Below are 144,179 nucleotides of genomic sequence, written 5' to 3'. Positions count from 1 at the left end.
TGAAAAAGGTTTCGCATTCATACCTCAACGATCTACGAAATTGAATAAATGCCGTTGGTAAGGTCTATATTTAACCTGTGGTCAATTTATTTCTAATATTTTTAAAAATATATATTTAAAAAATATCATTTCAATCGTCAAATAGATGAATTTTTCGCAACATTTATTTTATTTTTTAATAAAAAAGCTGTCTATGATAAACTGATAAGGATTTGTAAAAGGATTTAAAGGGTATATTCTAGAATGAAATGTCTTTTTAAAAATTTACAATGTTACCAATAACAAAACTCGAAAATAAAACTATTGAATTTGGAGTACCGTTCTATTCTAGAAAATTTGAATAATCTATTGACTTACAAACTATTTTCAGAATTACGCTGATAACTAAGAAATTATGCTCGATTTTCGACAGGGTATTCACTTTATTTGCAAGAGACATAGTCTGGTAAGATTAAAAAGGCTTATGCATCGAGTACATACGGTGAATATACTGCCTCAGACCAGAAATGAATTAAAATTTTGTACAGATTGAATATTACTACCAAGCCCCCCCCCCCCCCGGTGTTTTAAGCACAGTCTCCGAGATTATTTGGGTGAAAACAGAGGAAGTACTTACAGTTGCGAATTCTTCAGGTTATGAGAGTGTAACCTTTTTTTAATGGCATGCTTTGAAAAAACATGCCAATTCATCTATAATACTTTTGACAAAAATGTCACAAACAAAACTGTTGCTCCCGATTGGCAAACTATTTCTTCTGGGATCTTGTATCTTTCAATGTTAAAGCATGTTTCCTTCGAATGCACTTGCACTTGCAGCTGATAAGTTTTTTAAATGCATTAAAATAATTCGAAAAGATATTTGTTTGCTCAAAAAATAATTTAACCTCTAAAAATCAATGAACCCAAGGTTGGATGAATTAATTTGAGTTCAAAGTGTCGTTCACATTTGAATGTTCTGTTTGAATTAAACTACAAACATATATCATATTGACACCTGCGTGAAAATTTTTTCGTGCGTAACATTAACATGTAAAACAAAAAACAACACAGTAGGTATATGAGAAAATTGTCTACCTTTGGCTTTCCCATATTAGATTAGGGATGTCTGCAGTAGACACATGAATATAAACCATTTGAATAAACACATAACATTAAATTTGTGTAGTAGGTGTCGGTGTATCAAAAAATCGATACGAGCTCATAGTAAAATACAGTCTCACTTTTAAGGGCTTTAAGGTATACACTGTGTCACAAAATCTGCACTGAGCAAATGTTAAAAAAGGTCCACAACTTTTTTTTCTATAATATATTGTTTAATATATTACGATAATACAATAGTGTATCCTTAAAATTTTTACTGATTTAACTAATATGGATAATCAACTAGAGCAGATTTTTTAACATTGTGCGGTCGTTCCCAACAATTTTCCGATTTTACAAGAAAAGCGTATAGCAGTTACTCGGGGACTCCGATATCTGATCAAACTCACGCTTAATCGGTTTTATAGCAAAGAAAATTTATATAGCAAATTATTCATTCAATTTAAGATAGAAAGATAAAATCAATATAAAAATTTTCTTTAATATCACATATTAAATTCAAGATAAGAGACAATTTTATAGCAATATTTTTTACACGGAGAAAATTTTTCACCATGCAAGTGATTTTTACACCTATTTTACAGTCCTCATACAATACATACATACGTTATGACAGCGTGAGGTTCACGTTTAATTCCCGGTTTTTTCCGTATTACCCTGGAAGTGTTGATTAATTTTTTATTACCAAGGTATTTTTTATTACGTTTATTATACTAATTATTAATACAAAGTGAAACAGTTATCGCATATGTTAGATATAAATATAAATAGAATGCTTATTTGAAAGATTTTTGGTGACAATTTTTCACCATTTTTCTATTTTTGTGGCTAAAAATGCTTTTTTTGAGAAGCTATAATTTTTCTGAGAATTTTTGCAAATGGCCATGATGGACGTATCTGAACGTGAAAAAGCACTTTTAGGAAAGCTCGTAGAATGCGCAAATAATGGGTATATCTGTGTAAAGAACTAATGTGCATAAATTTCAGACAATCTTTTTCAAAATTTAATTATAACTTCTTAAAATGTTATAAGAATAATTTCTAAAAATTTAAGTTTGATGGTGTGTTTTTAATATTTCTGCACAATGACTGTTACACGAAACCATTCTCCGTGTGATGATAAATAAGATTGGTTTTCACAAAAACACTCTATTGACGGTAAATTTCCCAAAATTAAAGTAATTTAAAACGACATAAAATAAAATCGTGCTCGTGAAAATTTCTATTAATTTTTTTTCCTGCTAAAAAAGAGACTAAACCGATGCTATAGATTTTTATAGTAAAAGATAATTGGTTAAGATTGCACAATAGTGATGTCGACCCTGAATAAACTGAATTGATAACCATAAAAATACTATATGTGATGTCTAGCGTGTGGTTTTATTACTAATGGTACAGCTCGACTGAAGTACGAGCTATGTTTTTTTTTTATTGTTAGCCAAACATAGTGAGGTTGAGCTTGTTATACCAAGAATTAAATGCATCAGAATTCATTATATGTTATTATTCTCATAGGCGACATTTTAGGCTAATATGTTTATAGACTGTATCATTTATGTATGTGCGAGAGACTATCCCAATGTAAAATAATGTAATATAGTATCATTCGACTGTGTAAAAGGTCTGTTTTATCTTTCTAGTATAAAAATATCCCTGATAAGAGTCAATTCATTAAGAATAGGGAAGAAATTTTAGATCCATAAACTTTGTCAGCGAAGTAAACCCGCTTTTGAGAAAAATTTTTGCTGTGCGTAACAATATTACATAATACAGTGCAACCTCGATATAACGAATCTGAAGGGAACCAGTAAATATTCGTTATATCAAGTAATTCGTTAAACTGAGGTTTGTCATATTGAGGTTAAGTTGGTCTAAAATTCGTTATAAAGAGGAAAAAAGTGTCGGAACCTCTCGCGACATGAATTACATACTATGAAGTATACTAACTGTCATATATTGGTGGGACTTTATACGTTATATAAAGGTTTTGAATTGACGAATTTCGTTATTTAGAGGTATTTAAATTTTTTATGTAGTTGAAAATTCGTTATATCGAGACTGTTCGCAAAAAATATTCGTAATGTAGAGGTATATTTTATATTGACTCTTATGGACAATTCAAGGGGATTGCGAAAAATTTGTTAAATCGAGGAATTCGTTATATTGAGGTTCGTTATATTAAGGTTGCACTGTATTATGCCAGTATTAAACAGAAATTTTGTTAATAATGTTGTCTTTTAGTTCCTGAATGACAATAATTATTCATAATTTAAAAAATATAAGAGTTTTAATGATCATAATTTGATATTTTTGATAGGTTTTGGGCATTTCGGGACTAGTTTTAACTTATTTCAACAAGTTGGGCAATTATTTCGAGGAAAACGTGTTTAAAGTTTATTTCAAGTACATTATCAATACGCTATTCGCTCTGTGCATAAGTTTTATTTCAAATAGTTACCACAGAAGCGATGCACTGGCAGCGCTGGCGTCAATCTGATTCTCCTTAACATCACTACGCACAGGCTATATAACACGCCAAAATTGGTATTTTTTGTTTTTTACTTTATAAACTTATAATATTTATACCTTCCTGTAAAAAGACCTTTCAATGGTCTAGCCATTCCATAGACCCGTGCTAGTTTTAAGATTTAAGCTTCCCTATAACTGCAATTTGACTGCTTAACGATTTCACTGACTTTCCTAATGTGAAGTATCACTGACATTCCCATGTACGCATATGAAGTGATATCTAACTATCCTATTAAGCCACTATTATCTAACCTATGATATGCAAATATGATCAGCATAATTCATAAAATAAAACCGAGCTAAGTATCTAAACTGTATCAAAAATTATGAATTTTATGAGTTCGTTACATTGTATGCCAAAATCATTAAAGCTAGCCGATATAAAATTTTAAATATTATAGTAAAAAAAAATTTCCTTTAAAACTTAAAATAAGTATCCAAATTTAAAATACATTCAGCTGTGCCAAAAGTTAAATTAAATGGTGCCCGAAATAAATTTAAATATTAAGAAAAGATCACTCCACTCGCTAGCCCAAAAATAGGTCGGAACTATGAACGAGACGACACTCACATCAAACATTTGAATCCCTCCAAAAAACGTTTCTAGCCTACGCCCGGTAGTTTCATTCTTGTTTATTTCGAAAAAAAATCATTTAAAAATTTTTTATTCTTTTGCGCCATTTTTGTCAATACAAAACTAGTACTTGATAAATTACATACTCTGGGTTAATTATTTGACTTAAATTTACTTGAAAAAATGCTGTGAATTTGATATCTATACATAGACTTTTACTTGATAGTCATATATAAATCCTAACGCCATTTATTAGTTTCGTTTCCGTTTCGCCATTTTTTATCGACAGTATTGTGGAGAGTGGGGTAAATCCGAACGGGGAGTAATTAATTAATTTCAGGTTTTTTATACGAAAACATTACTTATTTTTCGATAAATTTACAAAACTTAATTTTCAGCCACATATTATAATGACCCGAATTTTATGATTTTTCTATGTAAATAGTTAATTATAATACAAATACTCACGCAAATTACTCAGCTTTAACTAGCTTATATAAGCCTGTACATGATAGCCCTACTAAATTCGTAATTATACCACGCCTGCCAATTCGGTTAATGAAAGTTTGATGCATTATAACGTGTATTATCATTCTTTAAGCATAAGCACAATTCCAATTTTTCCTTATGTAGGCGTAATTTCCCCCTAAAGTGCGTCAAGATCCAATTAGCATAGCAACAAAAAGAACAATCGTTATTTTTTTGAAAAAAACGTGATTGAGAATTATATCGGAGTAGTAAAACATATATAATTTTCCAATATCTGATTCGAGTGACTTCCAGACGAGAGTTTCAAACCTATTTTTTCGGGTTTGGGGCCATTCTATAATAGAAGAAAGTTGTAGTCGTTAAAATATTATTAAATGGTTCGGCTAGGTGTTTGATACTATAATTTTCGACCATAATGCGATAACAAAAAATCAGTGAAGCTATTTAATTTTTAACGATACAAATTTTTTTCTGATAGTTTTAAACATTTTTATAGTTTATGAAGTTTGAATAGAGAGACTATAAACGAAATATATTGTTATTTATTTTTTACAAGAGAATTTTGAATTGATAAATAGAAATGATAATATTTTTTTGGGTATAAAAATAGTTATTGAATTTATAGTTCAAAACACTCATTTGGATAACAAATTAAATTTAACGAAGGGTTTAGAATTTTGGTGGTAAAATATATAATATGGTAATCTAGCCGTATCGCTTTTGAACAAAAAATGGTTTGCTTCTAGCTAGAAAAAGTAGCTTAAAAACGCTTTTAATGTGATAATTTTATAATTTTTCGTTTTTACGAAACGAAAAATTCGAAATTTCTATTTGATGAAATTTCATTGTAGTGAATTCAATAAATTCTTTATTATATTTTAAAGCTTATTATATTGGAAATTTTCAAATATATTTCAAATCATAACTATATACAATATTTGAAATATTTAACTGAACAAAAATTTTCACTAGTTTGGAGTGATTTTAAATAAATAAATCACGTTCCAATAAATTTTCATTCAAAATAATTTACCTAATTTATTCATTGTTAATAATAATAATTACCAAAAACAGTGGTGGATTCATACAAATATGTGAAATTTGCATTCACTCAAAGCAAAATATTCTTTATTTTTAATAAAAAAACAAGTGAAAACAAACACTTGACTGAGCTAATTGTTGAAATACCATGTATACAGAGTGTTGATTACCCTATCACATTACACATATACCTATACATACATAACTGATATTCACATATAATACATACTATACAATTTGCGCCTAATTTGCACCCTCACGGATAAGCCGTGATGATTACGTAAAAATGTTTAAAAAAAATTTCAGCTTGATATATTTTTTCCTTTTTGAATTATCGTGTTGGCAGACAGACGGACAGAAACCCGAAAAGAACTAATTAGGTGATTCTATGAACACCTATACCAAATTTTTTTTCGAAGTATCAATATTTTTAAGCGTTACAAACTTGGGACTAAACTTAATATACCTTGGTATATTTCATATACATGGTATAAAAAGATTATCTAATATTTCTTATTGAAGTTGTTTCTTGCACAATACATATTTTTGGTTCAAGTTTTTTATTCAGTTTAATCATGACATACGTCAATAAAAAAAATCATTTCATGCAAAGTAGAACTTTTTAAAGTCACCGAGAAAGCTCGTAATTAATCTTTTTCGAAGTTACTTAGAAGAAACAAGGCAAATAATTTTACAATTTTCAAAGATTTATTAAAGCCATTCCTGAACTACGCAGCGTGTATAATGAATAACAAAAGATTTGTAAATATATGATTAAATATTAACAAAGCTTATTAATATGGGAGCTTTTCAGCTTTCATTTCAGTTAGTGTGGTTATACAAATACAATACATCAATTAGTTGATAAAATAACGTAAAATTTCTATTATTTGTTTATAAATAAAACTACACTCATGGACAAATGAATTGGATAATTTTTAGTTTTCGGGATAGAAAATTTGTCTATCTATTTTAACCTAGTCTTCACAAATGTTTTTTCCTTCACTCATGTAATGAAATTGAATGTAATTAATATAAATTAATAAAATAAGAATTTTAAATTATTATGAGGGTGGCTTCTCTATATCGTCTAGACTGTGTCTCAAAAACGGATGTATTTGAACTCTAAATAACTTTTTTTAAACGATCTCTAACATCAATTTGTTCTATATCTAATTGAAAAAAAAACCACACGCCGGTCGTATTTTCGAAAAATATAAATTAGTTTATACGTTTTTTTTTTCTTCTTTTCTGTACGGAATTCGCAATGCGGTACACGTGGCTTAAACAGGCTAGAGATATAATCAATAAAAGGTTTACTTCCTTTTTATTTAGAGGCAATTTTGTTACTGATATTATATACAAGTTACATAATAAACAAAATTAAATGCAAGTATTTTGTCTCTAGCCTGTTTTTTCTTAAGCAGTACATTTTTAGTCCGAGAGTCTATTTTTCTTGAAAATGTGGAGTAAATCATGTTTAGAGAAATAATATCTAAGATTTCGATGCAATATAAACAGAATTTGTATCATAATTCTTCAAAGCCACACAAATCCAAACCAATTTGGCATTTTTTTCCTTGAAAAATCCTTTGTTCTTCCTTTGTACAAAAATTTTTTATGAGTAAAAATGAATATTATTTTTTTAATCAAAATAATTAAATAGTATATTAACGTCCCTTGTAGCGGACTATTTCAATTTATAAAAAAAATACCCTCACACAAAGTTCCCTTCTGTCCGTTGACTTTCTACACCTTCTAAGCCTGTTTGACTTTACTGCACCCTTGAATAAAACAAAATAACAAAATCAAAATCAATTCCATTAGGAAGTACTTATAGGAATTTTTCTTGGAGAATTAAGTACGTCCAAAATACTTAAATACCGTACCAAAATTTTACATACTTTTGATGGCCCGGTTTCTTTGTACCCGAGTATATATTTTATCAATTCAGAATACACCTATATTAAATTTACAAAATATAACAAAAGGACACTGAACCACTAGAGAAAATAAACTTGAATTAAAATAAATTTAGGTACTCAAAATGTTTTGAAATATAAATTATTTATTAAACCTTGGGAATGTTTAAAAAAGAATCATTTCTGTGTAACAAAACAAAAGAATTTATTGTTTTCCTGCCAAATTGTTGTTACGTGTGGTGTTTTGAAATGCAATTATTTATGGTTTATTTATAGCAAAAAAATTTGTCAAAGATAAAATCCCTAAAATGTAGATTTTCTTCTTTTAAAACGGAATATTTGTAACCAAGCCAGGTTAGAGTCACTGTTGTTCAAATTCAATTTCATTTTATAGATTTTCTTATGTACTACGAATGAATCGATTGTATGTCTGTTAATATCGTATGAAGACAACTAATTTTTTCGTGGACTCAATTTGAAGGGACTCTGAAATTGCACATATCCTGAAAATCGTAAAAACCTTTATATTTCGATACACAAAGAGGTCCAATAGGCGCCCCAATAGACCCTTCTTAGATACTATCTGAGAACGTACATAAAATTTTCAATGTTCTACCCCCATTTGCAGCCATTTTTTCCATTGAAAACTCTCTAAAGTGGACAGATTTCTTTAATCATAGCGAAGTACTCTCCCAATCTTCACTTTCCAAACAAACAAATTAATACAAAATCGGTCAATCCGTATAGGATCTAAAATAAAACATTGAAAATTAAAATTTTCAAAATGTCCACTTTGAATTGAAATATCTTATAATTTGGACATTGTCCTCTACTCATTAATTCTAAAGAGAGAGAAGTCTTAAGCTATGAGAAGATTCGTTGAGGAAAACGCAATACCTTAAAAATTACGTTTCAATTTTCTGCTATTCTGAAATGACTGACAAAGAATACACCTCCAATTAAGGCATATTTAAAATCGAATGATGGTACATGACAAAATTTAATAAATATTTTCGCAGTTTCATTTTTCTATCTACATTCGTACACTCTTCCCTCCCTCTTAAAAATGGTTATTTAAAAAAAGTTTTACTTTATCACGACAAAAAAAAAATTCTTCTTTTCAATCAAAGTCAATCAAATATTATATTTTATTTACAATTCGTGTAACATTCATAACAGAAATCAGCAATTTCCTGCAAATATCAACTTCATCGTCGATTCCTTACATTTATGTGTCTATATTTGAAACGCGCACACCACATTAGCGATGTATAGTAGGATTTTTACACGAATTTTCTACGAAACTAAATCAGAAACTGAGATAAATCCCCTTATTCATGAGCCCGCGTTTTCTATCATATCGTGCTTCGAATAATTTAGATTGACATTTCACCAATTGACAGCACCAATGTTACAATTTTATACAAGACGATTTGTTTAATATCATTTGTCCATTATGGTCTAACTCATAAAAACATGCTCGTATTTACGTTCACTATTTCGGACAGCAGTCCTGTTACTGTATATAATAATAAGCCGCAGTGTGTAAATATGTACTGAATACAAGTATACAGCCGCTTATTTCTAAGTTATTTAAGTTATCTATCTATATATTTATTCAAAAAATTGGTTTAAATAAAAGGGTCAGGTCTGATCGATTCGTTTGTGGCGTCGTTTCTTAGACGGATGACGAATTTCTAGACGGATGAGCTGATTTTGATTTTTTGTTTGTTTGAAAGGTAATCTGAACGAGAATGTCCTTCGCTATGTTTCAAGAATGTCTACTCATCCGTTAGAAGAAATCACATATTTTCTAGTTGTTAAATGTAACAGAACCCTGAATTCGTACCTGGAACATAGCCAAGAACACTCTCGATCAAACTACTTTCCAAACAAAAGAAAAAACAAACCCAATTTATGCATTTAGGAGCTACGATGCCACAAACAGAGACCGTTAAGCTTATAACAACCCTCCTTTTAGTCGAGTATTTAAAAAAATTTTCAGCACGACAAAATATTTTTCCTGATAATAATTTCCTTTTGAGTGCATCGAGCTGATGGCATCAGATTTTGGAAATAACCTAGGGCATTTTAAAGGTTGTTCGCCGCGCATATCTTCGCAAAATATTCATTTAAGGAGAAAAACTAATTAAAAGCTTTTATCTACGCCCGTGAGATAAGAAGAACTTTTCTGATTCAGTATAAGTGGGAAAAATAGTTCATTACCACACTCCAAATAACAGTCAAAATGGAAACTATAACAACAAGTAGTAGCAACTTTTTTAATTTTCGATTTTTATGAAAAAGCCACGACAAATTCTAAATAATAATTATCGTTTATTTTCACATTTTAGAGGCGAAATATTTATAACGCATTATTAACGAACACCTACGAAAGCACAACGAGTGCGTAGAACGATTTAGACTATCACAGAAGTTCAGAAGACTGAAACAATTATAATTATTAAATACGAGTAAAATTCGCGTTGTTTATCTACGGTCTAATGATGCTTCGATGTTCCAATTCGTACGATGGTAAAGATAAGCAACGTCTTTGCCACGAATTACTTTCAATAAATAGGTTTTTTTTATTATTATTATATTTCATTACTTATTTCATAAAATGTATTGTAGACGTTTTAGTCAAGATGGATATGTAAAAATGAATGATCATCGTATGTGTACTCCGATATTCTTCATCCTTCCCCATATTTTTTTTTCTATAAATTTCTTTATTTCTTTCGAGTTCTTTATAAAATGTATTTGTACAAGAGTAACAAATGAAAAAGAAAATATGCCAGTCGAACTGAAAATTTTGATATCAGCTCTGACGCACTGAAAATTATGATGACTAAAAACTACAAAATAAAATTGATTTTCAAATTATTTTAAGTAGCACCAAACATCAGTTCATTTGTTAGGAACAGCTATATATTTATCTTTTCGTTTAACTCTTTATTATTAGCTCGTAAGATTTTACTACTCCAAAATTATTTAAACCAGCTCTCAACGCGCCGAGAAATAATTTTGACCCAAAATCAGTGGGTTTCAAAAAATGTTCTAATCAGATCGGAAAAAATTTGGCTATATTATAAAAAAATTGAATTCAAATTCTGTACTTAATATACGTCATCAAAATCGAAAGCATTGAATTACACTATATTACATCCCAATTAAATCCTCGATAAAGAAAATATTTTGTTGAGACTTTACTAATTTGTGGTCTATATATATTTTTAATATGTTTCAAGATTGTAGTTTTAGCACAAAGATGGATGTTTGGCTCTTATGTAAAATATTTGACCTTTTCAATTTAATGAAATTCAAAAAATTGAATTGCGGTTGGAGCCGATGAGCAAATAGTCTGAGCGATTAAAACACGAAAATTTTACAAACAGGATAATTTTTTTCGCACTATTTCAGCCCTCTGGTTACTCCTTATGCTTATACTGGTTCTTGTTTGTGTTCTGGAATTATTACTTGGAGCCGCGTCGATAAAATCATTGAGGTAATAAAACTTAATAACTAAATTTTCAAGATAATGAGCTTGTTTACCTACACATATCTGTCAATATTTTCTTAGACTTAGCGAGAAAATCTTCCATCACCAGTCTATTATAAAGCTAGCTTATTTTGCACGCAAAGATGCATTTTGAAACATTAGGGGAAATTTTACACAAAATAAAAATTTGCTGCAAGCGACGATAATGTTTCATTGCTCGAAGATTAAATATATTCCCATCAATTTTAAAAAAAGGAAAAGTTTGAATACAGCTTACATTTAGGTCTTTATTAATAAAAAGCCTGGCAAAAGCAGTAATACGTAATAATTTTAATAAAAGAAGTACGTAATAATTTTTATTTTGCAAAAAAATTTCTTTTCTCATCCCAAAAATTTGTAAAATGACAAAAATACGTTTTATTTTTGACACTAAGTATATAAGAAAATGCCAATTTTATGTAGACCGTTTTGTACAATGAAAAATATGATATTATTTAGAATTGAAGACTGTGGTATGTTTCTATAAAATAATGTTTTAAAACTTTCAATAAACGTGATATATATTTTTTCAAGATTCATACAAAGGTATATTTTTTTATTATTGTCATTATTGCATAGGAGCGCATATTTTTATAAAAGCGAGAGATGTCGTCGCCGGAATATAATGAACGTAGAATCTAGATATTTATAAGATCGGGTCGTGATAATTCTGTCATTTAACAGCTACATTCAATACCAACAGCTTTGTAGATAGTCCTTTGTAGATCTTCAACTTTTGTGAATTAACCAAACAAGCTGGCAAAAGACAAGTTTATTTGATATGTTGTGGCAAAAAAAGTTTGTATTGTTTGATAATTAAATTGAGGAAATTCATTTTCAACAAGCAACTAACAGTACTTAAAATTTTCTTATTAATATATTGCCATATTGACAAAAATTTTGTACATTATGAAAATATTTTGATTTATGTCAAATAAAGAAATATACATATATGAAAAATCCAAGCCGGTACAATTAAATTTTTCTGTTACAAGAAGACAATCAATTATGTATTATTCCCATTTGATTTCAAATACGTTTTAAATATACAAAAAGACGAGTTTTCCTCGATTATATTATTATTATATGATATTTTACTCATCACACTCTACATGTTACCAAAAGCTTTCCTTGTATGCAAAATGGCAAGAGATTGGCCTAATAATTTTTTTATAGGACTGGGGGATACCACGTAAAAAAAACGCGCTGATGTATCCTACCTCAAGGGTAGTGTGGAAACGGATGCAAATCGCTTTAATAATGAAATAATTTTCTTTTACAGTGAGAATTTTGGCTAAAAATGCAACGATCTGCCAAAATTTCAAGTATATTCATATTTCCTTCTGAATATAGATATATATATTCAGAAGGAAAAGATGGTGCATTAGGTATATAGGAGATAAAAAAAAATATTTCAGAATATTCTGCACGAAGAAAACTGAAAAAATACGAAGAAAGCGGAATATTGTAGAATGTTATGGAAATTTTGAGAACTTACTCGACAGCTCCAATATTAAGATTCGTAGTTTAATTTGATGTTTATAAAATAAATAAAGAGAGAAAATGTAGTTTTCTTTTCTTTGGATTTTAACGATTTAAAATAACATCAAAAGCAAATTAATACCTCTGAAGATTTTACTAAATAGGGAATCGGACAAAATTTTTTTTATCCTTTCAGATGAAGAATTCTCACTTTACGAATAGACAAGTGAAATTGGTTTTTTAAATGTTTACTAGTATGCAAGATATGAACGTTTAAATTTCCTAATTAAACAAAGAGGAAGATACCCCTTAGTGATGTCATACTGAGTATCGTCATAGAGATTATAGATAATATAAAACTTTGTTTTGCTATTACTTTTGAATTAAATCTTTGATTGCTAATAAATTCTTCGTTTTTTAATAAATTTTAATTTCGCTTTCAAATGTTATCATGGTATCAAGACTAGTTTCACATTTTTTTGGGAAATATGGACAATTCGATATCAGCATTATCCTCTATTTTAAATGGTAAGTCATTTTTGTACGATAATAAAAAGTCGAAAATTATAAAAAAGAAATAAATATATGAGAATTTAAAAACAAAAGTAACAATTTATGTTTCAAAAAATATATATTTGTTCACATGCTTCTTCTTATCGTGGTTGAATCTGTAAGAGGTTGTACTTACATCTGAAAATGTAGAAATCTAAAATACGAAATAAAACCAAAAGAACTATGTTTGAGAATTTATTCCGCAATTAGACTACAAAAACTCTGCTCACATGTTGTACTACAACTACAATTTTTATACCATGTATATATGAAACATACATAGTATATTAACTTTAGTCCCAAGTTTGTAACGCTAAAAAATATTCATGCTACAAACAAAATTTTGATATAGGTGTTCATAAAGTCACCTAATTAGTCCATTTCCGGTTGTCTGTCTGTCTGTCTGTCGTCTGTCCGTCTGTCATCACAATTACTCATAAACTAAAAGAGATATCAAGCTGAAATTTTTATAGCGTGCTGAGAACGTAAAAAGTGAGGTCAAGTTCGTAAAGGAGCAACATAATTCAATTGGATCTTGATTTCGTAGTTCCCATCTTGTAAACCGTTAGAGATAGAGCAAAAGTTTAAATGTAAAAAATGTTCCTTAAAAATATACAACTTTTTTTGAAACATTTTTTTGTAAACATCACTGTTTACCTGTGAGAGCGCAAATTATGCTCAAATTGTATAATATGTATGTTATGGCTATATCAGTTCTATGTGTGACATGTATGTATGTGTTATGTGACAGAGTATTGAACACTGTCTATACATGGTAGTTCAACAATTAACTCAGTCAATTGTTTGTTATCATTTGTTATTTTTAAAACATATAGCTATGTATGAATTCGCTCGCATACAAATTTTTCTCAATGAATTATTTAAAAATAAAAAAAAATTTCTTTCTATTCCATATGATACAAATTATTATAAAAACATAAAAATTAAATAATAATAAATAATAATAATACAACTTACAAAAATAAATATACATAATTTTTAGGTTAAATTAATCTAATTATTTATAATAAATAAAACCATCTTTTTTTAATATCTGTAATAATTTTATTTTTTATATTATTTATTTAAATATTTAATTTATATTTTTTGTATAATATTAAGAATTTTTGTTTTTATATTTTATAATAATTATACCATGTATATATGAAATATACATAGTATTATAAGTTTAGTCCCAAGTTTTTATACCATGTATATATGAAATATACATAGTATTATAAGTTTAGTCCCAAGTTTGTAACGCCTAAAAATATTGATGCTACAAAAAAAAAATTGGTATAGGTGTTCATAAAATCACCTAATTAATCCATTTCCGGTTGTCCGTCCGTCCGGCCGTCCGGCTGTCCGGCCGTCCGTCCGTCTGTGGTCACGATTACTCAAAAACGAAAAGAGATATCAAGCTGAAATTTTTACAGCGTGTTTAGGACGTAAAAAGTGAGGTCAAGTTCGTAAATGAGCAACATGGGTCAATTGGGTCATGGGTCCGTAGTACCCATCTTGTAAACCGTTAGAGATAGAATAAAAGTTTAAATGTAAAAAATGTTCCTTACAAAAAAATAAACAACTTTTGTTTGAAACATTTTTTTGTAAACATCACTGTTTACCCACGAGGGCGTTAATTAGGTACAAATTTTATAGTATGTATTAATATCAAAGTGAGTATCTTTTGTTATTTACGTGACGTCAAAAAAACAAACGAGTGCGCATCAACACTTGCGCATTATATGAGAATATCAGTTAAATATGTCAGATATGTATGTATGTGAAATGTGACAGAGTTATCAACACTGCCTATACATGGTATTTCAACAATTAACTCAGTCAATTGTTTGTTTTCACTTGTTTTTTCTTGTATTTTTATTTTATAAATATGAATATTTGTTTATATAATATATAAAATTTAATAATTTTTTAATTATTTAATTTTGGTTTCTTATTATCCGGTGTCTCAAAATACGTGCATTTTATCCGCTCAAATTAAACAAAAAAAATAGTTAAAATTGAAGGTAAAAAAAATTTGATCCCAGCTGAAAATGATGAGGTTGATTCAGGCTAGAACTAAACCTAATACCAAAAGAAAAACAAAAAAAAATTTTAAACAATTTTTTAAACAATCAGTTTAAAAAAAAAAAGAAAGCGTACTGAAATTGGCATGTTGTTGCCAATTTCGGCCATACTTTAGCCAATAGTGGCCCAGCTGTTATTTCCTATATGGGTTTATGGTTGTTATTGAGCTATATGGTAAAACCTTTCTATTTAGTATATGATAATAATAGTCAAATACATCACGTTTGTATCTAATTTCATACATTATAAAAAAAATGTCAATAGATACATTTGGGTAACAGAATTTCTTCAAGTAGTCGTCACATTCTATTAAGTGCAGTGTACCCTTCAAATATAAAGGAATATATAACTTTACAAGTTAAAACAAACAATTAACTGAGTTAATTGTTGAAATACCATGCATAGTCAATGTGGATTTCTTTATCACATTACACATACAAACATGTGACACATACATAACTGATAATCAAGTATAGTACATATTATAAAATTTCCGCCTAATTGGCGCCCTCACGGGTAAACAGTGATGTTTACGAAAAAATGTTTCAAACAAAAATTGTTTAATTTTTGATAAGGAACATTTTTTACATTTAAACTTTTGTTCTATCTCTAACGGTTTACAAGATGGGTCCTACGGACCCAAGACCCAATTGACCTATGATGCTCATTTACGAACTTGACCTCACTTTTTACGTCCTGAGTACGCTGTAAAAATTTCAGCTCGATATCTTTTTTCGTTTTTGAGCTATCGTGTCCACAGACGGACAGACGGACGGACGGACAACTGGAAACAGACTAATTAGGTGATTTTATGAACACCTATGACAAAATTTTTTTCCTAGCATCATCATTTTTAAGCGTTACAAACTTGGGACTAAACTTAATATACTATGTATATTTCATATATACATGGTATAAAAATATTTATTTTTATAAACATTTTTATGTGTATTGAATTGAAATATTATTTCCATTGCTTATATTTTATGATCTGATAATAATCAGCTTAGTGGTTTTCCCACAGGCGAGATGGTTGAATATCCGTTATATTCAAATTTATTTTGATGAAAAAATTTATAGTTTGGTCAATTGATATCTTTATCTTTTCTCTATATATTATAAATACGAAAGTAAGGATGTTTGTTTGTTACGCTTTCACGCTAAAACTAGCGAATGGTTTTTAATGCAACTGTACAGCAATATAGCTCATACTTCAGAATAACACATGAGCTATAATTTATAAAAATTTATATTTTTTTTAAATAAAAAAAAAAATTTAATCTGACATTTATTATTTTAAATTTTTACAGAAATCTGTAATTTATGGTTCAAAATGAGGCTTATAGCTGGAGCAGATCTATGATCATCATTTTGAATCATAAATTAATAGTCTAAGATCCCAATTAGGATCGACCTTCACCCATCTGTTTACCGGATGAAAGTTATTTTTTATGAAATATAAAATGTTAACAAATATCCCTGCAATGGGTTGCCAAAAAAAATGTGGTCCAGACTACTTTTAGTGAAAATATCAAGAGTAAAATTTTTAGAAATTTTTCACTGACTTGCATATCTTACGAATTTTGATCTACTCGAAAGTAAAAGCCATAAAGAATACGCAGCAGCTATGTTTTCTGCCTTTTTTCGTTCACTATTATCGCATTTATACAAGTTGAAAATAGTAATTACGTGCATCTGTTAATTCATTGACTCGCATATCTAAATAAAGATAATTTTGTTACAATTACGGTGGCATATGATTGGCCATAAAATATTGGTCAAAAATAATGTTTACAAGCTTTCCAAGTTTTGATATTTATATTAAAAATGGTCTGGACCATATTTTTTAAGGCAACCCGTTACAGGAATATTTGTTAATATTTTACATTTCATAAAAAATAACTTTCATTCGGTAAAAAGATGGGTGAAGGTCGACCCTAATTCGGATCTTGTACTATAAAAAATTCTGTAAAAATTTTAAATAGTACTTAAATGTCAAATAAATCATGGCCAACTTTTCTGATATACTCAATGCATTATGACTATTTTACATTTAACAAATTTGAAAACTGTGCACATCCAGAGAGGTGAAGGCTATAAAGCGGTGTTTTATACTTTTAAGCCCAGTGAAACGGGCGGGTATCAGGCTAGTTTTATAATAATTCGTATTACTGTAAAAGCAAATAATAGGATAAATCTTCCAAGTAATAAGCACATTTTTCTGTTATAATACTTATTCGTACAATCTAAATTAAAGTGGAGAATAGTAGTATTGCCGGACTTAAAAACTAGATATTGCGGTTTTGCGTTCAAAAACAACACAAAAAAGGACTGCACAAAAATGTCGTTTGTCTTTTCATATTTATAAAAAAATGATTAATAACTTAGCAAAATATTAATTGAACATATTAAGTAATAAAAAAGTTACACATTGAAAAAATGATACGTTAGTCAACTTTGAAGTTTTTTAACATAAACGTGATTGCTAAATTTATTAACCATATTTTTGTTTTCAATTAAATAAATAAAAGATAATTTGAATAGATAAAATTTTAGAATATCAAAATGATTCTAAATATAAAACAAAATTACAAAATTGCGTTTAGTGATAGTATCAATTTGGCACATTAAATTTATTTGATGACCCCCGATTACTTTTTTTACTTTTTAAATTGACAAAATTTTTTGAAATTAGACGAAAAATACGAAGAAATTTTCATTAATTTATGTGTGAACTAAATAAAACTTTAAATGTAGGATATTTTTATAATGGGAAAAATGATGAAATAATTTTATCATTAGAAAACATAATCGTGCCAAAAATTTTTTTTAATAAAATATGGAAAAATCAATTTTTTATTTAGAATTTATAGCGACTAGTAAAGAGTCTTCGGCTAAGCGGTAACATTTGTTTCTTTGTCCAATTACTTGGATTGCCTTAGATGGTTGTAGGTACTTATATTCCATTCCCAATAATTTGAATTAAAATATAATTAATATTTATAATTAAATAAAAATATTATACTTAAAGAATATATTAATAATGATTTAATAAAGTATACAATGATAATGATTTTTGTTTTTAAAGTTTTATAATTATTTTTTATATAATAAAAATGTATTGAACTGGTCTGAAATTAGCATTTAGTAGGATTTCATCCAAGTATCTTTGTATTAAAGTTGTATGTTTACATCAAAGGTTTGGCAATATCTAAGTTTTTGGTAGCAACAGAAGATACTTTGTCCATTTTTCTTTGTAGCAAAGTAGGTATTCATTTTATCTCAATACCAGAAACACCCCTCTTGCAAATCAACGCAAAAAAGTGCAATCAGTAATAATCATATAATAAAAGTTTACCATTTAATAAAAGTATGTATAAATAAAAACAGAGTCTTGGTATATTTATTTTATTATCATTTATTATTAAAACATACCGGAAGCATCCCGTAGGCAAGGTTGTATTATTCCTTTATTTGTGTTTGGAAAGTACGTTACTTCCTTACTTTTTTTTAAACAATTGAACTGTTGATTTTTTTCTAATAATAATAATAATATTAATGGGGCTTAGCCTCCGTTTCTCAGACATCGTCATTCGATTATACAATTAATTTTATAACGTGAGTGGTGTCGGTTACTTCGTTCTTATTCAAGTCTGACGACAGTCTAATTAATTTACCGCCCCATTAACTGTTTTTGTTCACACTGCCACTACCTGGATTGGAACCTGCAACCTCCCAGTCAAAAGTCAAAGCAAGTAAAGTCGTCTTTACTCGTTTGGCTACTGAGCCGTTTTTCGTTTTTTCGAATAAACTATATTGCGAGAAGCAAGGGCTATAGAGGCAAGTAAGCCTCTATAGCCCTAGCGCCTTGAAGAGCGGATGTACTCAAAACTACAGAAATATACCGTGGTCGATACAAAACTAACGTAAAAAACTTCAACCAAAACTACACATTTTTCCTAGAGTGAGAAATGTAGTGCGTCGAGTGAGCACGGTCGACCTTTCTACCCCTCTAGATACGCCAATGTCAAACATCTTAAATTTAAGAGAAATCAGTTGTGTATCGATCCGAGTATAAAGCCTATGTTGCATATCGAATTCGAAAAGTATTTATCTCAATTACTTTTACAAAGATTTTGTAAACTGAAATCGTAAAAAAGAAAATTTAGAATATATATGTAGGTGGTTTTCCGCATTATAATGAAGAATTGATCCCATTTCCCAGACTATAAAAACCGTAAACATGAGAACAGCTGAATTTAATTTATGAAAAACAAAAAAACAAATATTTTGCTTTTAATTTCATGATTCGTTAATTTGTATAAGTATCAGTTTATAACTATTTTGTCTCAAAGACATAAAATTATGTATGAAAATTACTACGACATAGTAGTTTTTGCTTTTTTTTTTGTTATTTTATTTTGATGAATTATGATTTTAAATAATTTTAATATAGTAAAAGTTTATTTAGAAAAACATTTGAAATTATATATATTAAGTTTCAAACATTTTAAAACCAACTCTTAATGATATTTATAATAAATATAATAAGATATAGAATGTTTGATGAAAATTTATTTATAGTACGCAGGACCTAGTGCAATGTGACACAATCAGATTATGTCTAGTTTATACCATGTTTATACTCTAGTTACCAGTATGAAGGGTATGAGTACAATCTTTGGGTAACAAAAGGAACTCCTTGTGCGATGTATTGTTATGTAGGGTATTGTTGCTATGTTTTGAACTTGGATTCAGCTTATGCCTAGGTTATATTGTGGTTTCCAGTATGATAGGTAGATCTCTGTTTAAGAAAAGTGTTTCCCAAATAAACTTTAATTATGATGGCGTTACAGTACCAGAGAACCATACTATTATTTAAATATGTAAATATCAACCACCATCTTCGATTAAACATCTGTTTTTTTTATTACAGTTTTTCCTCTGACCAATTATTAACTTCCCAGAGGAAGTTAATGTAATGAGGCTGATTTTGAAAATCTCCAGTTTTACATTTTTCCGCGATTTCAAGGCCGCAATATCCGAATCAAACCTTTTCAATGTAATGTCTGTGTGTATGTGTGTGTGTGTGTGTGTGTGCATATGTACGTATGTTCGTTCGGATTCTTTCCCCTCGATTATCTCGCGAACCATTTATGACATTAGCACTGCGCTTACTCGGACATTATAAATATAGCGCTTACTTTTTTAATTTACAAGGTATTTTTCTGAAAATTTAAGATATGATCTTTAGACAAGTCAAATACTTGTTTAATTTTTTAAAGCTACTTTTAGTTTTTCCTGTATGAATTAATTGTAGGTAATATTAGTTTAAAAAAGACATACTTCTGATTTAGTAGTCAATACAGTATTGGGTATTTACCCCAATAAAATTTATTACATTACGTTCGGTTTGATCAGGATATTTATTATTATTCTGATAACTTTCACAGCTGAATTTTTTCAAATGATAAAACATAAAAATTTGAAAAAAATTACTAATTGACAGATATAAAAATATTGCATTTTCTCAAAATGCACGGCAAGCTGAATCGATTGAAAAAGTTTTAGTTTCCTAGGTAGCCCAGATGAAAATAGTCAGCTTTTGGTGTTTTCTTTTGTTGTTGCACTTTTTTTGGTTTTACCTCCCAACCAACAAACAAATGCGATAAGGAACATAGTTCCAATAGTTCCAAAAACTTTTGACGTGAATTGATGCTATCGTGTAATGAAATGTTGAACGAAGATGTGGATTTTTATTAAAACTACTGATGGAATAACTCTTGGCTGGAACACCCAATATTGTGACAACAACAATTTTTTACAATTTTAAAGAATTTATTCAGCTACAGATAATCGGAGGATTTTAAAATTTTGCATATATCATTTGTATAATGAACATAATGTATGTATCAATAAAATAAAATAAAAACTTAACTCAATTTATATTGGCAGCGAGCCAAGTAAATATTCATACACACATAATACTAAAAACTAATATTCTTTGATTATAATGTTAATATAATGTTGTAAAGTCCGTTTGTCATTTGTAATGTCGTCTGTCTCTTGACATAATTTCGTTTATTATATTTAATAATATTATTATGGCGATTATTATATACACGAAATAGAGTAATCTTGGTGAAAAAGAAACAACTCAGTCTATTTAAGTTCCCCTTTTAAAAATCTTGATTCACATCTAGTATTAAAAATATATCAATAAAACGATCTCCACTTTAGCCCTTTAGTTTCCAGTTCTTTATTTCTTAGAACCTATAAATGTTTCTCCGACTCGAATTATCATTATAAAATCAGAACGCAGATAGATACATTGATCAGAAAACTCTTTTCTAAATCGCCAGAATGCATCGTTACTAACATATTTGCTCTATTTCGAACTTTTTCAGTGTTCAAATTGAACAGATTCAGTTTTGTGCACACATTAGAGCTAACTGACCAGCTCTATTCACACATTTAACTGACTGACTGACAGAACTCTTATTTAATTGCAATATACAATCTGTATAACAATTTTCAGCTTTAGTAAAGCTAGCATATATCTGATCCTTGTTGTATTGTTTGCTTGACTGGCCACAGTATGTGTGTGTAACACAACTCCTTAAACCAGTCCTCAAATGATCAGCTTTAGTAAATTCAAAGAATTTTTTTGGTCTGGCTGTCCCATTAAAAGGTTAGCTACGGGATCGGAAATACCACCTTTACCCGCGCACAATATTTAAAATAGAATATCTAAGCTAAATATATATGATACAATTTATTTCGATTTAACATTTTGAAAATAACATTTTCTAAAATGTTACGTACTACTGGCTACAAATTTTAAAATGAAACATTTTATTGCGAAGGTGGTTAAAAATATTGATATATACAAAAATATAAATTAATATACTGACAAAATATAATTTTTCGTTCAAAAAACCAAAAAAAAAAAAAAATGTATTAAAATTGTATTGTTAATTAAGTTGATATATCTTGGAATTATTTCCGAAAAATGTGTGTATATGAGTAAAGAAGATATTGAGAAAGTTGCGTTAAAAGTAGGGAGTCCAGCAAATGTTAAACTGCGCTTTCAGCCTATAATTTTATCAAATTCTCGACAAAACTTGTATAGGACACTAGTAATAGTAGTAATCATGGAGGTCTATTAAAAATTGGTCGAATTTGAAAAGCATTAACAGCTTAATTGATAGATAAAAATATCTTTTGGTTTTAGTTTACAATGCATCCAAAATAACACAAACATATCTTTCGTTCCAAGAAAAAAGTTAAATACACAAAAGTATTCATTTTTTTAAAGCTCAAATGACTTGAAAATAACATAACCATTCAGATTCATATTATTACGACGATAATGTTCCGTATAACCTTCAAAAAATTATTTATCCTTTTTTAAAGAACATATTTCTTCTCGTTAAATAATAGTAACCATTTGTCTACTAAATAATAATTGATGGATTAAATTTCACTTCATTAAATTTATGTTGATGACGGCAAAAATAAAACAAATGTCTATCTATTAATACAAATATTATGATGAAGTCACCACAGAAATCGTTTTTTCTCTTTTTTTATTTTGTGATTTTATCATATCTTTAAATAGAACAACAGCAGAATGGCAACAAAATAGTTTTTTTGTCTGATAATTCATTATAATTCGACAATAAAATTATATTTAGTTTCATTTGTTGTGTGGTTTTTCTAAAATATTTAACATTCAAACTTTAAATCATTTTCATTCAAATTATTATTTTCTTTTTTACTATTTTTTGGCTATTTTATTACTTCAAATTATCTTGGGTTCTTTAATATTCAGTAAAATTTGATGCTTTTCATTGTACATGGAATAGAGACGAAGAGAATCCATTTGTTCATGGATACATGGCGGTCTTATTCCGATGATTTCAAAATCAATTATCACTATCATTATTTCCTAATTCATTGAAGAAGTTCAATAGTTCATTTTGACGACATTTTTTTTTATTATCATCACTCTCGATCGCTTGTTTATTTTTATTTACGAAAACTTTGGAAAACTTTGGGGCATTAGCATAATAAAACATACAGTCGTTAAACTGACATGTTTAAGGACTAGGTCTGAGAAAACAGCTCATCAAATATGTATTCCAGTATGTACATTTAATTTTACTTATATTTATTAAACAACTGTGTAAAAATTAACCGATTGGTCATAAATTTTCATACCCCCGTTTTTCCGACATGTTGGGGGTGGAGGTCACACCAATCGGCCCCATATTTTTGTAGGCCACTATTATCCTTTCTAATAATGTTCATATATCTGCATTCAAGAAAAAATCAAACGGTTATTCATATTTTTTCAATGGGACGTTTAATAAACACGTTTCCCGTCTTCCCCATATTGAAAACGCCCCAAATTCAAAGCTTTCGTAAATGTAAATATTGTTACACTGAAATGAAGCCACTCACGAAGTTTCGAAATATGTTTATCACGAAACACCCCCTCTCTGTATTGTAGACTATAATTATTATTATTAATTATTTCCAATATTAAAAACTGAATGTATGGTACGTCTAAACGAATGTGGTAAATTTTGAAGTTAATTTAAGCATTCTTCACTTAATTAAGTTTGTTTCGTTAATAATATCACGTAAGTCTAACACAAGTATTTATTATAATTATTTTTCAATTAGTTACTTTTTCTTATATAATAAATTATTTCTCTAATAAATAAATTCTTTAGCATATAAATTATTTTGAGGGTTATATTTTGTTTAACCAATTATAGTCATGAAGCTAGATGCAAATAAATGTCATTAAAATTATCGATATTTTTAAAAACGAACTTTAAGCGTATTTTCTTTCAATGAAATGCAATAATGACATATTTTTAAGACGCATTGAATTGTTAGTTTTTTATGAGGATCAACTTTATAGTTTCAAATGTTATTCTATCTCTTGCCGTTTAAAATCTAAATTGGCTATTAATGCAACCCGAATAACTAGGATCCAATTTGATATCAGAACATAATATCCTCCATCAAACTCTACAATTTTTGTTTAAGTTATTTTTTGATTGGTTAACTACAAAACCAGCTATTATCCATTATAAATTAAAATGGTTTATAAAATATATTACGTTAACATATCTATTTTTCTTGAATGCTCAAATCAATCCTATATCGAAGCTTTGACACACTTTTTATACAACCGGGTCTCATTGAGTGAACCCAGACAGTGGGAACCTGAACATGGCACCTGCGACAACGCCCTTCTAACTTACCTTTCCTTGTATGTTGAATACATTATTATCATATTTCGTTTTCAAAACGATATATCTTTATTACAATATATAACATCTCCCAACTTTATACCCAGATAATTCTTTTCTATGGAAAACTTCCCTTTGAATCGAATGACCAAGACTTTTAAACTATTGGTGGCAATTTTAGCTTATAGAATAAAAATCTTCCCTAATGCTATAGGACAACGCGATAGCTTGATTTTGGTCCGTCCTATTCTCAAGCCACGAGAAGCTTTTATTGGCCGAACTATTCTTTAATTCGCGGGAATTTTCCATTTTGGCTCACTTAATTTTTAATCCACAGTAACCTTACTTTACATGCATCAATGATGTGACAATAATTAGCGAACCTCATGGGCCATGGATGACCAAGGATAATGTCAGCGATCAATTCTATTAATTTTGGATTTCGGGGTTCAAAATCGCTATTTATTGATGATATATGATGTAGGCTTAGTTTCAAGTGTATTGCTGTCATTTTAGGGTGGCTTCTCTTTCAAGGGCACTAGAAAATTTTCAATCAATAATTATAATAAACAAATAATGAATCTTACAGTAACGAAAGGTTAAAAGAAGTGAGAGTGTTTAATGTGGGCATAAAATATTTGAATTTGAATTGTGTGGCAAAATTTTTTATTTTCAAAATACAATATTATTTTCTATAATATTGGATAATTAGTAAAGTATAAGTAACAATTGTTGTTGAAATCTAAAAATGAATTTTCCAATTACAAAAATTTGCTGAATAAGCAATTGTTTCCAACACAATTTGTTCTTACCGATAAAATCAAGGGATGATCAATTGAAAGTAATCCAAATAATTTAAAATCGTTCTGCTTATGCAATATTTCTACCAATGTTACTTTTAAATATGACATAAATTCAATATTATTTGGACATTTTGTAGAAAAATTAAATAATTGGAACATTATTTTTGAATTCTGAAAAATAAAATTTTTTTTTTTAAATATTTATCCTCGATTTTAATAAAAGTTATTTCAGTCAGAGTAAAATTTTGTTGAGCTCTCTATAGTTTTTTTTTTTTTGATGATTCGAAAAATATTATCTGGGATATCGACTTAAGTCGTATACTAATGTTATATCTCGAAACAATTTCGTTAGTCAGAACTTCAGACGTGTCGTTTTTGAATTATTTTTTTGATTATTATTGTTTTACCATAATTTTTATGTAGTGCAGTAAAGACTTTACAATAAGATGTGGATATTTGAGATCTTCAGAATCGGATTCAGAATTTCGTAGAAATGAACCTAATTCTTGAATTTTTTGTTCAAATTACCCTACGTATCCAATTTCTTGAATTTTTTTCATATCTTTCTGTAATTTTCTCCATTTTTTCAAAGATATCCTATCCTATCGAGAAAATGCCAAAATTCGGGAAAATTATTTTGCCTCGGTTCGAGTAAGGATCATTTACAAGAGTAATTTTATACACAAAAGGAGAAAAATCATGTTCCTAATAGCGCGAGTAGTTTCTAATATTGACAATGTCAGTCGATATTCCAGACACTTGACGTTCAATGGAAAAATGATATTCATGTTTTATCTAAAGGTCAAGTGCCAGTAGACTTACTAACTAAAGAAACATAGCGTAAAAATTTATGTTCCCCCTTCCAAAGAATTTTTTCTAACCGCACTTGTTAGTTTTATTAAAGTTTTGGCGGGTCGCGGAAACATAACACTAAAACCAGTCAAAGTTAGAAAAATTGAAGCAGTAAGACGGATTTGAATGCGGTTTTCAGTACCTCGGAGGCCAATGCTCTTGCAATATTCGTGTTCAGCAACTCCTAAAACTCATTATATAACGAATTTCCCAAAAACTCCAAGAAAAAACGGGATACCGTTCACCCTGTGCACCAGGTACCTCGCAGACCAATTTTATCGCAATATTCTTGCTCAGCGATCCAATAAACGTCCGATTAACAAGTCTATAACGCTCTATAACGAATCGAATGCACAAAACAGCATTCAAATTCGTCTTACTGTTAAGATCTTCAAAGTTCGGTGCTTCTTTTCTGCGACTACAACTAAAAAATACCTGTACATATACTTACGGTCTTCAAAATGCAATGAAACCCATGAATCAAAAGTGTATATGTAACAACTAATTCACATATTGTTTGAAAAAATATAAAATGACTGTAATCGAATATAATATCAGCAAACAATAAAATATAATGTAACACCTCGATAACCAATAAAAAACATAATGGCAATGAAAAATATTTAAATATTTCCGCGACAACCATATGTAATTGTTCATAAATGTCCATTAGTGGTTTTAAAACTTCAGTTGGATTCGAATAACTGCCAATATTTTTATTTAGATTCACTAAAACTGCAAAAAAAGAGTGTAATTACTAACTTTTATTATAGATATAAAGCTACCGTAATTTTTTTTTTAAGTTGCAACATGTCTAAAGTTTCTTTACATGTAGTCATAAAGTAGTTTAACAATATTGAGAAAGATAATACAATTGAAAGATTTGAGCCAGATAAATTGTTAACTGCCCCGCCAGCTGAAAATTAATTAATATCTGCCTTTTCCCATACTCTAATATGAAGATAATCGGCTCTTCTACACTGTCGACTTACTCGTCCAATACTCAACATTGCGATGTGTCACAGACAAAAGTCCAGATGTCGAAAATTCCATTATCCGATTATCAATTTTAAGCACATTTCCTTCAATATCGCCTATTCCCAGTGTTATTCGTTTACCTGAAGACTGACTGCATCTACCAAAAATTTTGACTTATTGCCAATAAGTCCAAAAAAATGTTAACAATTATAAAATTCATCGACAAGAAACTCCTATGCCGAGCTATAAGTAGCCGAGGTCTAGTCGTCGAACTAGACTTAGGAGTCTCTTTCCTAGACAAAAAAGCATTCTCTTTAAGAGTACAAAATTTCTAAAGACTAAAAATTAGTTGAATTTCCCCGTCAATTGCATTATTTAAGTAGTGTTTACAACGCTGCGAGCATTATGCATTTTTTAATCTATTTTATAAATTTTTCTATGCGAGCAGAAATAAAATGATTACAATTAAGATTTCAAAGACTCATAATCTGAATCATAATTATTTTGCCTAATTTTTTATTTCAAAATTTTCAATCATGTTAGGTTCAAACAATACCTTCTTGTAATAACTTCCCTCGTTTATTGAAAGCTATTAAATAAACGTAAATGAGTATTTTTATCAGTTGAAAAGTGGTTACAATAGAAACACAAAATAAAAATTTTACACAGGCATCAAAAACTGAATACGATTCCCAACAAAACTCCATAATTTTAATTAGAGCAATAAATATAAAAGTTGAAATACCGATACAGCCTACCCAAAAATCATTTAATTTATGTAACAAATTTTTACTTAAAAAATTTTTCTCAAATTGTCGATCAATTTTATTCATTTCCGTAAGAATTTTATATAATCTGTCACTATTTCGAGCATTATAAAGCATAAAAACAAAAATCGTTGAATGATAGTTGAATGCTTCGAGTCCATAAAAAATGACATGAAAAGTTTTCTCATACAATAATTGATATTTTATTAAAATTAATGCAAAACATAACAGGTGTAAAAGAAAAACTATTAAAAAATTGTTATATTTGGTTTGTATATTAATTAATTTTTTATCCGTTAAACCGTAGATAAAAGTAATTGTATTAAATATTTTTAACGATTCGAAAATATTAATCGTAGCAGCCATTTCATGCGTAGTTTATATGTAATTAAATAATCAAAAATTACAAATAAAATAAATAATTTTTAAATGAGTTTTCAATTCAAAATGATATTAAATCGAAAAATAATTCATATTTTCAATAAAATAAAAATCTATCAAATTTTTTTATCATTAATTTTAATAATTGTTTTTAAATTGTTAAATTAGACATAATTATTGTTCATAATTATGACCCTCTTTTAAACCGCAAGTTAAAAAGTTTATTATTTGTAGTAAGTATCTTTTTATCCCCCATTTTCACAATTGATTTTCTTACGATGAGGTCTTCTCATTGACAATTTCCATGAATCATTTCATAGTAAAAAATCAATTCTTGAGAGCAGTCTAGACATTCCTCAAACGAAGTTCCCTTTGTTATCCAGTTGTTGTCAGTATATGATGGCTCCAATTCAATAAGCAAACATCTTTAAAAAATCAAAATATCCCCGAAAAACTTCCCGATGGTGCCACAACAAATTAACCGATCTCAATGAGCATAAAACACGAGTGGATAATTTTAATAATTACTCTTAAGGATACACGAGCACCAAGGCAATTTTAAATGAAAAGCTTGGTTTTTTATATGAAGTCTAAATCAATTCTGAAAATTTTAGTGCGTGAGTGGGATTTCCGATTATTTAAATAAATAAATGACTTCAAATGTAGGCATATTTAACATTGGTTTTATGGGAAAACGGCAAATGCGTGATACATTTTCATAGATTTCTCCAAAACTAGTCGATGAAAATTGAAAAAAACTACTTAAATTAAAGTTAAATTTTTGAAAAGAAAAAAAACCGTTGTGCTCGGCTATATAAGGATGTATGAGCACAGTAGTGGGGAAATAACTTTTAAAAAGTATGTAATTTCAATTTTGATGGTGAATTATGCTTAACTTGAAAATGTAAGAATAAAACTTTTCGATATCTGGAGTAATTTTCAAAGAATCGAAAATTTAAAATTTTGTTGAATAATTACAATTTCGATATTTCGAAAACCAAGGCAGATATCAAAATTCGTCATTTTTGAATCCACTTTTTAATCGATTTAAAAAATAACTTAACTTACAGAATGGTCCATTATTTGTACAAAAAATGAGCTGAATTTTATTTTCGAAAAAATTACACATCATAAAATTAAAATCCATTAAATTATGAACAAAAGAGGAAATAAAAGATACCAAGAGATGGAAAGGTTATAACACGATAATTTTTTTTTGAAGTCAAATTTTCCCATGCCGCGGCCAGATAACTGCTAATCCTTTCATAAACCTTGCATGGCTACCCTCGGGCCCCTCCCGCCCCCATAGCGCTGAGAGGGATAAAACTGAACGATGGTTGTAATCAATTATAAATAAACAAAAGGATTTACCTTCATGCAAGAGTTGTAAACGCTTACTTAACAAAATTACATACAGAAATATTTGAATTTTTAATAACTGATAAATATTCATAAGTAAAAAGCTATAAAAAACCGCACACATCGAAGAAAGTAAATCGAAACTAAACATTATAATTTCTCTTACAACTTTTATGAAAGCAATAATAAGAAATAATGTTGTAGCTAAATGAACTATCCGAATATCATTTAATTTACTAAATAATTTTCTACATGAAAAATTTAATTGAAATTTTCCATCAATTGTATCAATTTTCTTAAATATTCCATATAATCGATTACCATTTCGGGATGTATGAATTAGAAAAAATAAAATACCCGAATGAAAATAAAGTGTTTGAAGTAACATAAAGATTGCACGGTAAGATTTCTCATAAAATATTTGTTCACCATAATTTATTAAAATAACTGAATAGGAAATTAATGTTAGTATGAAAATTATTAAACAATTTTTATATTTGGTTTGTGTGTGAATTAATTTTTTATCTGTTAATCCGTAAATGAATGTTATTGTATTAAATATTTTTAACGATTGAAGAATATTTTGTTTATTGACCATTGCGGTTTGTTTTAAATATTCAAATAAAAAAATCATAAATTAAAGAAATAATTTTCACTCAAAACTATTAAATTTAATGAAACCAAAAAAAAAAAAAAAGTTAGGTAAATTAAAATAAAATTATTTAATAATTTATTATTTCTATTTTAATGAATAAATTAGGCGTAATTATTTATAGATATTTAATCATATTTTTTAGGTTTTTTTAAATATCGCTATCTATCATTTATGTGCTTAATTCCGGGACCAGGACTACACATTTTTGAAACCTATTAGACCTAGGTTGATTTTGATCACAAATTTCAAAAGTATGACCCAAATTTAGTAGGATTACATACCTGGTTTATCAAAATTGGATAAAATTTGGATGTGATAGAGCAAAATTAAATTTTTATGATTTTGATGACGTCATTAAGTTAAAAAAATCGATTTATTCGATAACACAGGCAAATTTGATCCGATCTTATAGGAATTTTTTTGGAAACCCACTATTTTTGTGTCAATCTTTTCAGCTGTGATGTCAATTTTTCGCTAGCTTATACGTATGTGCTTTATTCTGGATCCAGAACTCTTGAAACCTATTAGAGCAAGGTTAATTTTGATCATAAATATGAAATTTAGTAGGATTACATACTCGGTTTATCAAAATTGCCAATATGGTACTTTTTGATACCTTTTAATGAACATTGCTATCGTATAATCAAGAAATGCTATTTAAAAATCACATTTTTAAAACGTTTAAAAAATTTACCTTCATTTAATAATTGTAATCGTTTGTTCAAAACCATTGAATAAACATAAATTTGCAATTTTGATAGTTGGACATAGTTCAAGACGCAGAAACTGAACGTAATTGACCCTAACCCAGAAAATAAATCATAGGCGATTAATATAAGGTCCTCCAAACCTCTAATAATAGACAAGATAACAAATAAAACTAAAGAAAAACGAATGAACAAAACATGATTCAATTTACAAATAAAATTTTTGCTTAACGAATTTATTTCTAATTTTTTATCAATTTTGTTAACTTTGTTTAATATGTTAAATAATTTATCACAATTACGTGCATTATGAATCAAAAAAATTATATTTGCTGCATACAAATTGTGTGTTTCGAGTACACCATATATTTCTCGAACATGAAACGTTTCGTAATCAAATAATAATTGGTATTGGAAAGTAATAAAATTTATTATATAAGATGTTACATTCATAATTAAAAATGACAAAAAATTTTTATATTTAGTTTGCAAATTAATCAATTGATTATCCGTTAAACCGTAAATATATGTAATCGTATTAAATAGTTTTAACGTTTCAAAAATATTATGAGTAGCCATTGCTGCTTTTTAAATTAAATAATCAAACCGCACATCAATATAAAATTAATAATTTCACTTTAAGCTGAAAGTTAATTAAATATAAATTGGTAGTATAATCAATCAAAAACAAAAAATAATACTTTCAATAAATTAAAACATAATTATTTGATAGTTAAGTGTATTCTTTTTTTGTCATCGATTGAGGGAGACACATTAATAAAGTAAAACCTCTTTAGGAATAAACTTTTTTGCACCGTGGTCGGAAAATATTTTATTTTATTTTAAGCAAATTTTAATTTAAAGTATGTTGCATAAATTCAATATATTTTGTCTGGTTACTGGAGTATGAAATGATCAATGAGTTTGACAAACATTGTCCCCAAAAACAAAAAAAAAGCAATATTTTAGTGTCTCAAAACTAACACATTCAAATTTAATTGTATCGCAAAAATGATTTTTGAATATTTACCGTCAAGAAATGATATTAAAAAATAAAGTGTGTCCCCGAATAGAAGAAAAATAATGTACAGAGTAGCCAAAAAATTGAAATCACAATTTTTCTTTTTGGTGAACTACCCTTCCTTTTAATAAGTTGAAAAAATGCTATTCAGAAAGGTTGCTTCCAGTTAACAATTACAAAAAAACGTAACAAAGAAAATAATAATCAATCAATTAACATGTACTATACGATAGTTTTTTTTTTTTTGTGGACTAAGTTAGAAAATTAAAAAGAAAATTTATTTTCTCGGATAAACATTCACTAAGAATGGATTTGTCAAAGTTGGAAAGATCGTATTGAAATTCAGTCATGAATTTGAGTCATAATTGTTAATTTCGAGCAACTTTTCTTAGTAACGTTTTGTCAACTTATAAAAAGGATGGGTAGTTTACCAAAATAAAATAGTGGTACATTATTTAGAAGTTTTAAATATTCCTACATCCTTTCAGAATAAGCAAAATTTTTTATAAACAATGACTTTTTTTCTTAAAATGCAAAATAAGAAAATTTACAAGTATAGTTACCTCTGTCCGGAGACATACTATATTTTTAAGATCTTTAAAAAAATTTACCTTCATGTAAAATTTGTAAGCGCTTGTTCAAAACAATCGCATAAAGATAAATTTGTACTTTTAATAATTGATAAGTATTTATAACACAAACAGCGTACATAAATGACGCTATCCCAGAAACAACATCATAACCATCAAATACAATTACTTCCATATCTTTAACAATTGCAATTACAAAAAATAGAACTAAACAAAAACGAATAAACAAGACTTGATCCAATTTATAAATTTTATTTTTACCGAGCAAGTTCATTTGAAACTTTTTATCAATTTCGGTAATTGCATTTAAAATTTTATATAATTTATCACTATTACGTGTATTATAAATCAGAAAAATAATAATTGTTGGATGTGAATAATGTGCTTCGAGTATATTATATATTGCTCGAAACGTTTCTAGATTAAACATTTGTTGATATTTTATAAAATTAATTATATACGATGTCACATTTATTAAAAAATATGTAAAAATATTGTTATAATTCATTCGTAAATTAATTAATTTTTTATCCGTTAAACCATAAATAAATGTAATTGTATTAAATAATTTTAACGATTCAAAAATATTATGCATAGCTATTACAGTTTATTCCAATAAATAATCAAAGTTTACATTTATAAAATTAATTTTAACTTTATTTGAAAATTAATTAAATATAAGTTGTCAGTTGAATCCATCTAAAGTAAAAACATTCAATTTCATTAAAATAAAATATAATTATTTGATAATTGAGTATTTCCATATTTTATTACTAAATTAGCCGTAATTTTGATTAATTAATCAATTTTCTACTACCGTTTTGGAGTATAGGCGAGTGAAACCTCTTTAAATTAAATCTTCCTGCGTTATAGGCGGGCAATAAATATTTCCTTTATTTTTGAAAGCGATTTAATTTTTTATGATCATTTAACATTCAAGTTGCATTCTCTTCGTAGCTCTTGTCCAAGTTGATCTCTCCTTAACTGATCGATTCGACTTCGAGCAAGTCTGTGGATTCACCTGGCCAATTTGCTGATTTACTTTATTGTATAAACAAATAATAGGCAGTCATGATAGAAGTGAAAACTTAAAACATTGGAATAAGTGTGTTTTTTTTAATTTTAAAATTACTTATAGTAAGAATAATGAAATTTTCTGAATTTTGAAATTTTCTGAATTTATTAACATACTAGCTAAACCCGACCACGTTCCTTTGTGAATTTATTTGATATTTATTGTTAGGGGAGTAAATTAAAATAGTCTAGAAACACATTTGACATTCAAGTATATGACTTTCACCCCACTTTTAGTTATTTTTAAATATTCGTTCAGATATGCCAAGTGCAAGCACTCTTGGATATAAATGTAACGACCGATCAAATTTTCAATTCAATCCATGGACTACTTTTCGAGTTTTGCACCATAAACATATGAAAGCATAGTAGAATTAGACAAGGTACGCTCTTGCGAAGGTAGGAGTAGGATGGGGGCATTCTCTCACTATCGGTAATCTCTTTCGCAAGGTACCCAGTCAGAGCTGCTCAGTTGGTCAATTTTTTGTTTACATATTTGCAATGTCGAGTTGTCTCATAAAAAATTGAAAAAACCTGAGGCAGAAGAAATCCATTAATTATTAATTCATTGTAAGGAACGATTGCTTCATTACTTAAATCAAGGATTATTAACACAAACGTATTCACGTTTTCTTACATTTTAATCTGAAAGCGGGAACAAACTAAGATGGCGTCGACTGAGTACGTGCGTATGTACAGTGTGTTCCATTTAAGAGGAAGACACTCTCAGATTTTCCTTATTTAGTGCATTAGCGATTTGAAAGTTTGTACAGTCATACCGTTTGATGGAACACATTTTTAAGATACCAAGCGTCACAGATAGTTAGGAATATCGAAAAAAATTATTAAAAAAAGTTTGAATGGAGTAATTTTTTCATTATTTTGGTCTCTACACTCAAAATTATTACAAGTTTATTGAAATATTTAAATAACAATATTAAATTATTAATTTGTCCAGTTTTTTCATTTCATAGCACACTAGTTATAAAATAAACTTCGGATAAAAACTAAACTTGTCATAATTTTGAGTATAGAAAAGACCAAAATAATGGGAAATGACGAATTATGTAAGGAAAATCGTTATATTATATATTTTTAGGTATAAAAAAATATTCTGAGCAACTTTTTCCAATAAAGACCTATCGTCATCTTTCGATTTAAATGAAATTTCATCGGAATTCGGAAAAAAACATATAGTATTTTGAATTCGCCCTCTTGATATCAAGAAATGATATTTAAACAAGTGAAAACAAACAATTGACTGAGTTAATTGTTGAAATACCATGCATAGTCAGTGTTGATTTCTTTATCACATAACACATACAAACATGTGACACATACATAACTGATAATCAAGTATAGTACATATTATAAAATTTCCGACTAATTGGCACCCTCACGGGTAAACAGTGATGTTTACGAAAAAATGTTTCAAACAAAAGTTTTTTGATAAGGAACATTTTTTACATTTAAACTTTTGTTCTATCTCTAACGGTTTACAAGATGGGTCCTACGGACCCAAGACCTAATTGACCTATGATGCTCATTTACGAACTTGACCTCACTTTTTACGTCCTGAGTACGCTGTAAAAATTTCAGCTCGATATCTTTTTTCGTTTTTGAGTTATCGTGTCCACAGACGGACGGACGGACGGACGGACAACCGGAAAGGGACTAATTAGGGGATTTTATGAACACCTATGACAAAATTTTTTTCCAAGCATCATTATTTTTAAGCGTTACAAACTTGGGACTAAACTTAATATACTATGTATATTTCATATATACATGGTATAAAAACGATCTATATTCTAAAATAATTTACCTTCATATAACAATAGTAAGCGTTTGTTCAAAACAATTGAATACAAAAAAATTTGAATTTTCACTAATTGACTAGTGTTGAAAACACAGAGAGAATGCATAATTGCGGCTATCACAGAAACTAGATCATAACCATAATTAATCAGATTTTCCGCATCTCTTACGATAGCAATAACAAAAAATAAAATTGAACAAAAACGTACAATCCACACAGCATTCAATTTATAAATTATACTTTTACTTAATAAATTCATTTGAAATTTTTTATCAATTTCATTAATTTCGTTAAAAATTTTATATAATCGATCACTATAATGTGCATTATAGATCACAAAAATAATATCTGTTGCGTACAAATAGTGTGTTTCAAGTAAATTAAATATTGCTCGATATGTTGGTTCATAAAATATATCAATAAATTTTGTCATATTGATTATATAAGATGACACATTAAAAGTAAAAACTGATAAAAAATTTTTATATTTGGTTTGTAAATTAATTAATTTTTTATCCGTTAAACCATAAAAAAATGTTATCGTATTAAATAGTTTTAACGATTCAAAACAATTTTTCTTAGCCATAATCAGTTATTTAATGAAATATCACAACTAAAATTAATAATTTTTAGTTTACGTCAAAAGTGAATTAAATAAATTTTTAAGTGTTAATTATAATTTTATATAAATTAAAATACCATTATTCGATAATTACTTATTTCCATTTTTTATAATTAAATAAGCTGTCATTAATTTTAAATAATTAATTGAATTAAACTTCACTTTTGGAATATTGTTCAGTGAGAGATTCAACTTCACGCGCATGGAAAAAAACGTAGTGGTAGGGACATGCGTGTAAACCTGTATGAGGAAAGTAGAGCTTTTTGACAATAAATTCATTTCCTTTCCCGTGCTACAATAGAAAGAACATTTTTACTCGAGATTCAATATTTTAGGTAATTGAATATCGAGTGGCAATGTCACATATTTGATGATATTTCCTCGAAGAAAAGATACAGATTTTCGACTATCTTTTCTTAATCAATAATATTCTTAATCAATATTAGAGAATTTCTATAGTACGAGTGCAAAGGCAAGTTTAGACTTGTGGTTGAAAATATTTATACCTTATTTTCAACTTTGATGATTAATTTTGTTATAACTTCATGAATGTTGACGATGATTAAAAATAAAATTTTTCGATATCTGCCTTGGTTTACGAAATACCGAAAGCTAAATAATTTTATTCTTACTTTTCAACTTATATTGTCAAGTTATAACATAATTTAACATCAAAATTGAAAAGATATACTTTTTTAATTGGTGTCTCAACCTCGCCCAAACATCCTTAATTAGTCGGGCACAACGGTTTTTTTTTTTCAATAAGTTATTAAGGTTTGAACATTAATTTAAATAATTTTTTTATTTCCACCGACTAGTTTTGGAGAAATCTATGAAAACATACCATCCATTTACCGTTTGCCCGTAAGACCCAATGTTAAAAATGCCTGATATATACTTTTTAAGTCATTTACTCATTTAATAATTCAAATAATCGGACAATCCCCCCTAAAATTTTAAGAATTTATTTAGTCCAACTTCATATAAAAAAAATCGAGCCTTTTCTCCAAAATTGCCCTGGCGCCCGTACATCCTTATCTTTAATAATAATATATTAATAAACACTTCAAAAATTTACCTGCATGTAAGAATTGTGATCGTTTATTCAAAACAATTAAATATAGATAAATTTGTACTTTTAACAAGAAATAAGCGTTTAAAACACAAGCACTGTATACAATAACCGTAATCACAGAAACTAAATCATAACCATAAAAAACAAATTCCTCCACATCATTGATGATAGCAATGACAAAAAATAAAACCAAAGAAAATCGTACAATCCAAAAATCATTCAATTTACAAATTATATTTTTACTTAACAAATTTAATGATCGATCAATTTTACTAATTTCGCTGAATATTTCACGTAATCTGTCAGTATTTCGAGAAATATAGATCAGAAAAATAATATTTGCTGCGTGTATATAGAGTAATTTTATTACATCATAAATCGCTCGAAAAGTTTCTTCATAAAATAAATGATTATTATATTTTATTAAAATTGTTAAATATGATATGAAATTTATTATTAAAATTGTTAAAAAATTATTATATTTGGTTTGTAAATTAATTAATTTTTTATCGGTTAAACCGTAAATAAATGCAATTGTATTAAATATTTTTAACGATTCAAAAATATTACAAGTAGCCATTGCTGTTTGTTTAAATAAATAAGCAAAAATCACAGTTAATATAAATAATTTTTAGTTTAACTTTAAATGAAGGTTGTAAGCAATCAACAAAAAAACGATTGCAGTTTAATTAAATTGTAATTATTTCTTATAGTTAAAAATAATTTTCATTTTTATAATTCATTTATTTCAAATATTAGTCATTAATTTAAAATAATTAATCAAATTTTTACTGCATTCATGAGTAACGTAGGGTGAGATTCCACACGTTTGAATAAAGTGAAATCTTATCATAAACTTTCAGTGCATATGTAATTCTTTAATTTTTAAAGTTTAAAGAGGTTAAATAAAATTGATTTTTTTTTTTAATTTTTATAAAAGAACCATAATTTTTGAATGATTATTGGAATTTAATGGCTAATTTTAGAAGCAGGTAGTTCTATCTTTGTATCTTTCACAAATATAAACTTACTGCTCTTTGTAAATGAATGAAACTATATTTTAAAAATGAAGTCAAAAGATTTCGCTCCAAATTGCTATAAAGTTTTGAAGCTTTCTTTATCAACGTTTAAAATTTTCTTTGCAATTTGAACAAAGAATATAAATTTAATCGTAAAAAAGATAGAATATAGCCGGGTGTCTACTTAAGTTGGCTACATATGGACAAGAGTTACGAAAATAAAAGGGTTTTCCTTTTTAAAATTCCCTCCTTTCGAAAATATTAACAATGAGCTATTCACTTTTGACATCGAATATATAGGATGAAAGTTGAGAAAGTTCGATAGGAATATTAATGGCCGTTTAGAAAAGTAGACCACTTTTGAACAGATAATAAGAGAAATGGTTTAAGAAATCACTCCCGAGATATGTAGGAGTGTATTTACATAATTTTAGAAAAAAAATTACATGTATGGAACACGAAGTAGATACGTTGAGACAAAAACGAACTGGAGATAACAGTTTACGAATGAATTGTTAAGGAAGGGAATGCTTTGACCACTTCAATTTGAAATTAATTTTTCATCGTACTTACAACTTCGCGTTTCATACATGTAATTGTAGTTTTACAAAATTCTTTAAATACCTACACTCCTTCATATCTCGGGAGTGATTTCTTGAACCGTTTCACTTATTATCTGTTCTAAATGGCCTACAGTTCAAAACGACCATTAACACTTCTGTCGAACTTTTTCAGTTGTGGCACCCTGTGAATTCGATGTCACAAGTGAATACCTGAATGTTAATATTTTCAAAAGCAGAGATTGTAATAATTAGAATAACTTTTCTATCGTAAACCTTATAATAAAAAAGTTTTCCATATCAAGCCATTTTAACTCTAGACACTCTGTATATTTGAAGAATAAGGTCTATATTTTAAAGAACCTTAAAAACTTTACCTGTATGCAGTAATTGTAAACGCTTATCCAAAACAATCGAATAAAGATAAATTTGCACTTTTAATAATTGATGAGTGTTTAAAACACAGATACCGTACATAATTGACGCTAACGCACAAATTAAATCATATCCGTAAAAGATAAGTAATTCCACATCTTGTAAAATAGCTAAGACAAAAAATAAAACTAAACATAAACGAACAACCAAGACTTGATTTAATTTATAAATTAAATTTCTGCTCAACAAATTTATTTGAAATTTTTGATCAATTTTTTTAATATCGTTTAATATTTTATATAATTTTTCACTATTACGCGCATTATAGATCAGAAAAATAGCATTTGTTGGATACAAATAGTGAGTTACGAGTACATTATATATTGTTTTAAATGCATCTCTAGTATAATATATAAATTCTCGGTATGCTATCATATTTATTATATATGTTGTCACATATATAATAAAAACTATTAAGAAATTTATATATTTGATTTGTAAATTAATTAATTTATTATCCGTTAAACCATAAATAAATGTAATTGTATTAAATGTTTTTAACAATTTGAAAATATTATGAGTAGCCATAGCCATTTGTTTAATTTAAAATAATCAAAAATCTAAACTAAAAAAATAATTTTTAGTTAAACTCAAAGTAAATTAAATAAATATTAAAGTAAAATCAACCAAGTATTGAATTATAATTTTAATAAATTAAAATGTAATTATTTGATAATTAAGTGTTTCCATTTTTTATAATTAAATTATCGTTTTATATTTGTATATACAATAAGGGTAATTTTTTTCATGTGGACTATTTATGACACTCTACGTTTCTCAAAATGAACAGTAAAAATCAATTATTTTAAAATTGCTCGTTTAAGTATATAAGGTAAAATGAATTATTTTGGCTCAAATCTATCAAATAATCCAAATTTTCTCTCTCTCTCTCTCATACATTTTGTTACAAAATATGACACGATTTTGTACGGATGAGCTTCTGATTTCTCTTTTATAATTAACAAGTGAAAGCAAACAAATGACTGAGTTAATTGTTGAAATACCATGTATAGGCAGTATTGATTACTCTGTCACATTACACATACATAAATGTCACACACATATAACTGATATACCCATATAATAGGTACATACTATACAATTTGCGCTCTCACGAGTAAACAATGATGTTTACGAAAAAATGTTTCAAACAAAAGTTGTTTATTTTTTTATAAGGAACATTTTTTACTATTAAACTTTTGTTCTATCTCTAACAGTTTACAAGATGGGTCTACGGACCCAAGAAAGACGACAGACGACAGACAAAAGACAACTGGAAGTGGACTAATTAGATGATTTCATGAACACCTATACCAAAATTTTGTTCATAGCATCAATATTTTTAAGCGTTACAAACTTGGGACTAAACTTAGTATACCTTGGTATATTTCATATACATGGTATAAAAATCAAGAAACCACACTACAACTCGAGATTCAATGTGTTATAGATTTTTGCAAAGAGCATAAAATAGAGGAGTAAGGCTCACATTACTGGCAATGTTAAAAAAGAGTGTCCAGGCATAATAAATTTGTAAAACGCGCGGGATAACCCATTAAATTGAATTTAAATTTGAAAGTAGGAATGTGCCAAAAAAATCGTAGATGAAAATTTGGTAAACGCGTCAAAAGGAATCCACTTACAAAGTTTCACGTATGTATTTTTCACTTAAAAAACCCATGGTGACCCACGGTTTCTTTATTTCCACATTAACAAAGCAAGTGATCAAGTCCGCCATCTACTAGTGAAAATATAAACAATAATATGAGTGCACTAATAAAAATATGCCATTCTCAATAAATGTCATTTTAAAAACAAATTTTTAATATTTAAAATAAATTTACCTTCATGTAATAATTGAAAACGTTTGTTCAAAATCATTAAATACAGAAAAATTTGTACTTTTGATAATTGTATAAGATTCAAAATACTGAGATCGTAGATAATTAATAGAATCACAAAAGCTTTTTCGTAACCGTAAAATATAAATTCCTCCACACTTTTTATGATAGCAATGGCGAAAAATAAAACCAAAGAAAAACGAATAATCCAAATATCATTCAATTTATAAATTCTATTTTTACTTAACAAACTTAATTCGAATTTTTGATCAATTTTGTTAATTTCATTAAGTATTTCATTTAATCTGTCACTATTTCGAGCATGATAAATCAGAATAATACTACTTGATACATGTAAATAGAGTATTTCGAGTGCGCTATATATCGTATTAAAAGATTTGTCATGAAATAAAGTCTGACTATAATTTATAACAACTGATATACACGATATGAAATTTATAATAAAAATTATTAAAAAATTGTTATAATTAGTTTGTAAATCAATTAAATTTTTATTTGTTAAACCGTAAATGAATGCAATTGTATTAAATTTTTTTAATGATTCAAAAATGTTAAGCGTAGCCATTGCTTATTTATTTAAATAAAAACACAAAATCACTATTAAAATAAATAATTCTTAATTTAATTGAAAATGAGCTTTTAATTGAGTTAATTAAAAGAAACTTTATAATTTACTAAAGCAATGTGTAAGTACTTACACGTTAATTATGTTTAATTTTTTCATTATCTAATTAGCCATAATTATTTTTGAATTATTATTCAATTTTTTTTTTTTATGAAAATAATTTATATCCGTTAATTAATGTTTAAAACATGGGTGTTGTTGGGTATATCCACTCAGTGGGGGATTAGCCCGGACGACCCAGGCGTGTGAGCGGTAGCAAATAAGAATCGGTATTCAAAAAATAATTTAATTTCAGTATTGACTGTCTAAAAATTTTCTTGGTGAAACATTTAAGTCTGAAAATTTCGAAATCATTAATATTCCATTCCGTTTTCAAAATATGAATTTTTAACTTTTAAAAAAATCATCCCGTAAATTCATTTGAATTTTGAATTGGTAACGAAGGCAAGTTTCATTCAAATTCATGAAATTGATTTTAAGTTGAATCAATTTGAAGGTTCAAATATTATACAGGGTGTTCTATTATTGATAGTAGAAAATTATACCAGAAAATTGAGCTTATCAAGACAAATAAAAAAGCTCTTGACCAAATTTCGATCTGAAGCATAATTCGGAGGATGTAACTAAGGTCAAATAGAAGAATTTATGTATTCACACACCAATCAAACTCATTAAACGAAGTAGGTGTCACTTTAGAATATAAAGAGATATACTTATTGTTTTACTATCATAAAACAATAAGTATTGAATACCTATTCTCAATACCTGAATAATAATAAATAATACCTCAATAGGTTACTAGCCATGGGAACTCAGCTATGTGTCGCCTCTATTTGGAAAACAGTACAGAAAGAAAGTGTTTATCCTACATGATCAAAAATAATTTAACTTTACCTTTAAGCAATAGATGCACGCGTTTGTTGAAGACAAATAAATAAACAAATATTTGCACTTTTACTAAGCGAATAACGTCTTCGGCGCATAATTTATAAGTAATTAAAATAAATACCGAACATAAATCAGAAGCGAAACGTGGGAGATCTTGCACAATTCTAATGAAAGAATGAATCAAAAAGAATGCCATTCCTAAACGGACAATCCAAAAGTCATTTAATTTATGCATTAAATTTTTACTTAAAACATTTAACCGAAATTTACGATCAATTTTATTAATTTCATTAAATATTTCATATAACTTATCACCATATTGAGCATTATGTATCAGAAAAGTCATTACTGAAAAATGTAAATAAATTGCTTCGAGCAAACTGTAAATTGAACGCACAAAGTTGTTTTCAAAGTCAAGGCACGGATAAAATTTTACAAAGCCTGATACTAATGATATTACAGCCATAATGAAACACACATAAAAATTACTCCATATCGTTTGTACATTTATTAACTTTTTATCCGTTAAACCGTGTAAAAATGTAAGAGTATTAAATATCTTTAATGATTCGAAAATATTGTGCGTAGCCATTATCGTTAGTGAAACTAAAGAAATAAAAAAAAAATAACAAAAATTTTCTCTATTAATCAAAGTAATTGAAAACATAATAATCAAAAAAAACTCTACTAATTTAAAATCAATTCTCGTTTATTGATTTTTTTTTAAATTACCTATAATTATTTTCAAATTAATTAATGTTTTGAAATGTAAATTGTCAAAATGGACCTACACCGATACCATGCGTTTTTATATATGTCGCAAAACGTAGACGATTATGTGTGTATTATAGAGAGTGTTCTGTTATTGACTGCAGATCTTGCAAAAATATAATAAAAATATAAAAAGTGGGATTTGACCAAAACCAATTGAATAATTTTATACTTTTTTTAAAATCCCTTCCATTATTAAGAGAAATTTACTAATATGTTTTTTCAAAATAATATAATCTAATTAAGTAATTTTATATTTTTTAAAAATCCCTTCCTTAGTTGAATATTATTAAATGAAATTTACTAACATCTACTGATTATCATTGGCTACTGGTTATCGAATGATAGTGAATGAACAAATTTATCACTTTTTGTCATACCCGTATCTCCCAAATTAGGCCTCAGATCCTAAATTGGTAAATAACTTTTCCTTCCTCTTTATGAGCTCATTCTGTAGGTCAACGACCTGCAGTCAATAACAGAACATCCTGTATTCATATTGACAACTAACAATACATGCTATTTGTATTTTAGTTCTTTAGAAAATAAAATAAATTATACTTTTAGCACTTTAAAAATCATTTTTGAACATAGTTTAACTTTACCTTTAAGCAATAAATGCAGGCGTTTATTGAGGACTATTAAATAAATAAACATTTGCAGTTTTGACAAGCGAATAACGTCTGCGACGCATATTTTAAAATTTAGAAAAATTAACGCCGAGCTTAAATCAAAAGCGTATTTGGGTGTATCTTGCACAATTTTAATACAAGAAAGAAAAAAAAAGAAAGCTATTCCGAAACGAACAATCCAAAAGTCATTTAATTTATGCATTAAATTTTTACTTAAAACATTTAATCGAAATTTACGATCAATTTTATTAATTTCATTAAATATTTCATATAGTTTATTACTATATTGATCATTATATATCACAAAAATTACAACTGAAAAATGTAAATAAATTAATTCGAACAAACCGTAAATTGAACGCACAAATTTATTTTCAAAATCAATACCCGGATAGTATTTTACAAGGAATATTATAAATGATAACACAGCTATAATGAAATTTGAATAAAAATTATTATATTTCGTTTGTGAATTTATTAACTTTTTATGCGTTAAACCGTGGATAAATGTAACCGTATGAAATAATTTTAATGACTCGAAAATATTGTGCGTAACCATTGTCGTTAAGTGCAACTAAAGAAATAAAAAAATTAACGAAAATATATATCATAATTTTAATTATATAAAAATATATTAATCAAAGAAAATACTTAAATATAATTAAACTCAATTATATTGTTTTAATAATTTTTATTGCTCTTTTTTTTTGAACGATGAAACTAGATAATTATTTTCGAATTAATATACTTTTTTAATAGTTTTTTTATTAATTTTTTGTAGAAACGCATCCGAGATTAATTTTAGAATTTGATAAAAATTATGATGTATTCGAAACGCTTTAAAGAATATATTACCGTTGTAAATTGATCTTCAAGTTAATTTTTCAACAAGTTAGACTTAAATAATTAGCGTAAAATTTTGTGACTTCATAAAGCCCTTCTTATACACATAAATGTACTTAACAAGATCATGCCAAAAGAATAATTAAAATATTGTAAGACTTAATTTATAATAATTATTTTAAGTTAACCAAACATGCTCGACTATTCATTTTAAATGCGTTTTTGGTTAATTAAAGAAAATTATTATAAACAAACTGCAATTACTCAATTATGGTGGCTTATTTTAGCTACATCAATAGAATATATCAACGTATGCTAAGTTTAGTCCCAAGTTTGTAACGCTTAAAATATTAATGCTACGAACAAAATTTCGGTGAAGGTGTTCGGTGAAAAAATCCATTTGCAGTTGTCCGTCTGAATGTCTGTTCGTGAGTATGTCATAAACGAAAAGAGATATTCGGCTGAAATTTTAATTGCGTGCTCAGGACGTAGAAAGTGAGTTTGAATTCGTAAATGAGCAACATAGGTTAGACGAGTCTTGTGTCCGTAGGACACATCTTGTAAAGCGTTAGAGGTAGGACGAAAGTTTCAATGTAAAAACTGTTAAATATTAAAAATTAAAAAATTAAATAATTTTTGTAAAACAGTCGTGTTATATAAAGTATACGCGACTGTGGCTATCTAAGAGTGACTGATCTTTCTTTACATACATACCGTAAAAAAAAGCAAATATAACAAAAAAAATGTTTTCATAAAAACATACAAGTTCTCTATTTAGTAATTACAAAATTAGTATTACGAAAACTTGGCACAATAATGATTCGAAAGTCGAAAACATTAGTTCGATAACTGTTCGATTTTTAAATTTAAAATCATTATTATATCTTCTGTTTTATCGAAATTTTTTTCAAATTATTAGAATTAGAGTATAAAGCCAAAAAAATGTTTTTAAATAAGGTTTTCCAAAATTAAAAAAGTTTTAGAGAATTGCATCAAATTTACCTTCATGAAATAATTGTGCGCGTTTATTAAAGACAATTAAATAAACGAACATTTGTACTTTTAATAACTGAAAAGTGTTAAAAACGCTTACACTAAAGATAAGTAAAATTGCCACTGATTCTAAATCCATTAAATCCATAATATGTAACAAAATATTTACTACACCACCGATGAAAAAAAATAATACCATTGCAAAACGAACAACCGAAACATCATATACTTTGTACATTAATTTTTTACTTAAAATATTTAACTGAAGTTGTTGATCAATTTTATTAATTTCTTGAAATATTTCAAATAATTTATCACGATTATGCACATTATATATCAGAAAAATTACAACTGACAAATGTAAATAGATTGTTTCGAATAAATTAAAAATTGCATTAATAGATTTTTCATAAAATAATTCAATATAGAATTTTATTAAAATTATTAAGAATGATAACACATTCAGAATAAAAATTACAAGAAAGTTTTGGTATTTCGTTTTCGAATTAATTAACTTTTTATCGGTTAAACCATGAATGAAAGTAATTGTATTAAAAAATTTTAAAGATTTAAAAATATTATTTTCTTCCATTATAGTCATTGCAACAGTAGTCGGACAAAAATACTTATCATGATTGACATATAACGAATTCAATTAAAAAATAATTATTTACAAACATATTAGATTGATGAATCCAAAAGTAAAAAATAGAATTTAATTTCGATAATAATATGATTAATTTATTTATTAACGATCGATTTTCTAATAATTATCTTTTTCGGGCAATTATTTTATCTTTAAACGTGTCCTTTTTTCATATCCCATTGTATGTAGCTAGTGTTTAAGGTTTAACGCATCTATGTATCTGTGTGTCAGTCTGTGACATCGTAGCTCATAAACGGATGAGCCTGTTTTTTTTTTTTTTTTTTTGCAAGGTAATTTGATCGAGAGTGTTCTTAGCGATGTTTCAAGTGTCAGTTTAAGGCTATGTATTCAAAACAACTTTTTGGTAATTTTCTAACGAAAGAGCAGATTTTCTTGAAGCATAGCTAAGAACATTGTCAATCAAATTACTTTTTAAACAAAAGCAAAAAATCAAAATCGAATAATCCGTTTAGGAACTACTATGTTGCACGAGAATCGATCAGACCTGACTGTATGTAGAAGCCTCATTAAATTTTTAACTATATTATTAACTTTCCAGTATAGGGCTTAAAGAGACGGTAAAAAAATGTTTTTATACTAGAGGTGCTAAAATTCAAAAATTTATCGCAAATTTACATTAAATTTACCTTCATGAAATAATATCGCGCGTTTATTCAACACAATTAGATAAACAAAAATTTGTACTTTTAATAACTGATAAGTGTTCGAAACGCTTACACAAAAGATAAATACACTTGCCACTGATTCTAAATCAAAAGCGTAATTTATAAAACTCTCCAAAATAAATATGATTGCACTGATGAAAAAAAATGCCATTGCAAAACGAACAATCCAAACTTCGCTTAATTTATACATTAATTTTTTACTTAAAACGTTTAACTGAAGTTTTCGATCAATTTTATTAATTTCTTGAAATAATTCATATAAGTCATCACTTTTTTTCGCATTATATATCAGAAAAATTACAACTTCTAAATGTAAATAGATTGTTTCGAATAAAACGTAAATTGCACGAATGGGTTCTTCATACAATATATAAATATTAAATTTCATTAAAGTCATTACAAATGATAACACAGTCAGAATAAAAATTACTAGAAAGTTTTGATATTTCGTTTTCGAATCTATTAATTTTTTGTCGGTTAAACCTTGAATGAAGGTAATTGAATTAAACATTTTTAAGGATTTAAAAATATTATGTTCTTCCATTTCAGTCATTTAAACAGTAATCGAAAAAAATTACCTACTACTAAAATTTATGATTGACATTTAACGAATTCAATCAAAAATAATTATTTATCAACATATTAGATTGATGAATACAAAAGTAAAAATTAGTATTTAATTTCGATAATTTATATGATTAATTTATTTTTTGACGATCGATTTTCTAATAATTATCTTTTTCGTGCAATTATTTTTTCTCTATGAACGTGCCCTAAACGGAGACCCAAACTTGGCTTGTCTATGAATAAATCTACAATTGACAAGTTATCTTTTCAAATTCTATTTTAATCCTTCTAATCTTAAAATTGATTTAAATGATACCACATTTAGAATAAAAATCACAAAAAATTTTTGATATTTCGTATTCGAATTTATTTTTTATCGGTTAAACCTTGATTAAATGTAATCGTGTTTAATCATAAATGAATTAAAATAAATCAAAACTAGTAAAATTGTTCGTTCTATACTTTAAGGATCTTATAGCCAAAACGAGGAAATTGAAAACTTCATAAACCAACCGTGGAAAGTTAAACTTTTTTATTTTTATTTTACAAAAACAAAAAGAAAGAGTGATAACTGTTGAATTATTTTCTTGTCAATTTGAAATACTTTATGCATCTCTATTTATTATAAATGCGAAAGTAAGCATGTTTGTTCGTTTGTTTATTTGTTTGTTTGTTTGTTGCGCTTTCACGCTAAAACTAAGGAATGATTTTAATGAAACTGCACAGCAATATACGCCGTACTTCAGAAAAACACATGAGATATAATTTATAATGATATATTTTAAAAAAATTAAAAATAAATTAAATTTGACATTTCCATAAATTACATATTTCTGTAAAAGTTATCATTTGGCATTACCATAATTTACAGATTTCTGATATACTCAATTTTTTCTGATATACTCAATGAATAATTAAGACTATTAAACATTTAAAAAAATAGAAAGCCATACATATATTTTACCTGTGTTAAACAATCCTTACGATTATTTCGAGTGTTTAGAAAGGGGATAAGCGAGAGCAATCTTTATCAATCTTTTAAACTTTTAAACCCAGCAAAGCGGGTGGCTATCACTCTAGTAAAACTATAAATAAATAAAAATATAGAAGAAAATTTTCTTTTTTCTTAAAATATATATTCAGTACAAATTTTAGGTATGAGAGGAAGGTTTAAATGATGGTAATAATTTTTGTCTGTAATTTATGCTGGTACGAATATTTATCATCTCATGTAAGTAAGATCGACTTAAATCATAATAATATACATCGTAATCTGAGAGGAAAACATTATTAAACGTACCTACTTTATAATATGAAGACTAAATATTATACAGTCGATTACTTTTTATACCCAGTGCTTATTGTAAAAGTTTTCATAATCAGGAAAAATCAATAAAATAAACCATTTAATTGGAATGTATATATTTATAAACGAGACTGTATACGTGTACGCACAACATTAAATACATATTATTGCGATATATTGCTTTTAGAATCATGATATCATATTAGATGTATATACAAACAAACAATATCATTTTTGAGTGATTGATAGATAGCGGTGTGAATAATGCGGAGATGAAGGCGAAAAAGTGTTCCCATTACTGGACGTTACCAATTATCGAGTCTTCCGACTATCGAGGCTCTGCTGCATTTAAAAAATCGCCCCAAACAATAGTTAAAGAAACTAAAAAGAGAGAGCTTCGCCATGAATCATCTCATATTTATTGTAAATCTAACCTTGTTTGAGTCCGTTATTTTTCTGTTTGGGGTTAACAGTATTTGTGGTTCTACACTCATGCCCTTAATGAAAATTCGTATACGTTGTGTCTATCTGCCTGCCTCTCTGTGGCATCGTAGCGCCTAAACGGGTGAACCGATTTTGATTTTTTTTTGTTTAGTTTGAAAAGTAATTTAATGAAATGTGTTCTTAGCTATGTTTCAAGTGCAAGTTTAGGGTTCCGTACTCAAAAACAACTAGAAAAGACGATGATCTTTTTCAAACGACTGAAAAGATTTTCTTTCCCAAAAAAAACAAATTAAAATCGGTTCACCCGTTTAGGAGCTACGAAGTCACAAACGAATTGGTCAGACCTGATTTTGTGTCGAAGAGAGAAATGTTTTGAATTATTTTTAATACAGCATCATGTACAATTTTAAATATTTATTAAATAATGAAAACTATCTTAGTAATTTCTCTACGAAGGGAATTATTAAAATTATATTTTAATTATAATCCTTTCAAGCAAATTCTTTCAATGGCTGCTAATATTATGAAAATATTGTAGTATCCACTTAATATTTAATATTTATTATTATTTAAATATTATAATTAATTAAAATTTAAATGGAAAATATTATAAAACTATTTATTAATTAAAAAACTTGATAGTTTAATAATAACTATTTAATATTATTATTATTATTTTAATTTATTAAAATACTTTTACAAGAGTTACAAAATAAAAGACAATAACTGTTTCACTGATAAAAAGATCGACATGAGCTTATGTAAGGCTAGCTCAATAATGGGACATTATTCCTATTAACTTTTCATTTTAATTTCGAAATTGGTGGCTATGATTAAGTGGAAAAGAGAATTTTAGTAGTTTTAATAGTACATCAAATTGTCACCAATTGACAGCTCACATATTAATACGTCATCAATTTCAACAATTACAAAATTAAAAATTATTTGAATTACTGGCCGGTGAAGCGGGAGCTATAAAAAAAACACGACTTCAGCCCTAGTAATGATCCAAAAAAAAAAGACTGAAAAATTCTTAATAAAAAAATACCTACTCAAAGTTGAATTGATGATTTTTTTAAATCAAAGTTTCAGACGCTAGAGAGATTTATAAAGAATATTCCCAACAAATTTTAAAGGAATCGGTCGATTAAAATTGCTTGAAATGATATCATGTCAAGCACATCGTAAAATGTAGGTTCAAAAAAAACACGTTTTAAATTTGAAAAACAATTTCGGCGGCGATCTTAGTTTAAAATTATTATCCACATACCTAACGTGCACTATACCTAAAGCATTTCTTCTCAGGACACCAAAAAAAAAAAGAAATTGTGTTAAAAAATTGGGTGTAGACACAATTTCTAAATAAAGTTTAAACTAAGAAAAAAAAAACAAATGTATTAACAAATTACATTTTGTATTTTAAATTTGTACAGTATACACAAAAATGATATGATGGAATTTTAATGGAACTGTAAAGAAAATGGAAAGATGTATGACCTCGTTCGTTCATATTTTTCATATAACAACACTGCGAATGGTGAAGGAAAGATAAATTTTCACAAAAATATATCACATAAGAAAGAATGAATATCTGATACATTTAGAAGATTAAAATTGATATTCACGTGACAGTCTAATTTATGTAATTATTTTTGTTTCCATATTCGTAATAAAATGTCAGAAATGTTGACTCTTTTTTTTAAATAAATTTTTTTATATCTAGAGCATTCCGTATCTATCAATTATAAAGTTCAATTCTTAGAAATACGAATCGCAGTCGTAAAGAAGAAGAAGAAGTAGTCGTAAAAACTGAGCTAATAATGATTCCATACAGTATTCTGTATATTTAAAAATTAAGGTAGTATGAGCGCCAAGGCAAGTTTAGGCTTGCGGTTGAAATTACTTGTACCTTATTTTCAACTTTGATGATAAATTTTGTTATAATTTCATGAATGTAGACGAAAAATTAGAATACAATATTTCGATATCTGCCTTGGTTTTCGAAATATCGAAAGCTAAATAATTACACAAAATTTTCAATTTTCAATATTTTGAAAATAATTCTAGATATCGAAAAATTGTATTCCTACTTTTCGTCTTATATTGTCAAGTTATAACATAATTCACCATCAAAATTTAAAATATATATTTATTTTAGTTTATGTCCCCACTACCTTGCTCATACACCGGCTAGTTTTGGTGAAATCTATGAAAATATATCATTTACCGTCTTCTCATAAGACCAATGTTTAATATGCCTACTTTTGAACTCATTCATTTTACTCTTAGTTTAACTTTCTATTTAAAAAAAATCATGCCTTAAATCCAAAATTACCCTGGCACTTAGTTTCGCAATACTTACTTAGTTGTGACACATGTTTCAAAACAGCAGAAAAAATCTTTTATTTTTAATTTTTCCAATATTGATATTGCAAAAAAAAACTGTCTATTCGTTGGGTGCCTAGTCATGGCAGGGACAATCAAATGGGCTCCATCGCTACCAATGGATAATTTTGATCTTTATATTCTAATTTTTTTTTCCTGTACGATATTCAATTCACCAGATATCGATGATCAAAAAAAAGGTGACTTTTCTCTTCAATAGCTGCTATCTCTCAGAGACTAAAAATTCGAAATTCAAGCTTAATAATTTGGCCAAATTACCCACTATTGATTTTTCTTCGCGCTATTCCTTTTGATAGCATCGAGCGTGATACAAAAAAACATTGTTCTTTTGAAAACTTCAAGCTGAAAAATTTCTTCCAATACTTCTATTTCTTCTCAATACGACCATTATTCTCGAAGTTGCAGCCTTTCTAAAATCATTAAAAAAAATTAAGAATCTTGGAGAAGAGGAAACATAAAGGTGGATAAAAATGTGTTTTCGCTTTTTACTGAATCGTGTGTATAATAATATTGATACATATTTAATCGGTTTTTCTTTATTTCATATTTTTGAAATAAGAATATAATTTAAAAGAAATTTTTTTAAAGCTAATGTATAACATAATCTTGACATTTCATTAAATAAGAGAGAGAGAAAAAACTATAGACTGATAGGTAATATATCTTATTCATTTTAATAAGAAAATAATAGTCAAACGAAAATAATGAAGAATATTTTTCATAAATATAATTTTTCAATTTAATTGTAATTTACTACTTCCATTGGAATACTTCCAATAACTCCAATCAACAAGAAAAACAATTGTAATTATTGAGTTTAAAGGAAACTTAGTCTCGGAACATCAGCCTCATACGGCTCAAGCTTAAAATTGGTAAATTTTGAATCGAAATTATCACAAGAAAAGATATACACCAGCTATCATTGCTTTCGAAAAATCGTTTTCAGCATATCACTTGAAATATATATGGCAATACGTTCTAATAAATTTTGTAATTTTTAGATCAAAATAATAATAAATTATCGAAGTGATGGCTATTTACGAGGTATGTGAATGTAAAAGACTGAACACTCTCATGTACAGCGACATTTGTATCTTCACCGACAGCCAAGCAGCACTAATATCCTTTAGCTCAGCCTACCTAGCCCCAAAGATAATACTCAACTGCTCAACGTTCTCAACGATCTGGTGGAACAAATAAAATTAAACCTGGTATGGGTACCTGAACACAAGTACATTTCGGGAATTTGTAAAGCCGGCGAGCATGCTAGAAATGACACAATGCTACCGGATACAAGAATATATAGACATCAGGGAGTTTCACTTGCTATCTTCGCCTACAACTGGTTTTCAAGATAGAAAATGTATTCTCCCAAAAATATTATTAAACTTAATTGGAAGTACTTAGAATAATAACCATACAACATATGTTTAGTTCATAGATTGTATTACTGTTTTTTTTTTCGTTGCATAATCTCTGTGCTGATTTTATGCCATCATTATCATTCTGGAAAAGTTTTTCCATAGATATTCATTAGTTTTTATAATACTCAATCAGTCAGTCTCATTAAAAAGTTATTTTCTAGAATATTCGAATACTAATCTTTCGAATATTATATATCTAGTTATACAAGCTCAATATGTTTATTTTATCGGATCAGTGATCTGTATAAATGTTATATACATATATTCTGTAACTTTATTCACTTAAATAATGATGTGTTGTCCATATAATGAAATGATCAAATTGAATCCTTTGTTCTTTTGTTAGAAAGTAAGTAGTATTTTTAGAATAAATATCTGCTAGTTTTCTTTAACACTATTTGTGGAAGAAATTTTATGACTTGGTTTCTAACTTTTTTCTATTTTATCGAAATCTAGTAAGATTGCTCCCTTTATAAAATCAATACCCTTTTATTTTATCTATGTCGTAGCTTAAAATAAATGAAACCTTATGATTTTCATCACTTAATTGATTTGCTTTTTTTTGGAAAATATTTGTGAAATATAATATATGAAAATGTAATAAAAATTGACATATGGGCAAATAAAATGAGTAAAAATTGAGAAAAACTTATTTCGGTAACACGGAGTGAACTTTATGATAAATACTGCTATCCAAGTACTGTAAAAACAGGCTAACTGATATCGATAATTTCAAAAACTATTATAATTGTTCGCTGTACCATAGTACCATACAGATAGTAAAATTTTCCATCTGTATTATAATTATTATCATCTTGTTGGTAGCTTAAAGATCGTAAATTTTATCATAATTTATAATAACCGCTAAAATCGGCGAGTAATTATAATCACAGCCTTTTAAACAAGTTATCTTAGCTATGTTTCGAGTGTGAGTTTAGAGTTCCGTTCCCAAAACAAGGTGATGATCTTCAAACGGCTTAGTAGAATTTCTTGAAACATGACTAAGAACACTACCGCTAAAATCGCCTTTTAAACAAACACAAAAATATTCAAATCGGCTCAATCGTTTAAGAGCCACGATGTCACAAACGAATCGATCATACCTGATTTTATGTCAGGGATTTCTTTGCATTTTTTTAATATTATTAAGAATCGTAAAAATGATTCACGATAATCTGTAAATATGAACTTTTTATTTTATTCTAACGAATGGTATATTTTTGTAATATTAAAGATACACCACTTTGTACACAGAATAGGATACGGATTTGTATAGCGTTCAATTAAAGTCGGTTCAAAATATCCTAGTATTTTTAATGTCATTAAACCGCTATAGCTATTCGCACCGTGTATCACTTTTATTGGAGGCGTTTCCATGGTAACGATACACTTCTTTACTAATATAATTGTATGGATGTATATATAATTGTATGGATTGCATTTATGGCTTACATTGAAAATCTAATATTATTATCTAAGAAATTTAAAGAAGTGCAAATTTATTATGGAACAAGTTTAATTAATTGTTGTGTTTCAATAGTTTTAATTTGACATTTACTATAACATTTACATATAAAAAATTGCAAATTAGTCATAATAGCATCCTTTAACCCCAAAATTATCCCCTGGAAGCGCTGGCGTCGATTTTATTGTTCTTACCATGACTTCACCCACAACGAATAGTCAACTGATATATTTTGTGAACTAATGATTTGATATGAAAATCAACAAAATAAATTATTATAATTTTGCTTATGAACACACATATTAAAATTTGCTTTTACATTAATTAAACATTTTCACATAATGTTTTAAAATGTTATATTTTATTCATGAAAAATAAATGTATTATATGAAATTCATTCTATATGGGTTAAAATTATATAATATTTTACTAATATAAATCTAGATGATTAAAAATTGTATCCGGCAGCTTAGAAAAATTATTTTTAACAAGTGAAAACAAACAATTGTCTCAGTTAATTGTTGAAATACCATGTAAAAACAGTGTTGATTACTCTACATCACATTACCTATACATGTCACGCATACATAGCTGATAGTCCCATATTAATGCCTACATACTATAAAATTTGTATCTAATGTGTGCCCTCGTGAGTAAACAGTGATGTTTACAAAAAAATGTTTCAACCAAAAGTTTTTAATTTTTTACAAACTCGACCTCACTTTTTACGTCCTGAGTGCGCTATAAAAATTTCAGCTTGATATCTTTTTTCGTTTTTGAGTTATCGTGTTCACAGACGGGCGGACGGACGTACAACCGAAAATGGGCTAATTAGATGATTCTATGAACACCTATACCAAAATTTTTTCGTAGCATCAATATTTTTAAGCGTTACAAACTTGGGACTAAAGTTAATACGGTGCAACCTCGATATAACGAATCTGAAGGGAACCAGTAAATATTCGTTATATCAAGTAATTCGTTAAACTGAGGTTTGTTATATTGAGGTTAAGTTGGTCTAAAATTCGTTATAAAGAGGAAAAAAGTGTCGGAACCTCTCGCGACATGAATTACATACTATGGAGTATACTAACTGTCATATATTGGTGGGACTTTATACGTTATATAAAGGTTTTGAATTGACGAATTTCGTTATTTAGAGGTATTTAAATTTTTTATGTAGTTGAAAATTCGTTATAACGAGACTGTTCGCAAAAAAAATTCGTAATGTAGAGGTATATTTTATATTGACTCTTATGGACAATTCAAGGGGATTGCGAAAAATTTGTTAAATCGAGGAATTCGTTATATTGAGGTTCGTTATATTAAGGTTGCACTGTATATACTATGTATATTTCATACATACATGGTATAAAAATGTAAAAAGAGTGTAGGGTACAGTAGGTCTATAATAGATTCAGGTGTAGTATTTAAGGTGTCACGTCTGTCCACCTACGAAGAAATCACTCACGATGAATCCATTCATGGTGACAACTAACAGAAGGAAAACACATCCAAGGACGATTCACACGTAAAATTAATTAATTGTGATTATACTCAAATTTGAATATTTGATAATGTTATATTATGTACCGTTCTCCTGTAGTGTGGATAATAGAACTGTCTTAACAATAAACAGTTATCTAATATTATCTTAGTTGGTATGTATCGGTATTATAGTATTATACCTCTAAAGAAGTCGGGTTACCATTGATCGACGGTTTTTTGGCCTTTACGTTAATACTATGATAAATATCAATAGGCGTTTTACATAGGGTGAAAAATTTCTCCATGTTAACGAAAAATTATAAAATTTTATTTTTTGATTTTCCAAAAAATGAATTATTAAAAAATTTAAATTAATGATTTTTTTGCTGATGAAAAGATTCGGAAAATTCTCTCAGTTATCACTGACTTTGAAAATTGGGACAATAAGGAAATTCGTAGACGATCTAAACGTTTAAGACATGTTTATTTCTCAGACATCGAGTCTTCATTAGATGACGCATTTGTGCACTTTTACACGTATTGCACTGAAAAATGTTAGACGCGTTTGCCTTTGAAAATATGAACATTATATTACAATTTATAAATAATCATTATCCTTAGACAACATAAAATTTTTGTGTATAATTAGCCTATTTATAATAAATTTTCTGTTATGAATGAGTCATTTTATTTATTTAAAAATTTTATACCGAAACTTTATCCATTCTTTACCCATTTAAGTAAAATTTTGTAATGGTATTTTTAATTTTCCGACCCTGCATGAAGACCCAGCCTCTCTTGTTCACTCAAAGATATCAATCTTCTTCTTACCTTCTTGAATCGATAATATTTAACCCGACAAAATAAGATAAAACATACCTAAATTTTATTTTTACGTAGCATCCTTTAAAGAAAACTTATCATAACCTTAATCCTAACAATTAATTTATTTTCACATTTTCATCATATATATTTTTTTTTTCGTGCGGGTGAATCCTTTTTAATACTTATTCAATAAAAATTCACTTACAAAATTAAATTTTTTTTTAGAATGAAGGCATTATATATAGGACTGTATATATAAGTCTTTTATAAAAAATTGACTGATATGTCATTTTTACTTAGGATCTTCACAAGAAACTTCTTCGGTATTTCTATCCGTTAACTGACTGAAATGTGAGCAAAAAATAGAAGCCTATTTTTAATTGTAAAGTAAATTTATAATTTTTAATCGGAACTCTACTTGAGTAAACTTTGGGAAAAAAATATTCCATTGAAGTTATAAAAATCAGAATACTTCTTATAAATGCCTACTTTATTCGCAATTAAATTATTTCACAGTACCTGCCCAAATTTCGAGTTACAAGATTAGTCAAGGCCAGATTCTATATTTTATTTTTAAGGTTCCGTACAGGAAGGGTAACTTAAAAGACCCTAATACTAAGACCTTATCTACTAAGAATAATTGAAAAGCGGAAAAAATTAAAATATATGAGTAATTTTTAGCTTATAATAAATAATAGATGGTATTACCAAAATAGTGTTTGTCTATAATCATAGATCTGAATCTTTACTATAATAATTTTTTTTCGATATACACATGGACACTATGCATGGATACTCAACTCAAATGAGAGAATTGACAAAATTTGTCATCGAAATAGCAGAAATTATAGCGTCGCTGGTGTTCCTTTTGTCTCGAAGTACATTGCACGAAATGAATATGAACACATACCAACACATCAAACTCGCACCTCATTCTCCTTCCTCTATCCTGGTGCAAAAGTCGATTCAAAGCTTTAAAGTTTGTCGTTTTAAAGCTAGCTATCTAAAGGACTTTTTAGAAAAAAAACTTTAGTAAAATATTTATGTTCTTGCTCAATGATTTTTTCGGGACACCCTACACAGGATACAGTATATTATAACAACGTACCATTTACAAAGGCTTTCACACAAATTTGCAATACTGTATTTTCATACGTTGATGTCTACTATATTTTGATGCCTACTTATTACACAAACTGTATGCCAAACTCGTCATATACCTTTTATCATAGTTTTCATCCATAATTGATACAAATTGTCATGTACCAGACGCCATGTCAAAAATATAAAATACGATGATTAACTGATGTTTTTTAGACTTAATGATTAATGTTGAGAAAATATTTAATTTTATAAATGCGTTTACCTATAAAATGGATTTAACACGGTGAATATCAAAATTAGTATTGAAAAGTTAATTACTAATTAATATACCGAGATGCACTGGAAATGAGACAATAAATAAAGCACGAGACCAGCATATATGGAATCAAAAATCATTGGAATTTTTTTCAATAATAGAAAAAAATTTACAAGACCACTATATTTCCTTTAAAAATTAACGAAAATAAAATTTTTTTCAAACTCTTAAAAAATAGGTATACAATGTATATTTAAGCACTGTGAAGCTTTACTAATACATTTTTGAATACATTTACACTTTATAAATACATTTTTTTATTAACAAAGTTTCCAAAAATCACAAAAAATTCCTAGGTCATCGGGCCTTTTATTATTATTTTATCGGTCAAAGTTGGCTGAAAAAATGATGAATTCTATAGGTAATCCTTTTCAATTGGATATTTCTATATCAAAAAATTTAAAGAGTGGGATAAAAAACTATCTAAAATATTTAGACATTCTTGTAGTTTATAATAATACCATAAAAATATAAGGTTGTCGATGACAAAAAAATTTTATTTTAATTATGAGTTTATCGAAGATACTTCATTTGATGAACAGAGACGACTATGTATGGTATTGATAATTCAAGAGCGATATCTATTTTATCAAATTTATAAGCCGCACTTGTACACAATATATTATATATTTTTGTAGTTGTGTGGTATTGTAAAACTAAAAATAACTCATTACTTGACTACAAATCATGTATTTGGCTTATATGCATGTACTGTGCAATAAACCAAAACTTTTTTACAATACTGTAAGTTAACAATCACCTTAAATACAAGTGGCATAATATTAACTTTCCAATTTAGATTTTACCGCCTTTTCGTACCGATCAGTGTACTATAAAACAAAATGTATAAAAACAGGTAATTATAAATTTGTTCTATAAATTTTTGGTATTTTCACAAATTTGTTTAGTTTAGTTTTTGATAATATTGTTATTTGTACAAACTCTACCGCAGAAGCTTCTCTATACGATATAGAGTAGCTGCTACAAGCAACAAATTATGTTTTAAATTTGACTCTATTATTATCAAGTAAGTAAAACTTTTTAGATAGTTTTAAGTTTCTTCATAAAATAATATAAAGATGATTTATTTAAGAAAAACATTTATAATAATAATATTATAAGTAGATTTTATATACAGAAAATATTATATTAAAATATTCATTATTTTATATGATAAAACAATATACATAATGTAATATATTATAACCTGCTTTATATTTTTGGGGAATAAGTTTCAGGAATGTTTTATAAAATGTTTTAAAATTGTTTCAAGTATACATGTTATAAGTACAACGGGTCTCATTAGAAAAAGTTCATTTATTTTCATTTTGCATTCCATCGTGGCAATGCCGAGAGTAAAATTTTGATGTTTATAAAACATGAAAGATTTCTGTGAAAACTTTGATATATTTTACTGTTTAAACTAAGGTATATTCATTTAATTCTTCCACAAAATAAATTTAGAATCTTCGCCATCATCTTCGTATCAACCGTCCACATGGAACTTTCCATAGTGAACTGATCATATCACTTACTTGTTATTTCCACAGTACCCATAATTACTATTTTCCATATATGGCGTTTCTATGAGACGCCCAAGACGCCAGAATCATTGCAATATAAATGTTTCTCACCTTGTAATATAGGGCTTTTCATGTACAAAACGATTCTTTTTTGTTTCGAACTGTTTTCAATCATGTAAAGACGTATCTTATATCTTCTATTCTTGTCAAAAGCGCTGCTTGAAAAAGATACAATATATTTAACTTCCTTAGGTTGAATAGGTTTTTGACAACTGTCCGAAACAAAAGCAAATCGATGAATAGGTCTATTATCGCCCTCTTTTCGAGATGGCTTGATGAAGTATAAAATATTCAGTTTTTGATCATAAAGGATAAAGAAATTTTGATACTTATCAAAGCGAATTTTGAACGTACTTATGGAGCAAGAGCAAGAGAACTTTCCTATATCTCTCAAATAGATTAAGTATTCTTGAAGTATATCCAAAGATATGGACATAAAGTAACTCTACTTCTTCCTAACACGTAATTCTAAAGATTTCACATCTTCGTGGAACATTCTGTACTTCCCAGAAGTGGTTTGTTAATAATTCATTGATATCTCTAGAAAATCTGGATTGCTTTCTTACCGTTATAAATATTAAAATGAATAGATATGGTTAAAAATTAGTCAAACATACATGTTGTTCAAAGTTTCCGTGTAAAGAATGTTTTAAATAAACCTAATTTTAAAAACAAATTTAGAAAGTCTATGATTGGAGCGACACTAGTAGTTATCGTATTTATTTTAGTCAATCTCAACATGGCAATCTTTAAAACAAGAATTTGTAAAATCCAAGCATAATGGCATGAAAATTTGGACAAAAAATATCTATCGGAAAAATGGAAGTTCGAGATAGAAAGGGGAGGAGGTGCAAATATAATTATCCTGAAATAGATATCTCTCAGGGTCATTTTTACACTAATTAATTTTCTTGACATAAATACTACCTACCTAATTCCATGAAGCTCTTTAAAACACCCAAAATGAAAATATACCACTATTTTGATATTCTGTTTATTGAATTTTATGAAAATTGTATGAGAAAAACTTTTATTAAGCATACGAATGTAAAAGCTCTGTTTACCATATCACTAATAAATAAATAAATACACAGGTATATATAAACAACTTTATTCTCACATAAGCTTTTTTGGTTATACGGTACAACTGTACTTTAAGTATAGGTATAATACTTTATCTCTGATAAATTATTTATAAAATTCTGGTAGAAGTTTATATCAAAATTAATAATTATGTCCCTTATTATATGTGTGGCTTTTAAAGTTTGAAGAACAAAATATTTTTCGAAGGGCTTACGAATTTAAATAAGATGTTTGAATCAATACAACAATATTTAAGAGTTTTAAATGTTCAGCAATTTCGAAATTACGCAAACAAAATTTTTCTACTATTCAATTTGTTCGTCTTACTTCGAAGGTATCGAAGAAACTATAATTATATTAGTCAGTGAGGCGGACAAGTAACGCCATATTTAAAATTAAATTAAGTTTTAATGAAAAGTTACTATAGTCACTTTGTTCTTAATTAACATTTTGACAGTAATTTTTGTGGAATGTGGTGACGAATTCATTAAGATACAAGTGCGGCAATGAATTCGTTACCGCACTAGAGTGGTTATGAATTATTTTTCCCATACTTACTAGTTAGAAAAATATTTCTTATCTCACGCACGTAGATAAAATCTTTTAAAAATAAAATTATATTACCAACAGCAAAGCATCCCGAGTGTGAACTTACTTTTGAGGGGTGTATTTATGCCACCCCCATCATTGTCTAATGTCTCGAAATTGTTTCCTCGAAATTACCTCGAGTTCATACATTTCAATTACCTCGAGTATATACAAAATTTGTCTACATTTTTTCAATATTTTTTAGGAAATGGAATCCTTCAATCATTATAAAAAAGCCTTTGTTTCGAATTTTGACAATACTCCATTTCATATTTTAACTGTGTGAGATTTCAAGTGTTGAAACTTAAAACGAAAAGTAACATCTCGAAATGATTACAATTTTGCAAAATGTTGTACAATATTTTCGACATCTTTAAATAATTACTCTACATAAATTCTGCCCGAGAATTGGTTAGTTAGCAGTGATTGGAAATTTAACTATCTGTCCCATTCGTGCATCCTTTTCTATTATTAATTAGTATATTCCTACCCTTTCTTAGAAAGGCAAGTTTCCTTATTTATGCAGTATAAAGGCACATTTGACTCCTGGAAGAGAGACTCACTTGTACGGCTAACCCCATGACCAGATTGTTCGATATTCCAGCGTAAGCAATACAAAGGCCGAGGTGAAGTCGAGGCTTTGTACCACATATTCCAGAAATTCTTTCTTGTCTATGGTTAACCCAGAAAAGTTTTGGCGATGGGATCAAGAAATGATTTCCTCGAGCAATATCGTTTAGATTATCGAATCCTTGCTCCTAGTCAAATAAAAATAATTTTAATAAAAAAAAAATCGAACGGATACTTTCCATGTCGTGAATGAAAGTTATGTTACCACTTTATAAAATTCATTATATTTGAAAGTAAATAATAATAGCATGGCATGGCATGGTATATTATAATTTGAAAGACATTTTCCATTTTATTTTACCAAACATAATTTATTATTTTAAAGTGAAATCATACACATACATACACATATACACTAAATAATGAGCATAGAAAGAGCAATTTTATTTTAGAGAAAATGGTTTTTGACACAACTATCCAGTTCAAAAAAATTCAATTTATTTTGCTAAAAAATCAGATTTCAAGATAACTGGTGAACAAGTGTTCCCTTCAAAAACTAAGGAAGCCGATTATTTTAACTAGTTATCAAATAATTTGCAGCCCCTCGCCATAATACAAAGAACAGTTAGATAGCTCGTAACTAGAATGGAATATCTCAGAACGATATTTTCGAGTTTTTGAGATTCTTTCTCTTAAGACTTATGTGTCCGAAGAAGTTTCATATCGACTAAACGATATTTCAAAAACTTGTCATTCTCCAAATCAGCGAGAGTTTCTTGCCATTTTGATCAAAAACTTACATCTTTTTACTAATTGAACGAATATTTTCGAAAATATTAAGTAAAATCGAATATTCATAATGATATCTAGAAGCCATTTGAATCAGTATCTCAGAAATTGATCGTTTAATCGAAAAGTGAACCAAATTTTCGTGTTGTTTTGAAGTACAACAAAGGTCCAGTACTGCGCTTAACGTGCTAGTAATCAATGGAATAGCTAACTCAACTACTAATTCGCGAACCAGCAGTAAATTTGATAGTTCGGTAACCTCGATATGTGATGAATTACCTACCTAAGTCAGCAAAACACGTCCTGGCCTTGAAAAGATTTGTTGAAAGTTTCAATTTGCATTTTCAATCCGATTATAAAAATTATCCTCTATTGGGAAGTTAATAAATCAAAGCAGCATTGTTCTAAAGACAGCCAATTGAACAGTTGCCACTGTGCACTGTATTGACGGATATGGGTGTCAGGTCCATACTGGATAGCGATATCCACAATACATCTCGTGGATAGTTTTATTCAATACTAATATTACTTATGCTAACATTGATACTATAGTATCTGTCTCTATACTATTCCACCATTGTAGTAAACGCCATGCATTTCTTACTGTGTATGAATCTCCGGGATCTTGAAAAACGCTTGAAACTGTCTTGATCCTTTTGAAAAGAAATTTTTAAAACAAACTGATCAAAACACAAGCTCATTTTCTCGATATAACATTTCAATTCGATTCGATTCCTATGAATTCGATAGTACTTACTTGCACATGTACATAAAGGTACCATAATATAGGTAAGGTAATTAAATGTAACTTGCTTGGTACCTTCACTACCTTTTAATGGCTTTTATAGACATTCTAATTTGTTTTACATGACAAACATTGCATTCTAAAACTAATGTTTATTGTTCCCGAAGTTTTCTATATATATTCTATAACATGTATGTGTTTTTTATATATATTTTATTTCTTTTATTATTCAATTAAAAATTCAATCTGTTGAATTTTTTATCTATGTTTTCTATCTAAAATAAAAATTACCACTGACGTTAATAGTAACATATATAACATTATCATTTACGTTAATTGTACTCCCCACTTTACCTTATATGAAAGGGTTAGATAAGTGACATCACGTGATTTTATTGAATACATTATGTGAATATTTTGGTTAAAGGCTATTCATCAAGATATAAAATTTTAGTACCAAGTTTGTAACGCTTAGAAATATTGATGATACGAACCAAATTTTGGTATTGATAACTGGGAGTTGCATCTCACCAATTGGCGATAATAATTCGTACTATTAAACAGGAAGTGGACCGCTTTTTCAGTAATTCCAATTTAGACCTGATGACTTACCATTTATCAATAGGTGTTCATAAATCTGTTCATCTGTCATCGTGATAACTCAAAAACGAAAAGATATATCAAGCTGAAATTTTTCTTGTGTACTGAAGACGTAAATAGCAAACACATATAAATCAACAGTTGACCGCAAGATTGGAAGTGTTTTTCCGTTTACAATCTCTTCCCAGTTCCAGTTAGAAAAAAACATACTGCAACAAAGTGCTAACTAATTTTGACGATCACCTGGCGTAACACCCATTAAAATAAGAAATTTATATCCTATGATTTCTTTCTTAATTTGTTTTGATCTAGAGGCATAAATGTTCTTAATTATGCGAATATGTTTCTCCTCTACGCTAAAAAAATTTAGAGCCCTACAAATATAGCCCTGATGAATGGAGGCAAATGCTTTTTAGGAAGCTACGAAAGCTAATTACAGCGGTTTACGGCCTAAATATTTACAGTTGGAGAAACCTCAACTTAAAGTAACACGAAACCTGCGTGTTAAAGTGGCTGAGCAATAAGTCTAAAACATTTTCAATACGTTTAACTTCTAATCGTACGGCTGGAACTGCAATTTCCCCTTTTAAACAGTTTTTTATTTTAGAACATTTGTTTGGTATGAGCCATTTAGAGGAAGAATAGTTAATATAACCTGTGCTTTATTAAATATTGACTTAGTAAATAATTAAACGAAGTTAATGATATAAAATCATTCAAATTTATTTACTTTTTTACATAAAAGCATTCATAAAATTCCACGTAAATGATTATATTAATACCAAAAAATTTGATATGAAAATAATTTAGTCGCATAAATATTATAGACATATTTTAAAATTTAATCATAATTTTTACCTACCCAGAATAAAATACTTTCGATAAAATTCGAGCAATACATAATTGGTTTAGGATCATCATAAAAGCTTTAATGAATTTATTTTTTAATATTTTTTCGACATTGTGAATACCCCATCAAAATTGTAAAATACTCCGAAACTATATTTTTATATATTTTAGCTGTTGAAATTTATTACTTGATAATAAATGAGCATTTTTTAAATTAAGTGTGTCAAAAAGATTTTTTTTTAATTTTCAAACTTAAAATTTTAGATACTTATCAAAACTTTAGTTCTGAATTTATATCTTATTACTTAGTTTGTAGTTGAGGATTTCTAAAGGAAAACCAATATAAAAAATTTTCTTACAAAATCAATTATCTTAGAAAGTATATTTGATACAGAACAACTAATAGTTACGGTTTTACAAAATATCTTATAAATTTTTTCTTTACTCTCATGAACACTATGTTCCTATTCATATTACAAATGTTAAAATTGCCATCCAAGTTCTGTCCATGATAATGAATATTACATTCTCTAATTAAAAAAGGAAAAAATCAATCACTTCAGTTTATCTGCATGACTCGAGGCTCGATCAACGCACAGCTGAAACCGCTGGGTCTAGAAGAATGAAAATTTGTACAAATGTTCCTTAAGTTACGTAAGTTTCTGCACTATGAAATTTCTGCTTCTTTTTTTTATTTTAATTTTTTCATAAATAAATTTATTCTTTAAGAGGGTAAAATTGGTGATGAAAGATTACATGAAACTCTGTAATTTTGGTGGTGAAAAGGAGGGATGATAGTTTGTATGAAATTCGTCATTTTTGAATTAACTCCTTAACCGATTTTAAAAATTATTTCACCTATAATAAGTTACTATGCAATGTTTAGTTTAAATTACCTTATATACTGAGTTTTATCAAAATTTCTCGATTTTTTGACATTTTTAAGGAGTCCCTTTAAAAAAATCGAGAAAACCGAAAAAAAAATTTTGTTTTGGAATGTGATGAAACTCAATGGATGGGTTAATTTTGATTCAAAAAGTATAAAAATCAGGTTACTTTAATGATTGGACGTATAGAAAGTTACAATGTCATAGAGTATCTTGGGCAAAACTTCATTTTCAAAAAAGTTAGAATCCATAAAATTGTGAACAAAAGGAAGGATAAGTTAGAGCTAAAACGTGAAAGTCTTTGTTTTTAAAAGAGAAATTGCCTAGTACAGCGGGCGGGTATCGGCTAGTACACATATAAAAGAGTACAACACATCAAGATTTATAATAAAGTAGGTATCTTTTGGCTTTTGATTCAAGTATGGTTTAGTTGTTTAAGTATGGTTTACATGTTGCTGACATCTTAGCATTCAAATCGAAATACTATATTTGCCTCTTTTCAATCCATTTAGATACCTTGGAGCCTCTTAAAGCAATACCTTACACTAAAATGTATAACTGTTTTTCAATTTGAACCGCGCAGGTGAATTATCTCAGGTGAGATAATTAATTTATTACCCAAATACACAAATTTCGTTCACTCAACAAAATACCGTCAAAAATTCCTTATGAATAGGTAATAAAATTATGTGAACATACATAAAATATTTACAAAGGAAAATATTGTTAAACATTTATTAATTTTTCTTACAAGAAAATATTCGCGTATGTTAGTAACATACATACCTCGTCATCCTCGCCTCGTTATCCCCGCTAAACTTACTCCATAATAACATATGAACGTACACACCAACGAAAACCTTCGTTAATTAAAGTTATATTGAAATCGTAAATCAAATCAGTAATAATAATATCATATTATAACATAAACTGCTATAAACGGATTTAATTTTACGATTTGTTACCCAACATACATATAACACATACAGATAGATAACCCCGAATGTTATATAGAAAATAATTCTTCTGGTTGTAAGGATGTAGATATTTGGTAGTTTAAGGAAGAACAAACGATAAATTACGATATAACGGATACATGTATGTATGTATACAATGAAAAAGAACATAAAGTAGAGTTTATATGAATCAAATATACAGTTGGCGAGTTAATTAACATGTGCTACAAATTGGAATACAATGGTTTTTTTTTTCTATGGGAGAATATCCGTAAATCCACTTTTTAGCAACGTGAAATAAAATTTTGGATAGATGTTAAGAATAATCGTTCCCTTGAGATTTGCTCAGTGCCGGAATTACAACTGCTGTGACCCGTAGGCGGATTCAGATGGAAGCCCACTTAAGGTAGTAAGAGTGCCAAGGCAAGTTTAGACTTGTGGTTGAAATTATTTTTACCTTTTTTCAACTTTAATGATGAATTTTGTAATAACTTCAAGAATGCAGACGAGAAATAAAAATAATATTTTTCGTTATCTACCTTCCGAAATATCGAAAGCTGAACAATTAAACAAAATTTTCGAGTTTTGATATTTAAAAAATTACTCCAGATATCGAAAAACTTTATTGTTACTTTTTGTCTTATATTGTCGTGGTATAAGCTAGGCTTTATACAAAAAAGGAGATATGTGTAGTGAAAAATGTTTAAATATAAAATAAAACTCCAAGCACTTAAATTCAAGTGTACAATTTTATTTGCCAAATAAAACAGAATATAATCTTGCACTTGCACTTACATGCTTCAAACTTACCTACTCAATGATACAAATGGAGAATTCTAACACCTTCATACATTCATTTATTAAAAGTAAGCTCCAAAATACATTTTTTTTTTTTTAGATAAAAACATTTTGCTTTTTTATCTCGTCATCATTTTTATATGTTGTGTAGAAAAATTATTTTGTATTCGGAGTAATTGAAATAAATACCACGATACTCAAAATAAAATTGTGTATTAGAAATTCTATTTAAAAAATGTAATCAAAAAACATAATACAGACTCACATGTCGCTAAATATCAATATTACGATTGTAACGCAATCATCGTCAGTAGCTAAATTTATTCATGCAACACATTTCACAAAGTTAAAAATAAATATGTAAAACATTACCAACAATTACAGTAACAAAATACAAAAATTATCACAAATTTGAAGAAATAAATTTCTCAAGACGACCAAACTTTATGTAAACAGTTCACAACAAATTAAAATTATTTAGTGGAAAACCCACGGAGCCTCTTCGCTTAGATTCTTACTTTTTTAATTATTCGAAATACTATTTCCTCATAATTATTCAACTTGCTCTCCAAACTTTAATTTTGTTGTGGAATTTCAAAATTTTACCGTTTTCATTGAAATTTCCATTTTGGAAAAACGTATTTTTTAACCCACGAACTAAAAAAAAAGGGATGTTTTAAGTTTGACCGTTGTGTGTGTGTGTGTGTGTTTGTCTGTGGCATCGTAGCGCCTAAACGGATGAACCGATTTTGATTTTTTTCTTCTTCTCCAAATCGATCTTCCAAATCGGCTCAGTTTGTTTAAAATACACAGAGAAAGCAATGTAAAGGAAGCTGGAAGGTAATATATTGTCATTATTATATTTGAAAAAGATCTTTTTCTTAACAAGATGAATTTGTTTAGAATATACTGTAAGGATAAATTCCCATACAATGCAAAGCTAAGTATATTCTTAAAACAAAAACAGGATATAAATCAATTCAATTCATTTTCTTTAAAAGTTTGTTTCGAATAAAGGTATATAACGAAAAAAAAAATTTGTATTCACAAGTTAATTAAAATATACATATAAAGTAAATTTATGCGTACGTAGGTGTTTTAATTTCAATTACGACCACAAAATTATTACACGTCAAAACAAAAGTATCATCTATAGGCAAAACAACACACATTGATACAGTTATATAGCAAAATTTAAATTAACTGTCAAGAAATGTGTAGGGGAAGAAGGGTTCAAAATACAAGTGAGAAAAACAATTGACTGAGTTAATTGTTGAAATACCATGTAGAGTGTTGATTACGGAATCGTTTGTTTTTTCACGTCATATAAGTAATACATAGTCACTCTTAGATAGTCAGGCATACATACATGTCACACGCACATAATAATATTCCCATATAATACAAACCATATAATTTGCGCCCTCACGAGTAAACAGTGAAGTTTACGAAAGAATATTTAAAACAAAAGTTGTTTATTTTTTTATAAGAAACATTTCTTACATTTAAACTTTTGTTGGCTTAAAAGGTATGTCCTACGGACCCAAGACCCAATTATCCTATGTTATTTCGGAAACACAATTCTCATTTATATTTATTTGTTTTTTATAAAAATTATTAGTTATTGTTGAACGTCTTCAATTAACAAAAAAATTTACTTTTAAGTACAACTGAAATTAATGATGAAATTAATACGTTCTTAAACATTATTTTTTAAATTACGTCATTAAAAACACGTCAGTTCCATCATGTAGCTTACAAATAAGTATAGCTGACACGAAAGCAAAAGTAAATGAAGCACAACGTCAAATATAAATTAATCGAAGTGTAAAAAAATTGTAAATAAACTATAGAACAGCAACGTCCTTTGTGTTGCAGAAATAGATAATGTTATCACCTATACACCTCAAGATTATTATACTCAAAGAAATCTTTATAAAACTTTGTCCCTCATATAAAACGCATCTATTGTTTTTAAATTGCAATCTAAAGTCAGCCATATTTATTAAGCCACGCATCTAATTCAGTTATTTGTTGAAATAAAAAGAGACATTGTCGCATACGAGAATATCCGCACAGTAATAGAATAAATCGCGTCGTTAAAATAGGGCATAAATTAATTAATTTTTTTAACAAAATTTCCCCTATTTACGAGTAAATGTATTTTAGAATTTTCTGAAGAAATAGAATATGCTTTAGTATATATTTGAATTTGAATACGTATGAAAAAGTCAACGACACATGACGATTCAAATTGTCTTTTCATTCACGTTTCTACGAAAAACTTTTTTATCATCCTGTAAAATTGTGTAAAACATATTAGGAACAGTGAAATAAATATATTTTAGTCAAAGTACTTTAATGGTATAGGTTCCGCTATAAATGTTCAAGTACTTAGTACTTTCTATATGTGTAGTCAGTTTCTTTATAAAATATATGGCATACAAAATAAAATTCACATTTTGTATACAAAAATCGGTCCACCATAACTAATTTTGAGCCTTTTAAGGTATATTAAGTTTAATCCCAAGTTTGTAACGCTTAAAATATTAATGCTACGAACAAAATTTTGGTATAGGTTTTCCTAAAATCATCTTATTAGTCCATTTTCGGTTGTCTAAGATTCAATTCAATTCAATTTCAGTATATTTGATATATAAATCAATACAATACATGAGTAAATCACAAAAACAAAACAAACAATCAAAAATCCAATCACAAAACAGAATAAATAGTATAAACAATAAAATTCGAAAAGAAAGAACAATTAAATAACAAGTAAAAGTTAACAAATAAAAAAGAAAAAAATATAATTTTAAAAAAATCAACCAATTCCATGTCAAACTATTAAATTAGTACCAGGTCAAACAAGTAGAGAGATAGCAATCAAGACAGATATTCACTTCGTCTGGACCGGATGTACATTAAGTATTGTGTAACGGCGGAAAGTGTTTTGCAGTCAGTCACATTTAAAATACCGGTAGCGGTAGTTAGTCCTAAATTTATTAGTTGGGTTCTCAGCTCTCCAGCTGTACCTTCGCAGTCTTCTAGAAGATGTTCAACACTTTCACATCCACCACATAACACGCAAATTCTTTCACCATTTATTTTCAAAGTGTTCCATCTAAAGCCATAAGTGCGAAAGCTAGCTATGAGATGCCTATCATTCTTACCGGCGACCGATAGATACTTAGCGCCATTTTGGTAATGGCTCAGTCTATTAAAAAGACTAAGGCTGACTTTGGTACTGATGTCATTTAGTGATTCCGTAATAGATTTCTCCGTGATTTTATTTTTTATCATATTTTTATTGCTCGCATAAGGATCCCCAATACCAAGCTCAGTTATTCTAGAGACATATTGCGCACCCCAGCGTCCATTCATACAAAGTTTTTGTAAAGACTTATTGCTGTTAACGACGCGCATGTAATAACATAGAGCCCTTTGCAAACATATAAGTTCTATAGATTTTACGCCCAGCTCAATATTTATGGCGGAATTAGGGATGGAGCGCGATACTCCAAGAATCTCTTTGTAGAAGTTATATGCGACTGTATTTGCAATTTTAATCTGCTCTTTACCGCAGTTTAAAGCCCAAATTTCACAACCATACGTTAACAGGTTGGCTGATAAGTCCCCGGTCTGACACATAGATGGCGTCGCTAGTATTAAATGCATATTATTTTTATATAGTACCAACCTTCAAATGATTCGTGTCAAAATTTGACGTCTGTAAGTCAATTAGTTTGTGAGATAGAGCGTCTTTTGTGAAGCAACTTTTGTTATTGTGAAAAAAATGGAAAAAATGGAATTTCGTGTTTTGATAAAATACTGTTTTCTGAAGGGAAAAAATACAGAGTCCGGAAACTCATTATCAAGCCAAGTTTTTGCTTCCACTGTATTTTTTCCCTTCAGAAAACAGTATTTTATCAAAACACGAAATTCCTTTTTTTCCATTTTTTTCACAATAACAAAAGTTGCTTCACAAAAGACGCTCTATCTCACAAACTAATTGACTTACAGACGTCAAATTTTGACACGAATCATTTGAAGGTTGGTACTATATAAAAATAATATGCATTTAATACTAGCGACGCCATCTATGTGTCAGACCGGGGACTTATCAGCCAACCTATTATTATTGGCATTATCATAGCATTAAACATTTCCAGGATCAACTTGAAGGGAAAGTCATTGTATTTGTAAACACGCCGCCTGAGACTCATTAGTGCTTGCTTACACTTTCCGCTTGCAAATTTCAGATGTTCGTTCCACTTTCCATTATGGCTTAGAATTACTCCCAGATACTGGAAGTGCTTAACATTTTCAAGAACATTATCCTTGTAGGTCCAGATTTCCCTTCTAGATTGTCTAAGATATAAACTGAGTCAACTGAGTCTCGATTTTTTACAATTTTCTTAAGTTTTTGTTTCCGATTTCGATAAAACTCTGTATAAGGAAATTATAACCCAAAAAATACAAAAATCGGTTTTATGTATCGATTGGATGCATGCATAGTTTCTGAGAAAATCGCTCTTCGTGGCAAATTTTGAATTATATCTCAAAAGCCACGCATCCGATCATTATATAAACCCAATTTTCGGTTTTTTTGGGTCAAAATTATCTTATTAAAATTTTTTCGATTTTTTGAAATTTTCTTAAGGGATACCCCTTGGAAAAAATCGAAAAAATCTCCTTGCAGAGTTCACATTTTTAGATTTTTTTAAGACGAATATAACGATACTTTAGTGGTCAAAATCTACCAAGCCGCTTGGAAGATACAAAGTAATAAAGAAACGTACAAACAAATAGACATACATACATACAAACATACATTCATAAAAGATACGCGCGAAAAATCTAACGTCTCCGTGAGAGTCGGGCAAAAAAGGGCTAAAATACATAAATAATTTCTTGAGAACAAAGCTTTTTTCAAATTTCATTTTTCTTCCTTTTCGATTTTGATATAGATATTTGAGTTTTTTTTAATGATATTTCGACATTTGGAATGTAAAGAAAATTTTCTGAACCCCTTTGTATAATCTAAAAACCTAAGTAAAAGTAAAATGTTATAGCTGAGAAGAAAGTCAGTAAATAATTAAAAAGAGCCAGCATGTATTTAATAACATGGTATGTTAATAAAGGATAGCTTTAAGATATACAATCTAGAATGTAACATTTGTGAGAAAATATTTTCTACCTTTCTCTACAAAACCAACCAAAAGCAAAAAAGATATGCTTCGTTTGATTCCGCCTTTAACATTATTATTACTTCTTAAATTCAGAATGATCTATTTATATTAATTCTTCGGTAATTTCTTTTAAAAGAGTGTCCTGAAATAGCAACATACAAGACAAGAATAAAGCCGAAATATGCAAGAAAATTTGGCATTTATCGACGTTTTTAGGTAATTCGTTTGGACCATAACCTTCACTCATCATATATTATGATAAAATTTAATTAACATGATTTTTTTCACGAATTTTTTCCGTTTCCCGAGACTTTTCGTTTACGTATTTCAGTAAACTATTAATAAGGTCCAACATTCACTTCTTGGGTGGCTGTGGAAAGGTCTTTTCTACAAAGCAATGTAATTAAGTCTGGCATCTAATTTGTGAAAGTGACAAAAATAGGAACTTGGTTTCTATGGACCTTCGTTAAAGAGTAAAATATATCTAAAGTTTCAAAAAACTCCACTGCATGTTTTTTTGTATATAACCTACGGGGAAACCATAATAAAAATGTTTTTTTCTACTGTATCCCTTAAAGAGGATTCTTAAGAGGGTCCACATTGGTGATTGGGTCTTCTCAATAATATAGTATCATCAAGCAGATTTGGACAAAATAAACTGTATATAAAGACAAACCGATATAAACGAAAGCAAAGATACGTATTTCAGTAAACTATTAATAAGGTCCAACATTCACTTCTTGGGTGGCTGTGGAAAGGTCTTTTCTACAAAGCAATGTAATTAAGTCTGGCATCTAATTTGTGAAAGTGACAAAAATAGGAACTTGGTTTCTATGGACCTTCGTTAAAGAGTAAAATATATCTAAAGTTTCAAAAAACTCCACTGCATGTTTTTTTGTATATAACCTACGGGGAAACCATAATAAAAATGTTTTTTTCTACTGTATCCCTTAAAGAGGATTCTTAAGAGGGTCCACATTGGTGATTGGGTCTTCTCAATAATATAGTATCATCAAGCAGATTTGGACAAAATAAACTGTATATAAAGACAAACCGATATAAACGAAAGCAAAGATACGTATTTCAGTAAACTATTAATAAGGTCCAACATTCACTTCTTGGGTGGCTGTGGAAAGGTCTTTTCTACAAAGCAATGTAATTAAGTCTGGCATCTAATTTGTGAAAGTGACAAAAATAGGAACTTGGTTTCTATGGACCTTCGTTAAAGAGTAAAATATATCTAAAGTTTCAAAAAACTCCACTGCATGTTTTTTTGTATATAACCTACGGGGAAACCATAATAAAAATGTTTTTTTCTACTGTATCCCTTAAAGAGGATTCTTAAGAGGGTCCACATTGGTGATTGGGTCTTCTCAATAATATAGTATCATCAAGCAGATTTGGACAAAATAAACTGTATATAAAGACAAACCGATATAAACGAAAGCAAAGATATTTTCCTCAATTTATTATCTGATCCTTTTTCATAAATGTTCCTTTTTGCTTCGCGTTTAGTCGGATAAAAGGTGTGTTGGAATAAAATGTATTAGAGTTTTCATAAACACATCTTACAGGGTTTGCGTAGATAAGTAATGCTTGTTATACTCCAGGCAGAAGCTTTCACTTCATAATTGTTTCAAATTTATTATCACTAATATTTTATTTTACTCTTGTGTAGCAAGCAGCAAGCCAAGCAAAAGCTAGAAGCTACTAACATTTTATAGTGAATATTATTATCGCCATCAACATCATTTAAATCGCTAAACGTACCTATATCTTAAATACAGGGGTTTTCTGTAAAATAAATACTTCGGGACTTTATTTTTAAAAGACGTTCTCGGAAAACTTTTCATACATTTTGGGAAAAACTCTAATGGCATCAAACATTAAATCTTAAAAAATACAGCAGTGGTCTATGGAATGAATAGACCATTAACCCGTCAGCACTCGTGTTAACCGTTAGGTAATCTTTAGTTGCGTGATGAGAGATTTGAGAGATCATAACCTCTACATAATTGTATATAAATTTAATGTTTAATGCACTAGCTAATTAAAAACAGTTTGATTACGTGACTAATTATCTTAATGATGTTTGAGACTGAAATCATTAGAGCTGGGAAATAATCTAAATAATTAAATTCATTTAAACTAATTTCACCATATTTCTATAGCAAGATTTTTTAATTTACTGAGTACAACCTATATTAAACTAACGAAAATACGTGAACAGGCCGAAAAACTTCAGAAGTTTAATTTTTTTTTTGTTTACACCTTTACTCTCGTGGTCAGAGAAATTCTCACAATTCCTGAAGGAGTTAAAAAACTATATTTTTTCTAAATCTGTCAATAGGTTGAGAAAATTTGAAAAATTCATAATTCGAAAAGAGATAAAATTATATGAAAAAATTCCAACCACATATACCATTTGAAAAATAAAATTTATTAATGTTTCAAATCGAGTGTGAGCAAAATGCTCATAACACGAATGTTGACGCGCTAAAAGAATGCGGTAGTTTTTATTAGACAATTCATTCATACATTTGAACAGTTACATACAATTTTTTTTATTGCAATATTTTTTCTTTTCTAAAAATTCTAGATTGTTAAACGCTTTAAATCTGCAAAAAATCCAATACCGAATATATCTATCTTAGAGGGGAACATAGTTTGGATTCGATTAATACTAATTTTGGTATTTATTAATTCGCGCTTTTTCATTGGAAGAAGAAAGTTGGATAGGAATACTCTTTGATATAAAAAAAATTTTCAAATCACCCTACAAAATGTGTTTTTTTTACAGCTCTTCCACCATATTTATAATTTATATCTAATGTAAAACTTTTTGTTGAAAGTGAAACCTTTTTTGAGAACGAAAAATCAAGACCAAACTTGAGATTGAGAATTCTACGTTTTCTTTTCTAATTAATTCTGGAAAAACAAGTCTCGTACTAAAAAAATGACATTCGAAGAGTTTATCTCTAATAAGGTATTAGCTTTCTTCAGCTTAGGGATCCAGCACACTTGAAAACAGTTGTAACTCAAACAGTTGTGGAGATCAATATCTTCCTGGAACACTCTGTCTACGTTATTAAAATAAACTGGAAGCTGAAACATATTCGTATATTGCCGCCATATACAATCCATATTTTCGACTGTTTTTCGAGTTCATTCATATATGTTATTTAATTTAGTGAAAATATTTTAATTTATGTTTTCACTGACATAAACGGTTTTATACACTAAACGTTTTTTTATTTTTATTTTGGTGTGTACACATCATAATAATATGTAGAAAATATGTTGTTTTATTTTCTTCATACATTTTCACAGCATTTTCCAACAGATAAACAGCTTATAAACTAAAATATGTTGGTTTGATATAGTTGCATAAAATAATGTTCTAATTTGAATTCTCAATAGTTTTTCCAATGCAATAAAATCTTCAAGGTACATTTACCTCGAAATTTAATAGTCTAGTTATAGTAAATTTTAAAAAACGTGCGCCAAGCATGAATTACGTAATCTTAGCGAATTTTTGGGCACAACAGGAAGAAAACAATAGTCTTGGATGTTTGTGATCGCAAAACACGAAAATTTATCGTTTATTTATACTTTGTATCCTGAAGTTCCCGTGGGAACGGGAAGTATTCAAAATAACTGAAAAAATTTAGGAAAGTTTGTAATAAAAACTGTCATTTTAACATAGTTTTAATAACTTGTTTTTGTATGTCCGGGTGGAATTTTGCAATGGATTTTAAACTAACTTCCCGACGAGAAATGAAAAATTAGATAAAAGAATTTGTTCAAAATAAAAAATATTATTGTATTTTTTGATTAGGCGCTTAGTTTTCGAAATAAAAATTCTTGGAAAACTAATAAACGGTCCGAAACATCCGACAAGACTTTATTATATTATAAAATTGATTATTCTTGTAATATTTTTATTGAAAGCAGCCAATTGTAAGAATTATTTAAAAACAAGTAATGAGGAACAGACTTAGGTATTTATTGGATTTAATATAATATTTAGAAGGATGTAGTTTGGATGTAGTACAACATTTTTTAAAAACCACTTTTTCGGAATCAGGGACCCTCAAAACGTGTATTTCCGTTGAAACCCCGATATAGATTTTTTTTTCGATCACAATACTTTATTATATTTATAATATAATAAAGTAAAAATGCAATACTCGATTTTCAGAAAAATGTGTTATTTTTTCAATCTTTGAAAGAATTCGCTTAACTAACACAGCTCCTGTACTGGAGTCTTTTTTTGAGATGAATATGTTTTTTGCAATTTTCTTAAATTTTTCTTAAAAGGATGGTCAAATTTGGGAGAAATGCTAAATATTTTTGTTTTTGATTAGAATAAAAATAGGGGGTAATAGAGGGTGAAAGTTGGCATGAAACTTTGTCGTTTTTTAAACTAGAAATGTACAAACTGATATATATGCACATGGTTTAAGACAAAAGTTTACTGTATCACTTTTTATTTCATTCTTTAAAAAAGTGGACTCCATGATCGAATCCCACGTTATTTTCAAATTTATGTGTAGGGGGTGGACTAAGCAAGGACAAGAAGGCTGAAGGATAGCATATGGGTCTTCAAAGATGACATTGGGAATAGGGTATAAGTAAGTAAAGGTAGGTTCTCTAAATGAGTCAATGATTCAATAAATGAATCATGTATGGAATTCATTGAAAATTATTATCACGAGCGAAGACGTGGGCAAACGTTAGTACATTATAGTTCATATGAGATTCAATTATCACCAGATAATACATTTTGGATCGAAATTTGGAAATAATAGTAGGTATAAGCTTCCATATGAAAATAAAAGTATTCACCCACGTGAAAAAAAAAACTATTCAATTTATTTGATTTGAAAGGAGAGATAATACAAAACTTTAGCGTAGGTTAACCATAAAAGAAAAGTTAACCACAAACAAATGAAAAAGTAAATAGAATGGTAAGTATAGAATATAAGAGTATCACAAAAAATGTCCATTAAGGATGTAGGAGCATGCCAACAATAATTGATAATAATAATAATAATGGGGTTTAACCTTTGTTTCTCTGACATATACGCCTACAACAGAGATCACCCACATCATTATTTGTTAAGCTTTATTTATTTAACTACATACATGTTTACAATAACATTTTGATGTGGGTAGAGTCGGTTACTTCGTTCTTATCCAAGCGACGACAATATGATCAATTCTACTGCCCCCATTAATTATAATAGCTCACTCTCTCGCTGCGCTGCCTTGATTCGAACCCGCAACCTAAGTCTAAGTAGACAAACGATCAAAGTCTAACGCCTTAGACTGCTCGACCACTTAGGCTCTTACAATAATTGATTTTAAGGCTCCAAATTTTTTTATAGGTAGACTTTAACTCAAATGTGGCTAAAATTTCAGCTTAGGTATCCATGCAAATTTTTAAGAAAAATATCATTGAAAATCAATATAAAATACATTGTTCTTGTGGAGAAATCTCAAAAAAAGACATATTTTGAAAGTTTTTGATAATTTGAGGGTAGATTTAGGGTTGAAATTATTTTTATCTTATTTTCAACTTTGATGATGAATTTTAGTATATCTTTATAAATGTAGACAAAAAATAATAATACAATTTTTCGATACCTGCCTTGGTTTACCAAATATCGAAAGCTGAATAATTTTCGATAATTTGAAAAATACGCCAGATATCGAAAAATTGTATTCTTACTTTTCGTCTTATATCTTCAAGCTATAACCTAAATCACAATCAAAATTGAAAATAAAAAAATTTTTTAAATTTGTGCCCTCATTACCGTGCTCATACATTATTATACTTAACGTAAACCACTAAGCAATGAAAAGCTCTGTTGGAGACTGAATACTCATTTATTATCTTGTTAACTCTTACTAAATTCAAACAGATTGAGAATCTGAGCTATACTCAGCTAAGAAAACGAGATGAATGCAAATGGGAAGATTAGTCCACTTTGTGTCAAATTTTATCACGCTAGTTAATAGAGGACGAAATCAGAGCTGACTACACTTAGGCCTCAAGGCCCAATTTCAAGTATTTCTATGTAGCCAATATGACGAAAATTTGATACAAAATTCTACTTTTGTATGAAATTGGTAGTAACTGACTTTAACAGAAATGGTATTTTTTTAGTGTACCTAGTGAACCTTTTTTGACAATACCTTGTAGAGGGAACCGGTCACCATTTAGACATGAAAGTAAGGTTGTTTTTGATCTAAAATAATATAATTTAAGTTGACAAGATTATTATCAAGACGTAGTATCTTGTTTGGAAACATAAAAAACTTTTTCTACGAAGCTGAAGGATCAAAGACGGTGCGAGTGTTAAAGTAAAATAGATAACCCTTATTCAGAATTCGATTTTATAAATTATATACAGTATGCTACAAGGAATTGTGACTTTATTTTTTTTATTCAGCTGTGTACTAGTCAAATATGTGTGAGATTAATGGCAAGAAAGCTGTATGGGTTCGAAACGCGTCAGCTATCCACCTCCATACGCCTTTGAATTTAGATTTTGTTTTATTAGACCTTATGGTATAAGCCACTCTAATCTAACCTAACTACTAACCTTCTTGAGAGCTATCAGAAAAAATATCCCTGCCCGGTCTGTGAGATTTGGCCCCTCTACTGGAAGCTTAATATTACTGGTATTTTAGCCATCTTGAAATATACGTGAACTCTCGTTATTTATCTGGTCTTAGAATCGAGAAATAAATTAAACCTTCACAATATGCCACACTTTCATGTATCTTTCTGTAAATAAAACATATTATTTATAAGTTCTTGATTATATTATAGATAATATCTAAAATAATAATCCCTGTTAACTTATCCCTTCTACTTAGAATCTTCTTCCAATTTATATCGGCAAAAAGTATCAAAAAACGTATACAAGTTGACTATATCAAACGATTATCAAGCATATCGGGATAAATGAGACAAAATATTAGAATTATTGGAAGAAAAATGTTATATTAAATCGAATAAATCCAAAAAGCTTACCTTCTCTATTAAGGTTCAATGGAGAATAATGATTAGCTTCACTAATACCCACGTGTGTCCTTTAAAGGAACTTTCATTGTATTTCGGAGAAAGGAGGAATACTCTTTATAAATAAATAGGAGGGCTAAGTTAACGCTTACTCTGGCTTTTAATATATACGAACTAAGTTTATATGCATCAAGACGGTAAAACTTCTTCATACAATGTAGAAATATCAATTTTTTTAACTGCATATCATAAATTTTTCAAAATTTTTAAAGAAGTTCCTGTATTTCTCTGGAATTATATGAACTATAACTTCTATTGAATTTGATTTAAAAACTTTTCATCTATGGATATCTTTTAAAAATGTTAATCAGTTTTTAAAAGAAAATTCTCTCATCTTTACAACAGAGATAAATTGAGATTTATATTATCTTTTCATTTCAGAGATATTGGAAAAAGTTTTTCTTGCTTCGTATACGATCATTCCTCATCTTCATTAAGAGTGTTTTCAAAGAGATTTTATTTTTTGATATTACAGAAATCAAGGAGGTATTTTACATTAAATATGTTTTTTCTCAAATTATTATTTCCTTAGTTAGCTGCTGTTTCAGGACTTATCTGCACCTTGTATTTATATCACTTGCCTGGAAAAAAAGATTCGACTATAGTTCACTTAATACAAGATAACAGTTTTTGATGGGTTAGTAATTTAACGTTGTATGTATAAATAAATATCACAACGAAAAAAATAAAAAACACAGTAACGCCCCGTTAACAAATTCATATCCTCTTTAAACATACACTTGAACGACCTTCGCGTGACTTATAAATTTATCATGTAAATCACATAGAGATTAATAATTTATTATATTTAACGTGTAAATAAAATTATATGTAAGTACATGGAAAAAACCGATTGCATGGAATTTATGTTAATTACTTTAAATTATCCCTAGAGTCCTAAAGAAATTTAAAATGTAAGTAAGTCGTAACCAGATTTTATTTCAATCAACTTACAAAATAGGAACCACAAAGACCATCCAAATCCATGCTAACAATACCCGCATTCATTCAACCAAATTCTCTAGGGCGGGTTGATTGAATACATACTTAGTTTGTATTAGAATGAATTTTGTGAACCGTGTGAACTCTTCTTGCAAAATTCAGAAAAATAGTCCATTCCTGATTATTTAAACATAAGCGCATTTTAGAAGGAACTTGTATTTTGTGTTATTTTAACTTTTATTAGCTTGGTTTATATGTAAAATAGAATGTTTGAACGTGATTTGTATCCACTTCAAAACGTCGCACATTTATATCAAGGATCGATTACACTACAATAATTTAATAAGTTTGTCCGATTATCTTCAGGGTTAATGATTCACTAAAAATCTTCTATGGTGGAAGCGCAGATAACATTCCATAATATTAATAAAAAATAAATAAACACGCTATTAAAGCTAGTTGAACTAAAAAGTAAAAAATAAATCATAGTTTAAAAAAAAACACGCTTTTGTAACTAGCTGAACCAAAAAGTAGAAAATAATTACTATAAGTTCAAAAAAACAATATAGTGCTTAAGAAAAGTTTTTAAATTAAATGCAGTTTTAAAGTTAAAGATGTAACATTATTACTTGATTAGGTTCCTTAATCCAATAGAGTCTCCAAAATCGGGATTCAATAAAATCTAAAAGTGTTCCGATTACTGGATTTGTTGGGATTACTGGGATTATGTATGGAAAATTCATTATAAATAAAATGAAGAATTGCAAAAACAGCATTGATGCTATTTTGTTTCTAGAATCATAAAAATCGGTTCCGATTATTGAGTGTTCCGATTGTCAAGACTTTACTGTATTTGGAGAGAAGAAACTCAAATTTTAGTGAAAAAGGTTTCAGGATTCAGATTCATATTCCCTACGACGAAGATAACAGGTTACTTTAGTAATTTATACAGGTATTTATGTTATATATTGGGATAGTGACTAGTGAGATACTATTACCTACTGGCTACTGTATTAAACATATACCCTAAAATGGGCTCAGAGTTACGAAGCTTTTAAGTACAACACCGTCATCTATCAATATCATTGTATAATACAACACAAAATCTCATTTTACCATCTATTAGGGAGAATCTGAATCATGCATCAAATGAAACAAATTGTGAGAGTGAGAATGGTAGCTCTATCTATATTGATATTTGCTCATTATTTTTTTCAACAATTGTAAGAATAAAAACTTATTCTTATTGATCGTTGTAATGGTTTTAGCAAATAATACAGTATGTATCTGTATTCTTTGGTGTTAGTAAAGTAAAGTGCAATCGAATAAAGGAATAAAATTATATTTTCCACTGAAAATTCGTCTCAAAAACACAATAATCATAAATAGTGAAGATAGCTGGAAATTTCTTACATTTCATGTTCGGCTTCCATCAATGAATCTAACTTTGTCATGGATAAGCGATATTGCAAAAAATTGCAATTAAAGCATCAAATATGTTTAATTTATATATGTATTTCATAGTCATTTCATTAGGATTTCTACCACAAGGTTGCGGTAAAAAGTTAGATATCATCGGTTAAAACATGCAAAAGCCGGAATAAACACATAAGTGATAGCTAGAGAAAAATTGACATCACAACTGAAAAGAAGGACCCAAAATTAGTGGGTTTCAAAAAAAAATTCAATAAGATCGGATCAAATTTGCCTGTGTTATCAAAAAAAACGAATTTTTTAACTTTATGACGTCATCAGAATCCAACAAATTTAATTTTGCTCTATTACATTCAAACTTTATTCAATTTTGATGAACCAAGTATGTAATTCTACTAAATTTGGGTCATACTTTTCAAATTTGTGATCAAAATTAACTTAGCTCTAATAGGTTTCAAGAATGTGGAATCCTGGTCCCTGAATTAAGCACATAAGTGATAGCTAGCGAAAAATTGACATCACAACTGAAAAGAATGACCCAAAATAAGTGGTTTTCAAAAAAAAATTTAATAAGATCGGATCAAATTTGCCTGTTTTATCAAAAAAATCAAATTTTTTAACTTTATGACGTCATCAGAATCCAAAATATTTTATTTTGCTCTATCACATTCAAATTTTATTCAATTTTGATGAACGAAGTATGTAATTCTACTAAATTTGGGTCATACTTTTCAAATTTGTTATCAAAATTAACCTAGCTCTAATAGGTTTCAAGAATGTGGAATCCTGGTCCCGGAATTAATCACATAAGTGATAGCTAGCGAAAAATTGACATCACAACTGAAAATAATGACCCAAAATTAGTGGGTTTCAAAAAAATTCCAATAAGATCGGATCAAATTTGCCTGTGTTATCAAAAAAATTTCATTTTCATCAAATTTTTTTACTTTATGATTTTATGTAAATAAAATAAATGTAAAATTATGTAATGTAAATAAATGAGCGCCTCTTTCATGATTATTTACTAACTTTTTGTTTTACGTATAAAACATACGCTTTGTTTTGTGCTTCTATTTCTTATGCGCCGGTGTCGGGGGCCTTCTTTGCCACGTCCTAGTTACGGACCTGGTTTTATCTAATGTGAAATGACATTAGAACTTTTTTGAGGTGTGCGACGTTTTCATTCTAAACCGACTATATAATTTATAAAACAAACAGTATACCGCAATCTGAAAAATAAGGTCCATCTAAAATTTCTTAATGCATAGAATATAAGGTCATATGAATTTTAAATGCTTACTAAACTATTTATTGAATTTATAAATAACATAATTTTCATACAATTTTCTTTGATTTAAAACTAATTTTCCTGTCAGAAATATGTTACAAATCTATTTTGTTTTGCTTTATGTGTACAAAAAAAAAATCGTTGCATGTTTTGAAATTAGCTCCAATTAATTCTTCCAATCTTCTTTTCGAACTCTTTGTTTTTGAATAATCGATTGTAATTTAAAACGAATTCTATGACGATTTTCAAATATAAAAATAATTACAGCGGCCATCATTCCAACGGAAAGTAGAAAAAATGCTGGTGTTATTGGACCTAAATTTACTTGGACTAACAGCGTAGTTGAAAAACATTCTGGTTTTTCATGATAATATTGTTTTAAAAACCGTTTATAGATGCCATTATTTACTAGGCGATATTGGCTAAAATTGAAAATTATATTAATTATTAAGTTTGACGCAAATTTCGATATTAATTCGCTACATCCGCTTTATTTAATTTCAAAAGTTAAAAATACGTTTAAAATTTAAAAAAAAATTTGACTTGTTTCGGTAACGGCACATGAAGTTACGTTTTTAGGTCGCATCTCTTTCCGATTTTTAGATCAACGCATACAGCCGTTTGTCACAATTTCGGATCGAATGAATTTTCAATTTGATGTTCAGTTATCTTCCTACTTGAATAAGAAGAGGGCTCTCACCTTGATAACAGCCTCTCAAATTACTGATCTTAATAGAATGAGTTGCCAAAATGTATACTGGCCCTAGACCTAATTTAGGCGAATGTTACGGATTAAATACACAAATATAATACCTGAATATATAATATCTGAATATATAATATCTGAATATATTAATATCTGAATATATTAATATCTGAATATATAATATCTGAAGATAAGATACCTGATTTTAAACATTTCGGCATAAGGACTAAATCGTGGTAACATGAACTGTAAATAGGCCGGTGGAAATAAATTAATTTCACCCAATTTACAGATTTTATCTTGATCAAATAAACGTGAAATTGATGGATACAAAGAATTTGTTTCAGCATGGTAAGCCCAACCTCCTTTGTTTATTAATTCAATGCCATCTGGAATGCTAATATTGTATGGATCGATTTTGGCCTTTGCAACTTTTAAATTATATAAATATTTTATATCCGGATTTTTAGTTACCTATAAATTAAACCCCTTTAACAGTTAAGTTAACATCCAAAAATTTGTAATTTAACACGGAGAATTTTTTTTTTTCGAAAACTTCAAGTTTTTGGCATAAAATACCAAATCAATACGATTTTAGTGATTTTTTGTACCGAAATTTATCTTTATCCTCCTTTCGTGGTTTCTTAATAAATAGTTTTTGATGAATACCTCTTGAAAGCTTTGTATGACTTATATAGCTATTAGATTATGTCATATTGACAAGAACTATGACGTTCATGGGTTTTTATTGCAGAAATCAATTCAATGGGTAATTAAAGAAGAAAAAAGTTCAATTAAATTAGAGGATGGAAATTGAAAATAGTGGTGAAAAAGCACCTCTTTTGGTTTTATTCAAATATCTTGTAAACTAAGCAAAATTTCGATGAATTTTATGTTTTTATAAAAAACTTTTTGTAGAGATTTCAATTTAGCATCGGATTAGTTATTTTTTTTTTTTTAAATTAAATTTGATTCTGTACGAAAAATTTATCGAAATTTTGCTTTGTTTACGAAATATATGGCAAAAACCAAAATGGGTGCTTTTCACCCCTATCTTCAATTTTCACCCTGTAATGTAACAGCACTCCGCTGGTTTTTCTTCTTTAATAGCCCATTGAATGATTCTTGCAATAAAAACTCTTGAACATCTTGGTTCCTTATTGCCCTGTTTTTTAAGACATAATCAATTGTCTATAGTTGTCAAACACCCAACAAAACAAAAAATGGTATCAATATTTGACCTCGTCTAACAACGAATCAAAAATTACAAACTATCATTTTCAAATCAATAGGTACTCAAAAAACTTCTCCGTGTATTTCCAAAAAGTCTTAATATCTTACTTGGAATATCGTTCTTGTATATGGTTGATCTTCTAAGCCAATTTGTAAAGGGCTTCGTGCTAATTCTTGAAATGTATCTAAAGTTTTTGGTTTTGCACTCAATAAGGATGAAACAACACTCGAAGTGTAAAAATTATATACTAAAACGCTTGATACGAGTATCGAAAACAATAGAAATTTCCCCGAATTTCTATGTGGTTCTAGCCAAGTACCTTGTTGACAAAGAACACCCAAAGTAACAATTACAGCTGCACTTGTAGCATCTACACCACCAGTAATTGGCATTTGTCGATCACTATCATAACTTATAGAAAAAATTAATACAAATAAAATAAAAATTAACAGGACTCCATACCAAGAATCATAAGTAAAAGGACTTAGAAAAATATTTGATATTGACGTGGTATCTGGATTTTGGAATACAAAAGAGGTACGGAATGGATAAAGTGGTATAGACCAATCCATCATATGAATTCGATCTACTTTTAACAAGCCTGTAATGGCAGATATATCAAATTTATGTTCGATTAATCCCTTTTGTATACCTTCTGGCTCGCCACCATCGGGTCCAAACCATCTATTTTCAGTAACGATATCAGGGCTGGAAAAGTTTAAAGATTTATACGTAACAGGAAGTTCACTAAAACTTTAATTACCTCGTTTCACTGTAAAAATAGTTCGATTGCGTTTTTTTCTTAGTCTTCTCCATACGAGCGAGGAAAGCGGTATGAAAAAAGTTACGCTATGATCCAGGTGGGAAAGTCGTTATAAGCTGTGTTTAGACGTGTTATACAGGGTGGTCCAAGTTATAATAACAGTACATCATCAAATGGCAGATAACATTAAAATAATGATAATTTCTCAATACAATTATAGTCGGGAAATTGTCCTATTATAAATACACGAAGTTATGGCTTATAGAACGGCTGCTTAAAATAATTGGAAATTTGACAATCAATGCTCCAAGCATGGATAACTTTATTATATTTGCAACAAAGTTAGTGAAATTTGACAATATGAGCTAATGATCCATTATTATTTAAGGATTACCGTGATAAATTAAAAAATCCAGCGGTAGAGATACTACGCCAACAACACTATGCTGTAGAGGCGGAAGGTAGAAAAATGCGGCAAATTTTTGATTGAAGGATTCTCGTGTGTAGCCCCAGGCAGATTTTCGAGGACAAAAAAATAGGAAAAGTGTAGTAATAGTATGAAAGTAGAAGGAAATACACAAATGGTCAAACGGCTCACGTTGGGAGGACCTAGGTAGATTTACAAAAGCCAAAAAAGCGGCCGTATCAACCTTAGTGTAACTATACTTGGGGCATTACGTGCCGAATTTCAAATTTTTCTTAGCAGTTGTTTCAAAAATATTTACAAAAATATCGTTTTATCTGAAATTTCAACACGCTGTATCTAGAAAAGGAAGCTTTCCCGACAATAAGTGTATTGTGAAACAGGCATTATTTTAACATTACCTGCTATTCAGTCCTACTATTTGAATTTGGATGACCTTCGGGGCGTTGCCTTTAAAATAATCCAAACATAGCCCAAATAGACTTTGTTTCTGGAAATTTATTGAAATAATGGTGAAATTTATCAGTAAAATTTGGTTTATGAAGTAAACCTTTATACTTGCGTGAATTGATTTTTTATCTCTAAAATAATTAATATGTATGTACAAATGACCATTGCAATTTGGTCATCAATCAAAAATTCGAAACCGCACATTTTTACATAAAAAAAAATGATCTACATATAGTTAATTACCGAAAATTATGTATTTCATACAATAACTGAAATATTTGGAAGCAAAATTTCGCCATGTAATTGTTATCTCCAGTATCTTCAAGTAAATAATCAACCAAAGATGTGTTTTTTGGTTGGTATTTTACCTAGAAAAAAATAATTCATTAAAAATTAATAGTGGACAAGAACAATAAAATTTTCTCTTGGTTAGTATGAGACTAATTTCTAAACTTACAACAGTTGCCGCTTTCAAAGTAATTTTTTTGAAATCAATTCGCTGAAAATATTTTGAAAATTGTAATAATTCCATAAATTTTCCATTAATCCATGTGCCAAAATACTTCATTGTTAAGTTTCCACCCCGTACGTATCCTGGATTATAAATATCGTACAATTGAAGTGAATTCGGAGTATTTTGTACACTCAATGTGATATCTGCGTTTAAAGGTACATTTAATTTAGCAAGCGTTTTACCAATTGGGGATTCCGTTTCATTATTGCCAAAATCGTCGATTAATAGCCATTTATAGAAATTATGAAAGTATCCATAATTTGAAACCTGAAATAAATTGATCGAAGGTGTATAAAGAGTTAAGAATCCATTTTTTTTAAATGGGGATTATTTTTAGAATGCTGATTTGAAATGATAAATATCAAAGGCATCGTAACGGCAGCTATCCTGAAATTCCTCGCTTTTTTTTTTTTGGTAATCAGAAGCTCTGAAAATTATAAAATTCATATTTCTTTTTCCCTTCAAAAGTAGCACAGGACTGTCAAAAGTACTTAAATAAGCTGGTGGAACAAGCCAACGTATGGGTTTCGGGACACGAGGCTATTTCAGTCACTTGAAAAACCAATCAATTTGCTACAAATTTTATTTCAAAAGTGTTTTATTTCGAGCATCGTGGTATTTATTTCAATAACTATGTCTCAACTCGAAGTCAACAAAAATTCATCCTTATAATTACATATATGTATAATAAGTTGCCTATCAAAAATAACTACCATTGTTAATATTTCTTGGCCACAAGAGCAGAAAAAATTCAAATAAATTCCATGATTTGAATATTTTTCTCGATAATCAATAATTTTAGTTAAATCTGGTCCACAAAACTTATCTACATAATAAATTTGTGTCGGGATTTTAGATTGTTTCATGTAATTTATATAGCTCTTCATTGAATCTAAAACCAAAAGATTTTTTATCAGAAAATTTAAATTAAAATTATCTCAATTCTAAAATAACCATTTGTAGTTTTACAAGTTAATATTGACACCATTGATACTGATTTATATTCAAAAAATTGGCGTATAAATTGAAAATTATCATGGCTTTGAACAAAATTTATCCAATAAAAGTATACAAACAAACTAAAATATAATTTCATTTTGAGAAATTGTTATTGTTCAATAATAACAAATCTTGAAAGAGTATTTATAGAAAAAATGATTAATGAATTCAATACGTGCGCTTGTATTGTTCCATAGGCTTTAATAAGAAATCTTTAAAGGGTAATAAATTCAAGAATAATTATGCAAATGTACAAATTCGCCTAGTTTCAAGAATAAAATGTCGAGAAATTAACATTTTTTTAAATTGTTTTACTCGACAGAAGATTCGGAATACAAATTCATTTTGCACTAAAATTGACCCTGTAATGTAAAAACTTACTGTTAATTTTCATAATAATTCTTTATTGTCTATTAAGTATATATAATCCTGAATAAAAGTTTATAGGGGCTGACGAAAAATAACGATACGTTTTTCAGTTATTGAACTTTCAAAGTGTGATTTATAGAAAATTATACATCTATACAAAACACATACATCTATGTAATGTATGTTGCCTGAACCAATCAATATTTTGAATCAATGCAATGATGGGCAATACGCATTACATAAGTGTATGATTTTTGTATAGAAAATCAGTTTGGTGTTATGTTTAGGTTTATTTACAATGAGCTTGTGAAGGATTTAGTTTACTGTTGCCTTTGACGCGCAAAATATAAAAATTGGCCCACATGCTTCAAGTGATGGACAATTTAACAAGTCTGCAAACTATTGTATTTATGAAAAATTTATAAATATTTAGGTAATAACTTCATTAAGTAAATGACATTAACTGAATGACAATTTGATATAATCAATTTATCAAAGTAAATTTTTATTAATAAATAATCCATCAATTTTCAAATGATAAAGAAAAATATTTATCATCCAAACAAAATATGAACTCTATCATTTATTTACAATTTTTGAAGAAATTTAGAGAATAATAAATATCCATACTGTTTTTACTGTTAATACTCTTTTATAAGGTTCAATATTTTTCTAACTAAGCTTTTAACATTTCAAACAAATCTATCAAGTGAGTTTTCACCCATTTCAAATTATTTTTATTCAAATCCCAAAATGAACCAAAATATATCTGGATATGTATTTTTTTTTTTTTTTTTTTTTATTTTATTTAAGGTCGTTTTTAACGTCTAGGTCATATGTATTTTTGTAACTAAGTTTATAAGGTTGTAAACAAATCTAAGAAACCATTTCTAATTTTTCGTTTAAATTCTTTTCAATATTAAAATAAAATTCATGTAAGCAGCCTCGGATTTACATTGTTTTTTGACTGGAGCAGGAACTTGATAATAGCGTCCCCTCTATCCAAGGTTTCAGATAAATTGAAAAAAATAAATAAAGTTCGTCTCAAAGGCAGTTTTTTATTCAATGGTTTTATTCTATTCTTTATTTTATTCAATGGAGGCGGGAGGACAGACAGTTGTTCCCAAGCACGTAGCCCGAAATTCCATGGGAGGTAAGATGGTGACAGAGGTGATTGTTACTTGAAATTCGCTCAGCAAGTTCCAAAGTGAAGTTTTCAACGTGTATTCCTTGAGCTGAATTCTTTGAATTTTCTTGAATTTTGGGAGAGGGGGGCTTTTGAAATATAATTATTCAAAAAAAAACATTAGTTCAATCCATTACTTAAGTTACCTGCCATCTTGGATTACATAATTTTAAATCTAACTCTAAACAAGTGAAAAGAAACAATTGACTGAGTTAATTGTTGAAATACCATGCATAGTCAGTGTTGATTTCTTTATCACATAACACATACAAAAATGTATAGACAGTGTTGATGCGCAATCGTTTGTTTTTTTGACGTCACGTAAATAACAAAAGATATTCACTTTTAAATAGACACACACTACTGATATTCCTATATTAATACATACTATAAAATTTTCACCTAATTAACGCCCTCGTGGGTAAACAGTGATGTTTACAAAAAAATGTTTCAAACAAAAGTTTTTTATTTTTTTATAAGGAACATTTTTTACATTTAAACTTTTCTTCTATCTCTAACGGTTTACAAGATGGGTCCTACGGACCCAAGACCCAATTGACCTATGATGCTCATTTACGAACTTGACCTCACTTTTTACGTCCTGAGTACGCTGTAAAAATTTCAGCTCGATATCTTTTTTGGTTTTTGAGTTATCGTGTCCACAGACGGACGGACGGACAACCGGAAATGGATTAATTAGGTGATTTTATGAACAGCTATGGCAAAATTTTTTTCCTAGCATCATTATTTTTAAGCGTTACAAACTTGGGACTAAACTTAATATACTATGTATATTTCATATATGCATGGTATAAAAAGGTTTCCTTTAATAAAGCAATATGGTTTTTTTGTAATTACCGCCTTGAATTTCTAAACTTATACTAGAGCCATCTACAAGTAAATAAAGATTCTAATTTATCTATGACTGAATTGTTACGTCAAAAAAATCAAATTTGATTATGTGTCAAATCTCAAATGTGATAATTCAAATAAGAAAATCGTTAAAAATTTGTTAGAATCATGGAAGAAAATAAATTAGATATAGAAGATGATATTGAAAACGTTTTAAAAATTCTTCCAAAAGATATAGAAGGTACATAAATAATACAAATTCTATTGTAACGATTAACCTAACTATTTGTTTTACTAAATTCACAGCAAATTGGCCAGATAAAAAAGACTTTTTAAAGTATTGTAAAGAAATAGGTAATTTAAATTTACAACAGTTACAAAAGGAAAAACAAAATTTACAAGAAGAATCGATTGAAATTGCACAACAAATACAAGATTTAGCAATAAGTAATTATAAAAAATTCATTGAAACAGCTGAAAATACACGAAATATTTATAAAGAATTTGCTACAACCGAAACACTTTTAAATGAATTAGTTGATAAATTACCAGATTTTGAACAGCAATATACAAATTTTACAACAGAATCCAATGATATAAGTTTACATCGTCGATTAAGTACGTTAATGTTTCAAAAGACATCACAGTTAACAGATTTCTTACAATTACCGGAATTAATGGAAATTAGTATTGCTGATGGAAATTATGAAGATGCATTAGAAATTGTTGATTTTATACGTAGATTAGCACATAAATATCCAGATATTCAAATTTTTACAGTGAGTACTTTTAAAATTTTGAATATGAATTACATTGGTGAATTTCTTTATTTTAAGCCAATAGATTAGTGTTCAATAGGGTATTATCGTTAGTCAAAAATAAATCACGAAAATTGAAAAAAGTTAAAATTTATGTAAAAATATACTTAGATATTCTGATTTCGAGTCATAAAAGCACTTTTTTCTTTTAAAATATTAAAATTAAAAATCGTAATTTTTAAACTGTATATCACGTGACCTAAAACGCGGGTAAGCCCTGCTGTGATGTCATAGCGGTATGAGTCATAGACCATCAGTTAGTTCAGTGTAGACAGCTAGGTATAATATATACATAGATAATAAGTATTTATATTTATTATAATCAGATGTCTATGAATATATCTGTCAAACTTATTTGTGTTATTTCGTATAGTGATACCCATATTACGTCATCAAATTGGATGCCGCGTTTTTGACAGTTTAAAAAAGGTTTAAATTTTAATTTAAGTTTTTGGCAAGAAAGCGTGTGTATTTTTCCGAAATAAATTTTTGGTGGCTTTTTATTAGCAAAATCAACATTTTGAAGTACTTTTTCAAAAATAGTGGGATAGCCTATTTTCAACCTTCTACCGATTTTAACAGTATTTTTTGATACCTCTCTGTTAAGATTATTCATTGTTTTAGATATTATTAGGTGAAGTTGAAAAATTATGGTTAATTATTGTACAGAAATTATTAACACAATTACGTTCGGACATTCAACTTCCAAAATGTTTACAAGCTGTTGGATATTTACGTTGTATGAATATATTTACTGAAGCAGAATTACGTTTAAAATTTTTACAAACTCGTGATAGTTGGCTACAATCAATTTTAGATGAAATTCCAAAAGATAAACGTAAGTACCTAGTTTAAGAGAGAGAGTCAGACAGAAGAAGTTAACAGAAGAGTCTATTACCATGATTGATTTACTTATAAAACAGTCTCTGAGCGCGAAGAAAAGTCGCTGTTATAACACTTTTCAAGGATATTCCTACTGCCTATTTTTTTTCTGTTAAAATTTAATTGAGGCTAAGTTGAGCTAACATGATCCAAGGTATTTTGAATAATCTACGAAGTTGAAGGATCAAATTTTGATTTAAATTGACAGATTTTGATGAAACATCACAGTAATTATAGCAAATATATCAGAATAAGACTTATTTCATAATTTAAATTTATGCGATAACGGTAGTCGAAGATGTAAAGCTAATACCAAATTTGCTCATAATACATAAGTATTAGATACTATTAAAAAATTATACTTATTCATTCTAAACTAATGCCTATACCAAAATACAAGCTCCATAGCCGAACGGCGCCTTATTGTTCAAGGGATGGAAGTAAAGCGGGAAAATGTGATCTGAAAGATAGCATTTGGTGGATTTGTCTTTAAAGTGGGAATTGTTTATATTTCGAGTGCTATGAAGGGGGTTTAGTGAGGACAAAGTAGGTAAAGGCTATAACGCGGTACTCCTTGTTTTTTAAATTGAAATTTTTCAGTGTAGCGGGTAGGTTACTACCCGCAATCTTACTGGGCCAATTATGCCTATTCAATATATTTAACTCATAACTAATTTCATTTTTATTTTTTCACAGCATCACAGCATCTTAGTAAAGTAATTGAATTATCTCGAATTCATATATTCCAAATAATTACACAATACAATGCAATATTCAGTGATGATAATAAATTAGTGATCACTAAAAATGACGAACATATTAATGAAGCTGCAATTTTTCAAAGTTGGATACAAGAAAAGGTAAACAAATTTTATAAGTTGAATCATATAACACTTACTACGACTCTATTAATCGGGGCTGAATAAATCTATTCAATCTATTTACACGCTATTACGATAACTTAAAAAGCAAGATAATAAAGTTTAAATAGTATTTTAGAAGTAAAAGGTAACTTCATGGTCGTTATTAAATTAAAAATCGATGTTATGATAACATTTCTGGCATCGTCGAAGTGGACATCAAGATCTCTCACCTATAATTATCAAAAGATTTATGATTGTCTCATTATTATAATATTTTTCAGATTTCACAATTTTTAAAAACAATGGAACAAGATCTAAACGAATGCGATGATGGCTCTTCATTCGGTTCAACATTAAGTCAATGCATGTACTTTGGATTATCATTCAGCAAAGTTGGTTGTGATTTTCGTGGTTTAATTGCACCAATCATAACAAAATGTATAAAACGTTACTTCAAACAAACCGTTACAAATGGTACAAAAAAATTTCAACGTGATATGGATAGTTTTACGCTAATCAACAAAGTTTACACAACATCAGGTGTTGCCTCTAGTAGCAGTAATTCGAATCCACTTAAACGAGTAGATAGTAATGATACAACACCGAAATTAGAAAATATTCAAGATTTTTATCCATTAGCCGAATATTGTAATTGTTTGTTAACAGCATTCAATGATTTACGAGTTTGTGCACCGTTATCGCTAGTTTATCACGTTACCCAAACTGTGCAACAATCATTACAGGACGTTGCAAATATTATATTGTTATTTTATCAACATGAGCATCAAGCATTTACAGAAATCGCAAAAGAACAATTTACGCTGTTTTGCAAGTGTTTTGTTTATGAGCTAATCCCGTATATTCAGAACTGTATAAAATTAGTTTATCCAACATTACATATTTCCAAATATTTAGGTGTTCCTGTTACCGTTTTAGAAAAAGGTAAATATTTAACATTAGATCGAACCGTTATTTTAGAACCGATACAGCATTTAATACTGCCATTACATAATGTTATTGAAGAGGAATTAACATCTTCAATAGCAACATCGAGTCAAATTAAAACTAATGATAGTGAAATATCGGAGACGGTAACTAAATTGGTGGATGAGAATACATTAAAGGAAGTGATTAACGATACCAGTTAATTGATTTTGTATTTATTTTTTGTTATTTATTATTTAAAAAAAAAAAAGTATTTTACATATAATTATAATATTGTTAGTGCAATCATATTTTTGTAATTATCTATTAAATATATTGATATGATTCAATTTTTAATTATTTCCTTTATTTAAAAAAATTCAGAAATCAGTGCTTGTTTTTTAGGAATAGAGACATCTTTCTTGGGTTGAATGGATACTAAATTATTGGTTCGAAAAAATAGATTTTTGTATATGTCGCATCCAACCACTTAATTAGCCGTTTAATTTAAAGCGTAGTCTTTTTGAAAAACGAGGCCTTTCAAATAGGGACTGGAACGATATTGAGCCATTAAATCGAATGCTAGGCTTGGATTGGCAACGTTTAACTACTTGCCTAATCTAGTAATTTAAATTTAAATCCACTTTCTGCCCCCTGGTCCTGAAACCCACACACTGTCAATATAGCGTCTTAAGCAACAATATTGCTGATGTTTCTCACAGTTTTATTTCGTTGACGCAAAAATGTACAATAAAAGAGTGTAGTGACAAAAAATTGGAACATGAGATTAGAGACTATTAAAAACTGGTTTACACGACTAAAGTTGCAGTATTTAAATACAAACGACTTTTCTCATTCTGGTAACTCAATAACTCAATTCTCATTCCGATCCTATTTTCTAGCATAAAATCTTACACCTTTTGCATGGTAAAAACATTTCTATTGATCCATCTTTTATTAACCCCCGATGTTCATTTAGTTTTTTTTTTTTTTTTTTGAAAAATGATTTAAGCGAGAGGTTTTTTAGCTATGTTTCAAGAAAATTTATTCTGTTTGGAGTGATTTCCAAGGAAAAAACTGCATTTGTTGGGGGTTTTTGTAAATTTAACTTGTGACTTGTGCAATAAATACCTAACATTTAAAAAGTACAGAAACTTAAAATTAATGCAATTTGATTTAGTAACTATAACTGCCAAAAAGACTCATAATACAACTTAGTATCTCACTTCGTTTCGGAGATATAAGTAAGAAAAATACTAAAATTTATTCTTAAAATGAGGACTATGCCTGATTGTTACACAAATAATTTTTATTTCACTTAAAAGTTTTTTTTCTATAAAAGAAGCACTTACATAACTTTATTTTAACACCTGGCCTGTGGTTAACGCCTAGTTTTGGTCTTTTCTTGAAACTACTACCTTCCTCTCCTCGGCTCATAAATATTATTTTCTTCAATCATCAACAGGGCTGGATTAAGTTAGCAGTCTGAATTCAAAATAACAAACACAAATTTTTTGTTGTACTTCTTCCTCTTTCCTAGACCAAATAATATTCTAGACAATTAAATAGTTATAATATTTTCAAAATCGTTAACAAATTGTTAAATCTACAAAATTTGTTTGTCAAATTCATCTTATGAGCTATAAGTTTCGACAAAATTCAAACATTGAAATCTCTTTTTATAGGTTAACAGGGCTCAACTGTGTAATAAATTGTATTTATTTTGTGATTGTGCGAATAGTTTAGTACATAATTTTCCTGCTCATAAAGTTTTTCGAATTACAAAACGTGGGTATGGCTTATTATATTGATCTATTGGGAATCCGTGGTCGTTCTGTTCAAAGTTTGCATGAATTTAAAAAATATATACAGAGTGTTCGGTATTAGAGATAAAAAGATTCAAAAATGATGAGATTAAAATTGAAAATGAATTTTGCACATCCTAAGAAACAACTAATTTCCAGCGAGCAACGTTCCCTATTGAGTATATATGTGTATATGCTGCAGTCAAAACCCGTAAGTCAGAATTGGTTCTGACAGACAAAAACAACAGTCAATCAACTTTGATTGGAAGCTTCGGTCAGAATCGGTCCTGAATGAAAAAAACAAATCAATAATGATTTTCATTGAAGGCTGTATTCAACATCGATTCGATATTGACTGCAAATATCAGTCAAAATTAATTTTAACTGCACAGACTTCATAGACCGCTCGACACCACGGGTTTTTTTAAATGATAAATACATACTTGAAACTTTGTGAGTGGTTTCCTTTTGACGAGTCTGCCAAACTTTTCTCTACGATTCGAAAAGGTTGCATTTTCATTTCAAATAAGCATGATGACGTCATGTTTTAACTATCGTGCTGAAAAAACGCAGCAGGAATAAGTATTTTTCTGACACTATGATCACTTGATAAAATTAATAACTATTAAACAATAAAATATTTTGTCCGACAAAAATGCTGCACCGATGAGCATATATACCCCCTCGAACATGCCGTACTTAAGTATTTTTGTTTTTTAATACAATGGTTCATTTTTGCTGAATTGTTTAATAATTGATCCTCATGATTGATTTTTATCAAAATCATTTCAAAAACAAATTTTAGAAATTTTTTCGATTTTACTTGCTCTCGATTTTTCGGTGATTTAATTGATAAACTAGAAAAATTAATAATAATAATTGTGTTTATAGGATTTTAAATTTTCTAGACTAGTAAGAACTCAGAAGTTATCAAAATGCATTTCATTTGACTAATAGATAGATATTTTCTAAGAAATTGCCTGAAATCGATTCGAAATATGAGTTCTTCCTAGTCGATTTTGGACTATATCCCAAAATTGTCTTATCTATTAAGTTTTATCGGAATAAGTAAAATTTTTATAATTTTCTTAAAGGGTATACTTTCCAAATAATAAAAATAAAAAACGAAGAAAAAGAAAGAAGAATTTTTGTTTCTGGCTTGGATAAAACTCGTTAAATCAAGTGAGTTTGCCCAAAAAATTCAAAAATCTGGTTCATTTTTCATTTAAAATATAAATTTTCTAGAAAATATTTGTCGAATAGTTAAATGAATTGATTTTCGTGACTTTTAGCTCCTTATTATTCTAAAAAAAATGCAAAAACTGAAATAAAAAAAGTTCAAATAAAATCGTAATAATCAAGACCTATTTAGGGTAAGCAATTAGTACTGAAAAATCATTTAATATGAATCATTTGTATTTTTACTACTTAGAAAAGTATATTGCGAAAAATGTACTTCAAAATTTTACGGGGACACAAAAATGAAAAAGTTCGTCTTCTATTTCAAGTTACGGAATTCTAAAAAAATGTTTTCTACTATTGTTGTTTTTGTTTTGTTTTAAAAACAATTCCAAGCCCAAATTAATTACAAACGGGCCTTTCCGAAAGTAGAAATAACAATTCTTTTCGTTAAATGTTTTAGACAAAAGAATCAAAGAAATAAATAAAAATATCAAACGATTTTATTATTTAAATTATTAGAAAAATAAAAAACAATATTAAAGAAACATAAAAACAGTATACTACAGTAATCTCCCACTTTGTTTGTTTTAGGCCAATCACAATGTTTTAATCCCCATAAGTAGTACGGTATGACAGACTTGCATGTGGTTTGATTATTGCGTTACCGACTCTACAAAGCTTTTAATACTTGCCGGCAAATTGCATTTTAAAATAAGTTTTTCGTATATTACTATTATCTGAATATTGTTACTCTACGAAAATTACGAACGAGTTTTTAAAATAATTTTACATTTTTTTCTGGTTTTTAAAAAATTGTATAATGTGGTGAAGTTATTTCTTTTTTGAAAAATGTTTACTATAATTAGTTGAAAGTTTTTGAAATAATTCGTTTTTAATATTTTTGAAAAATTTCTTGTTTTTAACAAAACTTAACTTTCAACGTGTTTTTCAAAATTTTATTCGGGTAGTTTTTTTCATCACAGAAGTTATTGTTGAAATATGCCATCTTTGCAACAGGTACTGTGAAATTTAATATTTTTTGTATTTATTCCATTATACGCCCCCCAATTTTGTTTGAAAAAAACAGACAACAATACACTGTGAATATTATAATATTAATTTCGTTAAAACCAACTGATTTGTTTTTTGAAAATGATGAAAAATGTAGTAAAATTTTTGTTAAATCGTTTCTCAAAACATCTATAATTTTTTTATTTTGATCTTTGTTTATAAAATTGATAAACAGAATCAGTTTTTAATCCATTTGATTAAGTTAGTAGTGAATTGTTTTTGGATTTAATTTCCAGAAAAAATTTTACTTGTAAATAGTAATCCAAATTTTTAAATATTTGATTTTGTTTTTACGTTTCATTAATATGTGTTTTCACGTGTTGACTTGCGTTGAAACATGTAAACAAGAAGATAATTATGATGAGTAAACAACTTCAAGGGATAAACATGTGACAATATAATATATTTTTTTTTGCAAAAATATTTGCAATCATTTGAAAATTTTTGCTTTGTGTGTAATTTTGCTATTTTTTTAAAAAATCGATTTGCAATGTTTCTGATACATTATTGTATAAAAAAATTATTGTTATAAAAATTTTCAATTTTGGGAAAATTAGAAGATTTGGTTGAGATTAAAAATTTAAAATATTGAAATAAACTCAGTTTAACGCATATTAAAATTTCCGCTGGGGCATCAGTTCAGAAATTTTTGAAATTGGTATAATGTACCTCTTCGAGCGACATTTTCCATTTGTGTTTTAGATATACTGATATCACATCCTAATTTTTTTTGGTAAATTAAGAAAATTTGGCAAAAATTTTAGTAATTTCAATATATATTTAAACTTAATTTTCGCTTTTAGTTTGAAAACAACATTGTTGTACTAAATAAGCGGGAATAAAGGCATGTTTGAGGGTTTTTTATTAATACATATATTGATAACTTATTTTGGCGACATTCAAATTGAATCGGATGGTTCGTTGGATCAAAATTATCTACGAAAAGAAAATTTTCTCTGAAATTGTTTCAGTTTTTAAACAAAAGACCTTTTTATTTTAAAATTGTTCGCATTTTTTTCAGACTTCAGTTGATATATCCGCTTTGCTGAAACATTTCAACTAGAAATAAAGTTAGAATACCTAGAATGTTGACGTATTATAATAAATTTACTTGAGAAAAAATTTATTGTGTCACGAAACATTTTCTCGTCCTAAGTAAATTTCTCCTCACTCTAAGGAATTTTCCGATTCCATTTTAAACGCAACGGAATATATTTTGAAACAAGAAAAAATTTCTTGCGCTTTAGAAATTTTGTGTAAGATTAAGTTTCAGTTTTTTTCGAAATTAAAATATAGAAAATAAATAGTAATGAATACCTTACCATAATAAGTAGTTAAATGAATCATATCGTCAGTTATTAGTTAATTATTTATCAAGTTTCAAATAATTCCAATTATATTTTTACAAATAAATATTTAATGTCTTTATTCAGTTATTTATTTCAGATAAACAATATCAAAGTTATTTTTGTGTATTAATTTCATGCTGTACTTCGCAGCCTGGTATTACCTTTATATATTGCTTTGTCTTTACATTTTAATGCTTAACAACGCAACGATTTTGATTTCGAACGTAAATATGACAATCGTCACTGATACGACTAGTTTTACAAACTAAGAAATTTTCGGCATCTCAATGCCTCACTAATACTACTTACTGCTATTTTCACCTATTTACTACGACATTAAGGCCGTAAATTATACCAAAATAATACAGCTTTTGTGGCAGACATATCTTATATGTTTATGTATTTCTCTGGCCTGTTTTTCCTGCTCACGCGATATCTTCCTTATTCTTTTATGAAATTCCATGATTTACCCCTCATTTTCAAGCTTATCGTGCGGGTTAATGACGTAAACAGACTCACCGTCTAAAATGTACCGCTTAGGAAAAAGCCGGCTAGAAAAATAATATTAAGATTTAATTATTTTGATCATTATGTAATTTGCACATCATATCTGTAATAAAGCTGCATATAAAGAAAAAAAGACGTAAATTTAAAATTTAAAATTCCCCACGGTCGAGCTAGTTATTAACTTATTTTCCCAAAATAATATTAAAAACTTGCTTTGAAAAATGATGATGATTTTATTGCAGGATCCCGTTAAATGTAAAAAAAAGCGAATATTTAGAAATCTTTTCTACAAAAATTGTACTTGGTAGGTAAAAATTTGTCTTAAACGGTGTAACTCCACATTAATTACTTCATTTGGAAAAAAACAAATATTTTCAAATTATATTCAGTGATCGAGGTGATTAAATCTTATACAAGTTATAAAAAATTTAAAAATTAAGCATTAATTTTTTTAAAACTACTTGTGCAAATTTTTTCTTAAAATTTTATTAATTTGCATAAAGTTAGCATGTCAAAGATTTATTCACCTAAAGAAGCAAAAGAAAAATTTTTATCAAAGATTGACTAATTGTTTAAAATATAATTTTAAAGTGCATTCTATAACCCGATGCTCATCGAATAACCCGATAAATTGAATTTAATTAGAATCGGCTGATAACAAATCATTACCAGTGTTTAATATTTTGTTTATAATTGTATTAACTTACTTCAAAAAAGGAGGTTATCAATTCGATATGCATGTACAGGAATGCCAAATCAGATGTTTTACATAACCGATCATTGTTTTACAAACCAGTTCCGTTATACGAAACAGCTGAATGGCTTTTAGCAGTTTTTCGTACTTACTGAACTTTAGCACGCAAAATTGCATAAAGGTTACGCACGGTAGTAAAGCACGGTAAATGAAACGCCACATAAAAGTTTGTTTTTTTTTTGTTTTAAACGTAGCACAATCGCAATCCTCCTTAACGTTATTCTGCTGTTATGGATAACAGAACTGTTTTGTAAAGCAAATGATTCGGCAATCCATTCACAACATATATAGGTGTATGTATGTATATATGTATGTCTATGCATTTCTCCAAAATATTATTTGGATTGTGACCATTTTTTTATTGGCTTCTTACATTTATTTTAAGTTAAAGAACAGTACAAGTTTCTGCAAAATCGGTCCAATATTTTTCGAGTTATGGGCTAATAAGTGTAAATAACTTTTTATTATGTACAAAGGTATAGATGTCTTCTAACTAAACTAAACTAACTAAAAAAAGTACAAAATAAAACTTTGCAAAACATTGATTCCAAAAAGTGCATTAAAAAGTAAAAAATAATTTTAAATTTATTACTCCAATCAATAATTTCTTTGTGAGAAATAAATATGTTTCAACTCGAAGTCAACAATTATTCGTTCTTATACTTTGCATTATTTTTTACTTGTGCATTTTTTTGAAGTTGGTTCTATTTTTTGTAAATAAATTTTATTTTATTACTACAGGTTAGTTAATTTTCCTGTCATTTTCATATATGTAAATAGTATGTCTTATTAAATTAATAAGTTTCTTCGTTTTCCTATAACGGGTGTATATAATATTATACAAGAACACCCGATTAAAATTTCCTACTTAATTTTCATATTTAAGTTTACTAACTAACGTTTTTGACCTACACTGGCGCTATCAAGCCGATTATTTGGAAAAGGCATCTAATTAAAAAATTCCGGTTGCAAAAATTTTCTCGAAGGAAGTGATGTTTAACAGATTAATTTTGAACCATTAATTTTCGCTGATAACATGCAGTGGGAAAATTCCAATGATAGGGAAACATGTCGAACGATCACTGTATGATCGTTTTCGGTCAAAAATTAACCGAGTTATACTAGTTTAAACTGTATACGAAATTCTTCGGTAATATCTAAAAATGTTTTGCAAAAAATAGAACCGACAAAAAAGAGTATAAATCAATAATTTTTTGTGAGCTTTGAAGTCGACGCTTCGAATTGATTGCTCCCAAGAAAATTATTGATGGGAATTTCCACTTTTCTAAATATTAACATAAAAATTTGAAGTTCTTTATATTTTTTTAGTTCTAGCCACTCATTTGTTGGCGCGATTATATATTTCAAATTCAGACCGAAATTTCAATTTTCAATCAGTAATTATTATGCATTTTTGAATCTGCCATTTCACAAACACAAGAGCGTAGATACAGATTTTCATCTAAAGGTGATGAAAATTTCGATTTGAATTTTCGTACCGATTACAAGAACTTATATGGCACGCCATTTTACTTTTCAAAACTTCAAGTTTTTTTTTTTCAAATTTAAATAACAATTTACGGAATTAAAATTATCAGTATTGGTAATTTTAATTCACAGAAAGCTGGTTTATATAAGGAACATTATAAGGAGTTTGGATATTGACAATTTTAATTTAAAATTTCGAATTAAAATTGTCTATATTGATAATTTTAATTCCAAGTTTGAATTAAAATTATAAATATTGATAATTTGAATTAAAATAATTCGAAATCAGAATTAAAATTCCGTTAACGTAAGTACTTCCCTAAACTGGGTAAAAAAAATTTAATGACATCGCATATACAACTTATATAATTTAAGTTTCAAGTTCGGCCACGGGTAATGGAAAACCCAAATTCTGGACAATAGGTTTATTGACTTTTTTAAGATTTAGTGATTTAGACAGAGGGTTAAACAAATTGAAAATATGATTTTTATTTTAACCTTGAAATATATATTCCATTATTTCTTTTTCTTAAGGTACAATATGTGTTTCTTCTTCTTCATAAGTATGTATAATAAGTATTATAATCTTATGCACAAAAATTAATTAATATATTTATACTAATATAATATAATATAATATAATGATTATAAACAGTACAGTCAAGTTAGGGCAGCAAGCTATAGCAGCCAGTCAAACGGAAGTTCATTAACATAAACGTCTAATTAGTAGGTAGTATAGATATAAGTTACAAGTATATATAACTGGACTATAGTTTGTTCACTGAAGGCTCGTCTAGATGCTACTGTTGCAAAAACTGTTTTTGTTAAGATATTTCGATAAATTTGAAATTTTATTTATCAATTAATCATTTCTTTATACGTTTTTTGCGGAAAATTCAATTCTCTGTACGGTTTAGGAGCAATTAACTATCAAAGTCGAGGAAGTTTCATGTTTTTATGCACAGTTCTTAATTTTGGTATGATTTTGAAGCTTAAAACTTGAGGAATATTGATAAAAGTTCTTTATGTAAATGGAAAAACATTTTTAAAAGCACTTATTGACTAAAAAATCAACATTTATTACGACTTCTTCATATACCACCATGTAAAAGCAAATGAGCAAAACGCTCTTAACTTATGTCCATCGAGCCACGGAACACTCTGTATAAACGATCGCTAACTGAATGAACAAATTATAATAATACATTTAAGTCTCCTGAATTTAGAATGTATTTGTTTATAGTTACAGCTGTTTAAAAAGTTCCTTATTCGTTAAATCTTAACGAATTAAACGGTTCATTTGATATTAATCTTGATATAGCCATGGCAGAAAAAATTATCGGTGATTTTTTTTCCGATTTTCAAGAGGTTTAAAATGTTAAAATTTAATACAATAAGGAAATTATTTTTTTATGCTATATTTTACAGCTAGAAAAAGAAAATAATAGGGAATATTTTAGTAAAAGCTCATTCATGTACCAAACAGCAGAGAAAAATTATTTTTCTAGTAAATATAACAACAACCAAGATAAATGGCATCAAAGAGAATAAAAATTATTCATCTGGAAAGCATGGAAAAGTTATTGGAAAATAGTGACCATCATGAGAATTATCGAGGACCCAACAATATAATGTGTATTACTACGCCACTACCCTACATAGTCACTCTACTGACCTGGCCATATAATTAAAATAATTCAAATTATTAATAAAATAAAATTTTTTTTCTATATAAATGAGGAATATTTGAATTCAACAATTCAAGCATCCTGTATATCTTTTAATAAAATTGTGGGTATATTTTCTTCAAAAATCTGGTGTAAAACACTCTCAACTTCCAGACATAGACCAAATAATTGAAAGCAGAAGGTATTTGAAATGAAGTAAAATTCTACGTTTGACTTTTTGTTCTGATGAATAAAATTCAGAAATGGATATTTGGTCTAAGAATCGAATTAAGATAAGCCTTCACCTATTTTTTACGAAATATAAAATGTAAAAAAATATCAATGGGATGCCCAAAAAAATTTGGTCTAGAATATCTTTAGATAAAATCACTACATATTATAAAACAAAGTCGCTTTTTCTGACCCTATGCCCCTATGTACGCTTAAATCTTTGAAACTACGTAACGGATTTTGATGCGGTTTTTTTAATAGATAGAGTGATTCAAGAGGAAGGTTTTTATGTATAATACATCCATATTATAGTAGAGTAAGGGGATGAAATAGGGGATGAAAGGGATATGCTTAAAAAACTAAGAAAGTTGTGCATTGATTAAGCTCAAATATTGACACGATATACAACAAGCTTCAAAGATCTAATGTTTTTATCTACTTTTAACCTTCGGAGGGTAGAAAGGTGTAGCGAGAAAGTGGGAAGGAATTATCGAATATTTACAAATATACCTAAGTGGGGTATCAAATAAAAGAGCATGACGTGTACATTACAAAACTGTTATCCCATGCAAGGAAATGTGGAGGGAGGGGTGGAAGTGGGGATGTTGCCCAGCAAAGCGGGTAGTTCACAGCTAGTACAATATAAATAATAATAACTAGTAGATTTCCGCATTATCGGATTCAATTCTCTTCCCTTCTTGATTTTAACTTTTGGAGCGGACCCCTAATTATATTGAAAATAAAGTACAGCCCAAATCACTTCCTGAAATGTAGCCTTCTCTAGGTGAAAGAATTTTTAAAATCGGTTTAGTAGTGAACTCAAAAATGACGGACTTTCTCCCCCAGATTATTAGCTCCCCTCATTTTGGAACGCAAGAGCTAAAAACTTCAAAACCCAACCAACTCCTCTATAGTCGACAAGCTCAACCAAACCAACTCGTAATTACAACAATACTCCGGGTCTATAAAAATTTTGATCTATTTTTTTCCGATTACCTCTATTACTGGTATTCATGGATAAATAGATAAAAATTTTTTTAAACTTACCTACGCCTGCAATAATAGAATCGGATTACTGTTTCCCGGTGAAGCGTTTTGTAATTTGTTAGTTATTATATGGAGGTAAAAAGTGATTTATTTTTACACACGTGCCTAAACACAATAGGTTACTAACCAATAGGTTATGTTATATGTAGGTATTATATATAAAAATTTAATTTAATTTACATTTTATGGATAATTTATATGAATTTTGTGTAAATTTTTTTGATGTTTAGAGTTTTATTTAGCCTTTATCTTATCTTTTGACATATTATTGTAGTACACGTTATTTTGTTTTGTTTTAATCAGTCAAAGGAAATAAAAATATTTAAGATAAATATCAGTGTAAGAGTAAGTTCGGAAGTTCCTGTACTGAAAAGTTACGGAAGTTTCTTTTATCTTATTTTGTGTGAATCATTTTGAAGACTTTTGAAATCGTATTCCGAGTCAATTATTTTTGCACACTATTAAATATACCGATTGTAAACTATTTCGTTAGCCCTATAAAATATATGAAGTAAGAAGAGTTTTTATGGGCGTGTGTTTTATGGTGTGTTATGGTGATGTTTTACTGTGTGTGATTGGTATTGTATGTGTACAACTTCAAGTGATAAGTCTTACCGGCAGTGTTCATTAAAGTATACACATAAACTACCCCTCTTTGTTTTATACATATGAAAGTCCATTAGAACTCTTCTTACTTCATATAATATAAATGGCTAACGATATAGTTTACAAACAATATAATTTTAATACTTTCTCAAGAATAAAGGAAAGATTAGAGTATTTTTAAAAGAAGTAATAAATGAAATTTCTCGATTTAAATAATCTATCAAAACAATGCCGCTATTTTCAGGCAAATAGGTGTTATTACCTATAAATGTATAAAAGCTATGGCCAATCGTAGGCTACTAATTTTTTGCTTCGTCGCAAAATTTAACCAATTCAAATCGTTTTCAATCACGTGATAGCTGCTTAAAGCATTAAAATACCAAAAATCCAATTAATTGACGGTTAGATGTGAGTACTTAGATCTCGAGATTGCACATATGATTTCTGGCGAATCCATCCAAATTATTCACTTAATCGTCTTATAGACGATTTTTGTGTTCTTTGGGTTAAAATTAACCTATATACCTAGTTTTATCAAATTTTGAAAAATTGTTTGTTATAAGCGACCTTAAATAAAATAAATTATTTGTGATTTTGCTACTTTCTAAAGAAAATTTTTTTTCTTAGTTTCCCCTTTTTCGATAAAAGTTCGGACTCTCAGTACAAAAATCGGGTTCATATAATGATAGGAGATAGTTTTTGTAATATCGCTGAAAATCCCATGGAAAGAATGATTATTTGAGTCGATTTCAGGCAGTATTTAAAAAAAAATATTGGTTTGATAGTCAAATAAACTGAGTTTTCTTGACTTTTAAGTCTTAATTGTTCTAGAAAATAAAAAAGCCAAGCGGAATTAATTTTTTTAGATTTTTGCTTTCTTTAAGGAAAGATTTTTGAGAAATACAAAAGTAAAATCTTACTGGAAAATCGAGAATGATCAGAGAATTTTGAAAGTTGATTCTTTTGATATAATAGTATCACTACCAATATTTCTTTGGCCAAAGAATGTTACTACAGTATACCTATCTGTTTTGTTTTTAGGCCTTAACTTGAATCATAATGGCTCATTATAATAATTTCATAATGTGTGCTAATATAATTTATAATAATAATAATACAAGTATAATAATAAGTTCAAGTATGCTAGATAAAAACATATCGATTTTGTCATTTGGCCAAATTCTCACTGTTTATTAAATTTTCTTGCAACATCTTTCTCAAAATATTTGATAACAATAAGTATAGAGGTTTTTACTTGAATTGAAATGAAAAATTCAATCGCACTTCTTGACAATTTTAGTTCATAAGAAGAATTGAAGATCTGATTTTACAAAATTGCTGAATTATATTTATTAGAAGTTCTTTGAGAAGATCCTTAACCAAAGAGTTTTTTTCTGCCCAATACCAAAATTGGCTTATATAGTATACCCCAATTATCGTATACAATTTTAGAGAGAAATTTTGACCGTAGTAAATTGTGACTTTTTTTTTCTTTTCTAGGGAATTGCTAATATGTTTACTTTTTTTTTACAAGTTTTTTTTTTCATTCGTTTTAAGTGTTTAAGTGGAAAATATCAAAAACTTTCAAAATAACGACATTGTCGTTTTTTTAAATATCTCCAAGTATTTAATACCAATTTTCAATGATTTTTTTCTTAAAATTTGCATGGATATCTAAGCTGAAATTTTAACCACATTAACAATTTTAATCCTTTAGATCAAGCATTATTGTTAGGCTCATACATCCTTAATAAGCAATTTTTTGAAAATCAATTTTTATTATAAAAAACATCGGTTTTTTAATAATCCTTTTTTTTCTTGTCTCTAATTAGTATTCCCCGAAGTATATAGGATAGCAAATAAAGCTCTTTTTAACTGACTTCAAAAAAGGAGAAGGATCTCAATTCGAATGTATTTTTTTAATGTTCGTTACCTCAGAACTTTCGACTGACTGAACCGATCTTGATAATTTTTTATTTAAAAGCTGATACTTTCCGTGTGGTCCCACTTCAATTTGGCCCAGTTCTCACATTGGCATCCACGAGAAAACCATATATAAGTGGTCCCATTTCAATTGAGTCCAGTTCTGACAATGGCATCCATGAGAAAACCATCTAAGCCTTAAATTTGCTTTAAGAATATGCTAAAAAAATGGACGAATAACTCAATATCACGCCAACCGATTTCGATTATCCTTTTTTTATTGACAAATTAGTTAGTGAACTTAATATTTCAAAACAAATTAATATACACTAAAAAGTAAAAAAAGAACGATAATATAATGTCGTTGCAAATTATTGCTACTTTTGGAGTCGGTGTCAGCCAAGTTAATGTAGCAAACTGTTCTGTCACAGTTGTTTCTTTGGTTGATACCGACTCCAAAAGTAATTGTAACTACATTATATTATCGTTATTTTTTTTACTTTTAAGTGTCTATTAATTTATTAGTTTAGGAATATTTTTTTAAGTCGATTTAATTTTTTTGTGAAAAGTTTTTTTTCAGTCTTTAATGTACTCGGAATTAACTATATTCGCATAAAAACTATCCAATGAATATTGTGATCTCAATTACAAATAAACATTAATAGGTATAAAAATGAATAATTTTTCGCATGCAAACATAACGAACATAATATTAACGTCAGTAGCAGCAAGTATTTAACGCTCTGTGTGGCCTAGCTCAGCATAATTTAAAATATTAAATAAATACAACAACAGAAAACCTTCATTTGTTGCAGATATTATGAATGTGTAACAATCGTAATAATAATTGATTTTATAAAGAAACTGTAATATTTATTTAAGTTCATTATACAAAGTGTTCTTAAAATATCAAAAGTGGAATCACACTTCAAATAGTCTTGATATTGCAAAACTTTTCCCCACATTTTTAAGTTTTAGCAAAGCTAAATACTTTCCTGGTTTCAATTTTAAATTTTCAACAACCATATCATAATATAGTAAAGTCGCGATCTCTAATTTCGTAAAATTTTTCAACCGACTTTTCATGCCCAGGTATTGACACAACAGAGCCATCATGTTCTTATTCAAGAGTTTCTTGTGTCTTTAACACTATGAATTTTTAACCCCCGAAAAGGGGTGTTTGACCGCTATGTGTGTGTGTCTGCCTGTCTGTGGCATCGTGGCGCTTAAACGGATGAACCGATTTAGTTTTTTTGGTTTTCTTTGAAAGGTAATTTAATCGAGAGTGTTTTTAGCTATGTTTCAAGTTCGAATTTAGAGTTCCGTACCCAAAAAACTAAAAATTAGCGATGATATTCCAAATTGGCTCAGTTTGGAAAAAGTTTTAAGGAAAAAGGGAGTTTAATGGAGATATGTTTCAAATGCGAGTTTATGGTTCCGTAGCCGAAAATTGGTCGGGGTTTTTTAAATTTTGTAAATTTCACTTGTTAGGAATGATTTTCAAGTGGCACAATTATCTCGATCATTCTAGATAAGTGTGTATTTTATTTTTTTTATCTTCTGTTTTAGTGGTTTGATCAGTGAAAGGAGCTGGGTCTAAAATCGAGGCATGATTCTTTCATTTTCATAAATTAACAAATGAAAACAAACAATTGAGTTAATTGTTGAAATACCATGTATAGACAGTGTTGATTACGTAATTGTTTGTTTTTTTACGTCATGTAAGTAAAGAAGAATAGTCACTCTTAGGTAACCATAGTCGTGTATATATAACACGCCTGTGTTGTCACACACACATAACTGATATTCTCATATAATACATACTATATAATGTTCGAATTTAATTTGTGCCCTCACGGGTAAACAGAGTGATATTTACGAAAAAATGTTTCAAACAAAAGTTGTTTATTTTTTTATAAGGGACATTTTTTTCACTTAAACTTTTTTTGTATATCTCGGTTTAATTGACTTATGTTGCTCATTTACGAATTCAATCTCACTTTTTACGTCTTGAGCAGGCTATGAAAATTTCAGATTAATATCTATTTTCGTTTTTGAGTTATCGTGTCACTGACAGACATCTATACCAAAATTTGGTTCGTAGCATCAATATTTTCAAGCGTTACAAACTTGGGAAAAAACTTGGTACACTTTGATATATTTATATATACAGAGTATAAAGAATCTGCAACATTACGATAAAAAACTAGTCGTTTCAGAATTAAAAGAAAATTAAAAAATTGCTAATTTTCTTGAACCCATTCGCACTTAGCCATGACACCACTTTGAATCTTTCCCAAATTGTTTTTACAAACTTGAGCATAGACTAGGCATACATATAGAGTGTTCTAAGTTAAAACAAAATAATGTTTTATTTATTACATAAAAGTAATTAGTAATTCATGTATGCGCTGAGTTTTAGGACGGCCGACGATGGATAGCGTGCAAACTATACTGAAATATTATTATGATTGCTAAGAAAAATTTTTATATACCGTTTCACATATTGCCTGCAAGTTACACTACTACTAGTGACTGTATGGTTGTAAAGCTAAGAGTTTTTTTTTCTATATTTGTTAGAGCAATAAACTGTGAATATGGATATGAATAAAAAAAATGTGAACAATAGTTTTATAATATTATTTAATTTATGAATAAATAAATACTCATATATTATAATTTATTATATAATAATTCATTAATGATATGTATTGATTAAATGCAAACTTATTTAATTAAATCTTTGTTTGTTTTTTTTAAAAGATTAGAAGGGTGTCCCATCAATTTGCTGCTTATCATGGTATTTCTAACGACATGACAGAGACGAAATACCTTAAAAAGAGAAAAAATCTCTCTTTTCTCTAAATAGCAGTTGTATTAGCGCAGTAAATATGTCAACACTAAAACAAATACTATCATATATTGCTCATTTGTATACACAGGATAGCAAGCAGTACAATGGTTATAGTAAGCAATTTAATTGAATAACATGGCCACTTGTATAATTTTCTTTGGGATAAAACTAAATATTCTTCTAACTATTCGAAGCGCTTTTTATGTTTTAATATTCCTCCACTTTTTGAGATTTAAGGGCTTTACCCTTTTTATTAACGCTTCTATCTCGAAAACGGTGAAGTAAGGTAAAAAATCATACGACACAAAAAGTGATTAGAATAGTCCAAATATAAATTTCAATCATTTTTAAATCAAATATTTCATCACAATCATACGAGATTATTAATCGATCATTTTGTCGATGCAAAAATTTAGCTTAAAAATGCAAATTTTTTTTTCAAATGCATACATATCGAAAACGGTGAGGTAAGATAAAAAATGTCAAGAATCAAAAAATGCTTAAATCGTCCAAAACATAAAATCCTATTGTTTTAGTAAATGTTAAATAAAGAGATTGTGGTGTCCGAAAGTAGGATACTTCGGTCCCACTTTATGGGCGTAAATAGACAAAGCGGAAGTTCGCATGGTTATGATTTTGTTTAGTACACTCAGGTAAATATTTTCCTTCGGCTCTCATACAAATCTACAGGTAAGAATTCGATTCCTGGATCAGCTTGTTTTTTTCGATTTTATTTCCTCGATTACTAGAGTTTCTTGCGCTAAACGAAAGAAAGCAGTTTCGTCTAGGATACCCTTGTATTGAATTAATGTAAAAGAATATATCTCGCCTTGAAAAGTTCCTATCACTTGATGAAATTCACGTTAGATTTTACTCTCCTTGACTTGAATATTAAATATAGTGCAGAAGTGAATTTAACTAAGATAAGCTATTGAGTAATAATTTGCTTGATAATTTGATTAAAACAATGAAAATAGGTAGAAACATATTCGATAATCATTTATTACCATCATGTTAATTGCTCAATTAAATAATAATTAATTGTTTTATTTCAAAATCAGATTCAGTGTGTATCCGAAGGGTACACCCTTTATTTATCTAGCATCTTAAATTTCATTTATTATATTTAAATTAATTCAGAGGCAAACCCTCTCTGATAAAATTCATTTTCATCCTGTGAAAATAAACAAGATTAAACAATGGAGAATAAATCTCATCATTGCAATTGTTGGACTAATAAATATATTCAAAAATAAGTGAAAACAAATAATTGACAGAGTTAATTGTTGAAATGCCCTGTATAGTGTTAAATATCACTGCTTGCATTATTTTAAATCGATTAGAAGAGTTTCAAAAACCAAAACAAATTTCTTTCGTTTTTCGAGAATCTTTCACAAAATCACTAGTTGAAGCTACCTGCAAATTTTTAAGTCTCTATTTTTTACAGTTTTGGAGAAAATGGGCACCAAAGTTTTGCTCTAATTTGTGCCCTCACGGGTAAACATAGATATTTACAAAAAATGTTTTTAAAATAAAGTAGTTAATTTTCTTATAAGGAACATTTTTTACATTTAAACTTTTATACTTGGTCTAACGATAAAATTTTTGCTTGATATGTCGACTTTTCGGTTTTGAGGTAACGTGATCACTGACGGATAGATGGACGGGTGGGAAACCGGAATTGGAATAATTAGATGATTCTATAAACAGCTATCTTCATGGTATAAACAAACAAAAAATCATAGGACATAAAATCTATTCAAACCCTTTTTATATCAATTAATTATATGTTCTAAGATAATGCTTACATCCTCCTCTCCATTTCATATTTAAATCAGTAGAGGTCAGCTTGATATTTTGGATAAGCGAATAGTCAATAATTTTGTGAGTGAAATGTTACATAACGTAATAGATATTGACGTATTTATTTTTATACTATTAAATGGCTTTTAAAGGAATTATATTTTCTTGGAAAACTATTGCATGAACAACAGTTGAAGCACAGTAATCATTAATACTTTAATTCAAAAAAAAAATAATACAAAGGAATGTTCCATATATACAATAAACATTTCTTATAACAAAAACATATTTTTTTAAGGTATTTAGTATAATATATACAGAGTTACTAATTAATTAATATTCTATAATCATTTTTAAAAACAAATATTGTACATCTAACAAGGTTGCCCAATTTTTATACCACGTATTTATGAAATATATCAAGATGTACTAAGTCTAGTTCCAAGTTTGTAACGCTTAAAAGTATTGATGCTACGAACAAAATTTGGAATAGTTGTTCATAAAATCATCCAAAGGTTTCCGGTTGTCTGTCTGTCCGTCTGAAAGCACGATAACTCAAAAACGAAAACAGATATAAAGCTAAACCTTATAAGTAAATGAGCAACATAAGTCAAGGTCTTGAGTCCGTAGAACTCATTTAATAAACCGTCTCGATAGAACAAAAGATAAAATGTAAAAAATGTTCCTTATAAAAAAATAAACAACTTTTGTTTGAGACATTTTTTCATAAACATCTCACGAGGGCGCAAATTAGGACAAAACTTTGATGACTTTTTCTCCAAAACTATAAAAGATAGGAAGTTGAAAATTTGCAGATAGCTTCAATTAGTAATCTTGTGAAACGTTCTCGAAAAAAAAAAATACTTTCGAAAAATTTCGAAATTTTAGAAAACCAAATAAATGGTCGCCATAATAAAAAGCACCGATATTCAACCCTTTCTATTCATGCTATTTCAACAATTAACTCAGTCAATTGTTTGTTTTCACTCGTTTATTATTTACACGAGGCTTTTAAAATTCGACTCAGATTTAAGTTCAATTCCAGACAAAGTTAAAACCAAAATACCACCTTTGTTACGAGTTTTTATTTAGTTTCACCTATCCGTTGTTTGTACTCAATTATCTTTCAAGTTAAATTTGACCTAATTCCTGGTTTCCGATTGATCTATTTTTAATGACTATGCATTGTAATGCATATAACCTGATTTTACCGTCGCTTCCACCATATTTGATTATATTCTTTTTTAGTTTAAAATTAAAAATTTAAATAAAAAAACTTTAAAAAAAGTTAAAAAGACGAGCTTTTATTGTACGAAAAAGTAGAAAATAGTTTTTCTTATGAATTAATCATACATTATTTCTTGTTACAGCTTCAGGAGCTCTCAATTATACTTGAATAATAACCAGTAGATCCCTATCCTTTACATGTTCCCAATCCTTTACTCCTAACAGAGACGATCAATGCTTCTATACTTTTTTTTACAACTTTATGTCGCTCTTTGAACAATTTCGTGCTAATTACTATTAAGCTAATGTCCTTAATACCATAAATACCTTAGCCCGGCATATAACGATAAACTCAATAAAATTCTTGCTGAAATTTTTTTGCGAAGCGTACTAAAAAAAATTACAGAATAATTCAATAATGAAATACTTAATAGATACAACCAAAGATGATAGCGATGATGAATGTACCGTTTTAACTTTTTCTACTTTTTTTTTTTTTTTTTTTCTAAGCAATAATAATTAATAAATGTATTTTTATAAGTTGCTCATTGACTGTTAAATTTTAACACGCAATTTAGACGGAAATTAAAACACAAAATATTTATCATACAGGTAGATATAATATTCTTGAAATGGTCATCCCCTTTATAATACAATAAATAATACTTAACACTTGTGCTAAGCTGGCACCTTATCTTTCTATTCGTTCGTTGGGCAAGAAACATGACACCTGTATTGCATAGTAAAGGATGATCTAAATTGAGTTTCCTAAGTTCTTATTAATTTAAAAATTAAAAAAAGCCAAATGGCTGCATCTGGACCTTTTGTAGCAGTTTATTCGTTCGAGGTTAATTTGCAAATGACTATGACTATGACTTTTCGCAAATTTCGAGGAACTATTTCGACTATATCTTGCCGTATGCTAACTTAGAGGTGCTCCAACGTTGCTGGGTTGTTGATATAGTCGCAACTCTCAAAAAAAAAACCACATAAAAAAAAATTCAATGGCGATTCTTAGCTAAGTAATTACTAATTCCATTAAAATTAATAATTCCATTTTTTTTTTTTTTTATTAATTATTAACCAAAAATAGTTATATTTTTGAATAAAAAATGACTTGTCATTGGCTGTGGCTTGTTTATACCCGTTAAGGCTGTGAACCAATCGGAATTACGCTAAATTAACATTTTCCGGCTTGTTTCTATGGAAAATTACGTTATGACATAACCTAATTTGAAAGCAAGTTGAGAGACAAACTATATATCGTTCTGCATATTATCTTATCATTTCTCCGTCCGGTAGCGCTACTAAAGCGATGTGTTGACGTCACTGGCGTTTGAATTAATTAATAATTTAGAGGGTTGCAAAGGTAATTTGATCGAGAGTGTTCTTAACGATATGTATCAATTGCAATTTTAAGGTTCTGTACCCCAAACAAGTATAAAAAAAGCCAATGATCTAACGAGCATCCGTTAAGAAGCTCCGATGCCACAAACGAATCAATCAGACCTGATTTGATGTCGGAAGTTTCTTTAAATTTCTTCTTATAATTTTTTGTTTCTGGTTCATCAACAATACCATTCGAATTGAAGGAAGGAGATAACTTATTAAGTGTCGATATGTAATAATATTAAATAAAAATAATTTATGAATTAAAGTTATGGATATGTATGGTAACATAACTGTACCTTATTGTTGAATTCAACCGGATATCTTTACAAATGCAAACACTATATCAGCTCTTAGAAATCTCGAAAAAATATATGAGCCTATTATTGTCAAAACATCTGATAAGCAGCTGATAAAAGATTTTTATTGTTGCAATAGTAAGTAAAAACTAGTGTCACAAAAGTAAGTAAAAATTGCTATCCCATATTTCGTATTTTTGCTCCAGTTTCAATGTAAGAGATTTCAATTGCAGTAAGGAAATTGAAATCAACTGTAACTAATGGATGGACTTTTAATTAATATACCTAATTCAAAAATATTGATTGAACTTTTATTTAGTATTAATGAATAAAATGAGTTCTCATGATTTTTGAATTTCAAATCAAAAAATGTTTAAATTTTTCTCGATTTTATCGACATCTAAATTTGTTATTAATTCGGTACTTTTAAAAAGGTACAAATACAATGCAAAATTTATTTGTTTTCTCTGTTTTTTTTAATATATGTGAAAAATAAGATCCAAAAACCCAAAAATTCGGTTAATTTGACATTTAGCTGGATAGCTATCAAAATATCGCCAAAAATATTTCTAAATTACGCTTAATATAGGATTTCGAGAGATAATATAGCCTCCACTTCTACTATATAAACCATATATATAATACTACTACTATATGGCCAGCGCTCAATTTGGACTCAATGAAGTAACAATTATAAGGAAAGTGAGATGTCAGTAGATAGCATTTATCCGATCTGCGATTTAATAACCGCAGATTTCTAACCATAATTTGGAAAAACGAGCATTTGTTTCAGAAACAGGAAATCTGGATCATAAATTCAACATAATTTTATTCTCAAATCGCAGTGCTTAGTTACTTATACAAAGCAATGTTATTTAACTTGTCGTTGTCGAGTCTACCTAAATAGCCTCAAGATCCATTGTTTTTTACATTTCTCGATCCCAAACACTATAACTCAAGAAAAATTTTATATACAGTAGAAGAACCTCGATAAGTTAAAGTCCAAGGGAAACACAAAATATTTTAAGTTATAGAGGTTTTAAGTTATCAAGGGTCTATGTTAGGTAAAGGTTAATATAGAGGTATGTACATGTTTCTATGTACCCTAGTTAATATAGAGGTATGTACATGTTTCTATGTAGTTACTGAGGGCCTATACAGAGATTATTTATTTAAGTTATAGAGGTTGCGTATTTTAAGTTATAGAGGTTTTGGGCTCTGATAGGAAGGGAACATAGTATTTTTTGAAGTAACAGAGGTTTTTATGTTACCGAGGTTTAAGTTATCGAGGTTCTACTGTATTTAAAAAATATGAAAAGTAATTGAATGATGCCTGTGTGCGACGGAGAAGCAGGTTGTCTGCACTCTTCCTATTTTGCTGTACCTCTCTTTCGGCTGGCCATATAGTAGGAGTATTACATATATGGTATAAACCAAATTTTATCAAAGTTCGTAATTTTTTTGATTATCTACAAAAGATAGGTCCTTTAAGAAAATTGTCAAAAAAAAAAAAATTTTTGTTTGTCTCTTGTGTCCCTTGGCTTATTTTTGACAAAATTTCCAGAAAGAAACCATTTGTCTTTTAAAAGAAAATCTAACAATCTAATAGACAGAATTTGGTGCGCTTATTACGCTATTTCGTAAAATTATTAAAATAAAAATGCCCAGTTAGCGACAATCTATAAAAGAGATATTGTTGCGAGTATTTTTTCCCCATTTTTTGTTGTTGTATTTTAGTAAAAATATGCATTGCATTACATATGCATTATATCGTCATCGATAATATTTTCATAACAGTTTGAATATTTTATTAATCACGTATTACGCGTATTGTCTTTACAGTTAGTTTTATGCAGTTCTTAGATAACTTATGTTATGTACAATGTAATTTGTACTTTATTTGAATATTATGCTTATTATTTTGTGTATAAATATACAGAGTGATTTGTAAATAATGACTTCAATAAATACCGCAGAAATCGCAAAGTAGTATTCAATAGGGTTTTTAAAATTGAGTACAAAAAAGTATATTTAAACATATTTCCGAAAATATTTTATCACTGTAATTTTGGAATTTAGTACCGCATTAGGACGAACAATTGTCGTTGAATGATCGGATATCTAAAATTTTCTTTGCTAGCAAAAACATATCTGTTAAGTACGTAAAATTGACAAGTATTGTGATGTCTGACTTGATTATAAAATATTGAACCATGACATAAAGATTTTTAATCACCTGCAAAACAAATAACAATTTCAATTATTAACTACGACTACTTAATTTCTCAGAATATTTGCCACCTACCTTAAAAACAAGATTTCTGTCTATCGATATTAAATTATCATCTGCCATATGTATATATATATGAGTTTTTATGCTTATTTTATGTAAGAGAACACACATCTAAAATAGTGACGAGCCTTTTTGAAGACCTTGTATATAAATTAGACTTCGGAGAAACTTAGATAAGCGTTTTCATGTTTATGAAATACACTGAAGCCAAAACCTAGCCGTCTTACATTCAACCTTTTCTTGACGTAGCTCTTATACCAATAAAGTTCGAATAAAATCACGTTTTCTTATGGTCATTTATAAATCGTATATATGCAATCTCAATAATGCCCTTTATAAGCAGGTAACTTTTTTAATACCTTTATGGTGTTAAATTTTTAGATTTAAGCTGTTAAAATTATAAATCCTATATTGAAGTTTTCTAGAGGTATGCTTTATTATGTAACAAGATTAATTTTCTTAAAATTAGTTTGGAAAAATAATATTCATTAGTTAAAAGCATGGCAAATATTTCCAAACGAGAAAATTATAGGAAGCGGTACTCGTTTGTCCAGAAAATACATTTAACGTGGTAAAATGAATGGTATTTGTGTGTTATTTCTGCTATATAAGTGATTTTCTCTGAATCTTTAGGCTTCGATATTTCAAAAACTATTGTATATTTCGAAAAATTTTACTCTTTAATTTTTCTCTAATTTTCCCAAGTTTTCATAAATTCTTTTTTGTTTCAGAATGTCTTTTTTAATGGGCTTACAATTAGTTAATTTATAAACAAAATATCTTTTAAAAATCATATTGTATATAAAAGTGTATTATAATATAATCATATATTTTATTTTATTGTACCAGTATGTCTCCCTGTCTGCTTACTGTCTGTCTGTCTATTCGCGCTACTAGACACGCACTAAAACATTTGTATAATACACATCCATACATGTATACATGTTGTTGGGCAGCCACTGGCATTCGGAAATACAATATTGTTACTCATTCATATACAATATTCATATGATAGTTCAAAAGCATACCTTCAAACTTAACTATTTCAAATCTAATCTGAATCCATTCTGAACCCACTCACCATTGGAATAATTTGTACGGCTAGCACGGATATCATAAACATGATCCAGAGTGGAGCAAAATATTGATTGATGTATCGAGGAATATACGAATACTCTTTCTTGATTAATGATCAAACATGCATTCTTTTCTTGCCAATTGTAACGACAGTTCTACACTTTTAATTCTGCACCCACGTTTATTGACTTTGATAATCAACTTAATAAGTTGGATAATAATTAAAATAAAAATAAGAAAAAGGGTGCCTTTTATGCCCTCCCTGAGGAAAAGCTGGCACCCGAACGCGAGATGTCTTCGCGTTAGAAGTGTTATTTTAAGCAGATGAAGCTAGAGGATTCTGTCGAGGTCCGACGTGGAAAAGAATAGCCACTGCTTTTCCACCAGTTTGCTTCCAGGATAGATGGATCTAAGGTTTCGAACTTCAAACATTCTATACCTGACACTCGGAAGATGTCTGCCGGTGCACTAACATGCATGGAGGTTTCATCGTAATAAGTTGGATAATTTTGTTAAATAATCATCATTATCACCTTATTCGCTACAAGAATTTCACCAAGATACTCGATGATAAAATGCTGGCGTAGTACAATACTAAAATCAACAAACAAAACCCTGACTACATGCGAGCGAAAAAAATATTTTTTTTGTAATTCAATGTAATTTTTTCAAAGTGTGTGTATATATTAAAACATACTTGGATCATTCAACTGTTTTCATTAAAATTAACCAGGATGCATGATTGAATATTTTCGATTGAATTGCTATCAACGCAATTTGGCAATCACTAACGGTTCCGATTTTAGACCACCGTATGCCTACAGGAAATCAGGTCAGGCATATAATGTCTAGTTATGAAACCATGATCCATCCATTTCGAGAGCCAATTCTAATGCTCAATTTACTTCTTTTATAAATTTCAGAATCGAAGCAAAATGCGTTCTTTTACAGAAATCTGTGTAACATATAAAGCACATCTGATGGTAAAATTGAAAAATTATTCATCTACATGCAAACTAAAAAAGAAAGGTGAATATGAAATAACGTGTGAGGAAGTTGATCATAAGTGCACGACTGACGCGTCGACCGGTTACTCACTGTGTTATATCTCAATGTATGTAGTATATATCTCTTTCAAAAAACAAACGGCGTCACTATAATACCATATGATCGTTTTCTTTTGTTCGTCACGGGGAGCTACACATGCAACAGGTTTGTTGGTTGCATGTAGAAAGAGAGTAAGCGCCCTTTCGTCACGTGTATATGAGCATTAGATGAATGTTTTTAAATAAATATGAATATAAAATGTATATCACGATGTTTATCGTTTACCTGGAGTACAAATTTCTATTCTTACTTGTTTACTTCTTATTCTTATGAATTAATATGATTACAATTTTTGAATTCGAGAATAAAGTCTATAAATACCGTTCGCAACCTTCTTGGATGCGGATCAACATCCCCCTTAGTTTAAGTTTTAAAAAAACGTTTCGGAATGGTGTTATTTTCATTTTAATACCGAATGAGGGCATGTAGGAATTTTGTTGTTACCACATTACCATTTTAGAGTGTGTTGATATTGACAATTAGACCGTACCCCAACCAAGGAGATGAGTAGGACTGGTATTGCGTACCGAAATTAGACAAGGAATGGGGGAAGGTAAAGCACGTTCGCATTTCCTTGTCAATTAAATTAAATTTTTGTCCTAAATGGTTAGATAAATAATCTAAAATTGTAAATGATCTAAAATTTAGATTATTTACAGGAAACTTTTGCGACGCTGTAATGTTAGGGGAGTATGCAGAAAATGTGGCGCATCAAAGTCGGAGAGAGAAGTCTAACAAGTGAAAACAAACAATTGACTGAGTTAATTGTTGAAATACCATGTATAGGCAGTGTTGATAACTCTGTCACATTTCACATACATACATATCTGACATATTTAACTGATATTCTCATATAATGCGCAAGTGTTGATGCGCACTCGTTTGTTTTTTTGACGTCACGTAAATAACAAAAGATACTCACTTTGATATTAATACATACTATAAAATTTGTACCTAATTAACGCCCTCGTGGGTAAACAGTGATGTTAACAAAAAAATGTTTCAAACAAAAGTTGTTTATTTTTTTGTAAGGAACATTTTTTACATTTAAACTTTTATTCTATCTCTAACGGTTTACAAGATGGGTACTACGGACCCATGACCCAATTGACCCATGTTGCTCATTTACGAACTTGACCTCACTTTTTACGTCCTAAACACGCTGTAAAAATTTCAGCTTGATATCTCTTTTCGTTTTTGAGTAATCGTGACCACAGACGGACGGACGGCCGGACGGACGGACAACCGGAAATGGATTAATTAGGTGATTTTATGAACACCTATACCAATTTTTTTTTTGTAGCATCAATATTTTTAGGCGTTACAAACTTGGGACTAAACTTATAATACTATGTATATTTCATATATACATGGTATAAAAAGGCGAAAAACGGATAAAACGTAGACAAGAGAGAATATATTTATACGCATTATTAAAAATTGACGAAATAACAAGAGAAAATTATTGATAAACAGGTGTGAGAGTAACCTGTGGCCTCCTTTATCCGACTAACAGTTCAGTACGTTCAGAAAAATGTCTAGGCCGACTTCGAAACTTAAAAACAGTTTTTGTTATAATTTATAATTTTAAATTTTTGTATGAATAATTTTTTTTATTATTGTTACAGATTAGACTATCAAATTCGAAATCAGATTGCAACAAAATATCGGACAGCGACGAAGATTCTTGTACAGAAATTCTTCAGCGCCATTCAATTAACTCATTGTTAACGGACACATCTGAAATTATGGCATACAGAGGAACAAATAGAAATATTAACAAACACGAAGGTATGTGCAATTTTACAGCTTGATTTCGAATACTACATACAATCGCTTTAAGGAAGAACACAAATAATTACAATAATTTATAATTCAGAGACAAATATTTCCATAGCAGATTGATCTGTTTATCTTTTAAAAGGCACCCTTCATTCCCCACGTTTTAAAGATAAAAAATGATCATAAGCTTTTCATCGAAATTTTTCACCTCTGCGTTTACTCTACTGTTATCTCACTCTTTTGCAAAACTGATAAATGGTTATTTCAAACTATAGATTTTTAGCGTACACCGTTTGCTTTACGGTTCTAGATCAGGGATGTCATTGGTTTGTCATCCCTGAGATGACAAACCAATGGCCCGTGCCATTGGAAAATTGTCACATTTTTCGACAGCCAAACAAATTGATCCCAAATGCGTAAAGATTTGAACAAGTTTCCTTTTGATCTTGATAGTAGCTCTACATCTTTGTGCACAAGGTCCATTAATAATAACAATATAAACCTGTAATATACAATAGACCTGTTATAAAAATATTATAAGCAACACGACTTTAAGAGTTAAGACGTAAGTCTATAAACAAACGTCTAATTATTGTAACACTATGAAGCGTAAATGAATTACATAACTACTTCTTTATATGTTATTATTTATTATTCATTCACTATCCTAACATATACACCTATACCCTGTTACGTACAGCGTGTTCTAGTTATGATCTGCTTTCTGCAGTAAACGACTGATTTCAAGATCCAACCCATAAAAACCATCCAGTGAGTCTTAAACAAAAAGTAAATTCAAAGCCATAATCCTTTTTACAGGGAAGTTTATAAGGATTATGGCTTAAGGATTATGACCTAATATTAGTTGTACTGGTAGGCCTGCGATCTGTTGATCACCGGAGATTTTAGCGTATCGTCCTTGAAGTGTAACCAGCGGAGTCCTATTAGTAATAGGCTATTACTAAGACTCTGCTGTCGAACGTAAGTAGAGCGTAAATAGAAAAGTTCTGATTTGTTTCGAAGATTTAATTCGAAAATTCTTACAAAATATCAAATATCGGAAAATAAACGTCTACTTGTGTAATGAATCGAACTGCTTGATTTTTTATCCTTAATTACACAATAATACAGTTTCCGACTAAAGGATATACCTAAAGAAGAAAAATAAAACTGGAAAGGATAAGTTACTTGAATTCATATTTGGCTCGAGCTTATAGGAAATTCAGTCCAATGAATGTCATTACAGTTATTGTGCCCATGAATTGTAACACATGAATATCATTACAGTTATTTTGAAACACTCTGTATTAGACACATAATGTTTGGTATTCTTCACTTATTCTGCATGTCTTTCCTTAATTTCCGTTATAAACAGGAAATAGTATACTACTAATATTATTAAATAACGAATGTGATATTTTTTAAGCGAATTTTCAATTATTTTAGCAATTAAGATAAATTGATTTCTTCAAGTTTCAGTTCAGATCTTCTTTGTTAGTTTATAACTTAAAAAGTAAATAATTTTACAAAAAAAAAAAAAAACAATATAATGTTCCAAAATTAACGTAAGATTTGAATATAACGCCATCTGTGCGGTAAAGTAATGTCACAATAATGCTGGCAGTAAAAAGATATATAACCATATCGTTTGAGTAAAAAGATAGGTTTTTCGAATAAAATTTTAAAAATAATGTAGCTTTGATATAGTTATTCAACTTTACGGACTATGCAAAAATAAATTAAAAAATTCAAAGATTCTAGTCTTAGTCTTACTCAAGTGGGTGAAATACGCAAACCCTTAGGGTTTCGGCATTTGACGAAAAATATATATTGTATAATGACGATAAGATGTTTGGTACAAGCCCGATGAGCGGGTGGTGGCGTACTTCATTTTTCTCAGCTTTCCGGCGAACTGAAAATGTATTTTCGAAATATTAATATCACTGAAAGCTGTACTCGAATCACCTTTATGGTCACAAACAAAAGCATAAATTTTAGTTTGAACATTAAGCAACAAGATCCATTACTAGAAATGTTCACAGAGAGAAACTCTTCTAGCTGATTTAAAAAGGATGTCTTTAATTGATTTTTGGACTGCCAGGCAGGAAAAATATCCTGAACTTCCACACAAAGCGGTGAATTTTCTTGTACCCCTCGAAACAACATTCTTATGCCTGAGTCAGAATTAAAGTTAAAATTGTCGTAAACTAGTCCTAAAATCGACGATCAATTTGCGACAAGAAACATCACCTTATTATTTATAAAATATTTGTTTTTGACACTGTATTTGTTAACTTTTATTTATATAAAAAATCAAATATTCTTCTACAGCTAAATTTTCATATTTTCATTTGGGGTACGGGGCACTGTTCTACAGGGGTACGTGGGGACATAAGTTTGAGTTCACCCTGGCGCTACAATATAAAACTATTTCGTCTAAAGTTTTTTTTGTCACTTATTCAAAAATAATATTTACATAAATAACAGATAATAATTGAAACATGATGATGACGATGCAATAACAAAAATCGGCACGTAGGAGCTGCGTTGAATACGCGACAACCTTCTTAAGAAAACTAAGAAAATAAAATGCTCATGGATTTTAAACATTTATGTATAACTAACTTTAAAAGAAGAATAGAAAATAGAAGAAATAGTCTGATGTATTTAAGAATGTAAGGGTATGATTTGGAATCGAACATCAATCCTACTATTTACCTGTCTGATTTTACAACCAATCACCCGTCGAAGAAGGTATATAAAAGAAAGTATTCATTTTTTTAAGTAAAATTTATAATCTATAAACAAAATTTCGTGCAGCACCAATAGCTCTTTTTCTTCGAGAATGGAAATTCGCTAAAAAACTAAAATAATGATTTAAAATTGCAACAACACTGATTGTTGTGTTAGAGTGTAGATGACCCAATAAAAGCAATTTGTTGGTCTGAATAATGCATGTTTGATGCATATACAAAAGCCTATAAAACGCAAATTATAATGCCTAGAAAAAGAAGGAATATATGTAGGCCTTTTATATACATACATAATAATATAAACATGTATATAATAATATTCATATATTTATTATATCGTTCGTATAGGCAAGAACATTTACAACAATATAGTGGCAACGATACAACAACAACAACGTACGTATTATGGTGCCAAATGTTTCGTAGATAGTGTATTTAGTTTTTGGTGTGGTTGTATTATAGATAATAACCTCTTTTCTCCCACTCCAATACATATACAATTGCGTTGTTATTCACATTTTACAGGATTACAGGATGACTCATTAGGATACAAAATTCCTAGAATTAAATAGACAGAATGATGTATACAAATACAGAGTGTTTCAAAAACCGATAACAATCTTGATTACTTTTTTTAGATAACTATATCTAACAATAATTTCAAGAGAGAGCTGGTAACATTTCGAAAGTTTATTTTCAGACCTCTAAATTAGGGATATTTCTTTCCTTGTTGAACTTTGAACTTAGAGACGAAACATCTGAGAGTGGTTGTTAGTTAATGTGGGATTCACGCTAGTAATGCAACCGAATTTCTTACGGGCAAACTAAAATTACTTTCTTTATAAAAATAATTAATATTCACATTACAGTCACACTAAAATTATTTTTTAAAAACCAGCAATTTATAAAGTTTCTTCGGGAATGCGAACTTGTAAACGCTCTCATTAATCAGCTTTTTCGCTATGTTGGCATCTTGTTATGTGTCCGATTACACCACAAAATTAATTTTTATATTTCTTCTGAAATTTTTTATGATGTTTTCAAGAATCCAAACAAATTCAGTATTTTTTTGTCTATTTGCGACTTCAAAAAGTGTAAACATTATCTTAGAACATATAATTAAATGGCAAAAAAGGAAATTTCTATTAATTGACTTACGACAAACTAGAGTTGTGAATGATATGAAATAGAATATGTTCTAGGTTTAGAAGACCCAAATACCAATTCATTTGACTATTTAAGCAGTAATTTTCGAGACACCGCAAAAAATTTCTCCAAAATATTCTCTAGGATAACTGGCGATTCTATAGAATATTGTCGAATGAACTTGTTTTTTTGTAATTTTATGAGGGCTTTTGTAGTTTTTGAGATACAATTTAAAATTCTATATGATTTTTTTTTATGAACCAAGGACTATTACTTGAAAACTATCTGCACGTACATGTCGCAGGTTGTAGGTAAAAAAATGAAAGCAAAACATTTTTGTCTATGAAAATATCTTCGGATATTATATTTCTCCCCAAATTAAATTATATCCATTTTACGGTTGCTTAACTTTTCAATAATATGCGTGTAAAAAAAAAAAGAAATTGTATTTCACATAAAAAATTAATAACAATTTGTCAAAGTTGGCAATAAATTCTAAAAGTTTTGTTTCGTTTATTTATCTATTGTATTGAGCTGTAGTAGTCTCACAATCAAATATTATCCGACGGATGTTGCCTTCTAATATCAAATCTCTTGAACTAATAATAATCTTTTGCAATGTAATTGCTGTCTGGTAAAATAAATTCAATGTTGGATGTTCATATTATTTTATATGTGATTTTCAACATTTTATAGAAGTAGAATGAGGAGATAGGGCTAACAATCTGTTTACGATATTATTGTGATATTAAAATCAGTACGTTACGAAATATTTAACCATATCTAGAAAAAAACTTTTCCCTCTTTGGTAACACTTTCGATAACAATAAAAATTGCGAATTTATGTCGTTGTGATAAAATGTTAAGAAAGGCGCAAACTATATAAGCGTCTCCGTCGATTCAATTCCATCAAAAAATCTCCACACTATAACAATCTATCCCGAAATAACCTCCAAAGTCCAATACCGTCTATAATAGAATTTTCATATTTTACCTTTCTGAAACCTAATTATTCGAATTTTGGATAGTTAGAAAGCAAAGTTAAAGTAAGCGGGTCCAAAAATGGAATAATATAATTTGTAAAATAAACCCAAAAAATGTAGTTATTCATTGTCAAAGTTCCAACGGGATTTATCAAGATGAATCGCCTTGGTAAATTACTCGTTTGCGAGATAAGTTTAAGTATGAAGGAGGAGTTGAAATCATCCATTTGAAAACAAATTGACTTATAGTTAATTGTTGAAATACCTTGTATAGACAGTACTGATTACGCAATTTTACGCGTTTTACGTCATGTAAGTAAAGAAAAATAGCGACTCTTACACAGGGCCGTAACGAGGGTAGGTTTTCTCTATCACATCCAAATTTTATCCAATTTTGATAAACCAAGTATGTAATCCTACTAAATTTGGGTCATATTTTTCAAATTTGTGATCAAAATTAACCTAGCTTTAATAGATTTCAAGAATGTGGAGTCCTGCTCCCGCCATTAAGCACATAAGTGATAGCTAGCGAAAAATTAACATCTCAGCTGAAAAGAATGACCCAAATTAGTGGGTTTCAAAAAATATTCCAATAAAATCGGATCAAATTTGCCTGTGTTATAAAAAAAAAAATAGAATTTTTTAACTTTATGACGTCATCAGAATCCAAAAATATTAATTTTTCTCTATCACATCCAATTCTTTTCGTTTGCGCGTTATCGTGACGACAGACAATCGGAAATGGACTCTTAAGGTGATTTTTTATACCAAAATTTAGTTCGTACCATCAATATTTTTAAGCATTACAAACTTGGGACTAAACTTAGAATACCTTGATATATTTCAAATATACATGGTATAAAAATAGTCAATAAACGAATATAACAGACATAGGCCGATATGACAGACATAGACGTCGCCTAATTCAATTATTGAAGGGGATTTCGAGGCATTATTAAGGGGATACCAAAACATCGAGGACTATTTTTATATTACTTTTGCCAGTTTTGTTAGTATTTAAAAAAAAGACAATACAAAAACTGTTTCCCAACAATTGACGAATTGTCCTGAAATGTATGGGTTGTTAACTTATACAGCAATAAAATCCAAGTAAAATTTAAAATATATTGTGTACAATACTACATGAGGCTGAAAATTCATCTCTGCCCTATTATAAATGTATTGAAGAAGACAACTACTTCCCTCTGAATATTATGAATATGCCAACAGAAATAATGACTTTCTTACCCTCTTATGTGTTGTGTTATTCATGTATTATTGTTGAGATCGTGGAGAGATGATCTGGGAAATGGAATGAGAAAATATAATTCACATACTTAAATGTGTTTTTTTTTTCATATTACGAATAGTACAAATGATTTTAATGGTCAATTTTAATTTTCTAATTTTTATAATATGTTAATAATCGAAAATTATACTGTATGTCGAGATTAAAATGTTGTTAAGTTGCTTACAAGATTAGCCGACCAAAGTGGAGTTCGAATAGTTGTGAACTTTGTGATTTAATCGTATTAAACTAAATATAATTTAAAAACTATACTAGGTACTAAAAGTCAAGGGTTCGAGAAATCACCCTTCGTATAGGATTTTGACTCTGACCGATTGAACCTAATTTCTGTATTTTCTGGGGTCTGAGTTTCACGAACCTTTTTGAAAAAGAATAAAGCAATTTTTATATCGAAATTTCATAAAACTGTTATGGACTCACAAAATATAAATATTGGATTCATTTGACCGTGGTTATTCGAATTGTTTCTAAAATGATGCCAAAGCTCTGTGTGAAGCGCTCACGTTTTATATCTTTTCTCAGCAATATCTCGAGAACTACTCGTCATCAAAAGAACCAAATTTTTTGTGTTATTATGTTGAATTTTCCTTTAGTAAGGGTCAATAAATAAACCCACTATTCGAAGCTACTAAGCTTGGATAAAAGGGAAACTAAAGTTTTGACCTAATTTGCGCCCTTTTTTCATAAAGAACATTTTTTACATTACGATTTTCAAGATGGGTCCTACGGACGTATAACCCAACTGACATATCTTGCTCGTTTACAAAGCCTCATTTACGACCGGAAAACACACAAAAATATCAGCTTGATATCTTTTCGTTTTTGGATCATCGTGTTCACGGCCGGGAAACGGACCGACAAACAAAAATGGAGTAATAAGCTGATTTTATGAAAACCTAGATACAAATTTTGCTACAATTTTCGATGACACCAGATTGAACCTAGTTCTTCTGGTTGTATTAATAGTCAATTTGGATTTCTTAAAGGTAAGAGATAAAACAACACTTTAGAAAGTTGATCCTCATAATAAAACTAAAATTTTTTAGTTAAAACTTTTTTTCGAAAATCGTTAGCTTTCCGAAAGATATGTCGTTACTGCATTTAATCGAAAGAAAGCACGCTAGCTACAGAAAAATGATGTAGCCAAAAGTTCTCAATGGCAATAGAGTACATTCGCCTGTGTCCTTTAATGAATGACTTGACTTTGAAATGAAATTCGATTTGACTTTGATCTTCAAATGATCTTGAAAATTAACTTGGGAAAATTAACACATTTCCTCTCAAAGCTAACAATTTTCGAGAAAATATTTTAAATCAAAAATGTTTTTTTACGAGGAGCAATTTTCTAATTTAAAGTCTTATTCTATATCTTACCTTTTAGGATCTAAATTTACTATTAAAGGGACCCGAAGAACTAGATTCTGCCTGACGTCATCAAATTCTGAAACTTTTGTTTATTTTTTGATTTTTTAACTACAAAACAAGCTTATAGCCATAATAAATTTAAACGGCCCATCCTGTATTTCATATATACGGGGTATAATAACTACCTTCCGAATAAAGAAGATACATTTTTTCCGTATATATTAAGTTTAAATTACGAGCGAAAAGAATTGTTTTTAAGGACACAGACAGGAATAATCAGTCGAAGAAAAAGAAGAAGCATACAAGTATGAAAATATGAAAAGCCGCCAACACAACAAGTCGTTGATGGAGGAAGGGAAACCTTCTAAATGACATAACCTACCATACACCAAACGTAGTCAGTCAGTCAGTCAACTAGACAAATAAACTGCTGTTCTTGCTCCATGCTCTTTTGACTTCTTTTACACTCATTCATAACGGGAAAATATAGTCAGTCACCACCGCAAAATGCATATATGCTATTAAAATATTTTAGGGGGAGGCAATCGAAATCTTATATCACCACTCTTCTATTCGGGGAGAAGCCAACAACAAACATCACAACGGGTTTTTATATTTGGTTTATGATTCTGCATTGCAGAAAATTAAACAAGCAAAAGGCAATGCAAGCGGTTCATCTTTAAATACATGCTGATGCCACGCGGTTACTCAAACCATTCAATGTTTCTCATTTTCTTCAGATTTTTCTTGTTTTGTTGTGACAAAAAGAACGAATAAATAGCTACAAAACAAAAGAAGAAAAATTGTAATAATTTATTGTTATTATTATACATATTTTGTAATAATATTTTGAATCTTTATTTTTCTGTTGTTTGAATTATTATAACTCCACTCTATATTGTAAAAATATACACTGAGAAGTGTACAAAATAGGACAAGGGTAGCGTTCAAAATGATGTTGTAGAATTCCCTGATTACGGGAAAAATTGCGATGATCATTACGACAGTATCGAGTACGGTATGGTATGGAGGTTAGCGGGCCATGCTCGAGCATCGCACCTCGAAGCAATGGTTCAGAGCACCTAGCCAAATAGACCCTTGTACTCTATCCCCGCTACGCTTTTCAGTGGCTATTATAACCAACTGATGTACTGAAACCCAGGATTTGCAGTATCGAGTATAACTGCTGTTAAAATAACAATTATTTCTATTAAATTATAAAATATGTGACGTCATACCAAGGAGGGCTTCAAAAATGTGACCAAAGGGGAGGGGGGGTTTAAAAAATCGTAAAATTTGTGACATAATTTATAGATGGCCCAGTAATAGGGATGGTAACAACTTATTTGTTTAATTTCAAAAGAAGGCGATGAAGATAAGAAATTGCTTCTCGTACAGGAGCTTTTGAAAATCTTTAGAAATATGCAAAATATAAACGTTTAAGGCTGTTTATAATTATTTTTTTAAAAATCCTCTTAAATACCCATTAGCAGAAAAAACAAATCTATAAAGAAAAGCGGTTTTTCAATTTTTCTTTCACCATTTTAATGGAAGGGTATTTTTACCTGCACTGGAACTATAGAAATTTTTCTTTTTCCACTGTACTTGGGTTTGAAAATTGGGAAATTAAACAGAATTTGGGAAATTAAAAAGTACATAGGGAAGCTAAAATATGAAAACTTATCCAAATTTCAAATCGATAGAGTAAAGGATAAAATCGCTGTGTTCGAAATTCAATTGAAATTTTAACCATTCTTATCTGGAGAACGGCTTTTCTTTATAAATGTGTTTTTCCACCAATGAACATTTAAGAGGATTCTTAAAAAAATTTCGCCGCAATCAAAGAATGTTTCAAATTTGTACATAACAGCCTTAAAATTCAAATTAATCAAAAATGGGGATATACTAAAATGACGGCATTTGTATGAATCGCCATAGAGACTTCACATAAAACTCCGTTTTGTAAGAAAGAGTTTGAGTTTTGCTTATATTTGTACAGAATTCTGTTTCATGAACTTTGAAAATTATTATAATAAATTGAAACTAGTTTTGGGAGGTTGTTGCATCCCGTCAAATTTTACCACAGTTTAAAACAGCTGAAATTTGACAAAAATCTTGCAAAAAACTTTAATAAGCGGTTAATAAACTTTTAAATGGAAAACTTTCGAACATTTGTGATAGTTTCATTTTTCCTGTCTGTAAGTGTAATTTTGATTTGATTTTTTTTCTTTCTTTCTTGCTTCTTTTTTAGAAATACTCGACAATTTTATTTCGTTTTATTTATGTATTTTTATTATTTTCCATTATTTATTTTTTGTATTTGATTATAATAAATATTTTAAAATGAGTTAATACTCATTTTAATAGTCGAATTGATCTTTAAATTCATTATAAATAGATGATTTTTAAGTCGTAATACTTCGAGTATTTTGCTATTTTCAGCAGATTTAAAAGAGTCCATAGTGTATTGTATACGTCCGTGTATTAAAATATAGGTATTTGCAAGGGTTTTTATTTTACTGGACTGTGTTCGCTAAAAACATTTTTTGGCACGCCAATGTTAGTTAGGCTCTCTTGATCATTATTGATTGTTAAACAAAAAGTAGCTTCAATTGTAGGTATCCATAGAAACCCTAGTTGGTCTATCATAAAAATGTTTGCAAATTCCATTGGCTTACAACACACGTACAAATGAATGGAAGTTTTTAACAGTTTTTCGAAACGATTTTTCAACCCTTTCGATATAATTTTCAAACTTTGCGATATGTTTGTATGTACTTTCTTTTCTCATAAATAGCAGGCTAAAAAATCTCCGAACTCGATTTACATAATTTCGACAGTCGATCAAATAGACAAAAAAAGAGTTATCGAAATTTCGTTCCATTATGGGCTCCATCTCACTTTTGGCAATGGAAAATGCGAGTCGAAATTGGTTTGGGGATAACATTTTAGAAATATCATCTTTTTGAATGGGAGGTTGTCGTAAAAACAACATAAATTTTATACCTAGAAACGCTCTGTAAAGAATTATAATCTAATAATATAGGTGGACATTAGAGATTTTCTAGTTTTTCGATGGTTGAAACCGATCGGTTCCAGATCGTTATAGACAATTATGAACAAACACCGAAGAAGTTTTGCTTCCTACATGTTTCAAAATTATTAATTTATAATCAATTTACGTTTAAAAACGCTTCTAATATAATTTCAGAAAAATATTTGCATTATGTAAAATTAATTTTTAAATTATGGACATTTAGAACAGCAGTCTATTTTTTTCAAAATGTTAGTTGTTTTTTATTTTTTTAACAACTTGAGAAATTAAAAATTACTAATTGCTTTCCATAATAAGTTACATTACAAGCTCTTATTTTTTGAGATGGAAAAGTAGTGTCTAGTCCTATGTGCACTGTGACATTTTATGTACCAGACTGTAACTCAACAAACAACTTACATTCATATGTGAAATATATTTCCAGCCAGACCTGTCTTTGAATTTCGTGAATTGTCTCTAAAAGAAAATTTAACGATTTAACCTGAAAGAAAATCTGTTATAAAGCCCTCAGATTGTCATTTTTATAGAAAAAAAAAATCCCTACTAATCTATTAAATTCAATATCTAAATTATATTTGCTGACTTATTTATTAAAATAAAAATATTTCAAGTTTCAGCAAGAAAATATAAATAAGCCTATCCAATATTGTACATAATAATCCCCCACTTAAAGTTTTGATTGTTTTTTTCAGTTAATAATTTGTAAAGAAGAACTAAAAAAATGTTATTTATTAAAATCACAACGTCTTTTGAAATACATCAAATTTCAACAATTAATTTTATTTAGAGAATTATATTATTTTGATTTCTATTTTTTTTTTTTAGTTTTAAAATTTTCGTATCATGATTATGTAATCATTTATTATTTTTTGATAATTTCCTAGAAATACTGAACAAACAACACAAATAATGTATTATGATGCGTTCAAATTCAAGTTAGTTAACTAAGTAGGCATTGATTTTGATCAAATTTTTCTTGATCACGTGTTATTTATTTAGATTGCTGGGAAATATAAAACAATTGACATTATTAGTATTCTTAATGATTTGAGAAACATCTTCTTAGCATTTTAACTTCGTTCTTCTTGGATTATTTTTTAATAAATGTAAATTATTCTTCAAAAAGAAATCAATAAATTATTAATTTTAATTAATTCGTTCTATATTCTTTTTTTTGCAGATTCTATGATGTCAATATCAGAATTATTGGGACTCAATGCTCCAAGAGGGACTCTTCTTGGGAATTCATCGTATCCGTTCAGTTCATCACCAGTACAAGAATTACTTTCACCTCCTGTATCTAATTATCAGGTAACTTTTCCATTTTTAAATTAATCTTTCAAATTTATCTTCATTTTTCTCATTTGCATCAGATTTTTAATTTGATATAAATTTTCTGATCGAACCTCATTTTTTCGTGAATTTTCCAATGTACCTTCTTAAGTATTATAATAATTTTTTTTCCTCTTCGATTAAATGATGGGAACTTTCCAGCTAGTAAACTTGGATCGATCCAGCTGGTAAATTTTGATTACTTCGGGGTGTAGTATCACGTTGGCGTCGTTTAGTTAATTTTTTCAGAATTCATCCCATTATAATTCATCCCAACGAAAGGATTAAGGGGGTGGGGGTGCGGTATTGATAATAAAGTTTTTTTTTTCTAACGTGTATTTCTTAAACGATGACATTGCATTTTTTGGAGGAAGCGATTAATGCGCTACGTTTGACTTTTAGCAATAATTAAGATATTTTGGTAGTTAATTCTTCAATAAATTAACTTGAACTTCGGTAGTTGAAGCCGTTGCTTAAAATTCATTGGCCCAGGTCAATTGTTAATGATAAAGGTCAATTTTTAATAGTACAGCGTTTTATATTTATTGACCCAGGTTTTACATAAGTGATTTCAAAAGAATCATAGGTTGCTATTATTGCTCTAATAGTTATTTATAACCGGGTGTTTTTGAATAAATGGACATTATTCAAGGGGATGGTAAGGAATGCCAAAATAAGCATTTTGTTATGAGAAACACGTGTCCTGATACAAATCTCTTTGGAGCTAATATGCCCATCTTTTTGAGTTTATATCGAATCTATTGGATTTTTCAATATAAGTATCGAACTAAAAATGTTCGTATTATTATAAGAAGCATGCATGATTGTTATTTAAAGTCTAAAGCCCTCGTAAGTTTTTTAGAGACACAGCAAAATCTTCGAAAAATGCTAGAGACAGAGCAAAACTTTCTCATAAAAATAACAAAAACTTTCGTTGTATGAAATTTATTCGACAACCTATTTAATGCATTATAAACATGAAATCTAGCGATTTATTTCTTTCAATCTGAACTTAGATGGGAGCTAAGTGTCCGGACACATGTTCTACCGAATTGCTTAACACAACGCGATTCAAACTTAACAACTGCCTCTTCCAGTTATTTTGAAATGACTTAAAAATATTACGTCTAATGCAAGTTTTTATTTCGTCACGGTTTTTATTAAAAAATTTAAACTTGTCCCTAATTTTCGTAAAAGAAAAAGCTGTTAGACTCAACCTTTTCATCAGCTTCTTCCAGTTATTCTAAAATGACTTTCAAATACTAATAAAGTCGGTTAAAACTTTTTGAAGGCTGGCAATTTAATGGCCATTACAGTTTGATTTCTTTTATTTTAACTGCCCGTTTAGTAGAAAACCGGCATAACACAAGCATTTTGTCACGGTTTTTATTACCTACGCTGTAAAGAATTTTTATGGTGCACTCTTTAAACTTGCCCAAATTTCTTGACACGTATTCAACAAAAAGATACGATAAAATAATAAATAATGAATCGAGCCTATATAATAAATTTTTTATTATAATATTCATCAATGCAATTCTATTTCCGAAAAAAATTTGGCAGAATAATTGCAATTAAAATATTAGAATAAATATTCGAATGTAAATTTCAATTGAATACAATAGAGGAAGGATATTTAAACTCAAATTAGCTAGTCCATGTCGTACAACATATTGTTATTGTGAAGTGAGTAAATAGTTTATTTTTGGCTATTCTCGATGGAGAGATAAAATGAATTAGGAAAATTGCCAAGTGATACTACAACTACTGGATGGGTGTATGTTGTTGGGGGTTGTAGGCAGATTGAATTTGACACGACAACTTTTGAACTTGTTCATCATATTTTCTTTAGTTTATTATAGTTATGCTATTGCCATGAATCGCTCCATTGATTATTAATTATTACTATTGGCAAAGGAAAATAGTTTTTCAGTCAATAAATCATGTTAATGTTCATTATCAGGCAATTTTATAACTTTTAATTATTTCGAATATTCTAAGTTCGTCATTGTATTTAAATAATTGAGAATGGATTTTATTCGATAGGTTAAAAAATTTGTTGTCAATAGGTTTCAAATTAGATCAATTCGAAGGCTAAACACAGGCATTACAAATTGCTAGGCGGGCGGACTTGGAATCTGACTATTTGGGCTCGAAAATTTATCATTCGTCTAAACTTTGTTCTTATGAAGGGTTTAGAATTTCGATATTTCACAAAGAACATTGAAATATATCGAATGAACTATATTTTAGATCAAAATACTGATTGTATTCAATCGAATCAAAACTATTAATGCAAAAAAATATTCTTTTTGACTTGAAAAATCGACAAAATCCGGCCATTTATTTTGGGAACAATGTATGTCTATCCAAAAACATAAAAACCGTTAACAATCTAGAAAATACATCTGAAAACAAGTTACCAAAAATGCTAAATTCGATATAACGCTTTTGTTTAAACCTCTCCCCATATATTGGTGGCGAGAATTTTATGATCACTTTTATCGATTTTATGATCGATATCTTCCGATTCCAGTTTTATATACTAATTTTAAGACTATAACACTTTTTTTTTGTAGTATGACGAGCCAAATTATGGCACACCAACAGGATTGAATGTTGATTTGAATCGTATGATACAACGAAGTTTGGATAATTCATTTTGTAGCTCTACTCCACCATCGCCGCAATTCTTTCCAAATCGAACATTCCGTAACTCTTCATACAGGTAACATTTAAACTAAATTTTGGCTTGCATTCAATTTTTTTATACAAAATTTTAAAATTGATTAGTGAATGTAGTAGTGGTGGAAGTCCTACTAGCTTAGGATTCGAACAACATGCCGCATTATTATTGGGTGCAGGTTCACGTTCAAATTCTCCAGCTGATTCTGACATGTCTGGAGTTTCCAGTATCGATGGAAGTCTAAAAGATCTTATGGTTAGTTACGATCTTCTGATTATTTATTTATTTATTTATTTTTTTTTGCTGGAGTTAAGAAATGGGTGATTATCCGATTGGCAGTAAAATTTCACAGAAACTTTAGTTCTATTAATACTTATCGAGATGATCGAAAATGTACTTAACGAAATTTAAAACGAATCGAAGCGGAATGGCTATCGTTTTCGAAACTCCAGCAATGCATAACGGTCCCGTAATGATATATACTACTTAGCACAAAATACTTGGTAGAACAGTTTTTTTCAATATAGATTTTTCGAATATTTTTTGAGATATTTTAAAATATCACAACCAAGCCCTGTGTCGCAATTGGCAAATCGAATCTAAGAACTTATCTATCTATAATATTTTGTTATCTACCTCGCGATTGTCCGATTGCGGTCGTTACAGGACTCTCTTTAAAGTGTATTAAAAATCGAATTTTGCTTTTAACTAAAATTTATAAATTTTTAGACAAATCTCACATTAAACCAAGTTATTAATGGGAATAATGATTATTTACCAACTACGGAATTGGAAATGGCAAATTTGCAAAATTTACAAGCTCTTAATGCTTTAAAATTTTTACAACAACCTCCTGGTTCAATGTTAAACTCTCTGCTACATTATCCTAATTCAACTGGCTCGAACTTGTCCTGTTCTCCTGTGGCTTCCTCATTAAATTCGTCAATTGGATCGTTATTACCGAGTACTCCAACATCGCAATTAGAAAGTGCATCTCTGGATCGAGCGGCACGTATTCATCGAAGCTCAGCTTGTAAGTATTAACCTAGTTATAAATTTTCATTTTTGAGTGATCGAATACTGTGTAATGTGTCAAATAGATCCGGGGTTCTAATAGTTGTTAAGATTAACAATTTGCATAGAACATGAAGGGTCAGCTTAAGCTTGTAGATGGTGCAGTCAATACAGAGTGTTTGTAATAGTTGGATAAAACTCATTAACATAGGAAAAGGGCTTAACTCTGCTCTAGATGCCGCTGTATTAATGAATTCCTTCATAAAACGATTCTAGTCTTATTCAAGAATGTTCATTCACATCCACTTCTAAAAATATTAATTTACTACATTTCATGTAGAACAAATTGTCAACTTTGAATTCGTTCCAAATTCTAGGCGAAGTGTTCGTTTCAAATTCTAGGCAACTCATATACCTTGTCAAAATCTTTTAGTTTTGTATAAGTGAAAAATGGATAAAAAAATCTAATAGTTGTATCTTGAAGTAAACGAGAATATAATAGTAGGCTAAAACAGAACCATCTCAACAATTCATGTGAATGGCGTCGAGGTAGAGGTGATATGCTTTATTTGGGTTATAAATACTAGTCTCATTAAAAAATAGTTTCCAAATAGAAATAAAATAAAGGCACCGGAATTACAATCACATAACTTTACCTCTAAATTCGCCTTTTCTGAAATTTGGACACAATAATTCTTATAGTATTCGATGACGTCAAACGAATTGGGCAATATTTACATAATCTTCTTTTTTAGCAATGTTTGATGCTACATGTACTTGGAGTGGTGTTTTACCCCCACGCTCGCAGAAAATCACCGGATACTCTTCAAAGGTAAATTCATCGGATTACCAATTTATAGGCAATGCATAACTGTCTCAATTCTTTTTATAGGTATTTCTGGGTGGTGTTCCGTGGGATATAACCGAACAATCATTGATTCAAACATTTAAACAATTCGGTAATATACGTGTTGAATGGCCTGGTAAAGATAAACAAGCAAGTCAACCAAAAGGATACGTTTATATTATCTTTGAATCTGAAAAACATATTAAAGCATTATTACAAGCTTGTACTCATGATTACAATAATGGATGGTACTTCAAAATTTCATCGAAACGCATGAAAGCAAAAGAAGTACAAGTGATTCCATGGTTTTTGAATGATTCGAACTACGTGAAATCTAGTTCACAAAAATTAGACCCAACAAAAACTGTATTTGTTGGTGCTTTACATGGCATGCTAAATGCTGAAGGATTGGCTAAAATTATGAACGATTTGTTTGATGGTGTTGTTTATGCTGGTAAAACTTTCAAAACTATTCATACATATTTCTAGGATTTGTATATATTTTGACAACGCATTTTATTGTCCATGCACCCAACTGATAGTTTAGGAAATAAAACATTTGAGATCGGAATATAACTTCGATTTTTACGAGACCAGGCGCAAACTGCATGAGGGCTTAGAAAAGTCAGATTGGATAAAAAAGTGGTAGTTAAATTAACGCATATGAGCGCGTTTACAAGTAATATTCAATTATGCTGAAAAATCATGAAACAACTTTTATAGTTTTCATACGAACAATTTGCATCCGGTCCCGTAAAAATTGGAGTTTTACTTTACGACTTTTTTATGCTTTTTCGGTTTTATTACCTTGATTATGAGATGATTGTTGTCCTACAAATTATAATTTCCTCATCTATCGTATTTTTATATTGTTTAAAAACGCTATTCAACAATTTTTCTTTCGACGAAAAGATTGCTTGCTGGTCGCGGTTTTGACAGCAGCTTCTCAAACTGTCCTTGTTATTGAGTTAAATAACTTTTAAACTGAAAAATTATATAATTACTCCGGAAATGTTTGTATTGGTTCTCATAAACACACAGGAATTAGAATATCAACACAGTTTTTTTTATCAAACAGATGAAATTAATCTTAAATTGCAAGTTGCGCTTGATAAAAAATTCCAGTATTTTTACGTGTCGTTTAGAATCATGTACCTAGATTTTTCTTCACCTGATGATCAAGTCGTTTCTAGTAAGCAACAACCATGAAAATAGCTTTTAGAACCATAGAAACAAATATGATATTCCAAATGTTTCTAGAAATAATACAGAAGGTGGTATAAGATCGACTTTCACCCATCTGATAACCAGACTTGTCTGTTAATATTGTATGAACAACTACACCGATCTGTTAACTAATCGAAATTGGTATCGGAAAAAAATTTCATTTAATTACGAAAATAATGGTATAGACTTGCCAAAAAAACCGTTCAAACCCATAGAATCAATAAAATTTCATAAAAAATATATCTCATCTAGTTATCAGATGGGTGAAGCTCCACCTCAAAATAAAAATATACATTGATTGATTAAATGGTTTCAAAACGATACCCGAATTTCTATACACATTTCTGAGATAATAGATTCATCGTATATTGAATTGGGCATGTTTCATTTGCACACATTTAAAAAAAAAAAAAAAAAAAAAAAAAAACTTAAAAATTAAAAATTAGTTAATGAAAAAGTACAGCTAATGATTATTTTATTTAAAATTTTAGGAATTGATACTGACAAATACAAATATCCTATTGGATCCGGTCGAGTTACTTTTAACAATCCACGCTCCTATATGAAAGCCGTGTCTGCAGCATTTATTGAAATAAAAACTATTAAATTTTCAAAAAAGGTTTGTAAAATTTTTAATATTTTATTGGAAAAGAATCAACTAGGGATATATAATATTATAAATGAACAAACTCTGTAATTTATAGGTACAAGTGGATCCGTATTTAGAAGATTCTTTGTGTTCAGCTTGTTGCGTGCAACAAGGACCATATTTTTGTCGGGAAATGTATTGTTTCCGCTATTTTTGTCGTTCATGTTGGCAATGGCAACATTCACAAGATTTACACATGCGTAATCATAAACCATTAACGCGTAATTCAAAGAATGCAAATGTAATGCATAACAATAACAACAATGGAACCGGACCAAAACCGCTCCCATCAAGCAGTTCTCCTCATCCTTCGAACTCTATTAACAACAATTAAGGGAAAATTTCCTTTATAACAAAATTGGTAACTATTTTAAATTACCAGAAAATTGATGTACCAGTTTTTTTACCGTAGACTCGGTATTTATTTAAAACTTACGTCAATTCAAAGAAAAAAGACTTAGCACTTGTTTAATTTTAGAAGTGCAATTTAAGCTTAATGAAATTTAAGCTTCACTAAATGATCTACATTAATTATTTTTATATTGATGAATTTCCCAATATTCACCCCCCGTACCCTTACCATGATACTAATTAAAAATATCTATTTATATTAATTTAAAATCAAAGTTCCTAAGTTAATAGTTAAATTTAAAATAGTATTGATACCGTTTAAATTTATTTTTCTTTTAAATTACAAAAAAAAAAAAAAAAATCATTCCGAAAGAAGATTCGATTACCGAAAATTCTTTCCAATTTCCAATATTTTATATATTTTCCACATAATTATTTATTTTATCTTAATTTCATTTTCTTTTAATGCGTTCTAATTAATTTTTGGCTATTTATTTTCTCAACACCCTAATTTTCTAGTATGAAAATTTGGCAAAATTTGTGTTTTAAACTTTAATTCTCACGTGTGCGTGCGTGCGTGACATCACAACAAAGGGAGGATATTCATTTTAAATACAACAAATAATGTTTACATTTTTTATGTATCAAAATTTTAACTTAATTGCTTCTAATTACTTTGACAAACAAAATTTAAACCCCATTTTATGTTTGAGTTTATCCTCCACGAAAAAAAGCAAGTGTGGAAAATATCGTTTATTTTACACTCAAGTTCGCTTAATTTCTTTTTTTCTTTTTAGTTTTAATTATTTTTCTTTTTAGGAAAAAAAATTATTTTACTTATTAGTTAATCGTTACTATCAAGTACACTCGTCGAAATAAATCTTTGATAGCTTCAAGCGTATATTAATTATTAAATTTAAAAATGGCTCCGTTTTTAAAAAATAAGTTTAAAGTTATTTGAGAAAATCGAAGTTTAAGATTATCGGATTCTCTGAAAAAATTGTTTCTTGAATGATTGAGTACAAATGGCTCTTGAGTCCTATCAAAAGGTTAATTATGTACAAGACGTTCTAAAGAATGTATACATAGCACACTGTAGTTATCAAATCAACCTTTTATCTTGTCATGCATCTGTATCACATGTTTCTGTTAAACAGATCCGTTAAAAAAGTGCAATGACATGAAACGCAAAGGACTGCCTAATCTATCGATTCTTTTCGACAAACCTACCTCTTACAATATGGTAATAAAAATATGTGGGGCTTCTCATTTTAAGTAAAAAAAGTTAATTAGAATCCAGAATCCAGTAACTTCGATATTTTAGTAGAATTTTAGGATAAATTTTCGTTGTTGACAGCAAATCAATCTTGTTGTTTTAATTTGTCAGCTAGTTAAACATAAAAGCATCTAAAAGAGAGTTATTTCTCCGTGCAGGCGCTATTACAAATATTTGGTAGCAGCACCGTTTAATCGGAGTCTTAGAGGAACTAACTCATACATAAAAATCGAATATACCTTATACAGTTGCTGTTCCTTTTGAATTTCCGGTAAACTCAAATTTATTTTCTCATTAAAATACATCGACTGTACGAAAAATGCTTTAAAGTTAAAACAAGTGGCGCAACAATTACAAAATTTTGTTAAATCCTAAACATTTGAACTTAAGAGGGTGTACTTGAAATAATTCATTAGCTAATAAAAAATTTAATTTATTTTTTTGAATTTGTATTCACGGTTTTGTTTAATGTGATGATACTAAGTTTACTCTTAAGGATACATTTAGTTTTTAGGCTATTTTGTTTTATTATAAAGCATTTATTTTAAGCAATTAAATTTTGTTCTTAATATTCAAACATTCAAATAATTATATCGAGTACATGGATTTAAGTGTCAGTTCGCCAATATTGAGATTATCAATCCATGTATTATTCGCTTTAATTGTAGAAATACATGGATGGGTGACTAAAATAAAGAATCCATGCATTCTTCTCTATGTGTTAATAGACTGTCTATTTCAACCATAAATGATGAATGCCAGTTCGCCATCGAACGAAAAATGAATATATCTCGCGTGTAAAGGGCGATAGTTGGAATATGATTTATCATTGTGTAGCATTTTTTGAACGAGATTACACATGGACTGTCGACTGATATAAATAAAATTAATGCATTCTTTTCTAAGGTGTCAATAGACGGTCTATATCAACTATAGGTCTAGATAGAAAAATGTGAAAATATGTTACAAAAACATATTTATAAAGTTTGAAGTACAATTTAAAAGTTAAAAAATATTAATATTGTATTTACTTTAAACTAAATGTTGACGGATTTCGCAATGAAATAGGTTTAACGATTTATGGATACAATAATTTTTATAAAAGAATTATAAATTTTATTTGAAAGTTTGAGGATTTATTTATAGTATATAATTATATTTTTGTTAAATTGGAAAAAAACAATTACATCAAACTATTATTTAAAAATATTCTTTTTTCTTTCTCTTAGATTTACACTACCTACCTCCTGGTGTTTTGTGGTGGTGGTATTTTGTTTGTTGTGTTTTTGTAAAACTTGAAATAATTGATGATTTTTATTAACGGATGCATCCAGAATAGAAAACCGCGCTAGTCAATGACGCTATTTTTATCAATTATTTTTAAGAACGCCAATATTAACACTTTAAAAAATCTTGCCATGTTCAATAATTTAAGCGATTCTTATTCAATTCAATGCCCGGAAAATATGGTAGCTACAAGAGTTTTTCACAGAGTATTTGATAACAAGATATATCACATGGTACAGTTTAAAAATGACCTGAAGTCACTTTTTAGAGATAACCATTGTATAATCTATTAGGACGCGGATTCATTAAGGTTAATTACACCACAGCAAACGACATCCGTTATTAACAATTTTTTTTGAAGAATTTTTAGAGTTGAAAGTTCTATATCAATTATTTCAAGACTGTTAATTTATTTTTCTTGTTTAAAAAAATGTATTATGGTACCAAAGAGGCGTTCTAGT

General features: G+C 28.6%; 3 protein-coding genes across 5 annotated transcripts; 2 read left to right on the top strand and 1 right to left on the bottom strand.

Annotated features, from left to right (window-relative positions):
- Window positions 1–84,159: 84,159 nt before the first annotated feature.
- LOC123293618 (ionotropic receptor 75a-like) lies at window positions 84,160–88,800 on the bottom strand. Its single transcript, XM_044874500.1, has 5 exons — window positions 88,795–88,800; window positions 88,134–88,351; window positions 86,041–86,641; window positions 84,899–85,173; window positions 84,160–84,415 (listed from the first exon to the last, which is right to left on the bottom strand). Exons 1-5 carry the CDS (start codon window positions 88,798–88,800, stop codon window positions 84,160–84,162), a joined length of 1,356 nt encoding a protein of 451 aa, XP_044730435.1.
- Window positions 88,801–91,658: 2,858 nt separating this feature from the next.
- On the top strand, window positions 91,659–95,238 carry LOC123293607 (conserved oligomeric Golgi complex subunit 8). The gene is made up of 5 exons (XM_044874489.1): window positions 91,659–91,731; window positions 91,797–92,269; window positions 92,933–93,146; window positions 93,887–94,050; window positions 94,335–95,238. Exons 1-5 carry the CDS (start codon window positions 91,659–91,661, stop codon window positions 95,199–95,201), a joined length of 1,791 nt encoding a protein of 596 aa, XP_044730424.1. The 3' UTR covers window positions 95,202–95,238.
- A 3,593-nt stretch (window positions 95,239–98,831) lies between these two features.
- LOC123304951 (cytoplasmic polyadenylation element-binding protein 1) lies at window positions 98,832–141,369 on the top strand. 3 transcript variants are annotated; one of them, XM_044886512.1, is made up of 10 exons: window positions 98,832–98,981; window positions 122,285–122,447; window positions 134,230–134,360; window positions 136,961–137,109; window positions 137,184–137,322; window positions 137,797–138,100; window positions 138,837–138,913; window positions 138,974–139,382; window positions 140,647–140,774; window positions 140,860–141,369. In XM_044886512.1, the coding sequence occupies exons 1-10, from the start codon at window positions 98,964–98,966 to the stop codon at window positions 141,136–141,138; spliced, it is 1,797 nt and encodes a 598-aa protein (XP_044742447.1). In that variant the 5' UTR covers window positions 98,832–98,963; the 3' UTR covers window positions 141,139–141,369. The 3 variants fall into 3 exon arrangements, with proteins under 3 accessions (XP_044742447.1, XP_044742446.1, XP_044742448.1); XM_044886511.1 differs by having other exon boundaries at window positions 137,175–137,322; XM_044886513.1 differs by lacking the exons at window positions 98,832–98,981; window positions 122,285–122,447 and adding an exon at window positions 133,998–134,155 and having other exon boundaries at window positions 137,175–137,322.
- The last annotated feature ends 2,810 nt before the right edge of the window (window positions 141,370–144,179 follow it).

Source organism: Chrysoperla carnea, chromosome 1 (genome assembly GCF_905475395.1).
Source record: "Chrysoperla carnea chromosome 1, inChrCarn1.1, whole genome shotgun sequence".
NCBI lineage: Eukaryota > Metazoa > Arthropoda > Insecta > Neuroptera > Chrysopidae > Chrysoperla > Chrysoperla carnea.
Note: the sequence above shows the minus strand (reverse complement) of the source record. Positions and strands in the feature narration are given on the sequence as shown.

Bases quoted from the DNA above. Each gene is read 5' to 3' on its own strand.
- LOC123293618 (XM_044874500.1), bottom strand. The intron at 86,642-88,133 runs GTATTTTGGCAC...AAACTTTTCCAG, and splicing joins GGTGGAAACTTAACAATGAA to CCCTGATATCGTTACTGAAA. The intron at 84,416-84,898 runs GTATCTTATCTT...TTTCAATTTTAG, and splicing joins GCCGAAATGTTTAAAATCAG to CCAATATCGCCTAGTAAATA.
- LOC123293607 (XM_044874489.1), top strand. From the start codon at position 91,659: ATGGAAGAAAATAAATTAGATATAGAAGATGATATTGAAAACGTTTTA. The intron at 93,147-93,886 runs GTAAGTACCTAG...ATTTTTTCACAG, and splicing joins TGAAATTCCAAAAGATAAAC to CATCACAGCATCTTAGTAAA. The intron at 94,051-94,334 runs GTAAACAAATTT...AATATTTTTCAG, and splicing joins AAAGTTGGATACAAGAAAAG to ATTTCACAATTTTTAAAAAC.
- LOC123304951 (XM_044886511.1), top strand. The intron at 137,323-137,796 runs GTTAGTTACGAT...ATAAATTTTTAG, and splicing joins GAAGTCTAAAAGATCTTATG to ACAAATCTCACATTAAACCA. The intron at 140,775-140,859 runs GTTTGTAAAATT...TGTAATTTATAG, and splicing joins CTATTAAATTTTCAAAAAAG to GTACAAGTGGATCCGTATTT.